The 136766-nt window shown below is 47.8% G+C and overlaps 1 protein-coding gene, 7 long non-coding RNA genes and 1 pseudogene across 10 annotated transcripts in view; 4 read left to right on the top strand and 5 right to left on the bottom strand.

Moving 5' to 3' along the window:
• The window catches only part of LOC140419873 (uncharacterized), a 25558-nt gene extending 13679 nt beyond the window's left edge, over positions 1-11879 (bottom strand). The window contains exons 1-2 of one of the 2 annotated variants that reach the window (XR_011946061.1): positions 11627-11879; positions 4019-5169 (exon numbers count right to left, since the gene is read on the bottom strand). This is a non-coding gene — a long non-coding RNA (uncharacterized lncRNA). The remainder of the gene's footprint in view (positions 1-4018; positions 5170-11626) is intronic. The other variant, XR_011946060.1, reaches the window with a different exon arrangement.
• Positions 11880-23866: 11987 nt separating this feature from the next.
• On the top strand, positions 23867-25789 carry LOC140419872 (josephin-2 pseudogene; annotated as a pseudogene).
• Positions 25790-33539: 7750 nt separating this feature from the next.
• LOC140419878 (uncharacterized) lies at positions 33540-45507 on the top strand. Its single transcript, XR_011946062.1, has 2 exons — positions 33540-34655; positions 40937-45507. It is a non-coding gene; the product is annotated as an uncharacterized lncRNA (long non-coding RNA).
• A 5389-nt stretch (positions 45508-50896) lies between these two features.
• On the bottom strand, positions 50897-56039 carry LOC140419871 (uncharacterized). The gene is made up of 2 exons (XR_011946059.1): positions 55125-56039; positions 50897-51997 (listed from the first exon to the last, which is right to left on the bottom strand). It is a non-coding gene; the product is annotated as an uncharacterized lncRNA (long non-coding RNA).
• Positions 56040-61773: 5734 nt separating this feature from the next.
• LOC140419870 (uncharacterized) lies at positions 61774-65007 on the bottom strand. Its single transcript, XR_011946058.1, has 2 exons — positions 64555-65007; positions 61774-63335 (listed from the first exon to the last, which is right to left on the bottom strand). It is a non-coding gene; the product is annotated as an uncharacterized lncRNA (long non-coding RNA).
• Positions 65008-77617: 12610 nt separating this feature from the next.
• LOC140419843 (uncharacterized) lies at positions 77618-92370 on the bottom strand. 2 transcript variants are annotated; one of them, XM_072503890.1, is made up of 3 exons: positions 92318-92365; positions 88165-88364; positions 77618-86522 (listed from the first exon to the last, which is right to left on the bottom strand). In XM_072503890.1, exon 3 carries the CDS (start codon positions 86193-86195, stop codon positions 84882-84884), a length of 1314 nt encoding a protein of 437 aa, XP_072359991.1. In that variant the 5' UTR covers positions 86196-86522; positions 88165-88364; positions 92318-92365; the 3' UTR covers positions 77618-84881. The 2 variants fall into 2 exon arrangements, with proteins under 2 accessions (XP_072359991.1, XP_072359990.1); XM_072503889.1 differs by lacking the exon at positions 88165-88364 and having other exon boundaries at positions 92318-92370.
• Positions 92371-92621: 251 nt separating this feature from the next.
• Positions 92622-106064, top strand: LOC140419866 (uncharacterized). The gene is made up of 2 exons (XR_011946054.1): positions 92622-92719; positions 105692-106064. It is a non-coding gene; the product is annotated as an uncharacterized lncRNA (long non-coding RNA).
• A 14764-nt stretch (positions 106065-120828) lies between these two features.
• LOC140419865 (uncharacterized) lies at positions 120829-127069 on the bottom strand. The gene is made up of 2 exons (XR_011946053.1): positions 126778-127069; positions 120829-123664 (listed from the first exon to the last, which is right to left on the bottom strand). It is a non-coding gene; the product is annotated as an uncharacterized lncRNA (long non-coding RNA).
• Positions 127070-127157: 88 nt separating this feature from the next.
• LOC140419867 (uncharacterized) lies at positions 127158-134156 on the top strand. Its single transcript, XR_011946055.1, has 2 exons — positions 127158-127262; positions 132787-134156. It is a non-coding gene; the product is annotated as an uncharacterized lncRNA (long non-coding RNA).
• Positions 134157-136766: the final 2610 nt, after the last annotated feature.

The following is a 136766-nucleotide window of genomic DNA, read 5'->3' as shown; positions in this document are numbered from 1 at the left end:
GGCAGTGTTAATGTGATCCTACTTGTGACAATAAAGATTATTCTCATCTTGCAAGAGATGGTCATTGCCTTGCACTTGTGTTACACCCTCGAGTGAGGAAATCCCTCCTCATCTCAGCATTCTCTCCATTTTCCTGCCGGTTTCCCATGACCCTCGACTCCCTCGCCAATCAGAAATCTGTCTGGGGGGGGGACCACGTGAAGCGGCTTTTCCGCAGGTTCTGGTGCCACTCGCCTATAATCCGTCATTTATCCTGATTTCCCGGCATTCATCTAACTAATGCCAGAATTAATATTTGTTCTCATGTCTCTGGAAGACTTCGGGATTAATTTTGGTGAGATTATGCCGAAATATGTCAAGAAATCTATTGATTGAGCGGCATGTGGCGCAGTGGTTAGCACTGGGACTGCAGCGCTGAGAACCCGGGTCCGAATCCCGACCCTGGGTTACTGTCCGTGTGTAGTTTGCACATTCTCCCCATGTCTGTGGGAGTTTCACCCCCCAAAACACAAAGATGTGTAGGGTAGGTGGATTGGCCATGCGAAATAGCCCCTTAATTGGAATAAAAGAAATAATTGGGTACTCTTAAATTTTATTTTTTTTTAAAAGAAATCTATCGATAAAAGTGTGCAGGCGGATTCAGTGGGGGTGGAGCCGCCTTTTCAACATGGCGGCCTGACCCTCAGGAGGTCTCTCGACCCCGCGCTCTCCGGGACTCTCTCAGAGGCGGTGAAAATGATGACTGCCGACATTCTCCATGTTATTGACCAGAGGCTGAGTGAGCTGATTCAATATCTGTGAGCTCATGAGGCCGAGCTGCAAAACACCATGAAGAGGCTCGATGATCCGGAGGAGAGAATATTGAACGTTGAGCAAGATGCCTCCTCGGCAGAGGCAAGAATTCAATCCTTGGAAAACCGGCTGAGTGGTGTGGTGGACTCCTGGAGGACTTGGAGAACCGAGGGTGAGAAAGAACATCCGAGTCATTGGCCTGCCAGAAGGTGTGGAGGATAAGGTTCCTGTTAGGTTCTCCGAGGACCGGCTGCCACATTTTCTCAAGCTAGGCGCGAAGCCTGGGTGTTTCAAATTAGAAAGGGCCCCGGATCCTGTCTTTGAGGCCGAGGGATAGTTTTCATCCCAGGCCTGTAATCATTCACTTCCACAACTTAGGGCAGCACGGTAGCATAGTGGTTAGCATAATTGCTTCACAGCACCAGGGTCCCAGGTTCGATTCCCAGCTTGGGTCACTGTCTGTGCGGAGTCTGCATGTTCTCCCCGTGTGTGCGTGGGTTTCCTCCAGGTGCTGCGGTGTCCTCCCACAGTCCAAAGATGTGCAGGTTAGGTGGATTGGTCGTGCTAAATTGCCCTTAGTGTTGGGTGGGGTTACTGGGTTATGGGGATAGGGTGGAGGTGTAGGCTTGGGTAGGGTGCTCTTTCAAAAGAGCCGGTGCAGACTCGATGGGACGAATGGCCTCCTCCTGCACTGTAAATTCTAAATTAAAGCCTGCCCGCCAGGGAGAGTGGCAATACGTCCCAACTCTTAAAGTCCTCCTCCATCTGGACCACTAACTGCGCCAAGTTGAGCTTATGCAGGACCCCCCAACTCTTGGCCACCCTGGATACCCAAATACTGGAAACTCCTCTCCACCCTCTTGAGCGGCAGCTCCTCCAACCTCTTCTCCTGACCACTCGCATGTACCACAAACAGCTCGTTCTTCCCAACATTGAGCTTGTATCCTGAGAAGTCCCCAAACTCCCTAAGGGTCTGCATGACCTCTGCAATCCCCTCCACTGGATCTGCGATATACAAAAGCAGGTAATCTGCATATAATGAGATCCGATGCTCCTCCCTCCCCGGACCAACCCCCTCCAGTTTCTGGACTCCCTCAGCGCCATGGCCAGCGGCTCAATTGCCAGGACAAACAGCAGGGGGGCACCCCTGTCTCGTCCCACAGTACAGTCTGAAGTACTCTGACCTCAGCCGATTTGTCGATACGCTCACCACCGGGGCCTGGTCCAACAATTGACCCACCCTATGAACCCCTACCCGAACCCAAACCTGCCCAGCACTTCCCACGGGTACTCCCACTCCACTCGATCAAAGGCCTTCTCCGCTTCCATTGCTGCCACCACTTCCGCCTCCCCCCCCCCCCCCCCCCCCCCCCCCCCCCACCCACCCACCCCGAGGGCATCATGATCACATTCAGGAGCCTCCGCACATTTGCATTCATTTGCCTGCCCTTCACAAACCCGTCTGGTCCTCGTGTATCACTCCCGGGACAGAATCCTCAATCTTAGTCGCCAGGACCTTCGCCAACAACTTGGCATCCACATTACATAGATTACATAGAACATACAGTGCAGAAGGAGGCCATTCGGCCCATCGAGTCTGCACCGACCCACATTAATCCCTCACTTCCACCTTATCCCCGCAACCCAATAACCCCTCCCAACCCTTATGGACACTACGGGTAATTTAGCATGGCCAATCCACCTAACCTGCACGTCTTTGGACTGTGGGAGGAAACCGGAGCACCCGGAGGAAACCCACGCGGACACGGGGAGAACGTGCAAACTCCGCACAGACAGTGACCCAGCGGGGAATCGAACCTGGGACCCTGGCGCTGTGAAGCCACAGTGCTAATCACTTGTGCTACCGTGCTGCCTAAACATTGAGGAGCGAAATCAGCCTATACGAGCCACATTGCAGCGGGTCCTTGTCCTGCTTGAGGATAAGCGAGATCAGAGCCCGCGACATCGTCGGGGAGAAGAATCCCTTCTTCCTTCGCCTCGTTGAAGGTTCTCACCAGCAACGGGCCCAGCAGTTCCACAAACTTCCTGTAAAACTCAACCTGGAACCCATCTGCCCCGGGGCCTTGCCCGCTTGCATACTCCCCAACCCCTTAACCAGCTCCTCCATCCCGATCGGGGCCCCCAAACCTTCTACCTGCCCCTCCTCCACCATTGGAAACTTCAATTGGTCCAGGAACCGCCGCATCCCCTCCCCCCACCTCCCCCTCCGGGGGTTCTGACTTGTACAGGTTCCCGTAGAAATCTCTAATGACCTCTTTTATTTTGGCCGGACTCCTCACCATGTTCCCCCCTCTGTCCCTGATTCCTCCAATTTCCCTAGCCGCCTCCTTCCTACGTAGCTGATGCGCCAACATCCGACTCGCCTTCTCCCCATAGTCGTACGCTGCACCCTGTACCCTCCTCCACTGGGCTTCAGCTTTCCCCATAGTCAGCAAATCAAACTCCGTTTGGAGGCTCCGGCGCTCCTTCAGCAGCCCCTCTTCAGGGGATTCCGCGTATCTCCTATCCACCCTCAGTAACTCCCCCACCAATCTCTCCCTCTTATCCCTGTGAGCCCTGATTGAGATTAGCTCTCCCCTGACCACCGCCTCCAAGACCACACTCACCAATACCTCCCCATTATTATTGGCCTCCGTGTACCTTTGAATGCACCCTCGGCCCCGCCCACAGACCTCATCTGCCAGCAGTGGCACATTCATGCGCCACAGTGGGCGCTGGCCACTCTCCTCCCCCAACTCCAGCTCCACCCAGTGCGGGGCATAGTCCAAAATCGCTATTGCCGAGTACTCCGTCCCCTCCACTCTTGGGATCAACTCCCTACTCACCACGAAGAAGTCTATCCATGAATAGGACTTGTGCACATGGGAAAAGGAGAACTCTCAAGCCGCTGGCCTGGCAAACCTCCACGGGTCCATTCCATATGATCCATAAACCCCCTCAGAACCTTGGCTGCAGCTGGCCTCTTGCCCGACCTTGACCTGGATCGATCCAGTGCCGGGTCCAGTACCGGATTAAAGTCCCCCCCCCCCCCTCCAGATCCGGGAGCCGGCTCAGCATTCGCTTCATGGACCCTCTATCGTCCCAATTCGGGGCATATACATTCACCAGCACCACCCGGGCCCCCTGCAGCCTACCACTCACCATCACAGATCGGCCCCCTTTATCCGCCACAATACTCCGCCTCAAAAATCACCCGCTTGCTCACCCTTCTCTCACTAAAAGCAGGTTAACGGCTTCTCCCCGGTGTGAACTCGCTGGTGTCTCTGCAGGTGGGATGACTGAGTGAATCCCTTATCACACTGAGAGCAGGTGAACGGCCTCTCCCCGGTGTGAACTCGCTGGTGTTTCAGCAGGCTCGATGAAGTAGTGAATCCCTTCTCACACCGAGAGCAGGTGAACGGCCTCTCCCCAGTGTGAACTCGCTGGTGTGTCAGCAGGCTCGATGAAGTAGTGAATCCCTTCTCACACTGAGAGCAGGTGAACGGCCTCTCCCCAGTGTGAACTCGCTGGTGTTTCCGCAGGACGGATGATTGAGTGAATCCCTCCTCACACTGAGAGCAGGTGAACGGCCTCTCCCCAGTGTGAATTCGCTTGTGTTTCCGCAGGCTGGATAAGTGAGTGAATCCCTTCTCACACACAGAGCAGGTGAATGGCCTCTCCCCAGTGTGAACTCGCTGGTGTGTCTGTAGGGTGGATAAGTGAGTGAATCCCTTCTCACATTGAGAGCAGGTGAATGGCCTTTCCCCAGTGTGAACTCGCTGGTGTTGCCGCAGGTTGGATAACCGAATGAATCCCTTCCCACATTGAGAGCAGGTGAACGGCCTCTCCCCAGTGTGAACTCTCTGGTGTTTCTGCAGGGTGGATAACTCAGTGAATCCCTTCCTACACACAGAGCAGGTGAACGGCCTCTCCCCAGTGTGGCTGCGTCGATGAACTTCCAGCTGAGATGGGACCCTGAATCCCTTCCCACAGTCCCCACATTTCCACGGTTTCCTTATGTTTTGGGTGTCCTCGTGTCTCTCCAGGTTTGACTATCAGTTGAAGCCTCGTCCACACACAGAACGCGTGTACGGTCTCTCCCCGCTGTGAATGGTATGATGTTTTTTCAGGCTGTGTAACAGGTTAAAGCTCTTTCCACAGTCAGTGCTCTGGAACACTTTCACTCGGGTGTGTGTGTCTCGGTGATTTTCCAGTCACACTGATGGTTAAAATCTTTTGAGGCTGACAGAAAAGACAAACATTTCTCTTTCTTGATACAAAGTCTGGTGATATTCAGTTCCAAGGAATTGAGAGACTCAGTCAGATTGAGACGTGAAGTTTGAGATTTCTGTCTGTAATTCCTCCTCTTCTAATATCCTGTAAAAACAATTTACAAAAGACATCATTGTCAGTACAGGAAAGAAATTCAGAACAGACAATTCTCGTTCCTAGAGAACATTCTTTCCTCGCTCATTCCCCAAAAGCTGTAAATCTCCATCCCACACACTCTCCCTCCATTCTCACTCTGCTGTATCTAATATTCACCCTCCCAATTCTCCTGAAGGTGCTGATTCAGGCTGATTGACAGATCCATGCTCACTGCTTCCTGTTCTGGGCACAGAGATCATAACAAGTACGAGCTGCAGTTGGCCATTTGGCCCATCGAGCCTGCTCGTCTATTCTGTGGGATCATTGGCCGATCTATGTCAGCGACATTCTGCGTGTTACTGACCAGAGACTGAGTGTGCTGACTCAATATCTGTGAGCTCATGAGGCCGAGCTGGAAAACACCTTTAAGAGGCTCGATGATCCGGAGGAGAGAATCCTGAACGTTGAGCAAGATGCCTCCTCGGCGGAGGCACAAATTTAATCCTTGGAAAACAGCCGGAGTGGTGTGGTGGACTCCTGGCGAACTTGGAGAACCGAAGGTCAGAGAAAGAACATCTGAGTCGTTGGCCTGCCAGAAGGTGTGGAGGGTGAGGCTCGCGTTAGGTTCTTCGAGGACCGGCTGCCACGTTTTCTCAAGCTGGATGTGAAGCCTGGGTATTAGAATTAGAAATTAGAAAGGGCATCGGATCCTGTCTTTGAGGCCGAGGGATAGTTTTCATCCCAGGCCTGTAATCATTCCCTTCCACAACTTGAAAGATCACCAGAGGGTCCTGGAGACGGGTAAGGTGAGGTGAGACCTGGCTCCCACCTCACCTTACAGTGAATTATGTTGCGTCATCCTGTGACCCTGAAAATTGTATCCGACAACTCCGTCAAGTCTTTCAATAATCTGACTACTGCCTTGGTCTTCGCTAAATCCTTGAAGGACAAGGATTGGAGCGATGATTTGCAGCTCGGACTAACTGAGGCTCTAATCCGGACTCTTTCCCTAGCATGGTGTTGTTGTCTGAATTTGTTATCTTTTATCCTGTTGAAGGGAGTTGTTATTCTGTGAGCGCCGACTGAATGTCTTCTTCTCCTCCTCGAGTGTTCCAGGGACTCGTATTATCTTGTCTCAGTTATGGTAGATGTGCCGTGTGCTTATTATCCGTCGTCTTTCTTCTATTATCCGAGCGTTAATCATGGCAGAACCGAGTGGCGCCATTGCCGAAGGGTGGGTGGTGGATGCAGGTCTTCACGGGTGGGCCTAAAATGTGGGAGGGACCTTCGATCCCCATTCCCTTGTTGGCCCTTCTTTTCTTCTCCTCATTTTGGAGAAGGTATCCGGAGGGTAACGACAGTCTGGCCGTGGGGTTAATCCTCCGGGTCCTCAGTCTTATTGAGGAATGTCCCCTTGGATCTGTTGTGGTGGTGATTCTTTTGTATTTTTGTTATTATGGGAGGGTTTATGTGTTGTTGACTTTATCCTACTCTGGTACAGACGGGCCTTTTATCTGTGAAAGGAGCAGTTTGGGGAAACTTTGGTGCCTCTGGTGTAAAGTGAGTTGGAGGAGGGGGTAATGGCGCACGCCCGATTGTGGTGTGAAAATCTGTTCCTGTCTCTCTGTCACCGAATTAATGGCGGCAGTTAATCTAAGTTTTCCCAGGGAATGTACGGGGCATCCATCACCCTATCAGAAGGAAAAAGATTCTCTCCTTTCCTCAGGAGAAAGTCGACATAGCTTTATTACCGGCAGCCCACCTGGATAATGAGGAACACTTTAAATTGAGGCAGGATTGGGTGGGGCAAGTTTTTTCACCTCCTTTTCCTCAAATAGGAGGGGTGTGGCAATCCTTATGAATAAAAATATCACTTTTAAGGTTGAAACCTGCACCAAGGGTAAAGGAGGGAGATATGTGATCATTAGAGGTTTGGTGAATGGAGATGTTGTTTCAATAATGAATCTTTATGGATCCCCGAATTACTCCCGGAGTTCATTACGAAGGTTGTTGTGAATTTTGTACAGTTAGCTTCGACTAACTCTTTGTGGTTGGTGACTTCAATGGCCACTTAAATTCTCTGGTAGATAAGCTCCCGGTTACCAGGAACCCCTCACGCTGCAAGCTAGGGTGTTGGCCTCGGCTTGTGAGGAGGTGGGTTATGTGGATGTTTAGAGAACTTTGTACCCGAGGAGCAGAGATTTTACCTTCTTTCCAGCCCCACATCAATGTCATACTAGAATCAACAATTTGTTTGTGCCGAGGACGATCCTACACCTGGTGTCCACTTGCACCACAGGGAGCATCGTAATCACAGACCTTCCCCCGTTTGTCTGGAGTTTCTGCTCGAGGGCTCACCCCCAGGTCGAGAACGTGGAAGTTTGATGCCGCCCTGATAAGAGACACTTCATTTACGGCACACTTTACGGAATAGTTTGAGTTCTTCCTTTCGGTTAACTCGACTCCTGGTATTTCCCCCTCCATTTTGTGGGAGACATGTAAAGTTTATGCTCGGGGCTGATCATGTCTTACACTGCTAATAAAAGGTGCAGGATGTTGGAGAACCAGCGGCATCTGGAGGTTTGTTTGGTGAAGGTGGATGAGAATCATATGGAGGGCCCGAGTCGGCTACTGTTGAAGGAGGATAACACGGCAAGGGCGGCTTTGGGTTAACACGGCAAGAGTGCTTTGGGTTAACACGGCGGAGCTGCTTTGGGTTAACACGGCGGAGCAGCTTTGGGCTCCCTATTGTCCCAACAGAAAAGTTGGACGTTTGCGAGGCAGAAGTTGTACGAGTTTGGGGAATAAGCTGAGCAAATACTTAGCCTGTTTGACAAAGAAAAGGTCAACTTTAGAGCAATTCCCTCTGTTCAGCTTCGGAGAGGGAAAAGGGTCATGAAGACAAACTTGTATTTCAGGAATTCAATGCAGGATTATACAAGTCTGAGCAATATTCTGATGTGTTGGTGAGTGTGGAACATGTTTTCTCTTCCCTGAAGCTTCTGGAGGCCTCAGAAAGCCATTGTGAGGCTCTTAACGCTCCCCTTTCGAGAGAAGAGTATTAAAGGCCATGAAGGAGCTGCAGCCGGGTAAAGACCGGGACCGGATGGCTGTGGGTGAGTTTTATCGGGGGATTGAAGATTTGTTGTTGGACCCGTTGATAGATATGTATTGTCACTCTTTTGACTCAGGGATGCTGCCACCGACTCTTGGTGAGGTTAATATCTCTTTGATCCTGAAGGTAGGCAAGGACCCAGAGGAGTGGGCCTCTTATCGCCCAATCTCTCTTTTGAATGTTGACTTGAAACTGCGATCTTATGTTTTGGCGATAAGGCTGGCGGACATCCTTCCGACAATCGTGCGGGAGGACCAGACTGGGTTTATACGGGGAAGATTTTCCAGTAACAATGTTGGAAGGTTGCTGAATGTGATTCAGGCTTTTCAGAAATATGCACTGGATGGGCTGCTGATCTCCTTCGATGCAGAGAAAGCTTTTGCTTGAGTTGAGTGGAATTATCTGGTGTATCCGCTGCGAGGCTTCGGGTTGGGTGAGGTTTATATTGAGTGGATTCAATTGATACATCACAAACCGGCAGCGGCGGTGCTCACCAATGGTTTAAGGGCATCAAACCTTGAGCTTCAGAGAGGGACAAGACTGGACTGCCCTCTGTCCCCCTTGCTGTTTGCATTGGCCATTGAGCCCTTGCTGGAGGATATCAGGTCAGATCCTCTGATATCGGGACTGGGGAGTGGCGTGAGGCAGCACACGATCACTCTGTGTGCAGATGACGGGCTGCTGATGATGTCGATCCCCAGTGTTTCAGTCCTGGTCATTATTGGAGTAGTGGGTAGATTTAGTGCCTTCTCCAGTTACGAGATCAATTTTACTGAGTCCAAGGCCATGCCGGTGGGGAGGGGTTGAGGTGTAAGCCCCCTCCTCTTGCTAACTTCCCCTTCAGATGCCCCCCCACCCCCACCATGCCATTTAAAAACCGGTGAATGTCAATGGCCCCTCTTTCAGGCAGCTGTATGGGGCCAACTTTTCACAGCTGATGGTGACTATTAGGTGGGACCTTGCCCGGTGGTCGGCTCTTCCGATTTCATGGCGAGGATTGCCTTCATTAAAGTGAATGTGTTGCCCAGACTGTTGTACCCTCTGCAGATGCTGCCTGTACTGCTGTCAACCAGAGTTGTTAGGGAAATTAATCAAATCAGGGCAGGACCTACTCAGTTAATGGTAGGGAGTTGGGGACAGTTACAGAACAAAGAGATCTAGGAGTACAGGTTCACAGCTCCTTGTAGGTGGAGTCGCAGGTGGACAGGGTGGTGAAGAAGGCATTCAGTATGCTCAGTTTTATTGGTTAGAATATTGAACACAGGAGTTGGGATGTCTTATTGAAGTTGGACAAGACATTGGTAAGACCGCAGATGGATCGGCTGGGACTTTTTTTCCCTGGAGCGTAGGAGGCTTAGGTGTGACCTTATAGAAGTCTACAAAATAATGAGGAACATAGAAAAGGTATATAGTCAACATATTTTCCCTCAGGTAGAGGAGTCTAGAACTAGAGGGCATAGGTTTAAGGTGAGAGAAGAGAGATACAAAAAGACCAGAGGAGAAGTTTCTTTACATAGAAATGAAATGAAAAGAAAATTGCTTATTGTCACAAGTAGGCTTCAAATGAAGTTACTGTGCAAAGCCCCTAGTCGCCACATTCCGGCGCCTGTTCGGGGAGGCTGGTAGAGGGTGGTGAGCATCTGGAATGGCTGCCGGAGGCAGTGGTAGAGGCGGGTACAATTTTGTCCTTTAACAAGCAGTTAGAAGTTACATGGGCAGGGTGGGTATAGAGGGATATGGGCCAAATGCTGGCGAGTGGGACTAGCTTAGTGATAGAAACTGGGCGGCATGGACAAGCTGGGCCGAAGGGCCTGTTTCCAAGCTGTAAACATCTATGACTCTACCTGGAACACAAATAAACCTTGCCTCAAGTTTGTTAAGCTCCAATCACCAGGAGTTAAGGGAGGGTATGGTCTCCTGAAAATCAGGCTTCATCAATTGGCCTCTCGTCTTCGGTTCATAAGGGATTGGGTTAGGATGGAGCCCACATTCATCTAGCTCAATACAGAAGCAGACCAGTCAGTTCTCCCTCGATCCAAAACTGGCATAGGCTGATTATGGAAAGCATCTCCATGCAATTTTTAATGTCTGTAATTCATTCGGAGTCTGATGCATTGTGTAAAGTATGGGACTCCTATCTCAAATAGATAGGCTCCAAATTCACTGACTTGCTCCTCCTGGACTTTCCATGCGTGAATTCAATTTAACTTAGGGCACAGTGGTTAGTACTGCTCCCTCAGCGTCAGGGACCCAGGTTCAATTCCAGCCTTGGGTGGCTGTCTGTGTGGAGTTTGTGTATTCACCTTGTGGCTTTGAGCGTTTCCTCCGGGTGCTCCGGTTTTCTCCCACTATCCAAAGAAGTGCAGCGAAAGTGGATTGGTCATGCTAATTTGCCCCCTAGTGTCCAAGATGTGTAGGTTAGGTGGGTTGACCATGATCAATGGACGGGCTTACGAGGATTGGATGGGGAGTGGGCCTGTGTGAAATGCTCTTTCTGAGGCTCAGTGCAGATGTGAAGGGGGGAATAGCCTTCTGCACTACAGGAGTTCTATGTCATCTATGTTGTGTAATTCATTTTAATTTCATTATGCTGTTAGCCCGTTTGTGATATTTTGGGGTTTACGAACTGAACTGTTATATAATCTTACCCTCTTTCCCCACTCACTACTTTAACCTGTTAACTGGTTCTTCAATTGATCTGGCATTTCATCTCGAGGCTCTGGTCCCTCAAATATCCTGTTCCAAATTAATTCTGCAATGTGTTGCTTGGATTGATGGTGGCAATATCGCTTGTTCCGCTCTGTGTCCATTTGCCACGATTTTTTTCTGTTACTCTGTTGCATTCATTGTTTAAAAATGATTTAAAACAAAACAATTTATTAAAAATCAGTCCAACTCATCCGTGAATATATTCAATGACCCCCACACACCACTGGTCCCTGGGAAGAGAAATCCAGAGATGAATAACCCTCCAAGGGAAGAGATGACTGGATTGTACTTTATTACAGAACCATAAGTAATATATCTAATGTGTACCATATAACAGCACGAGAAATGTCTCTGGTATTAATTTACTGTCCCCTTAAATGTCAGCCATCGCCTGGAGAAACCAGCCCTTTAATTGTGAACATTGGGAAAGAGACCATCCTTTTAGTCAGACAAATAAATGTGTCAAGCTGAGGGAGCAAAGGATGTCAATGTCTTTGAGAGAGAGAGAGAGACCCGGGCCAAGCTTTGCAGAGTCTGCACCCTCCCTGGATTCACTTCCTTTCCCTTCAGTTGCTGCAAGTGACCAATTGAAGGTGGGAATGAGAAAAGAAATGGAAAGGAGAGGAAAAGTGTTTTACTCACATATGTTGGAGACATGAAGATGTTTTCAGTCCGTGCGAGGCCCCAGGTTTCCTCATTGTCCAGCTGCCACGTTCGAACGGGGGAGCTGATTGGATGGTGGAAGAGTCCTTCCGGTTCACCAACTCTTCCCATTGGTCAACAACCTTCCACCGCTCCATTCATTGTCCCCCCTCCTCGAGACAAGGTTTCCAGGCAACCGACTGACGGCTCCGGCCAGAGCGAGAAGCCTCTCGGTGATTTTCTCTCCCCCCGGCCCGGAACTGCGCATGTCTGAGGGAGAGGCGAGATTGCGCATGTCTGAGGGAGATGAGAGATTGCGCATGTCTGAGGGAGATGAGAGATTGCGCATGTGCGAGGGAAAGCTCATCACTGACCTTTCTGCTGAGGCGTTGACCAATGGGAAGGGTTGGATGACCGGAAGGACTCTGGTCCTCCAGGCAATCAGCGCGGGCTTTGTGTGAATGGAGCTTGAACATCACACAGACTGAAAACTTCTTCATGTCTCCAACATCTGTGAGTAAAACACTTTCTTTTCTCCCCCTTTCCATTTCTTTTCTCATTCTGACCTTCAATTGGTCACTTGCAGCAACTGAAGGGAAAGGAAGTGAATCCAGGGAGGGTGCAGACTCTGGAAAGCTTGGCCCAGGTCTCTCTCTCTCTCTTAAAGACATTGACATCCTTTGCTCCCTCAGCTTGACACATTTATTTGTCGAGACTCTCTCTGAAGCTCAAATACGACAATTATAAACCATCCATGAGCCCTGCCCCTGACCAGCCTGTAATATAACAGGGGCCGGTTAACCTCAGTTGTTTGGACAGCTGGTTTGTGATGCAGAGCGAGGGTTCAATTCCTGGCTGAGGTTATTCAACCTTGTCTCAACCTTGTGTCTTGCCTGAGGTGTGTTGATCCTCAGGTTGAATCACCACCAGTCAGCTCTACCTCTCAATGGGGAAAGCAGCCTATGGTCATCTGGGACCTTGGCGACTTTACCTATAATCTAACAATTTAATCCACTCGACATAATCCTCACCGATTCCGAAGCCTCGAACGGTATGCACCAGATAATTCGACTTGAGCGAAAGCTTTCTCTGCATCGAAGGAGATCACCAGCCCATCCACTGTGTATTTCCGAAAAGCCTGAATCACATTCAGCAACCGTCCAACATTGTTGCTGGAAAACCCTTATAACCCCAGTCTGGTTACCACCCGCCACGCCCCCCCCCCCACACACGATTGTTGGAACCCTCCACCACGATTGTTGGAAGGATGTCCTCCAGCCTTCTCGCCATCAATGGGTCCAACAACAAATCCTCAAGCCCCCTATAAAACTCACACCCACAGCCATCCGCTCCTGGTGCTTTACCCAGCTGAGCTCCTTCATGGCCTTTGAGACCTCTTCCCGAGAAAGGGGAGCATTAAGAGGCTCACACTGGCTTTCTGAGGCCTCCGTAAGCTTCAGGGAAGAGAATAAATGCTCCATATCCAGCAACCCTTCACCAGACTTCACAGACTTTATAATCCTGCATAGAATTCCCCGAATCCCTGTTTATCTCCTCTGTCCTCACAACCCTTTTCCCTCCCCCAAGCCGCACAGATGGAACTGTTCCAATGTCAGCCTTTTTCTTTGTCAAACAGGTCATGTATTTGCTCGGCTTATTCCCAAACTCGTACACCGTCTGCCTCGCAAACCTTTCTCGACCTGCTGCATCAATAGGGAATCCAAAACCACTCTTGTCTCATTAAGCTCCTTCAGCAATAGCTTATTAGAGATCTCCTTATAATTCTGCTCGGCCTTCGTGAAACAAACCCCCAGACATTGCTGGTTCTTCAGCATCCGAGCATAAACTTTACATGTCTCCCATAAAATGGAGGGGGGGAATACCAGGGGTTGGGTTAACCCAAAGGAGAACTCCAACTCGTTCTTACAATGCTTAGTAAATTAAGTATCTCTTATCAGAGAGGCAGCAAACCTCCACATTCTCAACCTGGGGGTGAACCCTCGAGTAGAATTCCAGAGAAACGGGATGGTCCACAATCGATGTTCACTACGGTGCAAGAGGACACCAGGTGTAGGATCGTCCTTGACATAAAAATTTTGTTGATTCCAGTATGACATTGATTCGGGCTGGAAAGAAGGTAAAATCTCCGCCCCTCTGGTGCAAAGTTCTCCAAACATCTACATAACCCACCTCCTCACAAGTAAAGGCCGACGCCCTAGCTTGCGGGGTGGGGGTCGGGGGGTGGGGGTGTTCCTGGTAACCGGGAGCTTATCTACCAGACGATTTAAGTGGCAGTTGAAGTCGTCAAACACACAAGAGTTAGTTGAAGCTAGCTCTGCAAAATCCACAAAGAACTCTGGGGAGTAATTCGGGGAATGTCCATAAACATTCATTATTGAAGCAACATCTCCATGCACCGAACCTCTAATGATCGCATATCTATCTCCTTTGTCCTTGGTGCAGGTTTCAACCTTAAGAGGGATATTTTTATTAATAAGGATTGCCACACCCCTGCTACTTGATGAAAAGGAGATGAAAAAACCTGCCCCACCCAATCCCGCCTCAATTTAAAGTGTTCCTTATCATCCAGATGAGTTTCCTGTAATAAAGCTATGTCGACTTTCTCCTTAAAGGAGAGGATAACCATAGATTTGAGCCAGGGAAGTGGGATTGCAAATTTTCGGAGATGAGATTGGAAAGGAATTTGGACACTAAAAGATTTATTTCTTGGGTGTCGTTTTGCGGGATTGAAGGAGCTGGGAACGAAGTTTGCCAGAAAGGAGATACAGAGTTTCCCAGTAGAGCCAGCTTCCACATTGCTGGAGGAGGTGCTGACGACAGGGGGACTGGGGAAGGGGTAGTATTGGTGGTTTACGGGGCTATTTTGGAGGAGGAGAAGGTGCCCTGTGTATTTATGTTTGCCCTATGTATTGTTCTCATGTATGGAATGATCAGTCTGAACTGTACACAGAACAATACTTTTCACTGTATCTCGATACACGTGACAATTAACAAATCCAATCCTCACCATTGAGGTGATAGTATTTCCAATCAGTAAGGCTACTCCACCCCCTCTGCCATATTCTCTGTGCCTCCTGTAAACTTTATAACCGGTATATTTGTCCAGTCCAGACCATCCTGCTACTTGTTTTTGGAACTGTATTGAGTTCCCCTGAGGCCTTCCCCTCCCCCTCCATTTATTAGTTTAAAGTCCTTCTTACCTCCCTATTTTTTTTTTTATTAAATATTTTATTGAAAATTTTTGGTCAACCAACACAGTACATTGTGCATCCTTTACACAATATTATAACAACACAAATAACAATGACCTATTTTATAAACAAAAAATGAATAAATAATAAATAACAAAAATGAAAACTAGCCCTAATTGGCAACTGCCTTGTCACAAGTAACACTCTCCAAAAATATAATTTAACAGTCCAATATATAATTATCTGTAGCAACGACCTATACATACTATACAGTATATATTAACAACCCTGAGAGTCCTTCTGGTTCCTCCTCCCCCCCTCCCCCTCACCCCCCTCGCCCCCCTCGCCCCCCCCCCCCCCCCCACCCGATCCTGGGCTGCTGCTGCTGCCTTCTTTTTCCCATTCCGTCTATCTTTCTGCGAGGTATTCGACGAACGGTTGCCACCGCCTGGTGAACCCTTGAGCCGACCCCCTTAGGACGAACTTAATCCGCTCTAGCTTTATAAACCCTGCCATGTCATTTATCCAGGTCTCCACCCCCGGGGGCTTGGCTTCTTTCCACATTAGCAATATCCTGCGCCGGGCTACTAGGGACGCAAAGGCCAAAACATCGGCCTCTCTCGCCTCCTGCACTCCCGGCTCTTGTGCAACCCCAAATACAGCCAACCCCCAGCTTGGTTCGACCCGGACTCCTACTACTTTCGAAAGCACCTTTGTCACCCCCATCCAAAACCCCTGTAGTGCCGGACATGACCAAAACATATGGGTATGATTCGCTGGGCTTCTCGAGCACCTATCCTCCACCCCAAAAAATTTACTGAGCCGTGCTCCAGTCATATGTGCCCTGTGTAATACCTTAAACTGAATCAGGCTTAGCCTGGCACACGAGGACGACGAGTTTACCCTGCTTAGGGCATCTGCCCACAGCCCCTCCTCGATCTCCTCCCCCAGCTCTTCTTCCCATTTCCCTTTTAGTTCATCTACCATAGTCTCCCCTTCGTCCCTCATTTCCCTATATATATCTGACACCTTACCATCCCCCACCCATGTCTTTGAGATCACTCTGTCCTGCACCTCTTGTGTCGGGAGCTGCGGGAATTCCCTCACCTGTTGCCTCGCAAAAGCCCTCAGTTGCATATACCTGAATGCATTCCCTTGGGGCAACCCATATTTCTCGGTCAGCGCTCCCAGACTCGCGAACTTCCCATCCACAAACAGATCTTTCAGTTGCGTTATTCCTGCTCTTTGCCACATTCCATATCCCCCATCCATTCCCCCCGGGGCAAACCTATGGTTGTTTCTTATCGGGGACCCCCCCAAGGCTCCAGTCTTTCCCCTATGCCGTCTCCACTGTCCCCAAATCTTCAGTGTAGCCACCACCACCGGGCTTGTGGTGTAGTTCCTCGGTGAGAACGGCAATGGGGCTGTCACCATAGCCTGTAGGCTAGTCCCCCTACAGGACGCCCTCTCTAATCTCTTCCACGCCACTCCCTCCTCCTCTCCCATCCACTTACTCACCATTGAAATATTAGCGGCCCAATAATACTCACTTAGGCTCGGTAGTGCCAGCCCCCCCCTATCCCTGCTACGCTGTAACAATCCCTTCCTCACTCTCGGGGTCTTCCCGGCCCACACAAAACCCATGATGCTCTTTTCAATCCTTTTTTAAAAAGCCTTCGTGATCACCACCAGGAGGCACTGAAACACAAAGAGGAATCTCGGGAGGACCACCATCTTAACCGCCTGCACCCTCCCTGCCATTGACAGGGATACCATATCCCATCTCTTGAAATCCTCCTCTATCTGTTCCACCAACCGCGTTAAATTTAACCTATGCAATGTGCCCCAATTCTTAGCTATCTGGATCCCCAGGTAACAAAAGTCCCTTGTTACCTTCCTCAACGGTAGGTCCTCTATTTCTCTACTCTGCTCCCCTGGATGCACCACAAACAACTCACTTTTCCCCATGTTCAATTTATACCCTGAAAAATCCCCAAACTCCCCAAGTATCCGCATTATTTCTGGCATCCCCTCCGCCGGGTCCGCCACGTATAGTAGCAAATCGTCCGCATACAAAGATACCCAGTGCTCTTCTCCTCCCCTAAGTACTCCCCTCCACTTCTTGGAACCCCTCAACGCTATCGCCAGGGGCTCAATCGCCAGTGCAAACAATAATGGGGACAGAGGGCATCCCTGCCTTGTCCCTCTATGGAGCCGAAAATATGCAGATCCCCGTCCATTCGTGACCACGCTCGCCACTGGGGCCCTATACAACAGCTGCACCCATCTAACATACCCCTCTCCAAAACCAAATCTCCTCAACACCTCCCACAAATAATCCCACTCCACTCTATCAAATGCTTTCTCGGCATCCATCGCCACTACTATCTCCGTTTCTCCCTCTGGTGGGGCCATCATCATTACCCCTAACAACCTCCGTATATTCGTGTTCAGCTGTCTCCCCTTCACAAACCCAGTTTGGTCCTCGTGGACCACCCCCGGGACACATTCCTCTATTCTCATTGCCATTACCTTGGCCAGGACCTTGGCATCTACATTTAGGAGGGAAATAGGTCTATAGGACCCACATTGTAGCGGGTCCTTTTCCTTCTTTAAGAGAAGCGATATCGTTGCTTCAGACATAGTCGGGGGCAGTTGTCCCCTTTCCTTTGCCTCATTAAAGGTCCTCGTCAGTACCGGGGCGAGCAAGTCCACATATTTTCTATAGAATTCGACTGGGAATCCATCCGGTCCCGGGGCCTTTCCCGCCTGCATGCTCCTAATTCCTTTCACCACTTCTTCTACCTCGATCTGTGCTCCCAGTCCCACCCTTTCCTGCTCTTCCACCTTGGGAAATTCCAGCCGATCCAAGAAGCCCATCATTCTCTCCCTCCCATCCGGGGGTTGAGCTTCATATAATTTTTTATAAAATGTCTTGAACACTCCATTCACTCTCTCCGCTCCCCGCTCCATCTCTCCTTCCTCATCCCTCACTCCCCCTATTTCCCTCGCTGCTCCCCTTTTCCTCAATTGGTGTGCCAGCAACCTGCTCGCCTTCTCCCCATATTCGTACTGTACACCCTGTGCCTTCCTCCATTGTGCCTCTGCAGTGCCTGTAGTCAGCAAGTCAAATTCTACATGTAGCCTTTGCCTTTCCCTGTACAGTCCCTCCTCCGGTGCTTCCGCATATTGTCTGTCCACCCTCAAAAGTTCTTGCAGCAACCGCTCCCGTTCCTTACTCTCCTGCTTCCCTCTATGTGCCCTTATTGATATCAGCTCCCCTCTAACCACCGCCTTCAACGCCTCCCAGACCACTCCCACCTGGACCTCCCCATTATCATTGAGTTCCAAGTACTTTTCAATGCACCCCCTCACCCTTAGACACACCCCCTCATCTGCCATTAGTCCCATGTCCATTCTCCAGGGTGGGCGCCCTCCTGTTTCCTCCCCTATCTCCAAGTCCACCCAGTGTGGAGCGTGATCCGAAATGGCTATAGCCGTATACTCCGTTCCCCTCACCTTCGGGATCAATGCCCTACCCAGCACAAAAAAGTCTATTCGCGAGTAGACTTTATGGACATAGGAGAAAAACGAGAACTCCTTACTCCTAGGTCTGCTAAATCTCCACGGGTCTACACCTCCCATCTGCTCCATAAAATCTTTAAGTACCTTGGCTGCTGCCGGCCTCCTTCCAGCCCTGGACTTCGACCTATCCAGCCCTGGTTCCAACACCGTATTAAAATCTCCCCCATTATCAGCTTTCCCATCTCTAGGTCCGGAATGCGTCCTAGCATCCGCCTCATAAAATTGGCATCATCCCAGTTCGGGGCATATACGTTTACCAAAACCACCGTCTCCCCCTGTAGTTTGCCACTCACCATCACGTATCTGCCCCCGTTATCCGCCACTATAGTCTTTGCCTCGAACATTACCCGCTTCCCCACTAATATAGCCACCCCCCTGTTTTTCGCATCTAGCCCCGAATGGAACACCTGCCCCACCCATCCTTTGCGTAGCCTAACCTGGTCTATCAGTTTCAGGTGCGTTTCCTGTAACATAACCACATCTGCCTTAAGTTTCTTAAGGTGTGCGAGTACCCGTGCCCTCTTTATCGGCCCGTTCAGCCCTGTCACGTTCCACGTGATCAGCCGAGTTGGGGGGCTTCCTACCCCCCCCCCCCCTTGTCGATTAGCCATCACCTTTTTCCAGCTCCTCACCCGGTTCCCACGCAGCTGTATCTCCCCCAGGCTGTGCCCCCCCCGCCCATCCTCTCCCATACCAGCTCCCCCCTCTCCCCAGCAGCAGCAACCCAGTAATTCCCCCCTCCCACCCCCCCCGCTAGATCCCCCGCTAGCGTAATTACTCCCCCCATGTTGCTCCCAGAAGTCAGCAAACTCTGGCTGACCTCGGCTTCCCCCCGTGACCTCGGCTCGCACCGTGCGACGCCCCCTCCTTCCTGCTTCTCTATTCCCGCCATGATTATCATAGCGCGGGAACCAAGCCCGCGCTTCGCCCTTGGCCCCGCCCCCAATGGCCAACGCCCCATCTCCTCCACCTCCCCCCATCACCACCTGTGGGAGAGAGAAAAGTTACCACATCGCAGGATTAGTACATAAAACCCCTCTTTGCCCCCCACATTCGCCCCACCACTTTGTTCGAACGTTCTTTTTAATAACCCGCTCATTCCAGTTTTTCTTCCACAATAAAAGTCCACGCTTCATCCGCCGTCTCAAAGTAGTGGTGCCTCCCTCGATATGTGACCCACAGTCTTGCCGGTTGCAGCATTCCAAATTTTATCTTCTTTTTATGAAGCACCGCCTTGGCCCGATTAAAGCTCGCCCTCCTTCTCGCCACCTCCGCACTCCAGTCTTGATAAACGCGGATCACCGCGTTCTCCCATTTACTGCTCCGAGATTTCTTCGCCCATCTAAGGACCATTTCTCTATCCTTAAAACGGAGGAATCTCACCACTATGGCTCTGGGAATTTCTCCTGCTCTCGGTCCTCGCGCCATCACTCGGTATGCTCCCTCCACCTCCAACGGACCCGCCGGGGCCTCCGCTCCCATTAACGAGTGCAGCATCGTGCTCACATATGCCCCGACGTCCGCTCCCTCCACACCTTCAGGAAGACCAAGAATCCTCAGGTTGTTCCTCCTTGCGTTGTTTTCCAGTGCCTCCAACCTTTCCACACATCGTTTCTGATGTGCCTCCTGCGTCTCCGTCTTCACCACCAGGCCCTGTATATCGTCCTCATTCTCGGCTGCCTTTGCCTTCACGACCCGAAGCTCCCGCTCCTGGGTCTTTTGTTCCTCCTTTAGCCCTTCGATCGCCTGTAGTATCGGGGCCAACAGCTCTTTCTTCATTTCCTTTTTGATCTCTTCCACACAGCATTTCAAGAACTCTTGTTGTTCAGGGCCCCATGTTAAACTGCCACCTTCCGACGCCATCTTGGTTTTTGCTTGCCTTCCTTGCCGCTGTTCTAAAGGATCCACTGCAATCTGGCCACTCTCTCCTCCTTTTTCCATCCGTATCCAGGGGGGATTCCCTTCTGGTTTACCGCACAGTGTTTTTAGCCGTCAAAATTGCCGTTGGGGCTCCTATCAAGAGCCCAAAAGTCCGTTTCACAGGGAGCTGCCGAAACGTGCGACTCAGCTGGTCATCGCCGCACCCGGAAAACCTTACCTCCCTATTTATCCTTTCCACAAGGACACTGGTCCCAGATCGGTACAGATTCTTCCTATCCCAATACTGATGCCAGTGCCCCGTGAAATGGAACCCCTCTTTCCCGTACCACTCCTTTAGCCATGTGCTTACTTCTGTAACTTTCTCATCACCAAAGAGAAGGAATTGGTAGATGTGGAGTCTGGAGAAGGGGGTGTAGATAGCCTGGGTCACATTGTGATCCAAAAAGACGAGGTGTTGGGTGTCTTAAAAAATATTACGGTAGATAAGTCCCCAGGGCCTGATGGGATCTACCCCAGAATACTGAAGGAGGCTGGAGAGGAAATTGCTGAGGCCTTGACAGAAATCTTTGGATCCTCGCTGTCTTCAGGGGATGTCCCGGAGGACTGGAGAATAGCCAATGTTGTTCCTCTGTTTAAGAAGGGTAGCAAGGATAATCCCGGGAACTACAGGCCGGTGAGCCTTACTTCAGTGGTAGGGAAATTACTGGAGAGAATTCTTCGAGACAGGATCTACTCCCATTTGGAAGCAAATGGACGTATTAGCGAGAGGCAGCACGGTTTTGTGAAGGGGAGGTCGTGTCTCACTAACTTGATAGAGTTTTTCCTGGAGGTCACTAAGATGATTGATGCAGGTAGGGCAGTAGATGTTGTCTATATGGACTTCAGTAAGGCCTTTGACAAGGTCCCTCATGGTAGACTAGTACAAAAGATGAAGTCACACGGGATCAGGGGTGAACTGGCAAGGTGGATACAGAACTGGCTAGGCCATAGAAGGCAGAGGGTAGCAATGGAGGGATGCTTTTCTAATTGGAGGGCTGTGACCAGTGGTGTTCCACAGGGATCAGTGTTGGGACCTTTGCTGTTTGTAGTATATATAAATGATTTGGAGGAAAATGTAACTGGTCTGATTAGTAAGTTTGCAGACGACACAAAGGTTGGTGGAATTGCGGATAGCGATGAGGACTGTCTGAGGATACAGCAGGATTTAGATTGTCTGGAGACTTGGGCGGAGAGATGGCAGATGGAGTTTAATCCGGACAAATGTGAGGTAATGCATTTTGGAAGGGCTAATGCAGGTAGGGAATATACAGTGAATGGTAGAACCCTCAAGAGTATTGAAAGTCAAAGAGATCTAGGAGTACAGGTCCACAGGTCATTGAAAGGGGCAACACAGGTGGAGAAGGTAGTCAAGAAGGCATACGGCATGCTTGCCTTCATTGGCCGGGGCATTGAGTATAAGAATTGGCAAGTCATGTTGCAGCTGTATAGAACCTTAGTTAGGCCACACTTGGAGTATAGTGTTCAATTCTGGTCGCCACACTACCAGAAGGATGTGGAGGCTTTAGAGAGGGTGCAGAAGAGATTTACCAGAATGTTGCCTGGTATGGAGGGCATAAGCTATGAGGAGCGATTGAATAAACTCGGTTTGTTCTCACTGGAACGAAGGAGGTTGAGGGGTGACCTGATAGAGGTATACAAAATTATGAGGGGCATGGACAGAGTGGATAGTCAGAGGCTTTTCCCCAGGGTAGAGGGGTCAATTACTAGGGGGCATAGGTTTAAGGTGAGAGGGGCAAGGTTTAGAGTAGATGTACGAGGCAAGTTTTTTACGCAGAGGGTAGTGGGTGCCTGGAACTCACTACCGGAGGAGGTAGTGGAAGCAGGGACGATAGGGACATTTAAGGGGCATCTTGACAAATATATGAATAGGATGGGAATAGAAGGATACGGACCCAGGAAGTGTAGAAGATTGTAGTTTAGTCGGGCAGTATGGTCGGCACGGGCTTGGAGGGCCGAAGGGCCTGTTCCTGTGCTGTACATTTCTTTGTTCTTGTTCTTTGTGTCAAATTTGCACGTGGCTCGTGTAATAATCCAGAGATTATATCCTTTGAGGACCTGTTCTTTAATTTTGTTCCTCGTTCCTGATTTTCCCCAAACAGGTCATCTTTCCGAGTCTTGCCGATGTTGTTTGTCCCAACGTGGATCACAACAACTGGATCCTCCCCCTCCCTCTCCAATATCCTTTCAAGCCGGTTAGAGATGCCCCTCACCCTGGCACCAGGCAGGCAACATACCATGTGGGACTCTCGGTCCTGCTTCCAAAGGATGTTATCAGTTCCCTTAATTATAGAATCCCCGACAACTACCACTTCCTCCCCCCACTTGACTGGCCTCCTGTACCAGGGTGCAGTGGTCAGCTAGCTCATCCTTCCTACAGTCACTGCTCCGATACCCTGCCCCTCCGAGTCCACTCCCTGGATACTCGGCTGCGAATCCCCGAGATAAGGTTTTTGTCCTCACAGCTCCGAAACTCCGTCCCTCCGAGTCCGCTCCCTGGAGACTAGGTATGGGGAATAGGTATTGGAGACGAGGTATTGGGGAATGAGAGGAAGGAATGTTCCATAGAAACTAGAATTCTCTGATCTGAATTTCTATCCTGTACTGAGTGTTGACTTTTGTAAACTCCTTTTACAGATATTACAAGAGGAGGAATTGCAGACAGAAATCTCAATTGTCACGTCTCGGTCTTACAGAGTCACTCGATACCTTGGGATCTGAGTATCATCGGCCTTTGAACCTCGAAGGAGAAATGTTTGCCCGATCTGTCGGCATCAAAAGATTTTAACCATCAGTGTGACTGGAAAAGCACCGAGACACACACACCCGAGTGAGTGTGTTCCAGGGGACTGACTGTGGAAAGAGTTCAAGTCTCTGTCCTCGAGGAGCTCCCGCCGGTGGCCACTGTCTACGCCGCTTTTGTGGGTTTCCGCGATTTTTGCTCCCCCCCCCCCCCCGATTTTCGGCGGCCTTTGGGGCTGTCCCGGGCGTCCAGCCGGGCCGGTTTGAGAACCGGCGAGGAACCCCACGCGAGTGTCTGGCGGCCGGAGCTGAGGTGTCGGGCCCGGGACGCACGCATTTGGAGCAACGGGGGTGGAGCCAAACTGAGGATGAGGCGGCAGGCCCGAAGCCAGGGCGCAATGTAGTGGAGATGTTCCACACCGGGTGGCTCCCGCCTAGAGTGTGTTTTTTTTAAGAAGTTGGAAGTCCGGCCCCAGGGGACGTTTTGAGGAATATTCAAAAAAACTTTTTTTTGAAGAAATTTTTTGTTTTTAGATTGAAGAAAGAAAAACAAAAATAATAAGTCGTTAAAAGATGCAAAAAGGGCTCTCTGTCCGGTGTCCGGGCCTGGGCGGGAATGCCGCATCCTCGGGGTTGGCGGTGACTCACCCAGCGGCCTGCCCTCTCTCTCTGGGTGTGGGGATGTCGGAGCCCCCCCTGGGTGTGGGGATGTCGGAGCCCCCCCTCCGCTGTACCACGAGCGGCAGCGCCTGGAGCTCTGCGCCCTCCACGCCCTCAACAACCTCCTGCAGCAGCCGCTCTTCACCCAGCAGCAGCTGGACGGGCTGAGCGGCCGGCTGGCTCCCGACTCTCTGGTGAATCCACATCGCAGTTTGTTAGGAACCGGGAACTATGATGTCAACGTCCTCATGGCCGCCTTGCTAACTCAAGGTCTCGCTGCGATTTGGTGGGATAAACGCAAGTCGCTCAGCAGCTCGGTGCTGAGCCGGGTCCATGGCTTCATCCTCAACATTCCCTCCAACGTGACGCTGGGCTTTGTCTCGCTCCCCATCCAGCGCAAGCACTGGGTGGCAGTCAGGCAAATCAACGGGCCTACTACAACCTGGACTCCAAACTAAAGGCCCCGGTTCCAATCGGGAATGAGGAGGAACTGAGGAAGTTCCTGCAGGACCAGATCGCCCAGGATCCCTGTGAGCTGCTGCTGGTGGTGCCGAGGGAGGTGGAGGAGGACGGAAGCTGGCTGCTCGCTCCCTGAACGCGAGACACGGGAGATCGGGCAGCGGGAGCGGGGAGGGGGGAAAAGTCTCGCCGCCGATGGCGGGCTGACTCGGAGCTCCAGCTGTGACGGATGAAGCCAGCGCGCTGGGGAGGTGGAAAAAATAATTGGAAACTCTAAATGTATTTAAAAAAGAACTTGAAATGTTTAAAGAGACAATATCAGCAGGACTGTTATTGAATCATTGCCTCTATCATTTCCTATATTGCTCCATCGTCATAGTTTAAGTTCATTGACCAGACTGAAACAAACAGGAATGGGGTTTTAATACATAATATTATGCAATGTTGCTTGATGGTACAGTTAGAACTCAGCTCAATTCCTCGAGGTCACTCTCTCATTGGGAATATCACATAATTAAATAAAAGAATGACAATGTTAGGGGTGAAAATATTCACACGATGACCTGAGTATCAGTAAAAAAAAGCAGTTTATGATGTCAGAATTCTGGGAGGGAAGGTCTCAGACTCCACAGACTGTGACAGCACCTTCTCTCACTTGAGCTAAAGCTCACATGGGTTAATATACAGATTCAAGGGGCGGAATTAGTTGTTTTCTCATTTACATACAATCAATCAACTGTATTCACGTCACACTTTTTACATGCAGTCAATCAATTTTCCTGGCATACCCAATTATCATATATATGGTTAAAGTGGGTGTTGTCTTACTCGCCCCTAACTTCATACAGAAGTCATTCAAAACTAACTAATGTGCCCTGTCTACAGCGTTAGACCTTGAGCTTATCAAGGATACATTGCAAGTCTTGTTCTGTGAAGCTGTTATCAGCGGCTGTTGGGACACTCTCTATACATACCCACGCTTGGGTCTCATGAGACAGTTTACAGGGAATGTGGCTTGTTCAGCCATTTTATATCACAAAATAGCTAACAGCCATTTTGTGTCTTTTCTGATGTTAACAGCATTGTGTATACACTATCTATTTCTACAAATTACCTCTTCTAAACAGGCATCTAAGCCAATGAGTACCTTTTGTTTCATCAGAACTATTTAAAAGTAATACGGGAGCACAGATGTAGTTACAGGGCCACCTATAATTTATATCATAGTCCAGTATCACAAAATGCCCTCCAACACTTCCCCCTTTTGGTCATGGAAGATGTTTACAGAACTCCAACCATATTCGGGTGTCCGACCAGCCAGGGTTGGAAACGGGTGCGGAGGCAGATGTTGTAGCCTTCGCCTCGTTGATCGCCCGAAGACAGATCCTGATGGGTTGAAGAGCAGCCTCTCCACCCTGTGCCCTGGCGTGGCGGGGGGACCAGTTGGAATTCTTGACTCTTGAGAAGATTAAGTTTGAACTGAGGGGAAGGATGGAGGGGTTCTACAATTCATGAGCATTATTCATTATGTACTTTCAAGAACTGGATAACATCGAACATTAGTTGGGGCGGGTGGGTGGGAGGGGAGGGGGAGGGGGGCTGTGTGTGTTAATGGCGACTATGGGTGATTCCTGATTCCTTTTTGTCATTTGTTTATGTGAACATGCGAGCTAATGTTTGGGGTTTGGTGGGAGGATGGGATCGTTGTTATTGATATGGGGATTGACATATTTGTTACTGATTATTGTTGGGTGTAAATTTGGGAGAAAATGTGAGAAAAGAGGAGAATAAAAAAAAAATGTTTTAAACTCACTCTCAACATTTTTTATCACCCAAATGTACTGGGGAGTTAAAATTGGATTGCTGCCAAACTCGTCTTATCTTTGTTTTGGAACAGACTGACCTAAACATGGGTTACTTACTTTCAAACCTATCTCTTAAATCCGACCGGTTGGAATTTTATTTAAATCAGAGTTTCACATAAGATGAAGTTTAGTTTCCTATCCAAACTAATTGTAAACATTTTTTTAGAACTAAACACAATAAAAAAACTCTTATTAGCATCTAAAATGGAACAGTAAATTCATTTGTTACATTTTTAACTATAACTGTTGCTAACTCGCCAGGACAAGGGAGGGGAGAATATATGACTGTAATGTTTAGGGCAGCCTCCCCCTTGGTAATCGCAGGAGGAGCTGTACTTGTCCTTATCAACTTGCTCTGAAAGGCCTTGGTTTAAAGTTTGCAAAAATGCTTTTTCACAGACGGAGTTTTCCTTTGAGACACAAGCCTGTATTTCATTTCCAGCAGTCCAGCTGAATTGTTTCATTTTATCGCTCAGTTTCCTGTGTCTTCAGGCAGGTAAAGTGACACCATTGCCATTCCTCAGCAAATTTGTGTTCCTTCAGGATTAGTCTTACCCTGTGGGTTTACTAAATGTCTCTCCTTTTCCTTCAATTCTCAATATCTATTGGTTCTGGCCACAGGGAGATGAGGCTCAGTATCCTCGGCCCAAGGGCGATTGGTGATTGTGTTTTATCCACTGGGGCGGCCCCACCCTATCTGCCCAACTGTGTTGCTGCAAACTGCAGCCACCGGCTGGACTGGATTGTCTCATTCCTTTGTCTAATTATTCACTAAATATAGGCTGCTCAGAATTATTACCCCTTTTGTTCTCTATCCTTCTTCTGACCCATCCGCCAGCTTTCCTGTCCCCCAGCCGTAAGGTGTGGGTCCCAACCATCTTTCTGCATTAACTGAGATTGATGTTCCGCTGTGAACCCTGTGATGGAGCTCACGGCTCCTCAATCAGAACCCGGAACATTCTTTCTTTTTGTATTCGGCAATATTTATTTATTTATTTTCTGATGCGATGGAGAAAGAAATCTAACAAATAGACAAAGGGAAAGAAAATGCAGTGAACTATGCGGCTTCAACTAGACACTCGAGTGAGCATTGGCCCACTTGCATGGCTTCAACAACCTGTGCAGCTTCAACCAGACGCTCGAGTGAACGTTGGCCCATCTCCGCGGCTTCGAACCCGTCAGTCACGTTAGCGTGGCTTCAACCAGAATGGTCCGCCTGCATTCATTCCCTGGTGCGCGGTTTCAGATAGACACGTGAATGAGTGTCAGTCACGCCTGTGCAGCTTCGTCGACGTTGGTCACAGCTAGACATAGTGTTAGAGCTAGGAGGGCCAGGCATGTCGAGGATCACCGAGGGTACTGGGTGCAGGGGTGGGGGGGCACCACGCCACCAGGAGTGGGATAATGTACAGCACAATAAATACCTCTTTGCACAAACATTATGACATTATGATGCCTCTGTCTCTTTCTTCTGCAATGCGGGCTGACCCCCGGTCCCTTTGCCCATCTCTCCAGGCATCCCACCTCCCCCGCCCCCACCACCTGACGTGGCACCCACCCACCCTCTGGCCGTGGACATGTCCCTGAGGCTCTGTCCCATCCCCTGGGTGTGCAGATGCTGCGTGTATGCTCTTGTCTCCCGAAGTGTTCAGGCGCAGTGTCCAGGCATCAAGGTTTGATTGCAATGCTAGGCAATGACTCCCACATGCTACAAGGCCTGCCCACCCACGGGAATCTACTTGGCATCTGTGAAGGGCTCACTTTAAGGGCTCACAATTGCCAATTCCGTATCAGCAATAGCCTTCAGCCACATAGCCAGAGGCCTCAGCAGTCAGTGGGGGTTACGGGTGGCGGTTGGGGCAGATGGGCAGGGACAAGGGTTGCCCCCGGAACTGGAACACATGATCCAGGGGTTGGCATGGTGGTGCCCGAGTGGTTGTCACCCCCAGAGTCTCTTTCCCCCCCCCCCCCCCCCAAATACTGGGGCAGCATGCCCAGTGCCCCCGGGCTCTTTGCCTGTGAGCAAAGATGGCTACTCACCTCCTCGGCTCACCACAGGAATTCTTCTGACTGGTTCAAGCTTTACAAAAGAAATACTAATCGCCGCAGTGTGAGCGCTTGCTGGGGAGGCCGCTGAATGACGGGAGGCCATTGGATCTGGGGTAGCTCTCGTTAATTGTATGGAAATGGGGCTGAGGAGGTGATTATTGGTTTCTCACCTCGCTACGGCGAGATCCTGATTTCACCAAGGGCAACGGGCCGGTTGCATCGCAAACTGTTTGGCGCCTGGCGCGGATCTCGTTTTTGGCATTTCCCGCTATTCAGCGGCCTCGTTACTCTCAAAATTCAGTCCTGGATGTAATTGAAGCAGAAACAATAACAGCACAATCCAATTCCTGTAATCATTTGTGAACTTGTTGGTGTCTCAGCAGGTGCGATGAATCATGGGTTCCCTTCCCACACTGAGAGCAGGTGAACGGCCCCTCCACAGTGTGAACTCGCTGGTGTTTCTTCAGGCTGGATAATTCATTGAATCCCTTCCCACACTGAGGGCAGGTGAATGGCCTCTCCCCAGTGTGAGCTCGCTGGTGTGACTTCAGGCTGGATAACTGAGTGAATGCCTTCCGACATTGAGAGCAGGTGAAAGGTTTCTCCCCAGTGTGAACTCGCTGGTGTATCCGCAGGTGGGGTGAATCTCTGAATCACTTCCCACACTGGAAGCAGGTTAACGGTTTCTCCCTGGTGTGCACTCGCTGATGTGTCCGCAAGGTAGATGAATCACTGAATCCCTTCCCACACACCGTGCATATGAATGGCCTCCCTCCAGTGTGGACTCGCTGGTGTCTCCACAGGCTGGATAACTGAGTGAATCCCTTCCCACATTGAGAGCAGGTGAACGGCCTCTCTCAAGTGTGAACTCGCTGATGTTTCTTCAGGCTGGATAACTCAATGAATCCCTTCCCACACTGGGAGCAGGGGAATGGCCTCTCCCTGGTGTAAACTCGCTGATGTGACTTCAGGTTAGATAACTGAGTGAAACTCTTTCCACACCGAGCAGGTGAACGGCCTCTTCCCAGTGTGAACTCGCTGGTGTGACGTCAGGCTGGAAAACTGAGTTGAGTCCCTTCTCACACAGGGAACAGGTGAACCGTCTCTCCCCAGAGTGAACTCACTGGTGTTTCTTAAGGCTGGAGAACTGAGCGAATCCCTTCTCACACTGAGAGCAGGTGAACGGCCTCTCCCCAGTGTGGCTGCGTCGATGAATCTCCAGCTGAGATGGGACTCTTTCTCCCTTCCCACAATCCTCACATTTCCACGGTTTCTCCATGTTTTAGGTCTCCTCGTGTCTCCCCAGGTCAGACAGACAATTATGAAGCCTTGACCACACACAAACTGGTGAAGGGCTGGTTTAGCTCAGTGGCTAGACAGCTGGTTTGTGATGCAGGACAAGGCCAGCAGCGCGGGTTCAATTCCCGTACCAACTTACCCGAACAGGCGCCGGAATGTGGCGACGAGGGGCTTTTCACAGTAACTTCATACTTGTGACAATAAAAGATTATTATTAACACGTGTATGGTCTCTCCCCGCTGTGAATGGTGTGATGTATTTTTCAGGCAGTGTAAGAGGTTAAAGCTCTTTCCACAGTGAGTCCCCTGGAACACTCTCACTCGGGTGTGTCTGTCTCGGTGCTTTTCCAGTCACATTGATGTTTAAAATCTTTTGAAGCCAACAGATCGGGCAAACATTTCTCCTTCTAGATTCAAAGGCCGATGATACTCAGATCCCAAGGTATCGAGTGACTCTGTAAGACCGAGACGTGACAATTGAGATTTCTGTCTGTAATTCCTCCTCTTGTAATATCTGTAAAAGGAGTTTACAAAAGTCAACACTCAGTACAGGATAGAAATTCAGATCAGAGAATTCTAGTTTCTATGGAACATTCCTTCCTCTCATTCCCCAATACCTCTTCTCCAATACCTATTCCCCAGACCTAGTCTCCAGGGAGTGGACTCGGAGGGATGGAGTTTCGGAGCTGTGAGTACAAAAAAGGCCTCAAGGGAACTCAATACAGTTCCAAAAACAAGTAGCAGGATGGTCTGCACTGGTCAAATATACCGGTTATAAAGTTTACAGGAGGGACAGAGAATATGGCAGAGTGGGTGGAGTAGCCTTACTGATTTAAAAATACTATCACCTCAATGGTGAGGATTGGATTTAATTGTCACGTGTACCGGGATACAGTGAAAAGTATTGTTCTGCGTACAGTTCAGACAGATCATTCCGTACATGAGAACAATACATAGGGCAAACATAAATACATAAGGCGCCTTCTCCTCCTCCAAAATAGCCCCGTAAACCACCAATACTACCCCTTCCCCAGTCCCCCTGTCGCCCCGGCTCTACTGGGAAGCTCTGTATCTCCTTTCTGGCAAAGTCTCGAACCTGCATATATCTAAATATTTCCCCTTGCTCCAGCCCATACTTTGCTCCCAGCTCCTTCAATCCCACAAAACGACCCCCAAGAAATACGTCTTTTAGTGTCCTAATTCCTTTTCAATCCCATCTCCGAAAATTTCCAATCCCACTTCCCTGGCTCAAATCTATGGTTATCCTCTCTTTAAGGAGAAAGTCGGCATAGCTTTATTACAGGAAACTCATCTGGATGATGAGCACTTTAAATTGAGGCGGGATTGGGTGGGGCAGGTTTTTTCATCTCCTTTTCATCAAGTAGCAGGGGTGTGGCAATCCTTATTAATAAAAATATCCATTTTAAGGTTGAAACCTGCACCAAGGACAAAGGAGGTAGATATGTGATCATTAGAGGTTTGGTGCATGGAGATGTTGTTTCAATAATGGATGTTTATGGCTCCCCGAATTGCTCCCGGAGTTCATTACTAAGGCCTTTGTGGATTTTGCAGTTAGCTTCAACTAACTCTTTTGTGGTTGGTGATTTCAACTGTCCCTTAAATCCGCTGGTAGATAAGCTCCCGGTTACCAGGAACACCCCCACCCCCACCACCACCACCCCGCAAGCTAGGGCGTCGGCCTTTACCTTTGAGGGGGTGGGTTATGTGGATGTTTGGAGAACTTTGCACCCGAGGGGAGGAGATTTTACCTTCTTTCCATCCCTAATCAATGTCATACTAGAATCAACAACATTTTTATGTCAAGGACGATCCTACACCTGGTGTCCTCTTGCACCATAGTGAACATCGATTGTGGACCATCCCCGTTTCTCTGGAATTCTACTCGAGGGTTCACCCCCAGGTCGAGAATGTGGAGGTTTGCTGCCTCTCTGATAAGAGATACTTAATTTACGAGTTTGAGTTTTTCCTTTGGATTAACACGACCCCTGGTATTCCCCCTCCATTTTATGGGAGACATGTAAAGTTTATGCTCGGATGCTGAAGAACCAGCAATGTCTGGGGGTTTGTTTCACGAAGGCCGAGCAGAATTATAAGGAGATTTCGAATAAGCTATTGCTGAAGGAGGTTAATGCGGCAAGAGTGGCTTTGGACTCCCTATTGATTCAGCAGGTCGAGAAAGGTTTGCGAGGCAGACGGTGTACGAGTTTTGGAAGAAACCACGCAAATACTTGACCTGTTTGACAAAGAAAAAGGCCGACATTGGAACAATTCCCTCTGTGCGACTTGGGGGAGGGAAAAGGGTTGTGAGGACAGAGGAGATAAACAGGGATTTGGGGAATTCTGTGCAGGATTATGAAGTCTGGTGAAGTGTTGCTGGATATGGAGCATTTATTCTCTTCCCTGAAGCTTCCGTGGATATCAAGTGGATTCAATTATTCTATTAAAGGTAAAGTCGCCAAGGTCCCAGATTACCATAGGCTGCTTTCCCCTTTGAGGGGTAGAGCTGACCTGGTGGTGATTTAACCTGACGATCAACACATGTCGGGTGAGGGACAAAGTTGAGAAGGTGGGATCTTCATGAATAACTTCAGCTGGGAATTGAAGCCTCGCTCTGCATCAACGAACCAGCTGTCCAACCAATTGAGCTAAATCTTGTTGTCTGTTATATTACAGGCTGGTCGGGGCAGGGCTCATGGATGGTTTATAGTTGTCATATTTGAGCTTGAGAGAGAGTATCGACAAATAAATGTGTCAAGCTGAGGGAGCAAAGGATGTCAATGTCTTTAAGAGAGAGAGAGAGACCTGGGCCAACTTTTCCAGAGTCTCTACCGTCCCGGGATTCACTTCCTTTCCCTTCAGTTGCTGCAAGTGACCAATTGAAGGTGAGAATGAGAAAAGAAATGGAAAGGGGAGAAAAGAAAGTGTTTTACTCGCAGATGTTGGATACAGGAGGAAGTATCAGTCTGTGTGAAGCCCAATCTCCTTTCACATAAAGCCCGCGCTGATTGGAGGACCAGCGTCCTTCCGGTCCTAACTCTATCCATTAGCCAACACCTCACAGGAAGGTCAGGGGCTGGGCTGGGCTGGGCTGGGCTTTCCTCCACACATGCGCAGCTTCCCCTCACCCTTGGACATGCGCAGTACCTGATCACCCGCCCGTGCGGCGGATAGAGCGGGCTCCCCAGCGCGGGGGATTGTGGGAGCTACGGCCGACACTGTCCAAACTCCTGGGGTGAAAAGTGGAGGAGGCCTGGGCGGTTGTGTGCGAGCTTGGTGTCCGCCCCCGGGCCGATTCGAAAGGCAGGCCGCCTCTGGGAGCTTCCTGGATGGGGTGAAACAGCAACTCGGCGCCCATTGCTCCTGGTCCCGGAGGGAAGGGGAGAAGACCGGTTTCGGAATACTGCGACCAGTCGTGTTTCAAGTCAGCGTTTGAGCTGCGGAGGCGCTGCTTCGGACTGCGAGGTTTGCTGTCGGCGGTTTTGAGTTTGCCCAATGGAGGATGAAGGAATGGAGGAAGGATGGCAGCTGGATAGGCTGCTGGAAGCGGCGGGTCGGAACCGGGGTGTAGATTGTCCGATGGGCGGCCCGCAGCCTGCAGCCCGGGGTGGGTTGCTGCCGTTCCTGGGGTCTCCGGGGGTTCGGCCCCCCTGGACGCCCTGTGGGCGGTTGGGACTGACTCTGGGACTTTCTTCCCCGTTGTCGACTGTTGCCAACATTGGAGCGACTCTGGCCGCTGCCATTGGAGGATTTTGAGGACATGTTGTTCCTTGTGAAATTTCGGCAGGAGTGCCGGGGTCATGATGTGGAACGTGCAAAATTAATGGACTCTTTTTACAGACTTTTTTTATGTGTGCTGAGGGATTTGTTTTCATGTTTTCTTTGCTTTTGTATTATTTAGCAGCCTATGACATTTAACTCATTTCGGTTTCTCCGAAATGGTATTTAGTATTTGTGGTGGAACGCTAGTTGGTGCGAAACTGCTCTCCCTCCGCATGGTCCCGTGCCTTTGGGTGGGGTCCAGGAGGGGGGAACCCTCTCTCCTCCGCCGCGCCCGGGTCTGGCTCTCCGGAGGTCTGTGCTCTTAGCGAGGAGGGGCCTTTCCTCCGGGGTGTCGGCTGCAGGGTGGGGTGAATGGGGGTGGGTGAGCAGGGATTAGTGTTTGGTGATTGATTCTATCCTGTTAAATCTTTTCTGGGGTGAATTGAGGCCTGGTGCCTGGTGATTGGGTTTTTGATATGATACTGTTAAAATGAATCGAGGCCCTGTGGGTCATATTTGTTTCCGAAGCGGCCGTATTGTATCGGGGCCTTGTGCCTCGCGACTGCTTGTCTTGTGTTTAGAGGTCGTTACCTCGAAATGTACTTGTGTCTTGTGGTTTTTTGTTCCTTTTTTTTCTTTGGAATGGTCGTTGGGTTTCGAGGCCTTGTGCCTCACGACTGTTCGTGTTATGTGACTGTTCGATTGTTACTTGAACTATGCGTAGGGCCTGTGCCTTGCGGCTGGTTGTGATAAGTGACTGGCTATTTGGTATCTGGAAACGTATTTCGGCCCTGTGCCTTGCAGCTGTTTGTGTTCAATGACTGTTACAACGTTATTGTGAAATGGAATTGGGCCTTGTGCCTTGCAGCTGTTTGTGTTCAGTGACTGTTTAATCGTCAATTTGAAGTGTAATGAGGCCTGGAGCCTTGTAAATTGGTTTCTGTAATAATTGTGACGACAATAAAAGAGTTACTCGCAGATGTTGGATACAGGAGGAAGTTTCAGTCTGTGTGAAGTTCAATCTCCATTCACACAAAGCCCGCGCTGAATGCCTGGAGGACCAGAGTCCTTCCGGTCGTCCAACCTTTCCCATTGGTCAACGCCTCAGCAGGAAGGTCAGCGGAGAGTTTTCCCTCGCACATGCGCAATCTAGCCTCTCCCTCGGACATGCGCATTCCTGGGCCGGGGGGAGGGGAAATCAACGCGAGGCTTCTCGGTCTGGCCGGAGCTGTCAGCCGGTTGCCTGGAAACCTTGTCTCGAGCAAGGGGGAACAATGAGTGGGGCGGAGGAAGTATGTTGACCAATGGGAAGAGTTGGTGAACCGGAAGGTCTCTCTTCCACCATCCAATCAGCTCCCCCGTTGTTCGAACGTGGAAGCTGGACAATGAGGAAATCTGGGGCCTCACACAGACTGAAAACTTATTCCTGTCTCCAACATCTGTGAGTAAAACACTTTCTTTTCTCCCCCTTTCCATTTCTTTTCTCATTCTCACCTTCAATTGGTCACTTGCAGCAACTGAAGGGAAAGGAAGTGAATCCAGGGAGGGTGCATGCAGACTTTGCAAAGCTTGGCCCAGGTCTCTCTCTTCAAGACATTGACATCCTTTGCTCCCTCAGCTTCTCACATTTATTTGTCTGGCTAAAAGGATGGTCTCTTTCCTAATGTTCACAATTAAAGGGCTAGTTTATCCAGGAGCTGGCTGACATTGAAGGGGACAGTAAATTAATACCAGACAGAGACATTTCTCGTGCTGTTATATGGTACACATTACATAGATTACATAGAACATACAGTGCAGAAGGAGGCCATTCGGCCCATCGAGTCTGCACCGACCCACATTAATCCCTCACTTCCACCTTATCCCCGCAACCCAATAACCCCTCCCAACCCTTATGGACACTACGGGTAATTTAGCATGGCCAATCCACCTAACCTGCACGTCTTTGGACTGTGGGAGGAAACCGGAGCACCCGGAGGAAACCCACGCGGACACGGGGAGAACGTGCAAACTCCGCACAGACAGTGACCCAGCGGGGAATCGAACCTGGGACCCTGGCGCTGTGAAGCCACAGTGCTAATCACTTGTGCTACCGTGCTGCAAGATATATTATTTATGGTTCTGTAATAAAGTACAATCCAGTCATCTCTTCCCTTGGAGGGTTATTAGTCTCTGGATTTCTCTTCCACAGGGACCAGTGGGGGTGTGGGGGTCATTGAATATATTCATGGATGAGTTGGACAGATTTTTAATAAATTGTTATGTTTTAAATCATTTTTAAACACTGAATACAACAGAATAACAAAACAAATCGTGGCAAATGGGCACAGAACAGAACAAGCGATATTGCCAACATAAATCCAAGCAACACATTGCAGAATTCATTTGGAACAGGATATTTGAGGGACCAGAGCCTCAAGATGAAATGCCAGATCAATTGAAGAACCAGTTAACAGGTTAAAGTAGTGAGTGGGGAAAGAGGGTAAGAGTATATAACAGTTCAGTTTGTAAATCCAAAAATATCACAAACGGACTAACAGCATAATCAAATTAAAATGAATAACACAACATAGATGACATAGAACTCCTGTAGCGCAAAAGGCTATTCGCCCGTTCACATCTGCACTGAGCCTCAGAAAGAGCATTTCACTGAGGCCCACTCCCCATCCAATCCTCGTAGCCCGGTGCATTGATCATGGTCAACCCACCTACCCTACACATCTTGGACACAAAGGGGTAAATTAGCGTGACCAGTCCACTTTCACTGCACATTTTGGACAGTGGGAGGAAACTGGAGCCCCCGGAGGAAAGACACAAGGAGAATATACAAACTCCACACAGAAAGCCACCCAAGGATGGAATTGAACCTGGGTCCCTGGCGCTGAGGTAGTAGTACTAACCACTGTGCCCTAAGTTAAATTGAATTCACTCATGGAAAGCCCAGGAGGAGCAAGTCAGTCAAATTGGAGCCTATTTATTTGAGATAGGAGTCCCACACTTTACCCAATGCATCAGACTCAGAATGAAGTACAGACATTAAAAATTGCATGGAGATGCATTCCATAATCAGCCTATCCCAGTTTTGGATCGAGGGTGAACTGACTGGTCTGCTTCTGTATTGAGCCAGATGAAAGTTGGCTCCATCCTAATCCAATCCCTTATGAACATAAGAGAGGCCAATTGATGAAGCCTGATTTTCGGGAGACCATCTCCTCCCTTCGCTCCTGGTGATTGGAGCTTAACAAACTTGAGGCAAGGTTTATTTTTGTTCCAGATAGGGTCACAGATGTTTACAGCTTGGAACCAGGCCTTCGGCCCAGCTTGTCCATGCCGCCCAGTTTCTATCACAAAGTTCGTCCCACTTGCCAGCATTTGACCCATATCCCTCTGTACCCACCCTGCCCATGTAACTGTCTAACTGCTTGTTAAAGGACAAAATTGTACCCGCCTCTACCACTGCCTCTGGCAGCGGTTCCAGGTGCTCACCACCTCTACCAGCCTCCCCGAACAGGCGCTGGAATGTGGTGACTAGGGGCTTTTCGCAGTAACTTCATTTGAAGCCTACTTGTGACAAGCGTTTTTCAATTTATTTTCATTTCATTCATTTCTATGTAAAGAAATTTCTCCTCTGGTCTCTTTTGTATCTCTCTTCTCTCACCTTAAACCTGTGCCCTCTAGTTCTAGACTCCTCTACCTTAGGGAAAAGCTGTTGACTATATGCCTTTTCTATGTTCCTCACTTTGTAGACTTCTAGAAGGTCACACCTAAGCCTCCTTCGCTCCAGGAAGAAAAGTCCCAGCCTATCCATGTGCGGTCTTACCAATGTCTTGTCCAACTTCAATAAGACATCCCAACTCCTGTGTTCAATATTCTAACCAATAAAACTGAGCATACTGACTGCCTTCTTTACCATCCTGTCCACCTGCGACTCCACCTACAAGGAGCTATGAGCCTGTACTCCTAGATCTCTTTGTTCTGTAACTCTCCCCAACATCCTACCATTAACTGAGTGGGTCCTGCCCTGATTTGATTAATTTCCCAAACGACTCTGGTCAACAGCAGTATAGGCAGCATCTGCAGAGGGTACAACAGTCTGGGCAACACATTCATTTTAATGAAGGCAATCCTCCCTCACCATGAAATCGTAAGAGCCAATCACCGGGCAAGGTCCCACCTAATAGTCATCATCGGCTGTGGAAAGTTGACCTCATATAGCTGCCTAAAAGAGGGGCCATTGACATCCCCAGGTTTGTAAATGGCTTGGAGGGGGCGTGGGGCATCTGAAGGGGAAGTTAGCAAGAGGAGGGGGCTTACCCCAGAACCCCTCCCCACCGGCATGGGCTCGAACTCAGTAAAATTGATCTCGATATGAGAGAAGCCACTAAATCTATCCACTGCTCGAATAATGTCCAGGACTGAAAGACTGGGGTTCAACACAACAGCAGCCTGTCATCTGCACACACAGTGATCTTGTGCTGCCTCACCCCACCCTCCAGGCCCGATATCAGAGGATCCGATCTGATATCCTCCGGAAAGGGCTCAGTGGGCAACGCAAACAGCAAGGGGGACAGAGGGCAGCCCTGTCTAGTCCCTCTCTGAAGCTCAAGGTTTGATGCTCTTAAACCATTGGTGAGCACCGCCGCTGCTGGTCTGTGATGTAACAATTGAATCCACTCAATATAATCCTCACCCAACCCAAAGCCTCACAGCGGATACACCAGATAATTCCACTCAACTCAAGCAAAAGCTTTCTCTGCATCGAAGGAGATCACCAGCCCATCCAGTGCATATTTCTGAAAAGCCTGAATCACATTCAGCAACCTTCCAACATTGTTACTGGAAAATCTTCTCCGTATAAACCCAGTCTGGTCCTCCCGCACGATTGTCGGAAGGATGTCCGCCAGCCTTATCACCAAAACATAAGATCGCAGTTTCAAGTCAACATTCAAAAGAGAGATTTGGCAATAAGAGGCCCACTCCTCTGGGTCCTTGTCTGCCTTCAGAATTAAAGAGATATTAGTCTCACAAAGAGTCGGTAGCAGCATCCCAGAGCCAAAAGAATGACAATACATACCCACCAACAGGTCCAATAACAAATCCTCAATCCCCCTGATAAAATTCACACCCACAGCCATCCGGTCCCTGGTCTTTACCCGGCTGCAACTCCTTCACGGCCTTTGACACTTCTTCCCAAGAAAAGGGAGCATTAAGATTTTCTGAGGCCTGCAGAAGCTTCAGGGAAGAGAGAAAATGCTCCACACCCACCAACACATCACCAGACTGCTGAGACTTGTGTAATCCTGCATAGAATTCCCCAAATCCCTGTTTATCTCCTCCGTCTTCATGACCCTTTTTCTTCCCCCAAGCCGCTCCGAGGGATTCGCTCGAAAGTCGGCTTTTTTCTTTGTCAAACAGGCAAGTATTTGCTCGGCTTATTCCCAAACTCGAAAACATCGACCTCACAAACTTTCAACTTTTCTCGGCCTGCTGAGTCAACAGGGAGTCCAAAGCCACTCTTGCTGCGTTAACCTCCTTCAGCAATAGCTTACTCGGGCCCTCCATATGATTCTCCTCCACCTTCACCAAACAAACCTCCAGACGCCGCTGGTTCTCCAGCATCCTGCACCTTCTATTAGCAGTGTGAGAAATGATCAGCCCCGAGCATAAACTTTACACGTCTCCCACAAAATGGAGGGGGAAATCCCAGGGTTCGAGTTAACCAAAAGGAAGAACTCAAACTCTTCCCGAAAGTGCATAATAAATGAACTCGGGGAGGCTCCAAACCTCCACATTCTCGACCTGGGGGTGAGCCCTCGAGCAGAAACTCCAGACAAAAGGGGGAAGGTCTGCGATTGCGATGCTCCCTGTGGTGCAAGAGGACACCAGGTGTAGGATCGTCCTCGGCGCAAAGAAGTCGGCGATTCTAGTCTGACATTGCTGTGGGGCTGGAAAGAAGGTAAAATCTCTGCTCCTCGGGTACAAAGTTCTCTAAACATCCACATAACCCACCTCCTCACTGTTATGATCCCGGACAAGACCCCAACAGTGGCTCGGATACTGGCCAGAAACCCCAATATTTTATTTGTGTTTTGTACGACTGTGAGGAAAGGATACCTCACTCCAGGAGTGATTTTATGAAAAATAGGGCCATGCTGTATGAAAACAAACTTTATTACTGGCACAATATTAAAATAAGTTTAACATCACACCAGAAAACCGCTGACAATTAGCCCTTAAACAATGCTAATCAATACAGTGAATACAGTAACCCTTAACAGCTACCTTTATTCCCACTCAAACAACAAAAACACATCTCAGCTCTCAATCCACCGTTAAACAGTTAGCCCTCAGAGATGTTCTTTGAGAAAGGGAGATCTTGTGTCACTGTGTTAAAGAAAAGATCTGAATCTTGTCAGAACCAAGCAGAAACTCTGGCTGTATTTCATCGGAAGATGTTTCAGCTTATTACAGCTCACCTTCTAATTCCACTCTTCTGCTTGGAAAGAAACTGCTAATCTAGCTCCAGGATTATCTTTTCAACTGAACTGAGATGCTTGACCTGTGCTCATATCTTCAACTAATTCTCAACTAAAACACTGCTTTCCTGCAAAAAGCCTGAAACCGTGGCTCCTCCCAGTACTGACATCATCTTACCAAGATGAAATCTAATTAACTCCACAGGGAATCCCCTTCATCCAAACAACTTTCCACTAGCCCATGTTTTTTACGATGCTTTAATTGCACCTCTGGCACCAAAACTTAGTTTTCTTTCAAACTAGGATTTCTTTTAGAAACTTGACTGCCGCTGTGACACACACTAACTCAGGTTTTTAACCCTGACTGCGCTAAATACCCAGAATACAAAAACTCTGAAATTCCTACAGTCATCAAATTACAAGCCGAGGCCAATGCCCTAGCTTGCAGCGTGGGGGTACCGGGAGTTTATCTACCAGAGGATTTCAGTGGCAGTTGAAGTCACCAACCACAAACGAGTTAATTGAAGCTAACTCTGCAAAATCCTTTATAATTAACTCCGGGGAGTAATCCGGTATTCCAGAAACATTCACTATTGAAACAACATCTCCATGCACCGAACCTCTAATGATCATATATCCACCTCCTTTGTCCTTGGTGCAGGTTTCAACCTTAAAAGTGATATTTTTATTAATAAGCATTTCCACACCCTTGCTACTAGACGAAATGGAGGCAAAAAACGTGGCCCACCCAATCCTGCCTCAATTTAAAGTGTTCCTCATCATCCAGATGGGTTTCCTGTAATAAAGCTTAAGAAAGGAGAAGATCTTTTTCCTTCTGATAGAGTGATGGATGCCCCGTACATTCCCTGAGAAAATTTGCAGATTGACTGCCGCCATTAGTTAGGCGACAGAGAGAACAGGAACAGATTTTCACACCACAATCGGGCGTGCGCCATTACCCCCTCCTCCAACTCACTTTACACCAGAGGCACCAAAGTCTCCCCAAACTGCTCCTTTCACAGATAAAAGCCCCGTCTGTACCAGAGTAGGATAAAGTCAACAACACATAAACCCTCCCATAATAACAAAAATACAAAGAATCACGAGCACAATAGACCCAAGGGGACATTCCTCAATAAGACTGAGGACCCGGAGGATTAACCCCACAGCCAGACTGTCGTTACCCTCAGGAAACCTTCTCCAAAATGAGGAGAAGAAAAGTAACTTTTGTAAATTGTTTTTACAGGTTATTAGAAGAGGAGGAATTACAGACTGAAATCTCAAACATCACGTCTCAATCTGACTGAGTCTCTCAATTCCTTGTAACTGAATATCACCGGACTTAGAATCTAGAAGGAGAAATGTTTGTCTTTTCTGTCCGCTTCAAAAGATCAGTGTGACTGGAAAAGCCCCGAGACACACACACCCGAGTGAGAGTGTTCCAGAGCACTGACCGTGGAAAGAGTTTGAACCAGTTACACAGACCAAAAAAAATTCACACCATTCACAGTCTGGAAAGACCGTACACGTGTTGTGTGTGTGGACGAGGCTTCAACTGATTGTCAAATCTGGAGAGACACGAGGACACCCCACCCTGGAGAAACGGTGGAAATGTGGGGACTGTGGGAAGGGATTCAGGGTTCCATCTGCACTGGAAGCTCATCGGCGCAGTCACACTGGGGAGAGGCCGTTCACCTGCTCTGTGTGTGGGAAGGGATTCATTCAGTTATCCGCCCTGCAGAAACACCAGCGAGTTCACACTGGGGAGAGGCCGTTCATCTGCTCTGAGTGTGAGAAGGGATTCACTCAATCATCCCACCTACGGACACACCAGCGTGTTCACACCGGGGAGAGGCCGTTCATCTGCTATGTGTGTGGGAAGGGATTCACTCAATCATCCGACCTGCGGAAACACCAGCGGGTTCACACTGGGGAGAGGCCGTTCATCTGCTCTCAGTGTGAGAAGAGATTCACTACTTTAAGGAGTCTGCAGATTCACCAGCTAGTACATACTGGGGAGAAGCCGTTCACCTGCTCTCAGTGTGAGAAGGGATTCAGTCAATCATCTGACCTGCGGACACACCAGTGAGTTCACACTGGGGAGAGGCCATTCATATGCTCTCAGTGTGAGAAGGGATTCGCTCAGTTATCCGCCCTGCAGTCACACCAGCGAGTTCACACTGGGAAGAGGCCGTTCACCTGCTCTCAGTGTGAGAAGGGATTCACTACTTCATCGAGCCTGCGGAGACACCAGCGAGTTCACACTGGGGAGAAGCCGTTCACCTGCTCTCAGTGTGAGAAGAGATTCACTCAGTCATCCGAACTACGGATACACCAGCGAGTTCACACTGGGGCGAGGCCGTTCACCTGCTCTCAGTGTGAGAAGAGATTCACTCGGTTATCCCACCTGCAGAGACATCAGCGAGTTCATACAGGGGAGAAGGCATTAACCTGCATTTAATGAGAAGGGATTCAGATATCGATACTCCCTCCAGGAACCCTCGCGAGTTCACACCTGGAAGAAGCCATTCACCTGCTCTGAGCATTCAATGATCCGGAGACACCAGCGGGTTATTTCTGGGAAGAGACCATTCATCTGCTCTCAATGTGGGGAGGGGTTATGTGATTCATCACACCTGTTGTGACTCCCAACAAGTTCACAATAAATTACAGATGTTGGCTCCGTTGTTATTGTTTCTGCTCTCACTGACATCCAGGACTGCATTTTGTTCATTCTGACATCTGGTGAATGGTGATGATTGGAGGGTTTCTTTCTGCTGGACTGGCCGGTCTAACACCTCTGCCTCCGGTGGGCTGACTATTTTTGAGCCTCGTTGCGATTACCTGGTTCCAAGTTTGACGAGGAGCACAGAATGAAAAGGTGTTTGCACGTTGGAAGATATTTAGTTCCCAAAGCAGCCACGTTGCCATGAAGATGGGCTATGGTGGTTACAGGGTTCTTTTGTCTAAATTATCTGGGTGTTTCTCGCATCTTTGTATCATTGGAACATAGAATCAGGAGTTGGCCATTCAGCCCGTCGAGCCTGCTCCACCATTCAATACGATCATGGCTGATCATCCACTTCAATGTCTTTTCCCCACACTATCCCCATATCCCTTTGTGTTATTGGTGTTTAGAAATCTGTCAGTCTCTGTTTTAAACACACTCAATGACTGAGCTCCCACAGCCCTCTGGGGTAGGGAATTCCAAAGATTCACAACTTGTAGGTCTCTGTAGATCAAATGATTGCCCTGTTCTATCCCCGTATCCCTGTTGGTTTCTTTCCCTCAAAAGCCCATCCCATTTTCTTTTGGAAACATTTCATCATCTCCGCTTCTACCCCCCTCCTCGGAAGTGGGTTTCAGGTATTTCCCAAATACTGCCAAACTCTGGTTCAAGTCTAAGATTTTCTTCAAATGTAAACGAGAATCAAAGGGCAAAGCAGGAGGCCATTAAGCCCACCATTCCCATGCTAGTTCTTTGAATGAACAATCTGATTGGTCCCATCACCCTGCAAGTTTATTTTCCTGCAGAATCTGTCCAGTTCCCTTTTGAAAGTTACAGCAGAATTTACTTCCTGCACCATTGTCAGGCAATGAATCCCAAATCACAAGTCATTCTGTTTTAAATCAAATAGCAAAGGGGCTGGTTTAGCACACTGGGCTAAATCGCTGGCTTTTAAAGCAGACCAAGGCAGGCCAGCAGCACGGTTCAATTCCCGTACCAGCCTCCCCAAACAGGCGCCGGAATGTGGCGACTAGGGGCTTTTCACAGTAACTTCATTGAAGCCTACTTGTGACAATAAGCGATTTTCATTTCATTTCATTTCAAATACCTTCATGAGATACTGTGTTTGGAGTTTCACAGGGTATTTGAAATGCAGTGAAAGACATGATTGTTACATAAAATCAAGTCTCAGTCTTTATGAGTGATCTTCGTGAGTGGACCGAGTGTGATATATCCAAGTTTGGAAACTAGTTCTAAAAATAAATTACATTTATTTGAGCGGTATAGTAGTTAGCACTGTTGCCTCACAGCACCAGGGACCCATGTTCAATTCTGGCCTTGGTTACTGTCTGTGTGTGGTTTGTACATTCTCCCCGTGTCTGTGTGGGTTTCCTCCGAGTGCTCTGGTTGCCTCCCAGTCCTAAGATGTATGGATAAATTGCCCCCCCACCCCCCGTGTCCAGAGATGTGCAAGTTAGGTTATGGGGTTACTGGTGAGTGGATATGGGTGGAGTGCTCTTTGGAAGAGTCGGTGCCGACTCAATGGGCTGAATGGCCTCCTTTTGCACTCAAGGGATTCTGTATCTATTTCTATACCAACTTTCATGAACACAATCTCCTAAAGCTTTTTACAGCCTTTGAAGTACTTTTGAAGTGTAGTCACTGTTGTAATGTCCTCCCCTAATAGGCGCCGGAATGTGGCGACTCGGGGCTTTTCACAGCAACTTCATTGAAGCCTATTGTGACAATAAGCGATTATATTATTATAATGTCGGAAATTCTGGGTATGCCTCATTGATAATATTTTGTTTTAAAAATCAATCACTCGTCCATCTACACTGTTATGAGTAACAAGGTTAAGGAAACCATGTTAAACTCTGAAACGTGACTGGACCTTTATTTTAAAAATTCATTCTGTTCCAAACCAAAGCTGAGTGAGGCAAAATTGTTTCCAGTAACAAATTGTTCCAGAATTTTGTAAAACTACAGAAGATCATATATTGCGAATGTCTGGCTCAAGTCGAAGACTCAATGTTCAATCCAATCTCGGTTAGTAAGAAAGAAAGGTATTGTCTTTCACAAAACTGTCATTTTCAACTAGTGGATATTGTATTAACCAAATATATTAATTAAAGATTACTGTATTAATTAGCTACCAGTCAGTAACAGATGACTGATTAAGTAATGAGCATTAATTGAGTTCCAATTAAATAATCAATAATGAATCAGTAGTTACAGTGAGAGACTCAGTTTTATTTGCTGTAAAAATGTAAAAGCTTAATTGCTGTGCTTGTAAAGAATGTGCAATGAGGATAAATGTACTGGCAAGAGAGACCTTCAAACTCTGATTAGCCTCAACATTTGAAACTGTTTGAATAAGGGATTGTATAGAATCAGATAAAGGGGTCGTATGAAACAGTTCTATTGTATTCCTGTCTGAGATAATGAAAGGTGGTGTCAGTAATTGGGGATCCAAATAAATTGATCCAGTGACAAAATTGACCAATTGTCATAGAACATACAGTGCAGAAGGAGGCCATTCGGCCCATCGAGTCTGCACCGACCCACTTAAGTCCTCACTTCCACCCTAACCCCGTAACCCAATAACCCTTCCTAACCTTTTTTTTGGACACGAAGGGCAATTTATCATGGCCAATCCACCTAACCTGCACGACTTTGGACTGTGGGAGGAAACCGGAGCACCCGGAGGAAACCCACGCAGACACGGGGAGAACGTGCAGACTCCACACAGACAGTGACCCAGCGGGGAATCGAACCTGGGACCCTGGCGCTGTGAAGCCACAGTGCTATCCACTTGTGCTACCGTGCTGCCCCACATGTTACAACATGCTCATGTTACAACAGGCCCAACTCTGACGTGAAGTAATGGTCACTTTGGGGATAAAAGCAGAGGTTCTGAAGGTCTTCCTTGCTGCCAAGTACTGAAGATTCTTGAGGCTGAGTTCCAAGGAAATTACTGTCAAAGGAGCCAGAGTGGGTTTCGCTTCTACAGACTGAACACCCGCATGAAGTTGTGAAAGTCAATGTCTGAAAGTTTCTTTGAATAAACTTTTTAAATTTAACATCAAGAGAATTCTGCCTTTGCCTTAATTGCCTTGTCTGAACCAAAGTGAATTTATTAAATGGTAAGTTGGGGGTGGCTGAAATCAATAAAGTTCCAAATAACAAGTTCAGAAAACATTGGTGCAGCATGGTAGCCTTGTGGATAGCACAATTGCTTCACAGCTCCAGGGTCCCAGGTTCGATTGCGGCTTGGGTCACTTGTCTGTGCGGAGTCTGCACATCCTCCCCGTGTGTGCGTGGGTTTCCTCCGGGTGCTCCGGTTTCCTCCCACAGTCCAAAGATGTGCAGGTTAGGTGGATTGGCCATGATAAATTGCCCTTAGTGTCCAAAATTGCCCTTAGTGTTGGGTGGGGTTACTGGGTTATGGGGATAGGGTGGAGGTGTTGACCTTGGGTAGGGTGCTCTTTCCAAGCACCGGTGCAGACTTGATGGGCTGAATGGCCTCCTCCTGCACTGTAAATTCTATGATAATCTATGATAAATCTTCAATTTAAAAACTTGCATTTCTATAGCACCTTTCACAACCACAGGACGTCCCAAAGTGCTTTACAGCCAATGAAGTACTTTTGAAGTGTAGTCACTGTTACAATGTAGGAAAAGTAGCAGCCAATTTACACACAGCAAGATCCCACACACAGCAATGTGATAATGAGCAGATGATCTGTTTTTAGTGATGTTGATTGAGGGATAAATATTGACCAGGACACCGGGGATAACACCCCTGTTCTTCTTCAAAATAGTGGCTGTGGGAACTTTTACACCCACCTGAGAGGGGCAGACAGGGCCTCAGTTTAACATCTTATTTGAAAGAAGGCTGTTCTGACAGTGCAGCACTCCCTCAGTGCTGGGACGAGGAATGTTGGATGTGATTTTTGTCCTCAAGTCCCTGGACTGGGTTTTGAATCCACAACCTTCTGACTCAGAGGTGAGAGAGCTGCCCACTGAGCCACGGCTGACACTCGAGACAATACAAAGTTAGCAATGGAAAGTTACCCTTTAAAACCCCCCACCCTTTGTCTCCAGTGCCTAAATCTAATAATAAACACCCCAATATAAATAACGTGGATTTGACTGACAAATGTTTAAGTGTTGGTTTAGAGCCACAAGTTCTGACTTCCCATTTGAGCCTCGGGCACCTTTCTGTCTCTATTGCTCATGTCAATGACAGCCAGGCAATAGAGCTGAGGCTGAATTTAGCTAAGAATAACGGGGCCTGTGCGCAGTTGGGAAAATGCCATGGACGTCGCACTAATAGAGAGACAGGAAAGTGCTGGAGGACTGACTCGGAAATGGGCCTCCAACCAATTGTTATATCGGTCACTCGGAGCTAAAGAGAAACCTGTCTCTGTAAATACATATACAGGGAAGAGGCTGCAATGAAATCTGTCCCTTTTAACCTGCACAAAAGCAGGAGGCTCAGATTCACAGCTTGCGGGAGGAAACCATTCAGCCCACCGGGTCCCCGCTATCTCTTTGAGAGGACTCTCCCATTCCTCCAAATACTCTGCTCTTTCCCCAGAACCCTTACAAGTATTTACCATTTGGAAAGATACAACTGAATCTGCTTTCAGACATGTCAGAACAACTCGCTGTGTCAATAAATAAAATAAAATCTCATTCCCCCCTCTGGCTCCTTTGCCAATTACCTCAGAGGGACTCACTTTCTGTTAAAGAGCCTGTCAACCCCTCTCACCCACTTTCCCTGAACGACATCAATCTAATCATGAAAAATCAAATGTTGTAATGATAAATGTTTATTAGTGAAGCATAACATGGTTAAAAAAATCAGAAAATGACTTGAGGATCAAAGACAACCAGAGTAAAAGGATGTTCACAATGTTCTGGACCCAAATTGTTTCTCTTTAATTCATCTGCAGACTGTTCCCTGCCCTCTTTGTGGAACACCTCCGCTCAGTCCACAAGCATGACCCTGACCGTCCGCTTGCTGCCATTAGAATTCACCGCCTTGCTCTCAGGCTCACATTTCTGTCCTCGGCCTGCTGCAATGTTCCGGAGAAGCCCAACACAAGCTGGACCAACAGCCCCTCGTCTTCCCATGAGGCACTTTACAGCCTTCTGGACTCAACACTGAGTTCAACAACTTCACACCCTGAACTCTCTCCTCCATTTTGATTTGTTTTTTTACCGAGTGACAGTCTGCATCTTGTTTACATGTTTTGTTACTTCCAGACAGAGCTGTCCTTTATTCTGCCATTAACACTTACTCTGGACCAATGCTATATTTCTTTTTTTAAATTTCTTTAGAGTCTCCAATTATTTTTTTCCAATTAAGGGGCAATTTAGCGTGGCCAATCCATCTACCTGCATAACTTTAGGTTGTGGAGCTGAAACCCACATAGACATGGGGCGAATGTGCAAACTCCACACAGACAGTGACCCGGGGCCGGGATCGAACCTGGGACCTCAGCGCCGTGGGCAGCAGAGCTAGCCACTGTGTCACCATGCCGCCCCAATGCTTTGTTTCTTTACTGCACCCAGTACCTCTCCCTTTGCCTTTTGTAACAGGACATTTTTGTCTTTTAATCTCACCCACCCTCTAACCAATCCCTGACTTTCCCTTTTGTTCTACCTGACCCTCCCCCTTTCTCACCAGCATCAAACCCATCACATTTCTCCCTCTCTTTAGTTCTGAAGTAGAGTTACATTGGATGTGAAACGTCAACTGTTTCTCTCTCCACAGATGCTGCCAGACCTGCTGCGTTTTTCCAGTTCTTTCTGAATTTATTTTCGATCTGTCTGTAGTTGGGGAAAAACACTATTTAGTGTCCAGGAGGATACGGAGTAAACCACTGAGGACTGAGATCAGGAGAAAGTTCTTCACCCAGAGAGCGGTGCGTCTGTGGAATTTGCTACCACAGGAAGCAGTTATGGCCAAAGCATTGTATGTTTTCAGGAAGGAGTTAGATAGAGATCTTGGGGTTGAAAGGATCAAAGGACACGGGGGGGAAGCAGGAACAGGTTACTGAGTTGGATGATCAGCCATGATCAGAATGAATGGGAGAGAATGCTTGATGGGCCGAATGGCCTCCCCCTGCTCCTATTTTCCATGTTTCCATTTCAGTAGAAATTTGCACTCCTGTTCCGATCCCAGTTGACGTTATAACGGAACAGGAAAATCCCATAATGGAACCCTGGCTCAAAAGACTTTAACTTTTTAAAATCAGAATCACGGGGCTACTGATTAGTTTTATCAATAAGAAAAAAATTAAACATAAAAATGGATTATAATACAATCCTCCTTTACACCTCCTTCCGCTTCACCAATACACACAAGTTTTCAGACTCACATGGATGACAAAATACATTTGAAGCCCCAAGGATCTCATTGGCACAAAGTTAGTGTTTCCGGATTTCTCCTGAGAATCCCCCCAGATGACTGTCATATAAGAGTTTCCAAACTCCACTCCCAAAATACTTTTAAAAATATTCCCTTATAAGAATACCTTTACTTAGTGATCCACATTCCAAAATCCAGTCCAACTTTTCCAAAGGGGCCTTTTGACTCTATTTTTAGCAGTACATCCGGGCCAGGATTTTGGGTCAACCCATTTATGATTTCACTGCTTTCATTGACTTTCACTGTTACTCAAATTCTGATATCCAACCAATACTTTGCAATTTGTTCATAGACGGTATTAACACATTTTAACAGTGAGGATTATTTTTAGGAAACGTTTGTCTTGTATTTTCACTAACCAATTCCTTCTCAGCTTTGTCTGATTCTTGAACAGAATCCTGTTCTCATTCCAGGTTTTCAGACCCAGCTATCCCTGAGTTTCCTCTGAATCTTTCCTGCACATTACTCCAATGTACAGCTTTTCTTATAGCAAAGCTGAGAGAGTTGGTTTCTCTCTCCAGCTTCTCCGAGCAGAGTTGGGAGCTGTTCACTGCTCTGTGATCTGATTCCAACTGCCTGCAACTACTGCTAGCTTTCAGCTATAAACTAAAGAACAAAAGAAAGCTGTTTGCTACTTTACAGGGCCTCTCTAGTTGTTAATCAATTATATTTCCTTTATGTGGAGCTATCTAAACACAACAGTATCTCAGGATGAAGCTAACCCCCACGCAGACAGCCTTTAACATCTAACTACAGCTCCCTTCGAGGCACAAAACTATAACTTTTTTCTAATGTTTATCCATACAAAAATAAATCCCTTAAAACTACCTTTGGTTACCTAATACTCTCAGTCTCAAAGAGCATCAGCCCACTGGAAGCAAAGTTGTGAGACCGGCCAGTCCAGCAGAGAGAAACCCTCCAACCCTCCCACTTCACCAAGTGTCAGAATGAACATGGTTCAGTCCTGGATGTGGTTAACAGCAGCAATAACAGCAGAGTCCAACCCCTGTCATCATTTGTGAATTCGCTGGTGTGAAGAACTTTCTCCTAATCTCAGTCCTCAGTGGTTCACCCCGTATCCTCAAAATTCACTGGTGTTTCAATAGATCGGATGACCGAGTGAATCCCTTCCCACAAACCCTTCCCACAGGGCTACTTCCTGGTGTGAGTGCACTGATGTTCCATCAGTACCGAAGAACTTTCAAACCCATTCCCACAGTCAGAGCATTTAAAGGGTCTCTCATTGGTTTGGGTGTCATTGTGTCTCAACACAATGGGTAAATGAGCGAATCCCTTCCCACACTCAGAGCAGGTTAACGGCCTCTCCCTGGTGTCTCATCAATTGGATTGCAGTAGTGAATCCCTTCCCACACTCAGCAGGTAAATGGTCTCACCCCAGTGTGAACTCGCTGGTGGATCAGCAGGTCGGGTGACTTAGTGAATGCTCTGTCTTACTTGCTCAATCCAGTTGCTCTTTTCCTTTTTATAAGTTTGTGGAAACTTTTGCTGTTGTTTTTTGATGCACGCTTTCTCTCGGACTCCAATTTCCAAGACATTTAATGATTTTGGAGAGGAAAGGGAGGTTGAAGATGGGGAGGTTGGAGAGGGTGGGATCAAGGGCTGGTTCTTCATGGAGAGGGTGATGTTAGCAGTTTGCAGAGTGAGATAGGAAGTGAGGGAACAGTGAAAACAATCAGCTCACATGGGGAACATGTCTGCTCAGTAACTTAGTGAGGATACGGTCAAGGGAGCAGGAGGTGGGTCTCGTGGACAAGGTGAGCTCAGAGGGCAAGAGGAGAGATAGGAGAAAATCTAAAGAAAGGTGGGAGGTCAAGGCTCAGGGAAGGATGACGTTTCGAGACAGTTTGAGCCGGTGGGTTAGTGGGAGGGAGGGAGGCAGCTGATCGATTGTCTCAGTCTCAGTGACAAAGAAGCACCACAAGCTCCTCACACCTGGAGGTGAAGATGGAGGAGACAGGAGAGGGACAGCACTTCAAACTTATGTTGGAGACATTAAAAAGACATGTCACACTATGTTTAATATAAAGCTGATTTATTTATCCTTTATCCAGAATATTAACCCCTAATTGAGCAGGAGTATATTAGCATCAGCAGAAACAGACCCAATGAACACAATTGCGTCCTGGATGTTATCCACTGCAGAATCCAATCACAGTAATTACATGTGAACTCGCTGATGTATTAACAGGCTGGACAAACAATCAATCCCTTCCCACACTGAGCAGGTGAACAGCCTCTCTCCAGCATCAGCACACTGGTGAGTTGAGGTGATCGCCTGAACCCAGTCCCGTATGAGAGCACCTGAACGGTCGCTTGTCAGTGTGAACACGTGGATGGGATATCAGTTCTCCCGAACCTCTACAGCACTCCCTGGAGGTGAGTGTTTAAACAGGTTATCAGTGTGACTGCGCTGGTGTTTCCGCAGTTTGGATAAATGAGTGAATCCTTCCCCACACTCGGAGCAGGTGAACGGTTTCTCCGCAGTGTGACTGCGTTGGTGTTTCCGCAGGTTGGATAAACGAGTGAATCTTTTTGCACACTCGGAGCAGGTGAACGGCTTCTCCCCAGTGTGAACCCGCTGGTGTGTCAGCAGGTTGGATGAATGAGTGAATCCCATCCCACAGTCAGAGCAGAGGAACGGCCTCTCCCCGCTGTGAACTCTCTGGTGGTTCAGCAGGTTGTATGAATGAGTGAATCGCTTTCCACATTCAGAGCAGATAAATGGCCTCTCCCCAGTGTGAATTCGCTGATGTGTCACCAGAGTGGATGACTGAGTGAATCCCTTCCCACACACGGGACAGTTGAACTGCCTCTCCCCAGTGTGATTGCGCCGATGAGCTTGCAGTTCAGATGGGTATCTGAATACCTTCCCACAATCTCCACATTTATATGGTCTCTCTCCAGTGTGAATGTGCTTGTGTTTCAACAGGCCAGAAAATCGCCTGTAGCCTTGTCCACACTCCGAGCACGTGTACGGTTTCTCCCCATTGTTAACGGTGCTTTTTCCTTCCATGTTAAAAATCTGATGATACTGACTTTACGATGAATTGGGCAACTCTGTCAGATCCTGATGTGAGTTCAAGTTTCCCGACTGCAAATCCTCCCCTTCGAACACCCTGTCAAATGGATTTAAAACAGAAAAAAAGGGAGTGAGAGAGAACCCACAAAAACAGAAAGGCAGGTTGTGAAATTGAGCTGAATGAATCTGGTCATTTGTGGGGCCGGCACTAGGAAAGGTGACCACGAAAACTGGTGGATTGTTATAAAAACACAACTGGTTCACTAATGTCCTCAGGGAAGGGAAGCTGCCACCTGGTCTGGGCCGAGACAAGACTCGGGGGGGGGGGGGGGGGGGGGGGGGGGGGGGGGGGGAAGTGGGAGGGGGAAGACTTTTTAAAAATATAAATTTAGAGTACCCAATTCATTTTTTCCAATTAAGGGGCAATTTAGCGAGGCCAATCCACCTACCCTGCAGATTTTTGGGTGGTGGGGCGAAACCCACACAAACACGGGGAGAACGTGCAAACTCCACATGGATGGTGACCCAGAGCCGGAATTGAGTCTGGGACCTCAGCGCCGTGAGGCAGCAATGCTAACCATTGTGCCACCGTGCTGCCCCAGGGAGGGGGAAGACTTGAGGGAGTGGATTTTATATATCTTAAACTCGACCAGAGCTTTCATGTTACATCCAAAACCCTTCACCTGGAGATTATGTGAATGCTATCATCTCCAAGTGTCCCTCCAAGTCAGAAAACTTCCCAAATTGTCTGACTCAGTACTGGATAAGCAGAAATGCCCTCCATTTAAACATTGGGAAGAGGAAAGCAATCAACTTCCGTTTCTGTTACAAACCCCACTCCCTAGTTATTCTCTCGATTGCAACTCTGAGGCTGAACCAGTCTGTTCATAATCTGGTTGTCAAATTTCATCCCAAATTGAGTTACTGACTACACAGCACTAACATTGTCTATTTCCACCTCAGTAACATTGTCCCGATTTGCTGCTGCCTCATCCCATCAGCTGCTGAAATTCATTCATTCCTTTGTCACCTCAAACCTTAACTACTCTAATGTTCCCCTTGCCAGCCTCTCAGATTCAACTCCACATAAGGTCACACCAAACTCTGCTGCTTGTGTGCGTATTCACACTAATACCTATTTATCCAGCACCTGGAGTGACAAACTCCAATGGAGAAACATAGAAAATAGATGCAGGAGGAAGCCATTCGGCCCTTAAAGCCTGCTCGACCCTTCATTATCATCATGGCTGATCATCAAGTTCAATACCCTGATCCCACCTTCCCTCCCACCCCCACCCCCCCACCCATATCCCTTCCGCCCCAAGAGCTCTATCTCATTCTTTTCTCAAAATTTCACAACGTTTTGGCCTCAACTATTTTCTGTAGTAGCGAATTCCACAGATTCACCACTGCCTGGGTGAAGAAATTTCTCATCTCAGTCCTAAAAGGTTTACCCCTTATCCTCAAATTATAAACCCTAGTTCGGTCTCCCCCACCATCGGGAACATTCTGAATCTATCCTGTCTAATCCTGTTAGAATTTTCTAAGTTTCTATGAGATCCCCTCTCACTCTTCTAAACTCCAATTAATATAATCCTAACTGACTTATTCTCTACTCATATGAAAATCCCGCCATCCCAGGAATCGGCCTGGTAAAACTCCGCTGCTCTCCCTCCATAGCAAGAACATCCTTCCTCAGATAAGGATACCAGAACTGCACACAATACTCCAAGTATGGCCTTGTCAATGCCCTATACAATTGCAGTAAAACATCTCTATTCCTACACTCGAATCCTCTCGCTATGAAGACCAACATACCATTTGCCTTCTTTACTGCTTGAATGCCTGCCACTGCCTTGCGAGGTGGGGTAGATGGTGGGAGGTCTTAATGACGAAACCGTTGACAGGGGGAAATGGGAAAAATCTCTTGAGACTGGACTGTGGAAGGATTGTGGAAACTGGAGCCATGTGCGTTTTAGGGGTGCCAAGTGGATACCATTTACATGGTGGAGGAGGCCAAAGAGTTGTCCAAAAACAAAAATATACTCTTGTAACATTCCAGATATAAATATTTGACTTACACTCTGCCTATTCTACCTGCCAACAGTGTGCAAACAGCTCCATCGGACCTCATGCCGTTCCCAGACACTCCATGCTGGTACCCAACATATAAACACTAAACCTCTGTCTAGCTCCACTCCCCTGAAGCCTACCTCCCTAACCCTAACTACCTTTGCACAGTCAGAAGTCCCTCTCATCAAACTTCCTCACCACTCACTCAGAAGCCCTTCAAACCCCCTCCCCTTCTCACTCAGAGGTTCCTCTCTTCAGAAGTGCTCCCCCGCTCACTCCAACTGCTCCTGCGCGCTCACAATCTACTTTCCCCAATCTTTGTTCCCCATTCCCTGTGGCTATTATTTAGATCCAAAACATTAACTGTTTCTCTCCACAGATGATGCCAGCCCTGCTGAGTTTATCCAGCATTTTATGTTTTTATTTCACATTAGGGCAGCACAGTAGCACAAGTGGATAGCACTGTGGCTTCACAGCGCCAGGGTCCCAGGTTCAATTCCCTGCTGGTTCACTGTGCGGAGTCTGCACGTTCTCCCCGTATCTGCATGGGTTTCCTCCGACCGTCCAAAGACGTTCAGGTTAGGTGGATTGGCAATGATAAGTTGCCCTTAGTGACTAAAAAAGGTTAGGAGGGGTCATTGGGGTACGGGGACAGGGTGGAAGTGAGGGTTTAAGTGGGTCAGTGCAGACTCGATGGGCCGAATGGCCTCCTTCTGCACTGTATGTTCTATGTCCTATTACCAACATCTGCAGTATTTTGCTTTAATTTGAACCTTCTGGGCAACCAATCCGGGAAGCCAAAGGCCAACCAATAAAGGCAGTGAAAGGCCAATCTGGGCAGTGGAATGTTCTCCAGCTGTCTCTTTCCAGCTGTTTCGTTTTGAGCGTTGTCATCATCCGGGTCGCTGGCCCCCTGAAGCCCCGCCCACTCTACCCGCAAATCCGCGCGTGCGCATTGCTGCCCACCGAAACAAGATGGCGTGCGCTAACTCGGGCCTGTTCCCGGGAACAAAGCCCTGGCGTAGAAAGTACGGGATCTGCAGGTTTCTTCCGGGTCTTGCAGCCTGAGCGAGTATTTTATAAAGCCTCTGCTCCCTCCCCACCCGGACTCCGTCTCCATTCCTCCCTCTGCCACACCGACTCTCACCTACCGAAAAATCTATCTACTGCATCCGCAGGGTTCCGAGCAAAGTGACACTGCGCATGCTGTCGATAAAGCCTCGCACTGCGCCTGCGCATAGGGCTCCAGTGGGCTGAATAGGGCACATTCACATACGCCGGGGATGCTGGGTAATAACAGCACCATTGAAACCCCAAAACGGGAGTAGAAAATGTTACCTAATTGAAATAATTCTGCTATCTTCTATTTACCAATGTGGTTTAAATGGCTGCTCTCCTAAGAGAGAACATTGAGCTTTTAAAGGTTTCCCTCGGCTCCCCTTCACCGTAAAGTAATGAGTCTCGCTGCATTCAATATCAGAATAACTGGTTCCTCTCCTTATTCCTTGAAACTGAATATTTTTTCAAAGCACCTCCCAAAGTCACCACCTCCACTACCTGGAAGGACAAGATGTGGAGATGCCGGTGTTGGACTGGGGTGAGCACAGTAAGAAGTCTCACAACACCAGGCTAAACACGTTTGTTTCAAATCACTAGCTTTTGGAGCACTGCTCCTTCCTCAGGTAGAAGGACAAGGGCGGGAAACACATTGGACTTGCAATTTAACTCCAAGCCACACACCAAGTTCCTTCCCTGTCGCTGGGTCAAAATCCTGGCACTCCCATCCTAACAGTCTGAGCTTGTACCTTCACCACATACACTGCAGTGGTTCAAGAAGGTAGCTTGACAGCATCTTCTCAAGGGCAATTAGGGATTGACAATTTAAAAAACTGGCCTGGCCAGAGATTCCCACACCCTGTGACAAAATAAAAATAAAAAGAATTCACTGTATTATAGAATGAGGCAGCATAGATGGAAGTTACTTGGCTATCATGTCTGTGCCAGGTCTATGGAAGATCTATCCAATTAATTCCACAACCTAGCTGTCACTGTCAAAACAATATATCTCGCTGTAGCAATGAAAATTATGGAAATGTTTTTTCAATTGGATACTTCTCAGACACACTCACCCCTGTGTATTAAGCAGAAATCAAGGGTTCACTGGTTAGTTGTTTTTTTAAATTTAGAGTACCCGATTATTTTTGTCCAATTAAGGGGCAATTTAGCATGGCCAATCCACCTAACCTTCACATCTTTGGGTTGTGGGGATGAAACCCACGCAGACATGGGGAGAATGTGCAAACTCCACACAGGCAGTGACACGGGGTCAGAATTGGTCCCGGGTCTTCAGCGCCGTGAGGCAGCAGTGCTAACCACTGTACCACCATGCCGCCTGTCTAGTTACTTAAGCATACAAAGTACTTGGTCGAGTTTAATTCAATAATTCTTCAAACCACACATACCATAGTGATATAATAAAGGGCCAAGTAAAGGGAGTGATAGAATAGATTAATTATGGAGTTACAAAGCACATACCATTCAAGTAGGGGCAGCATAAAGACAAGTGGTAGTTGTAGGGAATTCTATAATTACGGGATAGAAAGCATCCTTTGAAAGCAGGATTGAGAGCCCCACATGGTATGTTGCCTGACCGGTGTTAGGGTGAGGGACATCAATAACCAGCTTGAAAGGATATTGGAGAAGGAGGGGGTGGATCCAGTTGTTGTGGTCCACGTTGGGACAAACAACATAGGCAAGACTGGGAAAGAGGACCTGTTGGGGGAATATCAGGCACTAGGAACTAAATTAAAACAAGTCCTCAAGGGTCATAATCCCTGGATCACTATCTGAGCCATGTGCAAATTGGCATAGGGATTAGAAAATTAGGGAAGTAAACACTGAAGGAGTGGTTCGGGAAAGAGCGGTTTCATTTCATGGGGCACTGGCATCAGTATTGGGACAGGAGGTCTGTACCATTGGGACGGTCTCCACCAGAACCGGTCTGGGACCAGTGTCCACGTGGAAAAGATAAATAGGGAGGTCACAAGGACTTTAAACTAGCTAGTGGGGCGGGTAGGGGAAACGGGAAGTAAATGGTTAATGGAAAGCAAAGCAGCAGGTTAGCACATGGGAAGGTGGGTTCAACTACATCGAACGGTATGACAAAAGATAAAGGGAAGAACTCAGATGTTATTAATGGGAGGTGCCTCAAAAATAAGGTATAACAAGCATTCAAAACAAGACAAATGTGTTGACGGCACAGATCATCGCAAATGAATCTGATTTAGTGGCCATTACAGAGACACGGTTGCAAATGGCTCATGACTGGGAGTTAAATATCCAGGTGTATCAGACTATTCGGAAGGACAGACACAAAGGTAAGGTGTAGCTCTGATATGTAAGGCTGGCATCAGGGTGGCAGTGAGAGATGATATAGAGAAAAAGGTTGAATCCATTTGGATAGAAATTAGAAAATAATCTTTATTATTGTCACAAGTAGGCTTACATTAACACCGCAACAAAGTTACTGTGAAAATTCCCTAGTCGCCGCACACTGGCGCCTGTTTGGGTACACAGAGGGAGAATTCAGAATGTCCAATTCACCCAACAGCACGTCTTTTGGAACTTGTGGGAGGAAACAGGAGCATCCGGAGGAAACATATGCAGACCACAGAGAGAACGTGCAGACTCCGCACAATTCCCAAGCGGGAATTGAACCTGGGACGCTGGTGCTGTGAAGCAATAGTGCTAACCACTGTGCCACCATGCCGCCCATAGTAAGGAGTAAGGCGAATAGTAAGGAGAAACGTTCACTGATAGGCGTAGTCTATAGGCCACCAAATAATAACATCCCAGTGGGATGGGCAATAAACAAAGAAATAACCAATGCATGTAAAAATGGGACGACAATTATCATGGGGGATTTTAATCTACATGTCGATTGGTCAAACCAGTCGGCCGGGGCAGCCTTGAGGAGGAGTTCACCGAATGTATCCGCGATAGTTTTCTTGAACAGTATGTAATGGAATCTATGAGAGAGCAAGGTATCCTAGATCTGGTCCTGTGTAATGAGACAGGATTGATTAATGATCTCATAGTTAGCGATCCTCTCGGAAGGAGCGATCATAATATGGTTGAATTTAAAATACAGATGGAGTATGAGAAGGTAAAGTCCTAAAAGGAAAGTGGGAAGAAGAACTAGGGGAGGAGTTAGAGGAGGGTATGTGGGCTGATGCCCTAAGCAGGGTAAATTCCTCTTCCTCATGCGCCAGGCTTAGCCTGATTCAATTTAAGGTGCTACATAGAGCACACATAACGGGAGCAAGATTGAGCAGGTTCTTTGGAGTGGAGGACAAATGTGGGAGGTGTGGCGGGAGCCCGGCAAACCACGCACATATGTTTTGGGCATGCCCGGCACTGGAAGGGTATTGGAAGGGAGTGACGGGAGTGATTTCGCGGGTGGTGAAGGCCCGGGTCAAACCAGGCTGGGGGTTAGCTCTATTTGGAGTTGCGGAAGAGCCGGGAGTGCAGGAGGCGAAAGAGGCCGACGTTGTGGCCTTTGCGTCCCTCGTAGCCCGGCGCAGGATCCTACTCATGTGGAAGGAGGCGAAACCCCCCGGACTGGAGGCCTGGGTAAATGATATGGCGGGGTTTATTAAACTGGAGCAGATAAAGTTTGCCCTGAGAGGATCGGCTCAAGGGTTCACCAGGCGGTGGCAGCCATTTCTCGACTACCTAGGGGAACGTTAGAGGGAAGACAGATGACCAGCAGCAGCAACCCAGGGGGAGTGGGGGGGGGAGGGGGGGGTTTAGTTTGGGTCAAAGATAAAGGGGTTTTGTTACTTGTGTATTGTTTAAAATTTCTGTATTGTTATTGTTGCGTTTGCTTTGTAAGAGGGGAAAAATTGTTGTTTGGGAAAAAAATTTCAATAAAACATTTATAAAAAAAAGAGAAGGTAAAGTCAAAAACCAGTGTTTTATGCTGAAACAAAGGAAACTACAATGGGATGAGGGAGGAGTTGGCTAAGGTAGATTGGGAGCAAAGACTTTGTGGTGGGACATTTGAGGAACAGTGGAGGACTTTCTAAGAGATTTTTCACAGTGCTCAGAAAAAATATATACCAGTGAAATGGAAGGGCTGTAGGAAAAAGGAAAATCAGCCATGGATATTTAAGGAAATAAAGGAGGGTATCAAATTGAAAGAAAAGGCATACAAAGTGGTAAAGATTAGTGGGAAACTAGCGGATTGGGAAATCTTTAACGGTCAACAGAAATCCACGAAAAAAGCTATAAAGAAAAGTAAGATAGATTAGGAGAGTAAATCAGCTCAGAATATAAAAACAGACAGCAACGTTTCTACAAATATAGAAAACAAAAAAGAGTAGCTAGGGTAAGCATTGGTCTTTTAGAGGATGAGAAGGGGGATATAACAATGGGAAATGAGGACATGGCTGAGGCATTGAACATGTATTTTGTGTCAGTTTCCACAGTGGAAAAAACAAATAACACACCAATGATTGATGGCAAGGAGGCGATGGCAGGTGAGGACTTGGAATCGATCATTATCACTGAAGAGGTCGTATTGGGTAAGCTAATGGGGCTAAAGGTAGACAAGTCTCCTGGCCCTGATGGAATGCATCCCAGGGTACTAAAAGAGGTGGCGGGGAAATAGCAAATGAGCTCATGGTAATTTACCAAAATACGCTGGTCACTGGGGCGGTTTCGGCAGATTGGAAAACAGCAAATGTGATGCCACTGTTTAAAAAAGGAGGTAGATAAAAGACGGGTAACTATCGGCTGGTTAGTTTAACTTCTGCAGTGGGGAAAATGCTTGAATATGTCATTAAGAAAGAAATAGCGAGGCATCTGGATAGAAATTGTCCCATTGGGCAGACGCAGCGTAGGTTCATGAAAGGCAGGTCATGTTTGACTAATTTAGTGGAATTCTTTGAGGACATTATGAGTGTGGTGGACAACAAGGGACCAGTGGGTGTGGGTTTCCAGAAGGCATTCAACAAGGTACATGGATATAAATAAGATAGGAGCAGGAGGAGGACTTTTGGTCCTTCAAGCCTTCTCCGCCATTTATCACGATCATGGCTGATCATCCAACTCAGTAGCCTAATCTTAAGGTGCCGCACAAAAGGCTGCTGCATAAAATAAAAATGCATTGCGTTACAGGTAATGTATTAGCATGGATAGAGGAGTGGTTAATTGACAGAATGCAGAGAGTGGGGATAAATGGGTGTTTTTCTGGTTGGCGATCAGTGGGTAGTGGTGTCCCTCAGGGATCAATGTTGGGTCTGCAATTGTTCACAATTTATCATAGAATGTACAGTAGAGAAGGAGGCCATTCACCCCATTGAGTCTGCACCAGCTCTTAGAAAGAGCACCTTACCCAGGCCCACATCTCCACCCTATCCCCATTATCCAATAACCCCACCCAACACTAAGGGCAATATTGGACAATAAGGGCAATTTAGCATGGCCAAGCCACCTAACCTGCACAACTTTGGACTGTGGGAGGAAACCAGTGCACCTGGAGTAAACCCACACACACACAGGGAGAATGTGCAGGCTCGGCACAGTGACCCAAGCCGGGAATCGAACCTGGGACCCTGTGAAGCAATTGTGCTAACCACTATGCTACCGTGCTGCCCATAGATGATTTGGAGTTCGGGATCAAGTGTAGTGTGTTAAAGTTTGCAGATGACACTTGCTGGAGCCAAGTGTGCAGAGGACACTGAAAGTCTGCAGAGGGATATAGATAGTTTAAGTGAGTGGGCAAGGATCTGGCACGTGGAGTACAATGTTGATAAATGTGAGGTCATCCAGTTTGTAGGAATAACAGCAAAATGGACTATTATTAAATGGTAAAATATTGCAGCATGCTGCTGGGCAGAGAGGCCTGGGTGTCCTCGTGCATGAATCGCAAAACATTGGTTTCTAGCTGCAGCAATTAATTCAGAACACAAATGGAATTTTGGCCTTTATAGAGGGATGGAGTTTAAAAGCAGAGAGGTTATGTTGCAGCTGAAGAGGGTGCTGGTGAGGCCACACCTGGAGTACTGTGTACAGTTTTGGTCTCCTTACTTGAGAAAGGATGGACTGGCATTGGAGGGTGTGCAGAGGAGATTCGCTAGGTTGATTCCAGAGTTGAGAGGATTAGTTTAAGTGGAGCTGAGTCCACAAAAAGATCAGGCATAATCTCATTGAATAGCAGAGCTGGTTCGAGGGGCCAGATGGCCTACTCCTGATCCTAGTTCTTATAGGTGGGCCTTATATCCATGTAGACCTGCTGATTAGATATCATTTAGACTCCAAACTTCAATCTTGAAATTAAATATACAATTAAAGTAAAGCCATTTTCAAATTCTTTTTTTTAACATAAATTTAGAGTACCCAATTTTCAAATTAAGGGGCAATGTCGCGTGTTCAATCCACCTACCCTGCACATCTTTGGGCTGTGGGGGTGAAACCCACGCAAACACGGGGAGAATGTGCAAACTCCACACAGACAGTGACACAGAGCCGGGATCGAACCTGGTACCTCAGCGCCGTGAGGCAGCAGGGCTAACCACTGCGCCACCGTGCTGCCCACCATTTTCAAATTCTAATATTCTCAACACCTTCCTGGGACATTGGAAACCAAAAGTTGAACCACTTTCAGCAGAGCAGCCTTTCCGCTTATCGACACAGTCTTCCCAGTCAAATAACCTGAGGTTCCCTTTAATCATGAACCAATCAGGCCACTTCAGGTTTGATAGCAGCAAAATTCAGAGAAGGTCACGTGACTCCCCCTTAATTCCTCCATTTTAATCAAAATTAAAAACAGTTGTACAATATAACAATCTTAGAACACATCACATTTGTCAGTCAAATACATATTATTTATGCTGGGGTGTTTATTATGAGATTTAGGCACTGGAGGCAAAGGGTGGGGGTTTTAAAGAGTAACCTTCCCTTCCTAACTCTGTATGTCTATAGTGTCAGCCGTGGCTCAGTGGGTCGCTCTCTGACCTCGGTGTCAGAAGGTTGTGGGTTCAAATCCCAGTCCGGGGACCCAAGGAGAAAAATCAAAACCAATTGTCTGAGTGCCATCACCGAGGGAGTGCTGCACTGTCAGAGGTGCCGTCTTATGAATGCGTTGTCAAGCAGAGAACCCATCTGCTCTCTCAAGGGGATGTTAAATAAATCATGGAGCCAACATTTCTGACTTGTCGCCAACTATCAGAATGAACAAGTTGCAGTCCTAGATGTGATTAACAGCAGCAGGAACAGCAGAATTCAACCCCTGTCATCACTTGTGAACTCGCTGGTGTGACAGCAGGTGGGATAACTGAGTGAAGCCCTTCCCACATTCAGAGCAGGTGAATGGTCTCTTCCCAGTGTGAACTCGCTGGTGCCTCAGCAAGTGGGATGAATCAAGGAATTGCTTCCCACATTCAAAGCAGCTAAAAGGCTTCTCCCCAGTGTGGATTCGCTGATGTGTCCGCAGGTCAGATACCAGAGTGAAACTCTTCCCACACTCAGAGCCTTTCCCCAGTGTGAAATTGTTGGTGTGTGAGCAGGTTAGATGAATCAGTGAATCCTTTACCACACTGAGAACATATGAACGGTCTCCAGTGTGAAGTCGATGGTGTCTCAGCAGGCTGGATGACTGAGTGAATCCCTTCCCACACTCTGAACAGGCGAATGGCCTCTCCCCCGTGTGAACTCGCTGGTGTTTCCGGAGGGTGAATGAAACACTGAATCTTTGCCCACACTGAGAGCAGATGAATGGCCTCTCCCCAGTGTGAACTCGCTGATGTGTCTGCAGATTGGAAGATGTACTGAATCCTTTCCCACATGTGGAGCAGGTGAACGGCCTCTCCCCAGTGTGAACACGTTGATGCATTTCCAGGTTAGAAAGGGATTTAAATCCCTTCCCACATCTGGAGCAGGCAAACGGCCTCTCACCAGTGTGACTGTGTCGATGAATTTCCAGCACAGATGGGGATCTGAATCCCTTCCCGCAATCCCCACATTTCCACTGTTTCTCCATGTTCGGGTGCCCTGATGCCTCACCAGGTTAGACAATCAGTTGAAGTCTCAAACAAAACATGGGTACGGTCTCTCTCAACTGTGAATGGTGCGGTGATTTTTCACACTGTGTAACTGGTTAAAGCTCTTTCCACAGTCAGTGCACTCGAACACTCTCACTTGGGTTCCTGTGACTCAGTGCTTTTCCAAACACACAAATCTTTTGAGACAGGCAGAACTGACAAATATTCTTCCTTCTAGGTTCAAATATTCCGTTCCCGATTAATTGAGTGACACTGTCAGGAGGTGATATTTGTGTTTGGAAATTCTCGTCTAATATCCTGTAAAAGGAGTTTTCAAAATTAATTCACTGTCAGTACAGGATAGAAATTTAGAACAGACAATTCTAGTTTCTGCTGAAGATTCTTTCCTCTCTCACAAATCACCATCCCACACACACTCCCTCCATTCTCACTCTCCTGTATCTAATATTCACCCTTCCAGTTCTCTTGAGGGTGCTGATTCAGGCTGATTGACAGATCCCTGCTTCCTATCCTGGACACAGAGACCCGAAAATCTTTGCGCAGGCTAGCCAGACAGATATATGTCTATATTACTGGACTAAAATGATTAATGTATAGAATTGTTTCAGCTGCTTGAGATACAGGGGATTGTCATTGATCACGACTCTGAAGTTGTTGCCTATAAGGGTAGTCAAGCAAAGACGATCAATAATTTCCCAATTAAATTGGATGGTCGATACAAGGTTGCAGAATGGGGCCCACTCGAGACTGACAGAATTGCTTGACAGAGTTGGCATCGAATCGAGGTGTGCAATGGACTTCTTCAATTACTCTATAACTGGAAATATATAACGCAGCTACAGTACTATATTACAAGACAAAATAATAAATATATTTTATTACACAACCATAAATATCTAATTTGTACAATATAACACTGGACATATCTCCGTCCAATATTGATTTACTGTCCCCTAGGTAGGTTCTGGGTTTAGGGAGATAGGGCGGGGGGGGGGGGGGGTAGGTTTAGGTAGGGTGCTCTTCATTGGGTCCGTGCACACTCGATGGGCCAAATGACCTCCTTCTGCACTGTAGGAATTCAATGGTATTCAATGGTTCTGTTCTATTCTATCTCCTGGGGAAATCATTGAACATTAGCAAAGAGATCATCCTTTTAGCCCAACAAATAAACGTGTCAAGCTGAGGGAGCAAAGGATGTCAAATTCTTTAAGAGAGAGAGAGAGAGAGACCTGGGCCAAGCTTTGCAGAGTCTGCACCCTTCCTGGATTCACTTCCTTTCCCTTCAGTTGCTGCAATTCACCAATTAAAGGTCAGAATGAGAAAATAAATGGAAAGGGGGAGAAAAGAAAGTGTTTTACTCGCAGATGTTGGAGACAGGAGGATGTTTCAGTTTCTGTGACACATTCGCATTCACACAACGTCCACGCTGATTGGCTGGAGGACCAGAGTCCTTCTGGACCTCCAACTTTTCCCACTGGTCAAGACCTCAGCAGAAAGATCAGGGGTGGGCTAATACCTGCACATGCGCAGCTTCGTCTCTCCCTTGGACATGCGCATCACTGCTTCTGGGCTGGGAGACGAGTGTGCAAGCGCTGTTGTCGAATTGTTTGGATCATGCACATTGGGCCTGTTCGTCCCGGACATATCGAAGGACAGCGGCGAGGTGGGTGGGAGACTTTGGAAACAGTTCCGCAAAAGCAATTTAATAATTGGCAACTTCCTGGTTCGCAGCTGCGGGGCTTCTCCCACCCGGTACCAGGCCCAGGTTAACGATCGCCATCTTTATTCAGCGAACGGAGGATGGCGGCTGGGAATAAACAATGGCGAAACGTCTCGCCCCTCATTCACTCTGATTGGCTGGAGGACCAGCCGCCTGATTTAGTCCTCCAGGCCCACCCCTCCGTCCTATTGGTCCAGATGGGGGAAGGGAACAAACAACCAGGTTTCAGCCTAAAACTTCCTCCTCTGTGCAACATCTTTTCTCCCCCTTTCCTTTTCTCTTAGTCTGGGAGGACATTGGTGACTTGCACAACTGAAGGGAAAGGAAGTGAATCCAGGGAGGGTGCAGACTCCGGAAAGGTTGGCCCAGGTCTCTCTCTCTCTTAAAGACATTGACATCCTTTGCAGTGTTCCATAGTTACTAGAATAATCTGTTCTGAAGTTCTATCTTGCAATGATAGAGATGGTTTTGGTAAACTCCTTTTACAGGATATTAGAGGGGGAGAATTTACAGACAAAATGTCAAGATGTGACAGAGTCACTTAATTGGTCACTGTGCAGAGTCTGCACGTTCTCCCTGTGGCTGCGCGGCTTTCCTTCGGATGCTCCGGTTTCATCCCACAAGTCCCGAAAAATGTGCTGTTAGGTGAATTGGACATTCTGAATTCTCCTTCTGTGTACCGAAACAGATGCCGGAGTGAGGCGATTCGGGGATTTTCTCAGCAACTTCATTGCAGTGTTAATGTAAGCCTCCTTGTGACAATTATCAAGATTATTATTAGATTATTATTCTTGGGAGCTGAATATCATCGGCCTTGACGCACAAGGAAGAAAAGTTTGTCCTCTTCAAATGGCTTGAAACATGGTGTTAATGGAAAAACATGAGATAATGAAAAATGAAATGAAATGAAAATCACTTATTGTCACAAGTAGGCTTCAATGAAGTTACTGTGAAAAGCCCCTAGTCGCCACATTCCGGCACCTGTTCGGGGAGGCTGTTACGGGAATTCAACCGTGCTGCTGGCCTGCCTTGGTCTGCTTTCAAAGCCAGCGATTTAGCCTAGTGTGCTAAACAGCCCCTGCTACATACTCCTGAGTGAGTGTTCCAGTGCATTTACTGTGGAAAATGCTGGAGAGACATGAAGACACCCAGATCATAGAAAAACCATGGAAGTGTGGGGACTGTAAAAAGTCCCTATCAGTGCTGGAAAAACACTGGGGAGGCCGTTCAGCTGCTCTGGCTGTGGAAAGGGATTCACTCGGGTATCTATTCTGCTGATTCGCCAGCAAATTCACAGCGGGGTGAGGCCGTTTACCTTCTCTGACTGGGAAGGGATTCACTCAGTCATCCCACCTGCTGATACACCAGCGAGTTCACACAGGGGAGAGGCCATTCACTTGCTCTGTGTGCGGAAAAGGATTCAGTGATTCTTCCAATCTGCGTGCACATCAGCGAGTTCACACCAGAGAGAGACCTTTCACCTGCTCTCACCTATGGGAACGGATTCACTAAGTCATCCCATCTGCTGAGACACCATCGAGTTCACATTGATGACAAGGGTTGGATTCTGCTGATATTGCTGCTGTTAATCACATCCAGGACTGAACCTTTTTCATTCTGACACTTGGTGAAGTGGGAGGGTCAGAGGATTTCTTTCTTCTGGACTGGCCCGTCTCACGACTTTGCTTCCTGTGGGCTGATGCTCTTTGAGCCTGGGAGAGTACATTTCCATGGAAAAGATCTACAAATGGTGAAGAAGTACATTTATTTTATCCTGGATACTAAATAGTGTTTCTCTACCACTACAAGTAGATCTAAAATAAATACATTTGTCTCGGTTCCATTGAGTCTACAGCACAGGGCCAGGCCAGTCGGCTCAATTGGTCACTCTCAGTATTTATGCTCCACATGAGCCTCCACCTACCCCTCTTCATCTCCCCCCATCAGCACATCCTTCTATTCCTTTCTCCCTCATGTATGTGTCTAGCTTCTCCTTCAATGTATTCATGCTGTTCAACTCAACCACTCGCTGTGGTAGTGAGTTCCACATTCTCACCACTCGCTGGGTAAAGAGGTTTCTCATGAAATCCCAATTGGATTATTGAAACGCTTCATCATTTTAAACACTTCCATCAGGTCACCCTTCAGTTTTTTTTTGAGAGAAAAGCAGCCCCAGCCTTTCCTGGGGGTGAAATGCTCTCTGTTCTGGTATTATTCTTGTGAATCTTTGTTGCACCTTCTCTTTGACTGATAAAGAAGGTAAAAGAACATGGGATCCAGAGTAACTTGGCAAGTTGGATCAAAAGAATTGGCTTAGTGATAGGAGACATAGGGTGGTGGTAGAAGGCTGTTTGTATGACTGAAGGCTGGTGGCAAGTGTACCACAGGGCTTAATACTGAGTCCCTTATTGTTTCTGATTATATATAAACAAAATAGAAGAAAATGTGGGGCAGATTTGGCCAGGTGCTTCACAATGAAGAAGGAGGTCTTAGGTTACCGGAGGAGATCAACGGATTGGTCAGATGGGCAGATCAATGGCAGATGGAATTTAACCATGAAAAGTGCATGATGATGCACTTTGGAAGGAGTAACATAACAAGGGAGCATTCAATGAATAGCAGGACACTAGGAAGTTCAGTGGGATCTTGGGGCGCTTGTTCACAGATCCCTGAAGACACTGGGCAGGTTAATAGTGTAGTTAAGATGGCACACGGGACACTGGCCTGTATAGAATTCCTACAGTGCAGAAGGAGGCCATTTGGTCTGCACCAACCCTCTGAAAGAGACCCTACCTAGGCCCATTCCTCATCCCTGCTCATCCTCAGACACTAAGGAGCAATTGTTTTTATCATGGCCAGTCCACCTAACCTGCACATCTTTGGACTGTGGGAGGTATCCCATGCAGACATGGGGAGAAAGTGCAAACTCCACACAGACAGTCACCTGAGGCTGGAATTGAACCTGTGAGGTAGCCGTGCTAATGCCTGTGTCACCATGCTGCCCTGCAGTTGTAGCATAGATTATAAGAGCAAGGAGGTTATGTTGGAGCTGTATAGGACTTTGGTTAGGACACAGTTGGAGTACAGTGTGCAGTTCTGCTCACCCCAGTATAAGAACAATGTGTTTGCACTAGAGAGGGTGCAGAGGAGATTTACCAGGATGTGGCCTGGGATAGAGTATTTTAGCTATGAAGGGAGGCTTGATAAGCTCAGGTTGTTTTCTATGGAGCAGCGAAGGCTGAGCGGGAACTTGATTGTGGTGTATACGATTATGAGGGACATGGACAGTGTGGATAGAAAGCAGTTGTTCCCTTTAGTTGAAGGGTTAATAACAAGAGGGCAAAATTTTAAGGTGAAAGACATGAGGTTTCAAGCGGGTTTGAGAAAAACAGTTTTCACCCAGAGGGTGGTAGGAATCTGGAATGTGTCACGTGAGAGTACCTTTAAGAAATGGGTGTTTATAAATGGGTGTGTATATAAATATCTATAGTGAGAGTACCTTTAAGAAATGGGTGTTTATAAATGGGTGTGTACATAAATATCTGCAGTGAGAGTACCTTTAAGAAATGGGTGTTATACTGCAGTGATGTCAGAGAGTGGGTGGAGCTGGGCTGTCTGTCAGCTTTTTACTTTCGCTTTAGGCTTTTTGCGGCAGGGTGGGTTTTTGGTTTGATTTTAGTTTTGGAGAAGCTGCAATCACAGCAGGATGTGTGTGAATCTCTGCAAGCTTATGAATGTCCATTTGCTGATTTCAACGTGGTAACTGTTCCAGATTCGGAATCCTACTCAACATCCGCTTCATGAACCCAGCATCGTCCCAGTTTGGAGCATACACATTCACTAGCACCACCCGGGCCCCCCGCAACCTGCCACTCACCATAACATATCGACCCCCTTTATCCGCCACAATACCCGCCGCCTCAAATGCCACCCGCTTGCTCACAAAGATTGCGACCCCGCTGTTCTTCGCATCCAGCCCTGAGTGGAAAACCTGCCCCACCCATCCTTTCCTCAGCCTAGTTTGATCCGCGATCTTCAGGTGCGTTTCTTGTAGCATGGCTACGTCTGCCTTTAGCCCCTTTAAGTGCGAAAATACACGGGCCCTCTTGACCGGCCCATTCAGGCCTCTCAAGTTCCACGTGATCAGCCTGGTCGGGGGGCTACCTCCACCACCCCCCCCCCCCCCGCCGCCCCCCCCCCCCCCCCCTCCCCGCCCCCGTGCCGCCACCCCGCCGACTAGCCATCTCCTTTTTTAGGCAAGCCATGCGCCTCCTGCACACTCCAGCCCCCCAGGCAGAGGCTCCCCGCCCCGACTCTCCCCTTTAACATCTATTCCCCCTCAGTCAGCACAGCAACATCCCAGCCCCCCCCCCCCCCTCCCCCCCCATTGCACTCCTGTCAGCTGACTCATGCTGACCCTGGCCGCTCCCGCCTCCACCACCAATCCCCCTGTGAGTTCCCCTTACCAATCTCCAACCCCCACCCCCCCACGTAAGTGGGGTAGAGAGTCCCCGCCCTACACCCCATGTGAACAGAGAAAGAAAAACAAAACAAAGTACCATACACCCAAACCCCCAGCTTCAGGTGCCACCCCCACCATTTCGCGGGTAAACCGCGCTCCCTGTCTGGGCCGACCCCACCTCCTGTGATGCAGCTCTTCCCAACTGCGACCTCGCCCAAAGCCTCGAGGGCCCAGGGCAAAGGGGCCACAAAAACACAAGAAAACACTGGGGAAACCCCAACATAAGACCGCCACCTCCTCCTCCCCCCCCCCCAACCAACAGCCCCCACAACATACTGCAGTCCATTAACTCGAGTCCAGCTTCTCATTCTTGATGAAAGTCCACGCCTCGTCCGGCGTATCGAAATAGTGCTGCCAGTCCTGATATGAAACCCACAGCCTCGCCGGTTGTAACAGCCCAAACTTCACCCCCTTTCCGTGGAGGACCGCCTTGGCCCAGTTGAATCCCGCACGCTTCTTGGCCAGTACTGCACTCCAGTCCTGATAAATATGGATCTTGGTGTTCTCCGACCTGCTGCTTCGCTCCTTCTTCGCCCAGTGCAGGACACACTCCTTGTCGGTGAAGCGGTGGAACCTTACCACCATAGCCCTCGGCGGCTCGTTCGCTCTCGGCCTCCTTGCCAGGACTCTGTGCGCCCCATCCAGCTCCAGGGGCCGCGGGAAAGCCCCCGCGCCCATCAGCGTACCCAGCATCGTGGTCACATACGCCCCAGCATCCGACCCCTCCACGCCTTCAGGGAGACCCAGAATCCGCAGGTTCTGCCTCCTCGACCTATTCTCCAGCTTCTCCTGCCTTCTTTTGTGCAGCACCTCGTGCGCCTCCACTCTAACCGCCAGGCCCAGAATCTCGTCCTCATTATCAGAGGCCTTCTGCTGCACCTCCTTGATCGCTGTCCCCTGCATCTTCTGTGTCTCCACCAACCTTTCAATCAACGCCTTCATGGGGGCCAGCATCTCCGCCTTTAAATCCGCAAAGCAGTTTCTTAAAAACTCCTGCTGCTCCCGTGACCACTGGGCCCACGCTGCCTGATCCCCGCCAGCCACCATCTCGCTTTTTCGTGCCCGTTCTCTCTTTTCCAAAGCCGCTTTTTTAACCGCCCCACTCCTGGTCCACTCCATACAGTGCTGGAGGACCCTCACTGTTTCCTTCCCACACCGGGAATTGTCGTCAAAGTGCCGTTGGAGCTCCTTAAAAGGGCCCAAAAGTCTGTTATCGGTGGGAGCTGCCGACCGTGCGACCTAACTAGGCATAGCTGCAACCGGAAGTCAATAGTTAGAGAGTAACTAAGATGCACATGAGAGGGGGTTCTCCCCTGGGGTGCAGGACGGTGTGAGCATTGTTCAGGGGGCCAGCGAATCACTCACATATGTTCTGGTCCTGCCCCAATTGGGTTCAACCTAGATTGGGTTCTGGATCTAATTTTTTGAGACCATGTTGGAGATTGTTGAGATGGAGCTGGAGCCGAGTCCACTAGAGGCGATCTTTGGGGTGTCAGACTCCCCAGAACTCCTTGAGGGAGAGGGCTGATGTGTTGGCCGTTTCCTTGTTCATAGCTCAGAGGCGAGTCCTGCTTGGGTGGAGGTCGGTGATACCGCCCAGGGCCTCGGCGTGGTTGGGAGACCTGGCAGAAGTCTCATGGCTTCAGGTTGAACATGGGCAAGGAAACCTCCTGCTGAGTATCACGTACCAGCTACCATCAGCTGATGAATCAGTACTCCTCCATGTTGAACACCACATGGAGGAAGCACTGAGGGTGGCATCGGCCCAGAATAATAATAATAATCTCTTGTCACCAGTAGGCTTCAATGAAGTTCCTGTGAAAAGCCCCTAGTCGCCACATTCCGGCACCTGTTCGGGGAGGCTGGAACAGGAATTGAACCTGCGCTGCTGCCTTGTTCTGCATTACAAGCCAGCTGTTTAGCCCACTGTGCTAAACCAGCCCCTGTGCTAAACCAGAATATGCTCTGGGTGGGGTACTTCAATGTCCATCACCAAGAGTGGCTTGGTAATGCCACCACAGACCGAGCTGGCTGGGCCCCAAGGGTCATAGCTGCTAGACTGGGACTGCAGCAGGTGGTGAGGGAACCAACAAGTGGGAAAAACATACTTGACCTCATCCTCACCAATCTGCCTGCTGCAGGTGCATCTGTCCATGACAGTCTCGGTAGAAGTGACCACCACACAGTCCTTGTGGAGACAAAGTCCCGTCTTCACATTGAGGATATACTCTCCATTGTGTTGTGTGGCACTACCACTGTGCTAAATGGAATGGACTTTAAACAGATCTAGCAACTCAAGACTGGGCATCCAGGAGGTGTTGTGGGCCATCACCAGCAGCAGAATTACATTCAACCACAATCTGCAACCTCATGGCTCGGCTTAGCCCCCACTCTACGGTGATGATCCTTGTGTAGTCCTCCTAGATGACTAAAAGTCATAGTGTTGACAAAGAACATCAGACTATGTATTTGAAACAAAACTAGTTTACTTTACACTACTTCAAATGGTTCCCACACTTTACTAAGTGTACACACTTTACAATAGCTAATAAAACAACAGTATTAAATCTATGCACAGAAATCTATATCTTTCTAATACAGCTAACACACTACCTCGACCTTTCACTAACCTTCTCAACCTTCTCCCAGAATTCCCGGCGATACCGCCTTTTATATGACTTCTCTGGTGCCATCTAGTGTTGAGATACATGAACATCATCTTGTTAACCCTTTACACTCCTTGCATATCATTACAACATTAACCCAGGATTTTAACCCTGACTGCACCAAATACCTATAATACAATATATCTGAAATACACTCATCACTGGGCTCATTGTCCCAAGTGTCGAATTGATTTGTAGAAATCCTGTGGTGTTCTCACTGGGACAGGCACCTATTAATATGTTTTGAAAAATAAACTACTTGTTTATGTTTTCGCAGTGGCTTCAAAAGCTTGCAACACAGTTAATGAAATGGGCACAAACTGACACATAGCCTTAAACTAATACAGAAATTACAGTCATTTCAGATTAAAATTTATCATCCGTGTGTATAAATTCAGTGCATAAAGATGATCAGGGTGTAAATGTTGAGAGAGCGAATTACAGCATGACACATTCAATGAATACATGTTTGTAAGTAATAGGAGTTAAAATAACTAAAGAACTATGAAAACTGACCGGAGAACTTAAACTCTTTTAGGTTCACAAACCAAAGGTGGTTATATACTGTGACAGAAAGTGACTGCTTCTTTCCAGAAACTACAAGTTAAAGGTTAAACTAATTTAAGGCACACGGTCGAAGGTTTGAAACCTCACAGTTGTTTTCTTCACACAACAGGGCCTCGAACGGAAGTGTAACTTAATTTTCAGTGGCTGGGGAACTAACGGTTCCAGACCATAGCTCATCCAACCTTTATGGGATTTGCAGCAGTTGCTCTGTAATTAGACCGTTAAAGTGTAACTTTGTCCTGGTCTCAAGCCATGTGATGTATTTCACTTGTCCACTTTGGCAAGAAGAATAGAAAATCAATATTCTTGTGATCTTATGAGATGAAGTCCCATCTTCACACGGAGGATACCCTCCATTGTCCTGTGTGACACTATCACTGTGCTAAATGGGGTAGATTCAGAACACATCTCGATAAAAACAGGGTACCCATGAGGTGCTGTGGGCCATCAGCAGCTTAATATTCAACCACAACCTAACCTTATAGGCCGGCATATCCCTCACTCTACATTGGGAGCACACGAAGCAAGTGTGGAATACAAGGGAAGTAGAAAGAAACTTAAGCAAGGAGTCTGGAGGGCTAAAAGGGGTCATGAAAAGTCATTGGCCAGCAGGATTAAGGAAAATCTCAAGGCTTTTGAATTTTAATAATCTTCATTGTCACAAGTAGGCTTACAATAACACTGCAATGAAGTTACTGTGAAAAGCCCCCAGTCGCCACATTCCGGCGCCTGTTCGGGTACACAGAGAGAGAATTCAGAATGTCCAAATTACCTAACAGCACATCTTTAGGGACTTGTGGGAGGAAACCGGAGCACCCGGAGGAAACCCTCACAGTTACAGGGAGATCATGCAGACTCCGCACAGACGGTCATCCAAGGCGGGAATCGAACCTGGGACCCTGGTGCTGTGAAGCCATAGTGCTAACTACTATGCTACCATGCTCCCCATATATAATACATATATAAAGAGCAAAGGGGTAGCCAGGGAGAAGGTTGACCCACTTAAGTACAGGGGAGGAAATCTATGCGTGGAGTACTTTGCTTCAGTATTCACCAAAGAGAAGGACTTGGTGGGTGATGAGTCTGGGGAATGGTGTGTCAATAGTTTGGGTCATATTAAGTTCAAAAAGGAGGTACTGGGGTCTTGAAAAACATGATGGTAGACAAGTCCCTAGGATCTGATGGGATCTATCCCAGAATACTGTGAGAGGAAGGGAGGAAATTGCTGGGGCCTGGAGATAAATCTTTGTATCCTCACTGGCGAGAGGGGAGATCCCAATGGATTGCAGAATAGCCAATGTTGTTCCTTTGTTTAAGAAGGGTAGCAAGGATAATCCAAGTAATTACAGGCCGGTGAGCAATACGTCAGTGATAGGGAAATTATTGGAGAGGATTCATTGGGATTCAATTTATTCCCACTTGGAAATAAGTGGACGTATTGGTGGGAGGCATCATGGTTTTGTGAAGAGGAGGTCGTGTCTCACGAACTTGATCGAGTTTTTCAAGGAAGACAAAGATGATTGATGAGGGTAGGGCAGTGGATGTTGTCTACATGGGCTTCAGTAAGGCCTTTGACAAGGAATCTCATGGCAGATTGGGACAGAAGGTGAAGTCGCACAGGACCAGAGGTGAGCTGACAAGATGGATACAGAAATGGCTCCATCATAGAAGGCAGAGGGCAGTAGTGGAAGGGTGCATTTCTGAATGGAAGGCTGTGACTAGTGGCGTTCCTCAGGGATCAGTGCTGGGACCTTTGCTGTTTGTAATTGTATAAATGATTTGGAGGAAAACGTAACTGGTTTGATTCGTAAGTTTGCGGATGACAAAAGGTTGGTGGAATTGCAGATAGCGATGAGGACCGTCAGAGGATACAGCAGGATATAGATCAGTTGTAGACTTGGGTGGAGAGATGGCGGATGGAGTTTATTCCGTACAAATGTGAGGGAATGCATTTTGGAAGGTCTAATACAGGTGGGAAATATACAGTAAATGGCAGAACTCTTAAGACTATTGATAGGCAGAGGGATCTGGGTGTACACGTACACAGATCACTGAAAGTGGCAATGCAGGTGGAGAAGGTAGTCAAGAAAGCATACAGCATGCTTGCCTTCATCGACCGGGGCACTGAATTTAAAAATTGTGAAGTCATGTTGCAGCTTTATAGAACCTTAGTTAAACCGCACTTGGAATATAATGATCAATTCTACCAGAAGGATGTGGAGGCTTTGGAGAGGGTACAGAAAAGATTTACCAGGATGTTGTCTGATATGGAGGGCATTAGCTATGAGGAGAGGTTGGAGAAACTTAGTTTGTTCTCACTGGAACGACGGAGGTTAAGGGGCGACCTGATAGAAGTCTACAAGATTATAAGGGGCATGGACAGAGCGGATGGAAGTTTTTTCCTAGGGTGCAAGGGTCAATTACGCGGTGGCATAGGTTCAAGGTGCGGGGTGCAAGGTTTAAAGGAGATGGACGAAGCAAACATTTTGAACAGAGGGTGGTGGGAGCCTGGAACTCGCTGCCGGGAGAGGTAGTGGAAGCAGATACGATAGTGACATCTTAAAAAATACATGAATAGGATGGGAAGAGGGATATGGTCCCCGGAAGCACAAGGGTTTTAATTCAGACGGACAGCATGGTCAGTGCAGGCTTGGAGGGCCGAAGGGCCTGTTCCTGTGCTGTAATTTACTTTGTTCTTATAAGACTGGAGGAGCCGGGGATGTTCCTCATGTTTAAATCTCTCAGCAAAAGGCAGTGAAGCCCACACATGAACTGAGGAGTCCACAGTTTTGAGGTCTTAAAGGAAAGTTTTTTTTCAAAAATATTTTAATTACAACAAGCTGCAGCCCCTCTCCCCACCTCACTCCGTTCACGAGCTGAAACTTTACAGCTAGCAAAGGTAACCCCCCCACCCACGGTGTATGCTCAAAGAACAAAAACAAACTACGCCTTCCAACCCATACCGGCTACGGATGAGCAACCAAAACCCAACCACCTGACAACACTTAAACTCCCCCAGGGGATCATATATTCCCCATTCCGTTGCCCTGCTCCCCGCCCCCCCCCCACCCTGACAACCATATCCACCTCAACAGTTGGATAACGAACTGGCTAACCGATAGAAGTCAGAGAGTGGTGGTGGATGGCAAATATTCAGCCTGGATCCCAGTTACCAGTGGTGTACCGCAGGGATCAGTTCTGGGTCCTCTGCTGTTTGTGATTTTCATTAATGACTTGGATGAGGGAGTTGAAGGGTGGGTCAGTAAATTTGCAGATGATACGAAGATTGGTGGAGTTGTGGATAGTAAGGAGGGCTGTTGTCGGCTGCAAAGAGACATAGATAGGATGCAGAGCTGGGCTGAGAAGTGGCAGATGGAGTTTAACCCTGAAAAGTGTGAGGTTGCCCATTTTGGAAGGACAAATATGAATGCGGAATACAGGGTTAACGGTAGAGTTCTTGGCATTGTGGAGGAGCAGAGAGACCTTGGGGTCTATGTTCATACATCTTTGAAAGTTGCCACTCAAGTGGATAGAGCTGTGAAGAAGGCCTATGGTGTGCTCGCGTTCATTAACAGAGGGATTGAATTTAAGAGCCGTGAGGTGATGATGCAGCTGTACAAAACTTTGGTAAGGCCACATTTGGAGTACTGTGTACAGTTCTGGTCGCCTCATTTTAGGAAGGATGTGGAAGCTCTGGAAAAGGTGCAAAGAAGATTTACCAGGATGTTGCCTGGAATGGAGAGTAGGTCTTACGAGGAAAGGTTGAGGGTGCTAGGCCTTTTCTCATTAGAGCGGAGAAGGATGAGGGGCGACTTGATAGAGGTTTATAAGATGATCAGGGGAATAGATAGAGTAGACAGTCAGAGACTTTTTCCCCAGGTGGAACAAACCATTACATGGGGACATAAATTTAAGGTGAAAGGTGGAAGATATAGGAGGGATATCAGAGGTAGGTTCTTTACCCAGAGAGTAGTGGGGGCATGGAATGCACTGCCTGTGGAAGTAGTTGAGTCGGAAACATTAGGGACCTTCAAGCAGCTGTTGGATAGGTACATGGATTACGGGAAAATGATATAGTATCGATTTATTTGTTCTTAAGGGCAGCACGGTAGCATTGTGGATAGCACAATTGCTTCACAGATCCATGGTCCCAAGTTCGATTCCAGCTTGGGTCATTGTCTGTGCGGAGTCTGCACGTCCTCCCCGTGTCTGCGTGGGTTTCCTCCGGGTGCTCCGGTTTCCTCCCACAGTCCAAAGATGCGCGGGTTAGGTGAATTGGCCAATGAGAAATTGCCCTTAATGTTCAAATTGCCCTTGGTGTTGGGTGGAGGTGTTGAGTTTGGGTAGGGTGCTCGTTCCAAGAGCTGGTGCAGACTCAAAGGGCCGAATGGCCTCCTGCTGCACTGTAAATTCAATGATAATCTATGATTAATCTAGGACAAAGGTTCGGCACAACATCGTGGGCCGAAGGGCCTGTTCTGTGCTGTATTTTCTATGTTCTATGTTCTAATCCCAAACATACAACAGATACAAACTGCAGCCCCTCTCAAACCAACCCCTCCTAACCATCCCCAATAAAGTCCCAATCAAATCAATTTAATCAAGTCCCAGTCCAGGGACCTGAGGACAAAAATCACATCCAATATTCCTCGTGTCAGCACTGAGGGAGTGCTGCACTGTCAGAGCTGCTTTCAAATAAGATGTTCAACTGAAGCCCTGTCTGCCCCTCTCAGGTTCTGTAAAAGTTCCCACAGCCACTATTGTGAAGAAGAGTTGGGGAGTTATCCCCGGTGTCCTGACAAATATTTATCCCTCAATCAACATCACCAAAATCAGATCTGCTCATTGTCACATTGCGGTGTGTGGGATCTTGCTTTGTGGCAATTTGCTGCTGCGTTTCCTAAAACAGTGACGACACTTCAGAACCACTTTGGCACATGCTGTGGTTGTGAAAGGCGCGACAGAAGTGAAAGTTTTAAATTGAAGATTGATGTTATCTGATCCTTAATAGATTTCAGCCATCCCCAATTGACCATTTAATAAATTTGCTTTGGTTCGGACAAGAATTTTAACCAATTAAAGAAAAGGCAGAATTCTCTGGATATTACATTTTAAAAGTTTATTAAAAGAAAAAGTTTTACTGAACAACTTGAAGACACGTTTACAACTTCATGCAGGTGATCAGTCTGCAGAAGCGTAACCCTCCCTGGCTCCTTCTTTGACAGTAATTTCCTTGGAACTCGGCCGCGAGAGTTTTCAGTACTTGGTCAGCAAGGAAGACCTTCGGAACGTCGACTTTTATCCCCAAAGTGACCATTACCTCATGTCGGTGTTGGGCCTGTTGTAACATGACCATTGGCCAATTGGGCACTAGTTTCAAACAAACAAAGAACAAAGAAATGTACAGCACAGGAACAGGCCCTTCGGCCCTCCAAGCCTGTGCCGACCATACTGCCCGACTAAACTACAATCTTCTACACTTCCTGGGTCCGTATCCTTCTATTCCCATCCTATTCATATATTTGTCAAGATGCCCCTTAAATGTCCCTATCGTCCCTGCTTCCACTACCTCCTCCGGTAGTGAGTTCCAGGCACCCACTACCCTCTGCGTAAAAAACTTGCCTCGTACATCTACTCTAAACCTTGCCCCTCTCACCTTAAACCTATGCCCCCTAGTAATTGACCCCTCTACCCTGGGGAAAAGCCTCTGACTATCCACTCTGTCTATGCCCCTCATAATTTTGTATACCTCTATCAGGTCGCCCCTCAACCTCCTTCGTTCCAGTGAGAACAAACCGAGTTTATTCAATCGCTCCTCATAGCTTATGCCCTCCATACCAGGCAACATTCTGGTAAATCTCTTCTGCACCCTCTCTAAAACCTCCACATCCTTCTGGTAGTGTGGCGACCAGAATTGAACACTATACTCCAAGTGTGGCCTAACTAAGGTTCTATACAGCTGCAACATGACCTGCCAATTCTTATACTCAATGCCCCGGCCAATGAAGGCAAGCATGCCGTATGCCTTCTTGACTACCTTCTCCACCTGTGTTGCCCCTTTCAATGACCTGTGGACCTGTACTCCTAGATCTCTTTGACTTTCAATACTCTTGAGGGTTCTACCATTCACTGTATATTCCCTACCTGCATTAGCCCTTCCAAAATGCATTACCTCACATTTGTCCGGATTAAACTCCATCTGCCATCTCTCCACCCAAGTCTCCAGACAATCTAAATCCTGCTGTATCCTCAGACAGTCCTCATCGCTATCCGCAATTCCACCAACCTTTGTGTCGTCTGCAAACTTACTAATCAGACCAGTTACATTTTCCTCCAAATCATTTATATATACTACAAAGAGCAAAGGTCCCAGCACTGATCCCTGTGGAACACCACTGGTCACAGCCCTCCAATTAGAAAAGCATCCCTCCATTGCTACCCTCTGCCTTCTATGGCCTAGCCAGTTCTGTATCCACCTTGCCAGTTCACCCCTGATCCCGTGTGACTTCACCTTTTGTACTAGTCTACCATGAGGGACCTTGTCAAAGGCCTTACTGAAGTCCATATAGACAACATCTACTGCCCTACCTGCATCCATTTAATTGGATCTTTAATTACTGACACCATCTTCTCTCATTACCTTAGACAGGAATACAATTGAACTGTTTCATACAGTTACTTTAATTCCTTATTCATACAGTTTCAAATGTTGAGGCTAATCAGAGTTGGAAGGTCTCTCTTGCTGCTGCATTTATCCTCATTGCACATTCTTTATATACACAGCAATTTTACATTTTTACAACAAATAAAACTCAGGCTTTTACTATAACTACTGGTTCATTATTGTTTCATTAATTGTAACTTAATTAAGGATCACCACGTATTTCATCATCTGTTGCAGACTCATAGCTAATTAATATAATATTTAATTAATGCAAGATACACTGGTTCTCTACTGAGTAGTACCACACTCCGTATACTTCACCCGGTGTCTATGTCTGTGTATTGAATGTCCTGTTTTTTCATGTATGGAGCAATCTGTCAGGACTGCACGCAGTACAATACTTTTCACTGTACCTCGATACATGTGACAATAAATCAAATCCAATCAAAGAGACAGTTTCTTACTCGTCTTCAGATTGAACAATGAGCCTTCTTAAAACTTATTCATTCATGGGAGGTGGGTGTCACTGGCTGGGCCAGCATTTACTGCTCATTCCAATTGCCCTTGAACTGCATGTCTTGCGAGGCTATTTCAGAGGGCACTTACAAATCAACCACTACATTGCTGTGGATCTGGAGTCACGTGTAGGCCAGGCCATGTAAAGAGAGCAGATTTCCTAAAGAACATGAGTGAACCAAACGGCCTTTTACAACAATCGACAATGTCAACATTAGACTTTTAATTTGAGGCTTTTATTCAATTTCAATATCTGTCGTAGCCAGATTCGATCTCAGATCCCCAGAGCATTAACCTGGGTCTCTGTATTACTAGCCCAGTAACAATACCATTACACCACTGCCTAGCCCACATAGACTTGGCAGAATATGATGTCTTATAAATTCTCAAAATTATAAAGTAATTTATTTTTTCAAACAAATTCTGATAGCTCTGCAGTTTCTGGAAACATTTTGGTCGATGGTGTTATATTTTGAAATAAAGATCTAGTCTTTACAATATAATTAATTAATATACCAATTCACTAATGATAATCAATGTTCACTACTGAATAATCATTAATTTAATTATTGTTTTTTGCTATGAAATCAATACATAGTCAATATAGAAAAGGTACAGAAGGTGAAATGGCTGCAGGAAGCCACGTGTTAGAGGTATAAAAGGGCTGTCTTGACCTTGTTACTAATGACAGTGAATACACTATGAAAATAACAATTTTGAAACTAAATGTGATTACAGCTTCCTACATTACAACAGTGAATATGTTTCAAAAGTACTCCATTGGCTTTAAAACACTTTGAGGTCCAGTGGTAGTGAGAGGTTTTATAGAAATGTACACTTGTTCAAATTGTCTGCAATCTCGGATATATTACACTCGGTGTCCTCACCAAAATCATTGATAAAGATTGAGTCTTAATTTTGTGTAATAACATCGTTGACACCATTTTGATACTCTGTGAAACCCAGACACATCATATGCACAGCTTTTGCTGTGAAACACAGCGTGTTGTGACTTGGAATGCACTGTCTATAAATTGTGCTGAAATCTTATTGCACTGTAACTTCCAAAAGGGATTTTGATGCATTCTGAAAAAAAAAATGAAAACAAATCGAACAATGAGATTAAATGGATCGCTGTACAAAGCGCTGGCATAGGGAAAATGGGCCAAATAGACTTCTCCGTGCTCTAGGAGCCTTGTGTACATGTAAAACGAGTGGTAACGACCTGGAATCTACTGCCTATGAGGGTGGGAGATGCAGAAATGAGGAAAGGATTTCAACAGGAAATTGGATGGGCACTGAGAGAAATAAACCTATAGGGATTCGGGGACAGAACGGGGCAATGGACAGACTGGCTTGCTCCACAGAGAGCAGACATGGTATCAAAGGGCTGAATGGCCCCATTCCCCACCGTCCAGATGCTGTGATCTCAGGAGAGAAATTCAGCTGCTCCAGTCGCTCCAGCTAACTGGAGTCCCTCATCCCTGGTGCCATTCTTGTAAATTTTCACACTAACTTCATTGCAGTGTTAATGTAAGCCTACTTGTGACAATAATAAAGATTATTATTGTAAATGTCCTCCACAATCTAAGAACTTCACATCTTTCCTAAAGTGTGGGGCCCATATATAAGGTTCCATTCCAGAGGGATGGAATTGAAAAACACGGAGGAAACGTTCAACCTGTTTAGAGCCAGGGTTAGACTACACTGGGAGTCTCTGTCAACATTGGTCATCTCCATTAGAAAAAGGAAATAGAGGTACTGGAGAAGCTGCAACAAAGGTTCAAAATATACAGAACTGAGAGCATTTAACACTCAGGAAAGGATGGGGCTGCTTTTTTCTGGAAAAGAGAAGACTGATGGGTGACCTGATGGAAGTCTTTAAGATTGTGAAGGGATTCAATAATCCAACAGGAATTTCAGTAGAAACCTCTTTACAAAGCGAGTGGTGAGAATGTGCAACTTGCTACCCCAGCGAGTGGTTCAGGTGAACAGCATGAATCCATTGAACAGGAAGCTAGATACATACATGGGGGAGAATGGAATAAAAGGAGATGCTGATGGGAGAGATGTAGAGGGGTGGGTGGAGGATTATGTGGAGCATAAATACTGACACAGACCATGGCTAACCTCAGCCGGTATGGGAATTTAACCTGTGCTGTTGGTGTCACTCAGCACAAACCAGACATCCAGCCAACTGAGCTAATCGATCCCCGTGTAAATCTGTAATAATTGCTTAAATATTACTGATTGTCTGTCTCACACCATACTATTTAATGTAGTTTCCCAGTGCACCTCAGACAACTTGCCCCTCATACCCGGATAGTTTCCTTCTGTGAGAAGCACCAAGATAAATTAAACAAAAGAACCATGTAACCACCATAGCCCATCTTCATGGCAATGTGGCATGGATTTTGGGGTTTCCAAACAGAAATAGTAATGCAATATCTTCTAATCTCCAAACACCCTTTCACTCTTTGATCCTTGTGAAATGCGAAACCAGATATTCGCAAGAAGGCTCAGAGAGAATCAGCCCACTGGAGGCGAAGTCGTGAGACTGGTCAGTCCAGCAGAAAGAAACCCTCTGACCATCCCCATTGACCAACAGAATGAACAAAATGCAGTCCTGGATGTAATTGAGAACAGAAACAATAACAGCAGAATCCAATCCCTGTAATCAGTTGTGAACTTGTTGGTGTCTCAGAAGGTGCGATGAAGTGGGCAGCATGGTGGCGCACTGCTTAGCACTGCTGCCTCACGGCGCCGATGTCGCAGGTTCGATCCCGACTCTGGGTCACTGTCCGTGTGGAGTTTGTACATTGTCTCCGTGTGGAGACAACTTCTCCCCGTGTTTGCGTGGGTTTCGCCCCCACAACCCAAAGATGTGTAGGGTAGGTGGATTGGCCACGCTAAATTGCCCCTTAATTGGAAAAAATTAATTGTGTTCTCTAAATTTATATATTTAAAAAAAGTGCGATGAATTACAAAACCCCTTCACACATTGAGGGCAGGTGAATGGCCTCTCCCCAGTATAAACTCCCTGTTGTGACTGCAGACGGCATAACCGAGTGAATCGCGCAAACAGACATAAACGGGTGTGAGATAATCGGGATTGTGGAGACATGGCCCAAGGGTGACCAGGGATGGGAACTGAATATATTCAGTATTTTGGAAGGACAGACAAAAAGGAAAAGGCAGTGGAGTGGCAGAGGAAATTAATGCAATAGTGGGGTAGGATATTAGCACCAATAATGTGGAATCTGTATGGGTAGAGCTGAGGAACACCAAGGGGCACGGAAATTAATGGGCATCGTATATAGACGCCCAAACTGCAGTGGTGATGTTGGGAATGGCCTAAAACAGGAAATTAGGCTGACTGTAAATGTTCCTACAGGTACGTCAAGAGAAAAAGATTGGGGAAGTCAAATGTAGGTTCCTTACAGTCAGAAACAGGAGAATGTATAATAGGGGACAAAGAAATGGCTGAGCAAATAAATACATATTTTGGTTCTGTCTTCACAAATGAGGGCACAAATCAGACACCAGACATGTTGGGGAACGCAGGATTTAGTGAGAGGGAGGAACTGAAGGAGATCAATATTAGTAGAGAAATGGTGTTGGGGAAATTGATGGGATTGAAAGCTGATAAATCCCCAGGGCCTGATAATCTGCATCCCAAAGTACTTAAAGAAGTGGCTCTAGAAATAGTGGATGCATTGGTGGTCATCATCCAGGATTCTATAGACTCTGGAACAGTTCCTGCAGATTGGAGGTTGGCTTATGTAACTCCACTATTTAAAAAGCGAGATAGAGAGAAAAAAGGGAATTATAGACCAGTAAGCCTGACATCGGCAAAATTCTAGAATCCATTATCAAAGATTTTAAAGCAAAGCACTAAGAAAACATGGCATGATCGGGCAGAGTCAGCAAGGATTTATGAAGGAGAAATCATGCTTGACAAATCTACTGGAATTCTTCGAGGATGTAACTAGCAGAGTTGATGAGGGGAAGCCAGTGGATGTGGTATATTTGGACTTTCAGATGGCTTTTGACAAAGTCCCGCGTAAGAGATCAGCGTGTAAAATTAAAGCACATGAGATTAGGGGTAGTGTGTTGAGATAGGTAGAAAATTGGTTGGCAGACAGGAAACAAAGAGTAGGGATTAATGGGTCTTTTTCAAATTGGCAGGCAGTGACCAATGGGGTACTGCAGGGATCGGTGCTAGGACCCCAGATATTCACAAGATATATTAATGATTTTTTAAAAAAATTTAATTACCCAATCTTTTTTTCCAATTAAGGGGCAATTTATCGTGGCCAATTCACCTACCCTGCACATCTTTGGGTTATGGGGGTGGACTCACGCAGGCACGGGGAGAACTTGTCTCCACACGGACTCAAAACAAGAAGGCAGACTACTGGCTGAATGGCCGTAAATTAGGAGAGAAGAATGTGCAACGAGACCTGGGTATCCTTGTACACCAGTCACTGAAGGTATGCATGCAGCTACAGCTGGCGGTAAAGAAGGCAAATGATATGCTAGCCTTCATTGCGAGCGGATTCGAGTACAGGAGCAGGGATATCTTGCTGCAATTATACAGGGCCTTTGCGAGACCATACCTGGAATGGTGTGTGCAGTTTTGGTCTCCTTATCTGAGGAAGGATGTCGTTGCTCTAGAGGGAGTGCAGCGAAGGTTTACCAGACTGATTCCTGGGATGGTGGGACTGATGTATGAGAGATTGAATCAGTTAGGATTGTATTCGCTGGAGTTCAGAAGAATGGGGCATCTCATAGAAACCTAAAATATTCTAACAGGACTTGACAGGGTAGATGTGGGAAAGATTTTCCCGATGGTGGGAGTGTACAGAACCAGATGTCGCAGTCGGAGGATACGAGGTAGACCATTTAGGACAGAGATAAGGAGAAATTTCTTCAACCAGAGAATGGTGAGCCTGTGGAATTTGTTACCACAAGAAATAGTTGAGGCCAATACATTGTATGCCTTCAAGAAGCAGTTGGATATAGCACTTAGGGTGAAGGGTATCAAAGGATATGGAGGGGAAAGCGGGATTAAGTTATGGAGTTGGATGATAAGCAATGATCAGAATGAATGGCAGAGCAGGTGCTAAGGGCCAAATGGCCTCTTCCTGCTCCTATTTTCTATGGTTCTATGTAATCCCTTCCCACACTAAGAGCAGGTGAATGGTTTCTCCCCAGTGTGAACTCGCTGGTGTCTCAGCAGGGTGGATGAATCAATGAATCCCTTCCCACACTGAGAGCAGGTGAATGGCCTCTCCCCAGTGTGAACTCGCTGGTGTGTCTGCAGTTTGGACGAATCAATGAATCCCTTCCCACACTGAGAGCAGGTGAATGGCCTCTCCCCAGTGTGAATGCGCTGGTGTGTCTGCAGGCTGGATAATTGAGTGAATCCCTTCCCACACTGAGAGCAGGTGAATGGCCTCTCCCCAGTGTGAACTCGCTGGTGTCTCAGGAGGGTGGATAAATCAATAAATCCCTTCCTACAATGAGAGCAGGTGAATGGCCTCTCCCCAGAATGAACTCGCTTGTGTGTCTGCAGGTTGGATAACCAAGTGAATCCCTTCCCACACTGAGAGCAGGTGAATGGCCTCTCCCCAGTGTGAACTTGCAGGTGTCTCCGCAGGGCGGGTGAATGAATGAATCCTTGCCCACACTGAGAGCAGGTGAATGGTCTCTCCCCAGTGTGAACTCGCTGGTGTGTCTGCAGGGTGGACAACCGAGTGTATCCCTTCCCACACTGAGAGCAGGTGAATGGCTTCTCCCCAGTGTGAACTCGCTGATGGATCCGCAGGGTGGATGAATCAATGAATCCCTTCCCACACTGAGAGCAGGTGAATGGCCTCTCCCCAGTGTGAACTCGCTGATGTTTCCGCAGGGTGGATGAATCAATGAATCCCTTCCCACACTGAGAGCAGGTGAATGGCCTCTCCCCAGTGTGAATTTGCTGATGTTTCCGCAAGGCGGATGAATCAATGAATCCCTTCCCACACTGAGAGCAGGTGAATGGCCTCTCCCCAGTGTGAACTCGCTGATGTCTCTGCAGGGTGGTTGAATCACGGAACGCTTTCCCACACTGAGAGCAGGTGAACGGCCTCTCCCCAGTGTGAATTTGCTGATGTCTCAGCAGGGTGGATGAATCACGAAACGCTTTCCCACACTGAAAGCAGGTGAACGGCTTCTCCCCAGTGTAATTTTGCTGATGTCTCTGCAGGCTGGATAATTGAGTGAATCCTTTCCCACACTGAGAGCAGGTGAATGGCCTCTCCCCAGTGTGAACTCGCTGGTGTCTCTGCAGGTTGGATGAATCAATGAATCTCTGCCCACACTGAGAGCAGGTGAACGGCCTCTTCCCAGTGTGAATGCGGCGATGAATCTCCAGCTCAGATGGGAATCTGTATCCCTTCCCACATTTCCACGATTTCTCCATGTTTTGGGTCGACTCGTGTCTCTCCAGATTGGACATCAGTGGAAGCGTTGTCTACACACAGAATATGTGCACTGTCTCTCCTCACTGTGAATGGTGTGATGTTTTTTTAGGCTGTGTAACTGGTTTAAGCTCTTTCCACAGTCAGTTCACTGGAACACGCTCACTCGGGCGTGTGTTGTGTGCTTTTCCAGTCACACTCACGTTTAAAATCTTTTGAAGCCGACAGATCGGACAAACATTTCTCCTTCTTGCCGATGATATTCAGAGCCCGATGATATTCAGATCAGAAGGAATCGAGTGAGTTTGTCACATCGAGACGTGATGTTTGAGATTTCTGTCTATAATTCCTCCTCTTCTGATATCCTTTAAAAACAATTTACAAAAGTCATCGTTGTTATTACAGGATAGAAATTCAGAACAGACAATTCTAGTTCCTATGGGACATTATTTACACTCTTGTTCTCCAAAAGCTGTAAATCTCCATCCCACACAATCTCCCTCCAGTCTCACCCTCCCAATTCTCCTGAAGGTGCTGATTCAGGCTGATTGACAGATCCAAGCTCAGCTCACTGCCTCCTGACCAGCACCCAGCGATTAGAATTGGAGCAAGAGTAGGCCATTCAGCCCACCGAGTCTGCTCAACCATTCAATGAGACCCTTGGCCGATCTACCTCAGCACCATTTTCCCACACGATCCCAATATCCCTCGATATATTCAATATCTAGAAACCTATCAATATCTGTCTTTTCTTTTAACAAACAATTTTATTGAGGTATTTTAGGCATATAGAAAAAGTGATATTGTATAGTACAAAAAAAGTCAAGACACAAATTAAACATAGTGCAAACCACAGTTCTGTTCACACAAGGACCTGCCTCAATATCCCCCTACTCTACTCTAGCCCCCACCCCACCCGACGCTTATCCTCTGCGAAGAAGTCAATAAATGGCTGCCACCTTTGGGCGAACCTTTCAAGGTGTACTTGACTTTCTCTAGGCCAAGAAAGCTTGTCATGTCCGATAGCCATACCTCAGCCCTCGGGGGCTTTGAGTCCCTCCATGCTAACAGTATTCATCGCCGGGCTACCAGGGAAGCAAAGGCCAGAGCGTCGGCCTCCCTCTCTTCTTGGACTTCCGGATCCTCCGAAACCCCAAAGATTGCCACCTCCGGGCTCATTACCACCCCAGTTTTCAATACCCGGGACATGACATCTGCGAATCCCTGCCAATACCCCCTGAGTTTAGGGCACAACCAGAACATGTGTACATGGTTAGCCGGCCCTCAGGCGCATCTAGCACACTTGTCCTCCAGCCCGAAGAATTTGCTCATCTGGGCCACCGTCATGTGGGCCCGGTGCATGACCTTAAACTGGATCAGGCTGAGCCTGGCGCATGTGCGGTCGTATTTACTCTGCTCAGGGCTTCTGCCCAGATACTGTCCTCCATCTCTCCCCACACCCCCCGAGCTCCTTGTCCCACTTAAGCTTCAGGTCCTCGGTCTGCTTATCCTCAGCTCCCATTAGATCCTTGTAGACGTCTGAGACTCTACCCTCTCCCACCGCTCCCCTAGAAACTACCCTGTCCTGCCTCCCCTTCGGCGGGATATGTGGGAAGGACGGCACCAGTCTGCGTAGGAAATCCCGCACCTGTAAGTATCGAAAGTCGTTCCCTCTCATCAGCCCAAACTTCTCCTCCAGCGCCCTCATGCCTGGAAAGCTCCCTTTCAGGAACAAATCCCCCATCCTCACAATCCCCGCCCTCCTCCACAGTCGATACCCCCCGTCCATGTTCCCCGGGGCAAATTGGTGGTTGCCGCAGATTGGGGTCCACACCGATGCTCTTACCTCCCCTACATGCCTCCTCCACTGGCCCCAGATCCGAAGAGCCGCCACCACTATCGGGCTGGTGGAGTTCCGTGCTGGCGGAAGCAGCAGAGGCGCCGTGACCGGGGCTGCTAAGCTAGTGCCCCTACACGAAACAGCATCAATATCTGTCTTGAACATACCTGATGACTGAGGCTCCACATTCCTCTGGGGTAGAGAATTCCAAAGCTTCACCACATCCTTGAGTGAAGAGATCCCTCCTCATCTCAGCTTTCACTCTATTTTCCTACCTGTTCCCCATAACCCTTAACTCCATTGTCAATAAAATATCTGTCAAACTTGTGCTTCAATATATTCGATGGCCCCCAGATACAACTGGTCCCTGTGGAAGAGAAATCCAAAGACTAACAACCCTCTGAGGGAAGAGATGACTGGAAATATATAACGTAGCTACAGTCTTATATTACGAGAAATAACAATACATTTACTTTATTACAAAACGGTAAATAATATATCTAACCTGTACCATGTAACAACACTGGACATATCTCTGTCCATTATTAATTTAATTGCCCTGAAATGTCAGCCATCTCCTGGGGAACTCACCCCTTTAATTGTGAACATTAGGAATGAGGCAATCCTTTTTTGAAATAAATTTAGAGTAGCCAATTATTTTTTTCCAATTTAGCGGGGCCAATCCACCTACCCTGCACATCTTTGGTGTGAGACCCACGCAGACATGGGGAGAATGTGCAAACTCCACACGGACAGTGACCCAGGGCCGGGATTCGAACCCTGGTCCTCAGCGCCATAGGCAGCAGTGCTAACCACTGTGCCACGCCCCTCCCCAGAGAAACAAGAATTGTCTGTTCAGAATTTCTATCCTGGATTGACAGTGAAGACTTTTTTCTTAAATTACAAAAAAATTAAATTTAGACTACCCAAATCTTTTTTCCCCCCCTGATTAAGGAGTAATTTTAGCGTGGCCAATTCACCTACCTGCACATCTTATTGGATTATGGGGCCAGACCCACGCAGACACGGGGAGAACGTGCAAACTCCATACGGACAGTGGCCCGGATCAAACCACTGAGCCACCGTACCTGCCCCTATAGTGATGACATTTATGAACTCCTTTTACAGGATATTGCAAGGGGAGGATTTACATATGGGAACTCAAATCAAACTTCGCATCAAGATTTAACAGAGTCACTCCATTCATCAGGACCTGAATATCATTGGCCCGTGAATGTGGAAGAAGAAATGTTTGTCTGTTCTGTCTGTAGGAAAAGATTTTCAAGATCAGTGTGACTGAAAAAAAAACCGATACACACACGACTCGGGTGAGAGTGTTCCAGTGAACTGACTGTGGAAAGAGCTTTTAACCAGTTACACAGTCTGAAAAAACATCACACCATTCCCACAGCGGGGAGACCGTACACGTGCTCTCTATGGGGACAAGACTTCAACAGATCGTCAAACGTGGAAAGCAACAAGGACACCAGCAGCATGCTGAAACCATGGAAATATGGGGACTGTGGGAAGGGATTCAGATCCACATGTGAGCTGGAGACTGATCACCATCGTCATACCGGCGACAGACCATTCAGGGGCAGCACGGTAGCATTGTGGATAGCACAATTGCTTCACAGCTCCAGGGTCCCAGGTTCGATTCCGGCTTGGGTCACTGTCTGTGCGGAGTCTGCACATCCTCCCGTGTGTGCGTGGGTTTCCTCCGGGTGCTCCGGTTTCCTCCCACAGTCCAAAGATGTGCAGGTTTATTGGATTGGCCATGATAAATTGCCCTTAGTGTCCAAAATTGCCCTTCGTGTTGGATGGGGTTACTGGGTTATGGGGAAAGGGTGGAGGTGTTGACCTTGGGTAGGGTGCTCTTTCCAAGAGCCGGTGCAGACTCGATGGGCCGAATGGCCTCCTTCTGCACTGTAAATTCTATGTAATCTATGTAAACCTGTTCTGAGTGTGGGAAGGGATTCACTCAGTTATTCCAGTGAGGGTTTATCCTCGAGGTGGGCAATATCATCGTTCTTTTTCTTTTTGTGCTGAGAGGGGTTGCCCTGCCAGAAGTGAGCTGGTGAATGAGAGTGAGATGGGGGCTGCAGTTGTTGAACCAGTTTTGGCTGGTTTTGTCTGGGTCAGAGCCGGGGGGCGGGGTTTGGTTTCAATCTGTGCATCTGGGTGGGGCGTTGGCAGGAAATGGGGGTAGGACAGAGGGGTTAGCTTGCTGGTGATGACTTTAGAACTGTTTTTGTTTTACTCTCAGGGTGTGTGTGGCAACCATCTTGTGTGGGACCCTTGGCCTGTACTTTTTGAAGATTTACTCGATCGTCCCTCACGGTGGAAATGGCTGATTCCATGATGGGGAAGTGGGGGTGGGAGACCCCGGATTTGGCTGGTCACCTAGAATGTAAGGGGATTGGGTGGAACAGTAAAGAGGTTGAGTGTTTTCGCTCAATGAAAGAATCTAAATGCTGGTGTGGTGCTCTTGCAGGAGACTCACTTGCAGGTTAGAGATCAGACCAGGGTGGCACGGCAGCGCAGTGGTTAGCACTGCTGCCTAACAGCACCGAGGTCCTAGGTTTGATCCTGGCCCCGCATCATTGGCTGTGTGAAGTTTGCTCATTCTCCCCATGTCTGCATGGACTTCGCCCCACATCCTAAAGCTGTGCAGTTTAGGTGGACTGGCCACATGAAATTGCCCCTTAATTGGAAAAAAAAATAATTGGGTACTCTAAACATATAGAAAAGAAAATAGAGATCAGACAAGACTGCGGAGGGGTGAGCCAAGTGTTTAACTCGGGCTTTGACGAAGGGCTCGAGCTGATGCAATTCTAATCAATAAACAGATTCCTCTTTCGGTCATTGGGCTTGTTGCGGACACTAATGGGAGATACATGGTGGTCAGCGGGTCTTTGGCGTACATTTTGTGGTGCTGGTGAATGTCTATGCCCCTAACTGGGACGATGGGCGGATGGTAGCCCAGTGGTTAGCACGTTGCTTCACAGCGCCAGGGACCCAGGTTCAATTCCCGGCTTGGGTCACTGTCTGTGAGGGGTTTGCACGTTCTCTCCGTGTCAGTGTAGGTTTCCTCCGGGTGTTCCGTGGGTTTATTATTGTGGCAATAATAAAGATTATTATTATGTGGCATTTGTGAAAAAATTGTTGGGATCCATCCCAGACCTGGATACAGATCAATTGATTCTTGGAGGGGACTTCAATTGTGTTCTGGATCCTAAATGGACTGGTCCAACCCCATTCAACCTCTACAATATCACAGAAAAAGGAATGAAACCAGGCGGACCATCCGACATCGACCCAGGCACCAGAAACGACAATGGGAAACCCAGCAAAAGATTTTTTTTAAACTGTTCCCATCAGCAGATTGTAAAAGGATTACGGGACACAGATTTAAGGTTGTGAACAAGATCTACAGGGGAGATAGGAGGTAGTCATTTTGTACAGATCTGGAACTCAATGCTTACACACAAAGGTTGATAATCTCCAGGTCCTGATAACTCGAATGGTGGTGTCAGAATTTGATGTGAGGATTGGTTGTGAGTTTCCTGTCTGCAAATCCCTTTCTAATCCCCCATGAAATAAGTTTACATAGGCATCACTGTCAGTCCAGAAATGTAATTGAGGAAAGAGAAATATTTCTCCTGGTTTGAATTTGCTGTGTGTAAATCCTCCCCTACTAATCCCTGTAAAAGGAGTTTCCAAAATTAATCACGGTCAGTCCAGGAAAGAAATCCACTACATTCTCCCCTCCTGCTCCCTGGTCCACGATGACCACTCATGCTCCCCTCTGCACACTGACCCGCGTTGTCATCAGCAGTCCCCTGATTTGAGAGTGATGTTGACTCAGGGTTGCGAGTTGCTGCCCTGGGTCTTCATGTGACGGAACAGAGCTGCAGAGCTTTGGACACATGGGTCAGGATGTCCAATGATGCAGTGAAATCCGGAGAGCAGGATTTGCTTCCTTTTCTTTTCATCTCTGCCAGAGCTTTGCATCAAGAAGACATTGGGACTCAAAGACTAATGCAGTTTGATGGACAAGTTGTCTCCATTCTGAACAATGGGGAACAAGCTCCTCCCACTCATTGAAACATCGCCCCGATAAAGACGGAAAATGCGCATGCGCCCTGATGCACATCCAATAAAGATGGCGGCTGTTAACTCGAGCCGAAATGAGGAGTTGCAGTTCTGCTCGGTACAAACTGGGTCCCGGAAATGGTTTGCGGCTCACAACAGCTTTACACAACGTTTCCGCCCATCCCCGCGATCTCTCGCTCCCTCATATTGTTAAACGCCTCTTACCAATTTACGATCTGAAAAAGACGTCCTTCTCCTTCGCCATTACCCACACTGCGCATGCTTCAATCACAGCCTGGCCCCGCCCCTCATTCACTCCGATTAGTTGGAGGACCAGCCGCCCTCACTTGGTCCTCCAGACCCGCCTCGTCTTACTATTGGTCGGGACCTACCATCAATCACCCGGATATTGTGACGGTAACAGGTGGTGAGAGCGACCACAGGCTCAGGCTGACTAGCTGATTGTTCCTGTCTCTGCCTCCTCCCCAGTCCCCACTTCTGTTGCCCCACGCTCTGTCCTCCCACCCCTGTGCCTGAGGTGGGAGTGGGACCGCCTGAGACTGCAGACCCTGCCCTCTGTCCTCCCGCCCCTCTGCCTGAAATGGGAGTGGGACCACTTCATGCAAAGTAAATAATGTAAATCGCTTATTGTCACAAGTAGGCTTCAAATGAAGTTACTGTGAAAAGCCCCTAGTCGCTACATTCCGGCGCCTGTTCGGGGAGGCTGTTACGGGAATTGAACCGTGCTGCTGGCCTGCCTTGGTCTGCTTTCAAAGCCAGCGATTTCGCCCTGTGCTAAATGTTTTTCCTACCAGTACAGGCAGATGTAAAATAAATACATTTGTCTCTTTGGGAAAGATGCATCATCAGTGGGTGCACACCCGTGTCTGAGTGGGTTTCCTCCGGGTGCTCCGGTTTCCTCCCACAAGTCCCGAAAGACGTGCTTGTTAGGTGAATTGGACATTCTGAATTCTCCCTCCATGACCTGAACAGGTGCCGGAGTGTGGCGACTCGAGGCTTTTCACAGTAACTTCATTGCAGTGTTAATGTAAGCTTCTAATAGAGATTATTATTAAAGAAGGAAGTAAAGGATTAAACTGAAAGTGCTGTACAAATCTGAAAAGGTTTGTGTTCTGTCAAAGGTGGGACCGATTTTAAGAAGCAGCAAAAAATGACCCAAAAAATAATTAAGAGGTAGGAAGGAAGTGGAGTCTGAGGGCAAACTAGCTCGAATATATAAATAGATAGAATCAGATGTGGCATGATTTATACAGTTGGGAATTAAGGTCAGTACTTCAGCTTGGAACTGCCAACAAACAGCCTCGTCCATAGTACTTGAGGAAAAGGACAGTCACATTGCTGGGTGTTTATTTTCGACCGCCAGATAGTCAGCGGGAAATTGAGGAGCAACTATGTGCACAATTCATGGAGGTGTGTAAAAATAATAATAGGGTAATTATATAAGGTGATTTCAACTTTCCCAACATTAATTGGAATAGTCATCATGTTAAGAGTTTATATAACTTTTATTAATGTCACAAGTAGGCTTACATTAACACTGCAATGATGTTACTGTGAAAATCCCCTAGTCGCCACATTCCGGCTCCTGTTCAGGTACACTGAGAGAGAATTCAGAATTTCCAATCCACCTAACAAGCAGATGGAGTAGAGTTCTGAAAATGTATGCAGGAGAACCTTTTAGCTCCATATGTAGAGGGTCCAACAAGGAATGGTGCGGTGCTGGACCTAATTCTGGGTAATGAAGCCGGCAGGTGGTTGATGTGTTGGAGGGGGAGCATTTTAGTGATAGCGACCACAACTTGGAACAAAATAAAATGGACAAGTTGCAAAAAAAGGTTGTGTATTGGCGGAGAACGGATTTTAGTAAAATAAGGCCAAGGAAGGGCAAGAGTTACTTGTGGGGAAATCTACAGAAGAGCACTGGGGCATTCAAAAAGGAAATGGGGAGGGTATAGGCCCAACATGTTCCCTCAAGGGTAATAGGAAGGAGTAACAAGCACAGAGAACCATGGATGGCCAGAGACATTCAGGATACGATGAGAAGGGAAAGAGAGGCTTTTAGCAAGTACAAGGGGATCAATCAACAAAGGCATTAGTGGAGCACAGAAAGTGCAGGATGGAGTTTAAGAAAGCAATTAAGAGAGCAAAGAGGGGACATGAGAAAGTTCTGGCTGGTAAAAGTAGGGAAAATCCCAAGATGTTCTGTAAGTATATCAATAACCGGGGAAAGAGTAGGGCCCATTCGGGACAAGGGGGGATCTGTGGGTGGAGCCAGAGGACATTGGCAGGATGTTGAGCAAATTCTTCACATCTGTCTTCACCCAAGAGAATGAGGAGGTAGATGTGGAACTCGGGGAGAGAGACTGAGGTTCTTGAGCAAATAGGGAATGACAAGGTATTGGAGATGTTGCAGGCTTAAAAGTGGACAAATCTCCATATGCAGATGATGTGTGTCCCAGGATGCTGTGGGAGGGAAGGGAGGAGATTGCAGGGACTCTGCCCCAAATTTTTAATTCCTCTCTGGCCACAGAGGACTGGAGAACAGCTAATATGATCCCACTATTTAAGAAAGATTGTAGAGATAAGCCAGGGAACTACAGAACAGTGAGTCTCATGTCAGTGGTAGAGAAACTATTGGCGAAAATTCTGAATCTATTTCCACTTGGAGAGGCAAGGATTGATCAGGATTAGTCAGCATGACTTTGTCAGAGGGAGGTCATGCCTAATTCATTTGATTGCATTTTTTGAGCATGTGACCAAGTGTGTAGATGAGGATAGTGAAGTTGATGCTGTTTATATGGATTTTAGCAAAGCCTTTGACAAGGTCCCACATGGGAAACTTATTAAGGGTAACTTGATAAGGTGGATTCAAAATTGACTTGGCTGTAGGAGACCAAGGGTGATGACAGACGGCTGCTTTAGTGACTGGAAGCCAGTGTCCAGTGGTGTCCCACAGGGATCTGAGCCGGGTCCCCTATTGTTCATCATTTATATAAACAACATAGATGACGATGTGGGGGGTACGATCAGTAGGTTTACAGATGACACAACGATTGGCCGGGTGGTTAACATTGAGGTTGAGTGTCTTGGGTTACAGGAAGATACAAACGGGATGGTCAAGTTGGAAGAAAAAAGGAGATGGAATTGAACCCTGAAGTGTGAGGTGATACACTTTGGAAGTTGAAATTTGACTAGGAAGTATTCACTGAATGGCCTGACAGTGGGAAGTTCCGAGGAACAAGGGGACATTGCCGTGTTTGTCCATAGATCTCTGAAGGCAGAAGGGCATGTTAATAGGGTGGTGAAAAGAGGCATATGGGACACTCGCTTTTACTAATTGGGGCATAGATTACAAAAGCAGGGAGGTCATGTTGGAGTCGTGTAGAAGTTTGGTGAGACCACAGCTGGAGTACTGTGTACAATTCTGGTCACCACATTATAGGAAGAATGTGGTTGTACCGGAAAGTGGAGCTGAGTCCACAAAAGATCAGCCATGATCTCATTGAATGGTGGAGCAGGCTCGAGGGGCCAGATGGCCTACTACTGCTCCTAGTTCTTATGTACTGGAGGGGTGCAGAGGAGATTCACCAGGATGTTGCCTGGGATGGAACATTTTAAGTTGTGAACAGAGGTTGGATAGGCTTGGGTTGTTTTTGGTGGAGCAGAAGAGACTGAAGGGCAGCATGATTGCACAGTGGTTAGCACCGTTGCCACACAGCGCCAGAGACCTGGGTTCGACTGTGTGGAGTTTGCACGTTCTCCCTCTGTCTGCATGGGTTTCCCCCGCGTGCTCCAGTTTCCTCCCACAGTCCAAAGATGTGCAGGTTAGATGGATCGGCTATGCTAAATTGCCTCGAGGTGGGGAATTGGGCCTAGGTAGGGTGCTCTTTCAGAGGGCCGGTGCAGACTCGATGGACTGAATGGCCTCCTTCTGCACTGTAGGGATTCTATGACCTGATCAAGGTGTACAAAATTATGAGTGGCATGGACAGGGTGGATAAGGAGCAGCTGTTCCCTTTAGTTCAAAGGTCAGCTACGAGGGGACAGAAGTTCAAGGTGAGGAGCAAGAGGCTTAGGGGGATTTGAGGAAAAACATTTTTACCCAGAGGGTGGTGACAGTTTGGAATGCACTGCCAGGGAGGGTAGTAGAGGCGGGTTGCCTCACATCCTTTAAAAAGTATCTGGATGAATACTTGGCATGTTATAACATTCAAGGACCAGGTGCTGGCAAATGGGATTGGGGAGGCAGGTCAGGTGTCTTTCATGCTTCGGTGCAGACTCTGATGGGCTGAAGAGCCTCTTCTGCACTGTATTATTCTGTAAAGATCTGGATGAAGGTTTTGAACTTCAATCGCTTTAATTGATGGGCGGGGGGGCTGGAAAGGACTCGCTGGAAATCACATGAGAGAGGAAAAAGAACTTCAATCGTCAACCTGCTCAGTTGTGAAGGCAGTCTCATTGGGGAACAAGCTGAGGAAGGAAGGCTATGTTTGCTGGCTCTCTCTGTCTTTCTGCCTTGTCTAAAATTGTGCGTGGCTCTCACCCTGCAGTCAGAGAACTCTCAGTGTGACTGGTCTGCATTTAAACCTGCAAAGCTGGGACCAGTTGGTGATAAATCCCAGATTTATCCACCTGGACCAGCTTTACACAGGAAACTCCAGGTCAACAACCTGGAGACCCTGCAAACTTTATCCTTTGTTTTGTAACAGCCTCTGAAGCGAGACTCTGTCTGTTTGTTGTTTGTTTGTCTATGCGTGTACTAGAGGAATTCTTCAGGAAGACATTGATAGTTTTACTTCCCAGTTACAACCGTGCGTTTATCAATGCTTGCAACTTGCTAAAAGTACTTTAATTTTTTTTTAAATATATTTTATTCAAGATTTTTGGCCAAACATAACAGTACGTAGTGTTTCTTTTACACAACAATAAAGCAATATAAATAACAGTGGCCAGTTTTAAACAAATAGATAAATAATATATAAACAAAAACAAAAACAAAACTGAATGGCAACTGCCTTGTCCAAAATAAATACTCTCCCAAAATACAATCCAGCAATCCAATATACAATTACCTATAACAACTACCTATACATATTATACATATACATTAACATCTCTGAGAGTCCGGGAGGCACTGGAACACAAAAAGGAATCTCGGGAGGACCACCATTTTAACCGCCTGCACCCTACCTGCCAATGACAAGGACAGCATGTCCCATCTCTTGAAATCCTCCTCCATCTGTTCCACCAACCGTGTTAAATTAAGCCTATGTATTGTACCCCAATTCTTGGCTATCTGGATCCCCAGGTACCGGAAGTCCCTTGTTACCTTCCTCAACGGTAAATCCTCTATCTCTCTGCTCTGCTCCCCCGGGTGCACCACAAATAACTCACTTGTCCCCATGTTCAGTTTATACCCTGAAAACTCCCCAAACTCCCCAAGTATCCGCATTATCTCTGGCATCCCCTCCGCCGGGTCCGCCACATATAGCAACAAATCGTCCGCTTATAGAGATACCCGGTGTTCTACTCCCCCCCTAAGTATTCCCCTCCACTTCCTGGAACCCCTCAGTGCCATGGCCAAGGGTTCAATCGCCAGTGCAAACAATAACGGGGACAGAGGACATCCCTGCCTCGTCCCTCTATGGAGCCGGAAATAGTCAGACCCCCGTCCATTCGTGACCACGCTCGCCATCGGGGCCCTATACAGCAACTGTACCCACCTGATATACCCGTCCCCAAAGCCAAATCTCCTCAACACCTCCCACAAATAATCCCACTCCACTCTATCAAATGCTTTCTCGGCATCCATCGCCACCACTATCTCCGCTTCCCCCTCTGGCGGGGGCATCATCATTACCCCTAGCAGCTTCCGTATATTTGTATTCAGCTGTCTCCCCTTCACAAACCCAGTTTGGTCCTCATGAACCACCCCCGGGACACAATCCTCTATCCTCATTGCCATTACCTTGGCCAGAATCTTAGCATCCACATTCAGGAGGGAAATTGGCCTACAGGATCCGCATTGCAGCGGGTCTTTTTCCTTCTTTAGGAGGAGCGATATCGTTGCCTCTGACATAGTCGGGGGCAGCTGCCCCCTTTCCCTCGCCTCATTAAAGGTTCTCATCAGTAGCGGGGCCAGCAAGTCCATATATTTCCTATAGAATTCAACTGGGAATCCGTCTGGTCCCGGGGCCTTCCCCGCCTGCATACTCCCAATCCCTTTCACCACTTCCTCCGTCTCAATCTGTGCTCCCAGTCCCACCCTCTCCTGCTCCTCCACCTTGGGAAATTCCAGCTGATCCAGAAAGCACATCATTCTCTCCTTCCCATCCGGGGGCTGAGCTTCATATAATCTTTCGTAAAATGCCTTGAACACTCCATTCACTCTCTCCGCTCCCCGCTCCATCTCTCCCTCCTCATCTCTCACCCCCCCCCATCTCCCTCGCTGCTCCCCTTTTCCTCAGTTGGTGGGCCAGCAACCAGCTCGCCTTCTCCCCGTATTCGTACTGTACACCCTGTGCCTTCCTCCATTGTGCCTCTGCCTTACCCGTAGTCAACAAGTCAAATTCTACATGTAGCCTTTGCCTTTCCCTGTACAGTCCCTCCTCCGGTGCCTCCGCATATTGCCTGTCCACCCTCAGAAGTTCTTTCAACAACCGCTCCCTTTCCCTACCCTCCTGCTTTCCTTTATGTGCCCTAATAGATATCAGCTCCCCTATAACCACTGCCTTCAGCGCCTCCCAGACCACTCCCACCTGTACCTCCCCATTATGATTGAGTTCCAAGTACCTTTCAATACACCCCCTCACCCTTAAGCACACCCCCTCATCTGCCAATAATCCCATGTCCATTCTCCAGGGTGAACGCTGTTGTTTTTCTTCCCCTATCTCCAGGTCCACCTAATGTGGAGCATGATCCGAAATGGCTATAGCCGTGTACTCCGTCCCCGTCACCTTTGGGATCAGTGCCCTTCCCAGAACAAAAAAGTCTATCCGTGAATAAACTTTGTGGACATAGGAGAAAAACGAAAACTCCTTACTCCTAGGTCTACTAAATCTCCAGGGGTCTACTCCTCCCATCTGCTCCATAAAGTCCTTAAGCACCCTAGCTGCAGCCGGCCTCCTTCCTGTCCTGGACCTCGATCTGTCCAGCCCTGCGTCCAGCACTGTATTAAAATCTCCACCCATTATCAACTTCCCCACTTCTAGGTCCGGGATTCGTCCTAACATACGCCTCATAAAGTTGGCATCATCCCAGCTCGGGGCATACACGTTCACTAATACCACTGCCTCCCCTTGCAATTTGCCACTCACCATCACGTATCTGCCCCCACTATCCGCCACTATAGTCTTTGCCTCAAACATTACCCGCTTCCCCACTAGTATGGCCACCCCCCTGTTTTTTGCGTCTAGACCCGAATGAAACACCTGCCCCACCCATCCTTTGCGTAGTCTGACCTGGTCTATCAGCTTCAGATGCGTCTCCTGAAGCATAACCACATCTGCCTTAAGTTTCTTTCGGTGTGCGAGTACCCGTGCCCTCTTAATCGGCCCATTCAGCCCTCTCACATTCCACGTGATCAACCGGGTTGGGGGGCTCTTTACCCCCTCCTTGATGACTAGCCATCTCCTTTTCCAATCCAGCTCCTCACCCGGTTCCCACGTAGCCGTATCTCCCCCAAGCGGCGCCCCCCCACCCTGACCACCCCCCCATACCAGCTCCCCCTTCTCCCCAGCAGCAGCAACCCAGTTAACCCCCCCCCGCTAGATCCCAAACTAGCGTAATTGCACCCCCCATGTTGCTCCCAGAAGTCAGCAAACTCTGGCCGACCTCGGCTTCCCCCCGTGACCTTGGCTGACACTGTGCAAGGCCCCCTCCTTCCTGTTTCCCTGTTCCCGCCGTGATTACCATAGCGCGGGAACAAAGCCCGCGCTTCCCTTTTGGCCCCGCCCCCAATGGCCGGCGCCCTCAGCTCCTCATCCTCCCTCCCCCACGACATGGGGAAGAGAGAAAAGTTACAGGATTAACAACTTGGGAAGTCATCTCTTCCCTCTTTTCCCCCCCTTCATCCCACATATTCACCCCCCCCCCCACTTTGTCCCAAACGATCTTTTTATGGCCCGCTCACTCCAGTTTCTCCTCGACAATAAATGTCCACGCCTCATCTGCCGTTTTGAAGTAGTGGTGTTTCCCTTGATGTGTGACCCACAGTCTTGCCAGTTGCAGCATTCCAAATTTAATCTTCCGTTTGTGCAGCACCGCCTTGGCCCGATTAAAGCTTGCCCTCCTTCTCGCCACCTCCGCACTCCAATCTTGATATACGCGGATCACCGCGTTCTCCCATCTACTGCTCCGAGTTTTCTTTGCCCGTCTGAGGACCATCTCTCTGTCCTTATAACGGAGAAATCTCACCACTATGGCTCGAGGAATTTCTCCAGCCCTCGGTCTTCGCGCCATAACTCGATAGGCTCCCTCCACCTCCAGCGGACCCGTCGGGGCCTCCGACCCCATTAACGAGTGCAGCATCGTGCTCACATATGCCCCGACGTCCGCCCCTTCTACACCTTCGGGAAGACCAAGAATCCTTAAATTCTTCCTCCTCGCATTATTCTCCAGCACCTCCAGCCTTTCCACACACCTTTTGTGCTGTGCCTCGTGCATCTCAGTTTTCACCACCAGGCCCTGTATGTCGTCCTCATTCTCAGCAGCCTTTGCCTTCACGACCCGAAGCTCCTGTTCCTGGGTCTTTTGCTCCTCCTTTAGCCCCTCAATCGCTTGTAATATCGGGGCCAACAGCTCCTTCTTCATCTCCTTTTTGAGTTCTTCCACGCAACGCCGCAGGAACTCTTGTTGGTCAGGGCCCCATATTAAACTGCCTCCTTCCGATGCCATCTTGCTTTGTGCCTGCCTTCCTGGCCGCTGCTCTAGAGGATCCACCGCAATCCGGCCACCTTCCTCTCTTTTTTCCATCCGTGTCCAGGGGGGATTCCCTTCTGGATTACAGCACAGTGTTTTTTGCCGTTAAAATTGCCGTTGGGGCTCCTATTAAGAGCCCAAAAGTCCGTTCCACCGGGAGCTGCCGAAACGTGCGACTTAGCTGGTCATCGCCGCACCAGGAAGTCCAAAAGTACTTTAATAAGTACTTTATAATAAACAGTAGTTTATTGAAAGAAGCCTTGGTAAAGACATTTTTGGGGGAGATTGGGAGAGAAGTTGAACGTTGGCCATTTTGGTGAGTAAATTGAAGCTTTAGGTGAATGGTACAACCTGCGGAGTTGTGGGGCGAGATACTACTCACACTCCTCCCATCCTGATCGGAACAATTTGAAGAGGAAAAGAGTAACTAAAGCTGGCATTTGTCCTCGAGAGAGTGAGTCTCGGGATTTGAGTGGAAAACAACAAAATGGAGGAGGCTTTAAACGGGTATTTTGTGGGAGAAGCCTTAAAAAAATTCAGAAAGGTAATTGAAAATCAAGAGGTGATAGAGAAGGATGAACATCGAACAATCACTGAGAAAAGTTTCCAGAAAACTATTGGACCCAAAGGCTGACAAGTCCCCAGGGCCAGATGACTTGTATCCTAGGGTTTTAAAAGTAGTGGTGGCACAGAGAGTAGATGCATTGGTTATAATCTCCCAAAATTCCTCAGATTCTGGAAGGGTCCCAGTGATTGGAAAATAGTGAATGTAACACCTTCATTCAGGAAAGAAGGGAGGAGAAAGCCGGAAACCATAGGCCAGTTAGCCTAACATGTGTGTCATAGAATCATAGAACATACAGTGCCGAAGGAGGCCATTCAGCCCATCGAGTCTGCACCGATCCACTTAAGGCCTCACTTTCACCTTATCCCCGTAACCCAATAACCCACGGGGCAGCACGGTAGCATTGTGGATAGCACAAATGCTTCACAGCTCCAGGGTCCCAGGTTCGATTCCGGCTTGGGTCACTGTCTGTGCGGAGTCTGCACATCCTCCCCGTGTGTGCGTGGGTTTCCTCCGGGTGCTCCGGTTTCCTCCCACAGTCCAAAGATGTGCGGGTTAGGTGGATTGGCCATGCTAAATTGCCCATTGTGTCCAAAATTGCCCTTAATGTTGGGTGGGGTTACTGGATTATGGGGATAGGGTGGAGGTGTGGACCTTGGGTAGGGTGCTCTTTCCAAGAGCCGGTGCAGACTCGATGGGCCGAATGGCCTCCTTCTGCACTGTAAATTCTATGAACCCCTCATAGAAATGTTACAGCACAGAAGGCCATTCAACCCATCTTGTCCGTGCTAGCCCGAGGATGCCCAGGTGCCCTTTCTAATCCCACCTTCCTGCACCCGGTCCATAGCCCTGTAGCTTAGAGCACTTAAGGTGCAGGGCCAGGTACTAAGAGTTTAGGGTCTCTGCCTCCTCCTCCAACTCGCACAGCAAATTCCAGATTCCCACTAACTACCCTCTGCATAAAAAAAGTTCTTCCTCATGTCCCCTCGACACTTTCTGCTTCTTATCTTGAATATATGTCCCCTGGTTCTAGAATTCTCCACCAAGGGAAACAATTTTATCCTATCCACTCTATCTCTCCCCCTCATAATTTTGAATGCCTCAATTAAGTCATCCATCAGCCTTCATTGTTCCAAAGAAAATAACCCCAAACTATCCAATCTCTCCCCGTAGCTACACTTTTCTGGGCCCAACAATATGTGTACTTGTACACCAAGATCTCTCACTTCATCCACCCCTCTTCGTATATTCCCATTTATTGTGTACTCCCTACAACTGTTTGACCTCCCTAAATGCATGACCTCACACATCTCTGTGTTAAATTCCATCTGCCACTTTATCACCCACTCCATCAATCCATCTGTATCATTCTGGAGATTGTATCTATCCTCTACACAGTCCACCACTCGGCCAATCTTTGTGTCGACTGCACATTTCCCAATCGTGCTCCCACGTTCACGTCCAAATCGTTAATCTATAACACAAACAGTAAGGGTCCTAAATCCGATCCGTGTGGAACACCACTTGAAACAACTTTCTAATTGCAAGGGAAGCCATTGACCATTACCCCTTGTTTCTTGTTACTAAGCCAACTTTTTATCCAGTTTGCCACATTGCTCTATATCCCATGGGCTTTCACTTTCTTGACCAATCTGCCAATTGGGACTTTGTCAAACGCCTTGCTAAAATCCATGCACACCACATCCACTGCACTACCTTCATCTACCTTTCTTGTTTGTCACTTGCTCAAAGAATTCAATCAAATTTGTGAGGCAGGACATTCCTTTAACTAATCCATGCTGACTATCCTTGACTAGTCCATGCCTTTCTATGTGACAGTCAATCCTATCTCTCAGGATTGATTCTAGTAATTTGCCCACCACTACATAAGACTAACTGGACTATAATTGTTTGACTTTGTGATAGGGAAAGTCTGAGAATCCATTATTAAGGAGGTTACAGTAGGATACTTAGAAAATCATAATGTCATCAGGCAGAGCCAACATGGCTTTGTGAAATGGAAATTGTGTGTAACTAATCTGTTTTGTCATGCAATAACATTCAAGATGGATAAAGGGGAACCGGTAGATGTGGCAGACTTCAAATTCCAGAAAGCATTTGATAAGGTGTCACATCAAAGGTTACTGCCAAGATAAGATGACATGGTGCGGGGGGGGGGGGGGGGGGGCATATTTACACGGATACAGGATTTGTTAGCTAACAGGAAGCAGAGAGTAGGAATAAATAGATCCATTTCTGATTGTCAAGCTGTAACTGGTGGAGTGACACCGGGATCAGTGCTGGTTCCTCAAATATTTACAATCTACATCAATGAGTTAGATGAAGAGATCAAATATATGAAAGTTAAAATGAGCAATGAAATCAGGGTAGAGAGGAAAGATGTCACCAGGAGGTGGAGATTCTGCAAATGGATGTGGCCAGGTTCAGTGAGTGGGCAGACATCTGGCAGATGGAGAATAACAGGAGTAAATGTGACCTTGTCTGTTTTGGCAGGAGGAATGGAAAAGCTGTATATTATTCAAATGGAGCGAGATTGCAGAATTCTGAGATACAGAGGGATCTGGGTGTCCTGGTACAGGAATCACAAAAGCTTAGTGTGCAGGCAAAGCAGGTGATTGGGGAAGGGAAATGGAATATGGACATTTATTGCAAAGGGAAAGGATTATAAAAGAGGGGAGTTTCACTGCAGCTGTACAGGGCCTTGGTGAGACCACATCTGGAATACTGTGTACAGATTCAGTCTCCGTATTTGGGAATAAAGATATAATTGCTTTAGAATCAGTTCAGAGAAGGTTCACTTGACCCATTCCTGGGATGAGGGGCTGATTGGATGAAGAGGTTGAACAGGTTGGGCCCAATCCCACTGGAGTTTGGAAGAATGGGAGGTGATCTTATTGAAACATGGAATATTCTGAGGGGACTAGACAAGGTGGATACCCAGAGGATGTTTCCTCTTGTGGGGGACATGGGAACTCAGAGGCAGATTTTAAGAATAAGAGGTTTCCCGTTAAAGACAGAGATGATGATTTATATTTTGTGCTTCAAGAGGGTGATGAGAGTGGAATTCTCTTCCCAGACAGCAGTGGATCATTGGCTCACTGAATCTATTCAGGGCTGAGTTCCACAGATTGTTGACAGACAAGTGAGTCCAGGGTTATGGGGTGGGGAGCAGACAGGAAGGTGGAGCCAAGACCACAGTCAGATCAGCCACGATCTTATTGAATGGTGCAGCAGACTTGAGGGGCCGAATGGCCTACTCCTGCTCCTAACTCCAATGTTCCCCTGTTGCTTTGCAAACTTCAAACTACCATCAGGTCACCCTTCAGTCTTCTCTATTCTAGAGAAAAGCCCCAGCTTTTCCTGAGGGTGAAATGCTCTCAGTTCTGATATTATTCTTGTGAATCTTTGTTCCACCTTCTCCAGTGCCTCGATTTCCTTTTTCTGAACGGAAATCATAAATGTTGTCAGTGCTCCAAGTGTAATCTAACCCTGGCTCTAAATGACATAACCCTGCTTTTCAATTCTCTCCCTCCAGAATGGAACCCTATATATGGGCCCCGCATCGCAGGAAAGATGTTAAGTTCTCAGAGAGATTGCAGGGGAGATTTACGAGAATGGCACCAGGGATGAGGGACTTCAGTGAGTTGGAGAGACTATAGAGGCTGAAATTTTCTCTTTAGATCAGAGCCATAAGGACAGAGAAGGAGGCCATTTGGCCCATCGAGTCAATGCCAAATTTCTGTAGAGCCAACCAGTCAGTCCCACTGCTCCATTCTCTCCCCCAGCCCCACAAAGTGAAATTGAGTGAGGGGCCGGAGAGAGAGTTTCCCTCCCTCTCGAGGTGTGGGCTGTAAAAACCCTGGGGGAAGCCCTACTTCAGGTTTTCTTGCTAATTAGTGAACATTAAATTAAATTCAATGACTGGCTGTGGATTTATTTTGAATTTGATTGTTCCACTTCTCCTGTTTTTATTCCTGTTGTGATTACGCTCTGGGTAAGGATGGTTGACAGGTAACAGGATGGGAAATTGTGGTTTGGGTCTTCGCTGACCAAATGTTTTATTGATCTGAAAGGTATAAAAGGGACCAAACTCCAGCAGAAATCGAGCAGAGCTGAGAACAGACGACTTGCTGTGTGGGAACAGGGAGATGAACAGCTCCCAGAGGACAGAGAAAACAAGAATGCCTGGAATCCTGGACAACACCTGGGTGTCAAGGCCACCATGTTTTCACTGCTTGGCATGGGAATGCTGACTCCCTGTACCGGGGACGGAGCGTGGGGAAGACAATTGTTTGAGAGTTTGACGTGGCTTGGGCGGGGTCAGATGGTTCAATGACAGGTTTTGTAATTGGTCCATTCGAATGTTAGCTCGGCAATGATTGGGTGAAATCAGTCTCCATAGACTTTGTGATGTAATAAAGTATAAGAAGGGATTCCCCGAGCACAGAGATTTGTTGAGGTTTTACATATTCCACTGACTGGGGCCATGGCATCTGGGGCAGAGCAGGGAGCATTTACCTGGAGATGGTGCTTCTACCCAGAGTGTAATGGGAATGCTGCTGCACTTTGATACTACTGCTCAGACATTAGCATGTGTCAGCTCTTATTTATACTGAATAACATCGAACCACTGTCACCAATAAGGGTTATCACTGTGAATCATTTCAGAGTTTGGGGAAGCGGGTGTTAAGGGTCTATACAAACAAATTAGCAGCAGAAATAGGTCATTCGGCCCCTCAAGCCTGCTCCACCATTCAATAAAATCAGGGCTGATCTGATTGTGGTCCCAACTCCACTTTCCTTCCTCCACCCTTTCACTCCCTCGTCAATCAAGAATTTATCAAACTCAGCCTTAAAACATATTCACTGACCCTGCCCCTCCACTCTCTGGGAAAGAGAGATTCACAGACCCAGGGCCCTCAGGAGAACAAATATCCTCATCAGCATCTTAACTGGGAAACCCCTTGGGCTGGATTCTCCGCCTTGCCAGCAGCGCACCCATGCTGGGGATTTCCTGGCGGCGTGGGGCTGCCCACAATGGGAAACCCCATTGACCGGCTGGTGAGACGGAGAATCCCGCAGCCAGCGGGGTGCACTGCACCAGAAAACAGAATCGCAGCCCGGTTTTTAAACAGTGTCCCCGAGTTCTCGTCTCTGCCACAAGGGGAAACATCCTCCCAGCATTCTCTCTGTCAATTCCACTCAGGACCTCGTGTTTCAATAAGATCCTCTCTCATTCTTCTCAACTGCAATGGATACCGTCCCAACCTGTCAAACCTTTCCTCAGAGGATAAACCCTCATTCCAGGAATCCGGGGAGTCAACCTCCTCTGAACTGCTTCTGATGCAATTACCTCATTTCTGAAATAAGGAGACCCAAACTGTACACAGTGCTCCAAATATGGTCTCACCAAGGCCCTGTACAACTGCAGTTAAATATCCCAACTTTTATATTCCAGTCCCTTTGCAATAAACACCAATATTCCATTCACCTTCCCAGTCACTGGCTGTACCTGCAAACAAATTTACTGAGATTCCTGTATCAGGAGACCCAGATCCCTCTGTACCTCAGAGTTCTGAAATCTTTCTCCATTTATATCTGCTGTTTTATTTAATCCTTCCTGCCAAAGTGGACAAGCTCATGTTTTTCCACATTATGCTCCATCCGCAACATTTTTGTCCATTCACTTAACCTATTCGTTGTCCTTTGCAGACTCCTTAAGTCCACGTCACAAAATACTTTCTGATCTATCTTTGTGTCGTAACCAAATTTCGCTGTCAAGGACGTCACGGTGGTGCAGCGGTTAGCACTGTGTCCTCACAGCTCTGAGGACCCGGGTTTGATCCAGGCCGGGTCACTGTCCTAGTGGAGTTTGCACATTATCCCCGTAATTGCGTGAGTCTCACCCCCACAACCCAAAGATGTGCAGGGTCGGTGAACTGGCCACACTAAATTGCCGCTTAAGTGGGAAGAAAAAGAGAATTGGGTACTTTAACTTTATTTTTTTTAAATTAGCCGCCATGCATTCGATTCCATCATCCAACACATTATTATTAGAAACAGCATTGACTAAACATTACTTTTGTAGGAAACCTACACATTAAAGTATAAAATAGAACATTGCCCTTTACACAATCAAAAACCGCACTTCACAATTATATTTTACTCTACCCCGGAAGTCGAAACTTAATCATTTCACAACCAGTCCAAAGTGATGATTCATTCCCCAGGGTTCCATTCTTTTCTCTGTCTGGCAGCCTTTAACCACAGAACAATCTTTCACGGTGAATGATTGGTGAGCTACCAGAAAACCAAGAGTAGGCATAAATCAGTCATTTTCTGGTTGGCAAGATGTAATGAGCGGTGTGTCACCGGGATCAGTGCTGGAGCCTCAACTTTTTATAATTTATATCAATGACTCGGATGACGGACCAAATGTATTGTCATTAAGTTTGCTGATGATGCAGGCAAAAAGGAAGAGGGGGTGATGTCGCACTGATAATAAAGGACGGCATCAGTACATTAGTAAGGGAGGATCTCAGTCAGGAATCTGTTTGGGTGGAGCTAAGAAACAGCATGGGGCAGCAAACATTGGTAAGAGTTGTTTATAGACCACCAAACAGTAGTGGTAGTGGTGGGGCATGGGATTAATCAGGAGATTAGAGAAGCTTGTAGCGTGGGTAAAACAGTTATCATGGGTGACTTCAATCTGCATATAGACTGTGTGAACTTAATGAGCACTGATGCTGTGGAGGACATGTTTCTGGAGTGTGTAGGGACGGTTTTCTAGAACAGTAAGTTGAGGAACCGACTAGAGAACCAGCTGTCTTAGATCCAGTATTAAGTAGCGATAAAGGGTTAATTAATAATAATCTTTATTGTCACAAGTAGGCTTACATTAACACTGCAATGAAGTTACTGTGAAAAGCCCTAGTCGCCACATTCCGTCGCCTGTTCGGGTACACAGAGAGAGAATTCAGAATGTCCAAATTACCTAACAGCACGTCTTTTGGGAATTGTGGGAGGAAACCGGAGCACCTGGAGTAAACCCACACAGACACGGGGAGAATGTGCAGACTCCACACAGACAGTGACCCAAGCCGGGAATCGAACGTGGGACCCTGGCGCTGTGAAGCAACAGTGCTACCCATAGTGCTACCGTGCCGCCCATAATAATCTTGCTGTGAAAGAACCTTTAGAGCTGAATGACCACACTATGACAGAATTTTACATTAAGTTTGAAGGTGAGGTATTTCAATCTGAAGCCAGGGTGTTAAATTTGAACAAAGGAAATGATGACGGTGTGAGGGACAAATTGGCTGAGGTAGATTGGGGAAAATACATTAAACGTGTGACAGTACACAGGAAATGGAGAGACTTTATAGAATTATTACACAGTTTACATTCCTTCAAGGCACAAGAACCCCAAAAAGTCAGTCAACCGTGGCTAACAGAGGAAGTTTAAAAAAGCATTAAAAGATTTAGAGTAACCAATTCATTTTTCTAATTAAGGGGCAATTTATTGTGGCCAATCCACCTACCCTGCACATCTTTGGGTTGTGGGGGCAAACACGGGGAGAATGTGCAAACTCCACATGGACGGTGACCCGGGGCGGGATCAAACCTAATGACGAATGTGATATACAATAGTTACTTTAGAGATATTAGTTACTGTAATGTAGAGATAGGCCAGTCTCATTCTGGTGAGTTCACAGACAAAGGATTTCAGACCGCATGGCAAAGCAAGGAGGAGGTGTGTCCACCAAAGGAGGAGAAAAGTATGCTGGGTAATAAGGGGGCCAGAGGAAGGGATGAGAAGTGAGCCAATCAGAATGTATGACCAGGTCAGGAGGGGTATAGGATGACCTATGGGAATCGTGTATGTGAAACTTGATACCATTTGAATTTATTTGCAGAAATTCCTTTGTCTCTTTGTTCATTCGCTTTCCGGGGTGTAGGAGACTGGATGTGTCCTATGCTTCTGTGAAATGAATCAGGCTTGCAAGCCAAATAAAATAACTAATGCTGTACCTGCAAATCTATCTCGACTTTTATTGAGGCCAGACTGATGGGTAAAGAAATTTGGGATTTGTCATTTGGTGCCGAAACCTGGGATTTCTCAAGACGGTTCTGACCAACCGCGAAATCAGAATTAGACTGATTATGAACAGGGAGAGTGGGAAGGAGGGGCCCACAATGTATAGCTGGAAAATGACCGCGCATTGCTTTTTCCCCTCTTATCGTCTGATTAGTCTGGTCACTCGCGGTTGGTACGGAAAGATCATCTCGACAAAATCAAAGGTCAGTCTGGGGATTAGAAATTTAATTGATGGGATTTCATATTGTTGATTCGGCTTGGGTTAGGTTTTGGGTTGATGGGACATCTAAAACGATGATTCAATTCCACGTATAAGTGTTTTTAAGGCTGATGGGACTTCAGTAGATGAAGGTTCAGTTAAATAAGTGTTTTTAAGGCTGATGGGACTTCAGTAGATGAAGGTTCAGTTAAGTAAGTGTTTTTAAGGCTGATGGGACTTCAGTAGATGAAGGTTCAGTTCAATAAGTGTTTTTAAATCTGAAGATGATTCAATTCCATGTGTGAGTGTTTTAAATCTATAGTTGATTAATCTAAAATTGTACCCTTGGACTGTAGTGGCGAAAAACGCAGTTCTGAGGACTAGTTGCGATTGTGGGGAATTGCTTTGATAAATTTCAAGACAAAGAACATCCATAGAGCTGGATGCTGCATGTTGGTTGAAGCAGAAGTCTCTCAAAGGGTTAACAGCAGCAGCCAAAGTTAAAGACGACAGACAGTGCTTCTCACTCAGGCCTTGAGATAACAGCAGCAGCCTGTAGTGTCATCGGATACCTTTCCTTTGAGTCAGTGAACTCCAGCAAAGTTACGTTTTGAATTAATTAAAGGAAACCAGTGGGTTTCTCCACCTCTTTGATAAAAGTTATTATTTTCGAAAGCAATTGATTGAAATTGCCAGAATCTTAAGTTTTACTTACTTGAAATAATGTTTATCTCATTTTATTTGTGAATTAATATAAACTTAAAGAAACTCACTGACACCATTTTAAAAAGTGTAAATCTGGAGATGACAGTTGACTTTGCTCCGGTATACATCACCGCAGCTAACTGCTCCCTCATTGATAGCAGCCAACATTTTTGAGAATGTAAGAAAAACTTGTTAAAAGAAAAATTGTTAAGATAAAGAATTAATTAAGTTGTAAATGTTATACAAGTTTGTGTTAAGCAAATCGTAAATTTAGTTCTGAGTTGAGATCAGAGCTAAGCTTGCAAGTTGCAGTAATTCAATTTGAATTTTCAAACATTTTAAGTTTTAAAAGAACACTGTTAGAACCTTTTCAATCGTTTTGCCAAGGAGCAAAAATTGCCATTGGTTATAAATAAGCAAACTAAAAAAATATATATAATTAAAAAAAAAAAGAAAGAGCCAAAGTATGAAAGCTAAAGAGTTAATTAGATTATGGAGACAATATTGTCAAGAGGAAAGAGATAGGATCACGTTATCAAGTTGGCAGGACAATGCCCTTAAAATGGGAATTCCAATTAGTGAACAGGGTAACCAAAAAACATTACAGGTCTTGAAAAAGGAATGTGCATTCAAAAAACAAATGCGCAAGTAAAGACAGGAAAGGCTCGGGTCAAACAAAAGATGGGCTACGTAGTTCAATGGCTGGCCTTGAATTGTCAGAAAATGACCAATTCGATAATTTGAAAATGTCAGCAAAGGATTTCGACTGCACCTGTAGCATTGTCTGCACTAATTCCAGAACCACCAGAGTATAATAATTTATATCCAGTCACTGCTCCCCAGATCCCAATCATGCCAGTCACTCCAGCCCTTTTGGTTGATAGCGTGGGTCCCGATTTGCCATCTTCACGATCAGTGGGGGAGGAGGAGCTCTGTTCCACAAGCCCAGGTAGCTCTAGGACCCGATCTTGGATAGCGAGAGAAGGGCTTGATCCTAACTAGAAACAATTAAGCATACCACCTAAATCCCTTCAGACCAAGGGAAAACCGCAAATTTCGAGAACAAAGGGAGATGCCACAGATGATTTTGAAGAGAAAGAACTCCCTCTAGTGACAGGGAGGGACGTCGAAGTCTTGGAAGAACCAGAGGAAATAGCTAGAGTGCCCCCTGGTGAGACTCGGAGACAGTTGCCGATTAGGAAGATACCAAACCCTGACGCGGTGACTGCCGGGGCGCAGCCCACGATAGACATTTACTTCCCATGGACACCCAGTGAGATGATGGCTATTATGGCTACAATCCCAGATAGAAAAAAATCTCCTGCTGCTTTCGTGGATTCCCTGAGAACTACCATCTCAATTTATCACGCTGATTCTAGGGACCTCTGGGCCCTAGTCCAGCAGGTTTTAACCCCAGCAGAGTACCGCAATTATCTTAATCACTTGAATTATGCTAGCCACGCCGCACTTCAGCAAGCCCATGCGTTAGACAACGATAGACGGACACAAATCCTGAATGCGTTGAATAGCACATTTCAAAAGCCCATGAATATTTCTGCTATCTTAGACCTAAAACCTAAGAAGATTGAAGAGCCAGAGGAATTTCTGGAACGTGTTAATGAAATCTACCGTGGGCAGTCAGGCGACTTGCCATATCAAAATGGTCAGAATTCCCCTCAATATTGTGCTATGTTAATGCATTGCCTACCACCTTCCATGGCTACTGCTGTGAAATGTAATAACATGAATTGGACAGAGAACGACCCTTCCCAGATGGCAAGGGCAGTCAGATTTTATTGGAAGGAGGGTGTAGGCCAGGAAGGAGGCTCAGTTACATAGGTTAAGACTGAGTATGTAATGAAAAAGGATGATCTGCGACCCCAACAAACGGCAGAAATGGTAGCTTGCCAGCTGGAGCCCCAATATTGTGACTTTGGGTGGGTGGATCAGCGAGGGGGAGGATATCAAACCCACCCAAAGGGACCCTCAACTCCTTTTTATGGCCCACCGTATGCACCAACAGCTTTACAAACGCCGCCCCCTCTGAGGGGCCATTGGTCTACTGGGAGAAGAGGACGGGGCAGATATAGAGGGAGCAATGCATGTTTTAATTGCGGCCGTGCAGATCACTGGCAACAGGAATGCCCCTTTAAAAGACAGGCAGCAGAAGGAGATTATCCGACCCAAAGGAGGAGGTACCCACCAAGGGGAGGACAGACGAGATACACTGACTTCTCCCAGGCAAACCCTGTCCCAACACAGGATTGACTAGCTAATTTAGTCATAAGGACTCTCCAATCGGACAGGGAACCTATTATTTCTCTGCAGATAGGAGATCAACATCACTCATTTGTAATCGACACTGGAGCAGCCATGCCTTCTGTGCAATCAGAACATCGACTACCATTATCCGACCACACGCACCAATTGTCGGGGTTCCAAGGACAGGTGTGTGAGTATCCTATTTCTGAACCTGTGACAGTCACTTACGAGAATAAGTCTGCAGATCATCAGTTTGTAGTGACTACTGGATTGGTCTGTAACTTGTTGGCCCGAGATTTACTGTGTAACTTCCAGCTACAGCTAGAGTGCGGAGACGAGGGGGTAATGGTTAAATCATGGAGGATGAGACAACAGTGCTATATTTTATCACCCCCCAGTGGTGGACGTTAGACATTGAACATTCACTGCATCACGTTACCCTGGCCTATGACAGAACCGGACAAAACAGGGAGTTGGAGGACAAATACCGGCCATTAATTGGGACCGAATGGCCAGTCAAAGTTACAGCCACAGTCACGGGAAAAGAAGGTACAGCCGATTTTGTTACAATACCACCACATTTATGGCCACAGTCAGCTTCGGTAAGCCCTCATATTACACGTCAGGTCCACGACCAGTACCATGCCAGGGATTTGGGGCCTATGGTAAGGAGGGCAGTGGATCATTCAGATCCAACAGAGTACGCACTTCAAGTCACACCAGACGGCACTGCCGTAAAATATTTTGAGGTCCCTGAAACGATTAACACTCGACTGCAGCCCCGTCTATGGACAAATTAATCCGAGAGCTGTTGCAACAGGGTATTTTGGTCCCTTACCAATCAGAATGTAACACCCCCATACTTGCTGTGCCTAAACCAGCCAAGCCAGACCAGTACTGATTAGTACAGGATTTACGTTCAATCAATGCCATCGCACAGCCGTTATATGCTCTCACTCTCCAACAGGATATTACGGTGTATAGCTCCCACTCGGTCATCGCACTACTGAGGCAACTGCAGACTCAGCATCTTACCGCAGCTCGTCAGAATAGGTATGAGATATACCTTTTGAACAATCCACGTCTGACATTTAAACACTGTACCACTATCAATCCAGCCTGTTTTCTTAGTGGTCCCCCTGTCCATGAAGACGCACCTGGCCACGACTGTTTAGCCTTGATTCAAGAAACTACCACAATAAGGGACGATTTGAGTGACATTTCATCATAACAACGTGACATGATTATGTGTGGTCAAATATCCCACCGGGGTTTAGTTAATGACTTACTGCAGGCCCTCCTTATGCCCGCGCAGATTTTCGTCATTAAATGCGCTGCCCACACAAATGGTAAGACCCCAGTTGACGTTGGTAATGAACAAGCAGATTGTGCAGCGCGGACAGCCGCGCAAATTCAGCAAGTGATGGTGCCTAAAATGTTAAGTCAGACTAAACGATCTACTATAAATATGTCTGCTTCTGACAAGTCAATGCCAACCATCCAAGACGTCATAAGGTTACAGGAGGACGCTCCTGAGAGTGATAAATAAATGTGGAAACAGTTAGGTTGTACATATGATTCTGTTTCCTCTTTATGGACCAGGCCAGCACATCAGACTTGTAGGTCTGATGTACTGGCTTTATGGGTCACTGAATGTGTACACTTTGCGACTCATTGTGGGGCTCGGGGGACTAGTGATTTGTTGCTGGACACTTGGTGGCACCCTGAAATGCAGGGGTTGGCCCAGAGTATCAGTAATCGGTGGTTGATTTGTCAGCAATATAACACCGGAAAAGGTATCCCTTGTGGGATGGGGCAAACCCCGTTGCCCAGTGGTCCCTTTGAGACGCTCCAAATGGATTACATTGAGTTGGAAAGGTGTCAATGTTATAAATATGTTTTGGTCATTGTGGATGTGTTCAGCAGATGGGTTGAGGCGTATCCGACTACCGATAATAAAGCTGCTACTGTGGTTAAAGTTCTGATGCGGGAAATCATTCCCCGGTACGGTATACCAGCTCAGTTGAGTTCTGATAACGGGCCTCATTTTCTTGGACAGATTAACCTGCCTCCCTTCCCCAGTGCTATTTTACAGGTGTGGAATATGATGGGGTGGCTATGCACCGCCTGTGTGATCTACGGCCTCACCTCGCTTGGAGTGACATCGGGGACGGACATGGAAAAGGGACATATTATCTACATTTGTAACCCCAACCAAACTACAAGGACATTTTGTTTATGCAGAGGTGATGTTCTTCGCTGCCCCCATATACGAGGACATGGTATCGACTCATGGAAGGTCATCAGGATAACGGAAAATGCAGGAGTCATGAAGCAATTGCACCGGTCCCGGCGATGGGAAGGGAACATTATATGGACATTGCCTTGTTTTTGGAGTACATGTCAATTTGATTTTGGATGTGTTAAGATTGGTGCGATAAAGGTAACATCAGACCGTCAGGAGAGCGTAGGAATTCCGAAGGTGACAGGGACGGAATATACGGCCATAGCTATTTCGGACCACGCTCCACATTGGGTAGACCTGGAGGTAGGAGAGGAAAAAGAACAGCACCCACTCTGGAGAATGGATATGGGCTTATTGGCGGATGAGGGGGTATGTTTAAGAGTGAGGGGGTGCATCGAAAGGTACTTGGAGCTTAATGACAATGGAGAGGTTCAGGTGGGAGTGGTCTGGGAGGCGTTGAAGGCGGTGGTTAGAGGGGAACTGATATCCATAAGGGCACATAAAGGGAAACAAGAGGGTAAAGAAAGGGAGCGATTGCTGAAAGAACTTTTGAGGGTGGACAGGCAATATGCGGAGGCACCGGAGGAGGGACTGTACAGGGAAAGACAAAGGCTACATGTGGAGTTTGACCTGCTGACCATGGGTAAGGCGGAGGCACAGTGGAGGAGGGCACAGGGTGTACAGTATGAGTATGGAGAGAAGGCGAGTCGGCTACTGGCCCACCAATTGAGGAAGAGGGGAGCAGCGAGGGAGATAGGTGGGGTGAGAGATGAGGAGGGATAGATGGAACGGGGAGCGGAGAGAGTGAACGGGGTGTTCAAGGCATTTTATGAGAGGTTATATAAGGCTCAGCCCCCGGAAGGGAAGGAGAGAATGATGTGTTTCTTGGATCAGCTGGAATTCCCTAAGGTGGAGGAGCAGGAGAGGGTGGGACTGGGAGCACAGATTGAGATGGAGGAGGTGGTAAAAGGGATTGGGAGCATGCAGGCGGGGAAGGCCCCGGGACCGGACGGATTCCCGGTAGAATTTTATAGGAAGTATATGGACTTACTGGCCCCGCTTCTGACGAGAACCTTTAATGAGGCTAGGGAAAGGGGGCAGCTGCCCCCGACTATGTCGGAGGCAACGATATCGCTCCTTTTGAAGAAGGAAAAAGACCCGCTGCAGTGTGGGTCCTACAGGCCCATTTCCCTTTTAAATGTAGATGCTAAGCTCTTGGCCAAGGTGATGGCGACGAGGATAGAGGACTGTGTCCCCGGGGTGGTCCACGAGGATTAAACTGGGTTCGTTAAGGGGAGACAGCTGAACACGAACATACGGAGGTTGCTCGGGGTAATGATGATGCCCCCACCAGAGGGAGAGGCAGAGATAGTGGTGGCGATGGACGCCGAGAAAGCATTCGACAGAGTGGAGTGGGATTATCTGTGGGAGGTGCTGAGGAGATTTGGTTTTGGAGAAGGGTATATCGGATGGGTACAGCTGCTGTATAGGGCCCCAGTGGCGAGCGTGGTCACGAACAGACAGAGGTCTGATTACTTTCGTCTTCATAGAGGGACGAGGCAGGAGTGTCCCCTGTCTCCGTTACTGTTTGCATTGGCGATTGAGCCCCTGGCCATTGCACTGAGGGGCTCCAGGAAGTGGAAGGGAGTGCTCAGGGGAGGAGAAGAACACCGGGTATCCTTGTATGCAGATGATTTATTGCTGTATGTTGCGGACCCAGTGGAGGGGATGCCTGAGATAATGCAGACACTCAGGGAGTTTGGGGAATTTTCGGGGTACAAATTGAATATGGGTAAGAGTGAGCTGTTTGTGGTGCATCCGGGGGAGCAGAGCAGGGGAATAGATGACTTACCGCTGAGGAAGGTAACAAGAGATTTCCGGTACTTAGGGATTCAGATAGCCAGGAGTTGGGGAACCTTACACCGGCTTAATCTAACAAGATTGGTGGAACAGATGGAGGAGGATTTTAAGAGATGGGACATGGTGCCCATGTCACTGGTGGGTAGGGTGCAGGCGGTTAAAATGGTAGTCCTCCCGAGATTCTTCTTTGTGTTTCAGTGCCTTCCGGTGATGGTCACGAAGGCTTTTTTCAAGAGAATTGAGAAAAGTGTCATGAGTTTTGTGTGGGCCGGGAAGACCCCGAGAGTGAGGAGGGGGTTCTTGCAGCGTAGCAGGGATAGGCGGGGGCTGGCACTACCGAGCCTAAGTGAATACTACTGGGCCGCCAATATCTCAATGGTGTGTAAATGGATGGGAGAAGGGGAGGGAGCGGCGTGGAAGAGATTGGAGATGGCGTCCTGCAAGGGAACCAGCCGACAAGGAATGGTGACGGCGCCGTTGCCGTTCTCCCCGAAGAAATACACAAGTCCAGTGGTGGTGGCAACACTAAAAATTTGGGGGCAGTGGAGACGACATCGGGGAAGGACGGGAGCCTCGGTGCGGTCCCCGATAAGAAATAACCATAGGTTTGTCCCGGGGAGAATGGATGGGGGATTTGGAGCATGGCAAAGAGCTGGGGTTGTGCAACTGAGAGATCTGTTCGTAGACGGGACGTTTGCGAGTCTGGGAGCGCTGACGGAAAAATATGGGTTGCCCCAAGGGAATGCATTTCGGTACATGCAACTGAGGGCTTTCGCGAGGCAACAGGTGAGGGAATTCCCGCAGCTCCCGACGCAGGAGGTTCAGGATAGAGTGATCTCGGGGACATGGGTGGGGGATGGTAGGGTGTTGGATATATACAGGGAAATGAGGGACGAGGGGGAGATCATGGTGGATGAGCTGAAGGGGAAATGGGAAGAAGAGCTGGGGGACGAGATTGAGGAGGGGCTGTGGGCTGATGCTCTACGTAGGGTAAACACGTCGTCCTCGTGCGCTAGGCTAAGCCTGATACAATTCAAGGTTTTACACAGGGTGCATATGACCGGAGCACGGTTCAGTAAATTTTTCGGGGTAGAGGATAGGTGTGGGAGATGCTCGAGAAGCCCAGCAAACCACACACACGTTTTGGTCATGTCCGACACTGTAGGGGTTCTGGGTGGTGGTGGCAAAGGTGCTTTCGAAGGTGGTGGGGGTCCGGGTCGAGCCAGGCTGGGGGTTGGCTATATTCAGGGTTGCAGAAGAGCCGGGAGTGCAGGAGGCGAAAGAGGCTGATGTCTTGGCTTTTGCATCCCTAGTAGCCCGGCGAAGGATATTGCTCATGTGGAAGGAAGCCAAACCCCCGGGCATGGAGACCTGGATAAATGACATGGCAGGGTTTACAAAACTAGAACGGATAAAGTTTGCACTAAGGGGTTCGGCTCAAGGGTTCACCAGGCGGTGGCAACCGTTCATTGACTACCTCGCAGAACGATAAAGGAAATGGGAAGGTAACAGCAGCAACCCAGGGGGGAGCGGCGGGGGGGGGGGGGGGGGGGGGGGGCGGGCGGGTCCTCAGGGGTGTTTTTGTATAAATATTTGTATTAGGCTATGTATATTGGATTGGATTGTTTGATTTTATTTTGGAGAGTTATTATTTTTGATAGGGCAGTTGCCATTTAGTTTATATATTATTTATTTATTTGTTAAAACGGTCACTGTTATTTATATTGTTTTATTGTTGTAAAAAGGAAAACCTTTGTATTGTTTTGTTTGGCCAAAAAATTTGAATAAAATATATTTTTTTTAAAAGGAGAGCGTAGGAAGAGGCTGTGAGAGAGAGAGGGGGACTAGAGAGAGGACGGGGCATGTGAGAAGGGAAGTACAGTTAGAACGTAGGTTATCAGGAGATACACTTTATTTAGTTAAAGGCCACACTGAGGAAAACCCGGGTAGTATGAATCTCTTATACCAGATTTGCCACAGCTTGTATGGCCAGGGACGGGTTGTCGGCTACCCGAACCCCACAGCGGTGTCTGGGTTATTTTCTGTTTCACCGCTTTGGGGCACTCCCCAAACGGTGGTTCATTGTCAGCGTTCCGAGCCACCTCCCGAGCAAGTCACTCTTCCTTACGATCTGGGTTCAGCACCACCGGTTATTTGCCTTCCCCTTCCTCGGGATAATCCCCACTCACAGTATGATAGGCTGCAACGGTGGAGGGCGTACATACCTAGCCACTTAACTCCCAATAGGGATTCCCGGTCGTACGAGAATTGTTTCAGCAGTGAAGGATACGGCTGTTTGCTGGTAGAGGTGGAAACGAATATAACATGTCTGTTCCCCACCTGTACGGACAGGTGGTGTCATATCACCCAGGCGTCTGGCCAATGCATTTGTTACAACACCACTGGCGTTCTATTGAACGCCGGCCTCCAGCTCCTTTGTGGCTGGGCGAATGTTTCTCATATCACTGTTGGGACTAGGGCTTTCCGTATTGCTAGGCGGCCCGAATGGGCGTTCCAAATCTGGATAAACTGGGCTACTGGGGGATCCCTATGCAACCAATATACTGATTGTGATGCTCACCTGTACACGGAACAAGGATACTACTTTTAAAAAAAAAACTGTACAGCAACTAATGTTTTGTCACCCCCATTTCCCCGCCAAATTGGTATTGGGACTCTAGTCCCTACCACAGTCCCCTGCCCCTCGGCGTGGATGCTGCATAATCAGTTAGCATGCCAGGCAGTCTCAGCTGAATTCTGCGAGAACTGGAAAAAACCTCAGGTTCTTGCACCCAACCGGGGCCCCTCAGCCCGGTGGGGAATTCGGAGCGTCTTGACACTGGGAGGTGTGGGGGGTTCCTTGGCTGTCAGCGATAGGAATTATTTTATTTGTGGCCTTACCATCTTGGGAAATGAAACCTTGGGAGCCCTCGGGGCAATAACCAAGGAATTGTCTCAGCTACAGTTGTTTGCAATGCAGAATCGGTATGCTCTTGACTATCTTCTGGCCCGTGAGGGTGGGGTATGCGCCATAGTACAGGGCAAGTGTATCATGGGAGTTCAAGACTTAACCGCTAACATCACTAAATTTATGGATCACATACGGGATCACCTGGACGGAATGCAGGATCCTGGCTCTTGGGGTAACTGGGGATTTGGAGGTTGGAAGGACTGGTTGATAAATATGGCCATGTATTTAGCAGTGGCTATTGGCTGCATCTTTGTGGGCCCAGCCATCCATAAATGTGTGATGGGTAGAATGCGGGGTACGCTGGAACAGATCAACGCCCCTAAAATCTTGGCTGTCAAAATCCATGAGGGTGCAGCAGATGAAGGGGGGCTACGCCAGGAATTGGAAATGCAGCGACGGATCTTTTTAGATGAGGGACCGTAGCTATGGATTGGATAGTTTGGTTATCATGGAATGATAAGAGGAGGGAATGGCGAATGTGATATAAAATAGTTACTTGAGAGATATTAGTTACTGTAACGTAGAGATAGGCCAGTCTCATTCTGGTGAGTTCACAAAGGATTTCAGACCGCATGGTAAAGCAAGGAGGAGGTGTGTCCACCAAAGGAGGAGAAAAGGATGCTGGGTAATAAGGGGGCCAGAGGAAGGGATGAGAAGTGAGCCAATCGGAATGTATGACCAGGTCAGGAGGGGTATAGGATGACCTATGGGAATCGTGTATGTGAAACTTGATACCATTTGAATTTATTTGCAAAAGTCCCTTTTTCTCTTTGTTCATTCGCTTTCTGGGGCGTAGGAGACTGGATGTGTCCTATGCTTCTGTGAAATGAATCAGGCTTGCAAGCCAAATAAAATAACTAATGCTGTACCTGCAAATCCATCTCGACTTTTATTGAGGCCAGACTGACGGGTAAAGAAATTTGGGATTCGTCATTGGGACCTCGGTGCCGTGAGGTAACCACTGTGCCACCGTTATGCCCGCTAACAGAGGAAGTTAAAGACAGAATAAGATTTGGAAGAAAAGGCCAATAACGTTACCAGAAATAATAAAGCTGAGGATTGGGAGGATTTTACAATTGTGCAAAGGAGGGCGAAGACACTGATAAAGAACGGGAGAATAGAACATCAATGTAAACTAGAAAAAACCCATAAAAATGGACTGTTAAAGCTTCTGTCGGTACATAAAAAGGAAACATTTGGTGAAGATAAACATGGGTCTTTTATAGGTAGAGACAGGAGAATTTTATAATCGAGCATAGATCTTTTTAAATGTCATAAACAAGTGCAGAAAGTCAACGAGAAGACTAATGAAATGCTGGCCTTTATATTTAGAGGACTGGAGTATAAGGACACAGACGTTATGCTGCAGCTTTACAAAACTCTAGTTAGACCCCACTTGGAGACTGTGAGCAGTTCTGGGCACTAAACCTGGAGGTGACCAGCTGTGTAGATGAGGGAAATGCATTTGACGGAGTCTCTTTGGACTTCAGCAAGGCTTTTGATAAGGTCCCACATGGGAGACTGATAGCGAAGGTAAGAGCCCAAGAAATCCAAGGAAATTTGGATTCAATATTGGCAGGAAGCAGAGGGTGATAGTTGAGGGGTGTTTTTCTGACTGGAAGCCTGTGTTCAGTGGGGTCCCACAGTGTTGGGGCCCTTGCTGTTTGTGGTTTATATAAATGACCTGGACATGAATGTAGGGGGGTTGATCAGTAAGTTTGCGGATGACATGAAAATTGGTGGGGTGGTAAATAGTGAGGAGGATAGCCTTTCATTACAGGGGGGATATAGACGGGTTGGTCAGATGGGCTGATCAGTGGTAAATGGAATTCAATCTGGATAAGTGTGAAGTGATGCACTTGGGCAGGTCAAACAAGGCAAGGGAATACATGATAAATGGCAGGACCCTGGGAAGGACCGAGGATCAGAGGGACTTGGTGTGCATGTACACCAGTCCCTTAAGGTGGCAGAGCAGGAGGATCCAGTGGTTAAGAAGGCATATGGCATACTTGTCTTTATTAGCTGAGGCATAGAGTTTAAGAGCAGGGAGGTTATGCTTGAACTGTATAAAACATTGGTTAGGCCACAGCTAGAGTATTGTGTGCAGTTCTGGAATCCACATTATAGGAGGGTTGGGATAGCACTGGAAAGGGTGCAGAGGAGATTTACCAGGATGTTTCCTGAGTTGGAGAGTTTTAGTTATGAAGAGAGATTGGATAGACTTGGATTGTTTTCCTTGGAGCAGCGGAGACTGAGGGGAACATGATTGAGACGTAAAAAATTATGAGGGACATAAATAGAGTAGACAGGAAAAAACCTTTCCCTTTGGTGGAGGGATCAGTGACCAGGGGGCACAGATTTAAGGTAAGAGGCAGGAGGTTTGGAGGGGGTGTGAGGAAAAGCTTTTTTACCCAGAGGGTGGTGGGAGTTTGGAACTCGCTGCCTGAAAGGCTTGTGGAAGCAGAAACCCTCATAACATTTAAGAAGCATTTAGATCGGCACTTGCGATGCCCAGGCTATAGGCCAAGTGCTGGAAAATGGGATTAGAATAGTTAAGTGGTTGTTTTGGACTGGCGCAGACTCGATGGGCCGAAAGGCCTTTATGTGCTGTATGACTCGATGACCTATGTGAAGTTGAGGTTACAATCAGATCAGCTGGTTCACTTCTCACATTGAGAGCAGGTGAACGGCTTCTCCCCAGTGTGAACTCGCTGATGTTTCCACAGGATGAATAAATGTCTGAATCCCTTCCCACACTGAGAGCAGGTAAATGGCCTCTCCCCACTGTGAATCCGCTGGTGTCTCTGCAGGCTGGATAACTGAGTGAATCCCTTCTCACACTGACAGCAGGTGAACGACTTCTCCCCATTGTGAACTTGCTGATGTCTCTGCAGGGTGGATGAATGTCTGAATCCCTTCCCACACAGAGCAGGTGAATGACTTCTCCCCAGTGTGAAGTCGCTGGTGTGTCTGTAGGTGGGATAATTCAGTGAATCCCTTCCCACACTGAGAGCAGGTGAAAGGCCTCTCCCCAGTGTGAACTCGCTGGTGTGACTTCAGGCTGGATAACGCACTGAATCTGTTCCCACATTGAGAGCAGGTGAATGGCTTCTCCCCATTGTGAAATCGCTGATGTGTGTGCAGGCTGTATAAATGTTTGAATCCCTTCCCACATTGAGAGCAGGTAAACGGTCTCTCCCCAGTATGAACTCGCTGGTGTCTGTGAAGGTTGGATAACTGAGTGAATCCCTTCTCACACTGAGAGCAGGTGAACGGCTTCTCCCCAGTGTGAATGCGTCGATGAGCTTCCAGCAAACATGGGGCTCTGTATCCCTTCCCACAATCCGAACATTTCCACGGTTTCTCCATGTTTTGGATCTCCTTGTGTCTCCACAGATTGCATAATTGAAGCCTTGACCACACACAAACACGTGTAGTCTCTCCTCGCTGTGAATGGTGCAATGTAACTGGTTTACGCTCTTTCCACAGTCAGTGCTCTGGAACACTCTCACTCGGGTGTGTATGTCTCGGTGCTTTTCCAGTCACACTGATGTTTAAAATCTTTTGAAGTCAACACAAGAGGCAAACATTTCTCCTTCTAGATTCAAAGGCTGATGATATTCAGGTCCAAAGGAATCGAGTGACTCTGCCAGATTGAGATGAGACGTTCGAGATTTCTGTCTGCAATTCGTCCTCTTCTAATATCCTGCAGAAACAATTTACAAAAGTCATCACTGTCAGTACAGGATAGAAATTCAGAACAGACAATTTTAGTTTCTATGGAACATTCTTTCCTCTTCCATTCCCCAAAAGCTGTAAATCTCTGTCCCCCACAGACCCAAAACATGGAGAAATCGTGGAAATGTTCGGATTGTGGGAAGGGATACAGTGCCCCATGTTTGCTGGAAGCTCATTGACGCATTCACACTGGGAAGAAGCCGTTCACCTGCTCTCAGTGTGAGAAGGGATTCACTCAGTTATCCAGCCTGCTGAGACACCAGCAAATTCACACTGGGAAGAAGCCATTCACCTGCTCTCAGTGTGTGAAGGGATTCACTCAATTATCCAGCCTGCTGAGACACCAGCGGATCCAATCCAATCCATATTTTTGCAGGAAATGTATAGGGCATCCATCACCCTATCAGAAGGAAAATGATTGTCTCCTTTCTCAAGGAGAAAGTCGACATAGCTTTATTCCAGGAAACTCATCTAGATTAAACTCAATTGGGGAAGACACAGTGGCATGGTGGTTAGCACTGCTGCCTCACATCTCAAGGGTCCCAGGTTCAATTCTGACCTCGGGTGACTGGCTGTGTGGAGTTTGCACATTCTCCCAGTGTCTGTGTGGGTTTCCTCTGGGGTCTCCGTTTCCTCCCACAGTCCAAAAATGTGCAGATTAGGTGGATTGGCTATGCTAAATTGCCCCTTAGTGTTCAAAAGGGGCCATTTAGCACAGGACTAAATCGCTGGCTTTGAAAGCAGACCAAGGCATGCCAGCAGCACGGTTCAATTCCCGTACCAGCCTCCCCGAACAGGCACTGGAATGTGGCGACTAGGGGCTTTTCACAGTAACTTCATTTGAAGCCTACTTGTGACAATAAGTGATTTTCATTTCATTTCAAAAAGGTTTGGTAGGGTTAATGGGTGACTAGGATAGGCTGGTGCATGGGCTTAAGGAAGTGCTCTTTCAAAGGCAGGTGCAGACATGATGGGCCGAATGGCCTTCTTCTGCAATGTAGGGATTCTATGATGAGGAATACTTTAAATTGAGGCGGGATTGGGTGAGGCAGGTTTTTTTCGCCTCTTTTTCATCAAGTAGCAGGGGTGTGGTAATCTTTATTAATAAAAATATCCCTTTTAAAGTTGAAACCTGCACCAAGGACAAAGCAGATAGATATGTGATCATTAGAGGTTCGGTGCATGGAGATGTTGGTTCAATAATGAATGTTTATGGATCCCCGAATTACTCCTGGAGTTAATTACGAAGGCTTTTGTGGATTTCGCAGAGTTAGCTTCAACTAACATTTTTGTGGTAGGCGACTTCAACTGCCACTTATATCCTCTGGTAGATAAGCTCCCCGTTACCAAGAACCCCCCACGCTTCAAGCTAGGGCGTAGCCTCGGCTTCTGAGGAGGTAGGTTATGTGGATGTTTGGAGAACTTTGCACCCGAGGAGCAGAGAATTTACGTTCTTTCCAGCCCCACATCAATGTCATACTAGAATCAACAACTTTTTTGTGCCGAAGCCGATCCTACACTTGGTGTCCTCCTGCAACACAGGAAACATGATAATTTTGGACCAATCCACCTCACCATCACCCCCCCACCATTTTTCTGGAGCTTCTGCTCGAGGGCTCACCCCCAGGTCGAGAAAGTGGAGGTTTGATGCCTTCCTGATAAGAGGACTTCATTTACTACACATTCTAAGGAAGAGTTTGAGTTCTTCCGTTAACTCGGCCCCTGGAATATCCCCCTCCAGACGTGTAAAGCTCATGGCCGGGGGGGGGGGGGGGGCGGGGGAGAGAATGAATATTTCTCACACTGCAAATAAGAGGTGCAGGTGTTGGAGAACCAGCGGCGTCTGGAGGTTTGTTTGGCGAAGGCCGAGGAGAATTATAAGGAGGCCCGAGTAAGCTATTGCTGAAGGAGGTTAACGCAGCAAGACTCCCTATTTACTCAGCGGGTTGAGAAAAGTTGAAAGTTTGCGAGGCAGAAGTTGTACGAGTTTGGGAGTAACCGGAGCAAATACAAAGGCCGACTTTGGAGCACTTTTCTCTGTGCAGCTTGGCAAAGGGGAAAGGGTCACGAAGACGGAGGAAATAAACAGGAATTTCGGGAATTCTATGCAGGATTATACAAGTCTGAGCAGTCTGGTGATGTATTGGCGGTGTGGAGCATTATTTATTTTCCTTGAATCTTCCGGAGGCCTCAGAAAGCCAGCGTGATGCTCTTAATGCTACTCTTTCTAGGGAAGTGATGTCAAAGACCATGAAGGAGCTTCAGCCAGGTAAAGCGCTGGGACCACATGGCTGTGGGTGTGGGTTTTATAGGGGATTTGAGGTTTACTGTTGGAACTATTTGTGGGTATGTATTATCACTTTGACTCAAGTATGCTGCCATCGACTCTTTGTGAGGCTTATATCTGTTTGATTCTAAAGCGGACAAGGATCTAGGGAGTGTCTCTTATCAGCCAATCTCTCTTTTGAATGTTGACTTGAAACTGCTATCTAAAGTTTTGGCGAGAAAGCTGGAGGGCATCCTTCCGACAATCAATTTATTTTTTAAATTTAGAGTACCCAATTCATTTTTTTAAATTTACGGACAATTTAGCTTGGCCAATCCATCTCCCCTGCATATCTTTGGGTTGTGGGGGTGAAACCCACACAAACACGGGGAGAATGTGCAAACCCCACACGGACAGTGACCCAGAGCCGCGATGAAACCTGGGACCTCGGCGCCGTGAGGCAGCAGTACTAACCACTGCACCACCATGCTGCCCTCCATCTGACAATCATGAGGGAGGACCAGTCTGACCTCGCTCTGCATCACTAACCAGCTGAGCTAAATTGGCTCCTAATTATATTACAAGCTGGGCAGCGGCAGGGTTCATGAAAGTCGTATTTGGGCTTCTGAGAAGATCTCGACAAATAAATGTGTCAAGCTGAGGGAGCAAAGGATGTTAATGTCTTCAAGAGAGAGAGAGAGACCTGGGCCAAGCTTTGCAGAGTCTGCACCCTCCCTGGATTCACTTCCTTTCCCTTCAGTTGCTGCAAGTCACCAATTGAAGGTCCGAATGAGAAAAGAAAGTGTTTTACTCACAGATGTTGGAGACGGGAGGAGGTTTGCGTCCTTGTGAAGTTCAATCGAGCAGTCACACAAAGCCCGAGCTGATTAGCTGGAGGACCAGAATCCTTCTGGTCCTCCAACTCTCGCCATTGGTCAATACCTCAGGTAAAAGGTCAGAAGGCGGGCTACCCTATGCACATGCGCAGCCTCCCCTCTCCCTTGGACATGCGCAGTCGTGGGCAGGGGGAGATCACCGATTGGCTTCTCGCTCTGGCCGTCAGCCGGTTGCCTGGAAACCTTGTCTCGAGGAGGTTCTGTTGTCGGTTTCTTTTCCCCCTTGTTCAAGGGGCGGGCGAAACAACGGGCGGGGGTGGGGGTCGGGCAGGGGAGCGCCGGGCCTGCGCACTGGAACCCTGTGACGACAGCGCGGAAGAGTAATTCCTATTGACTGATTCGGGCAGTGCCCCATTGTGATGTCACAGCGGAAGTGAAGGAAAAAACTCCTGTCTCCAACATTTGTGAGTAACTCTTTTATTGTCGTCACAATTATTACAGAAACCAATTTACAAGGCTCCAGGCCTCATTACACTTCAAATTGACGATTAAACAGTCACTGAACACGAAACAGCTGCAAGGCACAAGGCCCAATTACATTTCACAATAACGTTGTAACAGTCATTGAACACAAACAGCTGCAAGGCACAGGGCCGAAATACGTTTCCAGATACCAATTAACCAGTCATTTATCACAACCAGCCACAAGGTCCAGGCCCTACACATAGTTCAGGTAACAATCGAACAGTCACAACACGAACAGTCGTGAGGCACAAGGCCTCGGAACCACACGACCACTCCAAAAGAGATTAAACAAAAACCAAAAATAAAATCCACAAAACACAAGTACATTTCAAGGTGACGACCTCTAAACACAAGACAAGCAGTCCCGATACAATACGGCCGCTTCGGAAACAAATATGACCCACAGGGCCTCGATACATTTTAACAGTGTCATATCAAACCCAATCATCAGGCACCAGGCCTCAATTCACCCCAGAAAAGATTTAACAGGATAGAATCAATCACCGAACACTAATCCCCGCTCACCCACCCCCGTTCACCCCGCCCTGCAGCCGACACCCCGGGGGAAAGGCCCCTCCTCGCTAAGAGCACAGACCACCGGAGAGCCAGACCCGGGCGCGGCGGAGGAGAGAGGGTTCCTCCCTCATGGACCCCGCCCAAAGGCACGGGACCATTCGGAGGGAGAGCAGTTTCACACCAACTAGCATTCCACCACTAATACTAAATACCATTTCGGAGAAACCGAAATGAGTTAAATGTCATAGGCTGCTAAATAAAACGAAAGCCAAGAAAACAAATCCCTCAGCACACATAAAAAAGTCTGTAAAAAGAGTCCATTAATTTTGCACGTTCCACATCATGACCCCGGCGCTCCAGCCGAAATTTCACAAGGAACAACATGTCCTCAAAGTCCTCCAATGGCAGCGGCCAGAGTCGCTCCAATGTTGGCAACAGTCGACAACGGGGAAGAAAGTCCCAGAGTCAGTCCCAACCGCCCACAGGGCGTCCAGGGGGGCCGAACCCCCGGAGACCCCAGGAACGGCAGCAACCCACCCCGGGCTGCAGGCCGCGGGCCGCCCATCGGGTATCCACTCCCGGTTCCGACCCGCCGCTTCCAGCAGCCTATCCAGCTGCCATCCTTCCTCCATTCCTTCGTCCTCCATTGGGCGATCTCAAAACCGCCGACAGCAAACCTCGCAGTCCGAAGCAGCGTCTCCGCAGCTCAACCGCTGACTTGAAACACGACTGGTCGCAGTACTCCGAAACCGGTCTTCTCCCCTTCCCTCAGGGACCAGGAGCAATGGGCGCCGTGTTGCTGTTTCACCCCATCCAGGAAGCTCCCAGAGGCGGCCTGCCTTTCGAATCGGCCCAGGGGCGGACACCAAGCTCGCACACAACCGCCCAAGCCTCCTCCACTTTTCACCCCAGGAGTTTGGACAGTGTCGGCCGTAGCTCCCACAATCCCCCGCGCTGGGGAACCCACTCTATCCGCCGCATGGGCGGGTGATCAGGTACTGCGCATGTCCAAGGGTGAGGGGAAGCTGCGCATGTGTGGAGGAAAGCCCAGCCCCTGACCTTCCTGTGAGGTGTTGGCTAATGGATAGAGTTAGGACCGGAAGGACGCTGGTCCTCCAATCAGCACGGGCTTTATGTGAAAGGAGATTGGGCTTCACACAGACTGAAACACCCTCCTGTCTCCAACATCTGTGAGTAAAACACTTTCTTTTCTCCCCCTTTCCATTTCTTTTCTCATTCTGACCTTCAATTGGTCACTTGCAGCAACTGAAGGGAAAGGAAATGAATCCAGGGAGGGTGCAGACTCTGCAAAGCTTGGCCCAGGTCTCTCTCTCTCCCTTAAAGACATTGACATCCTTTGCTCCCTCAGCTTGACACACTTATTTGTCTGTCTAAAAGGATGGTCTCTCACCACCGGGGATAGCAGCGTGGTTGGGTGACCTGCACGACGTCCTGCAGTTAGAGAAGATAAAGTATGAGTTAAGGGTGCAGCAGGGGAGTTTGAGAAAAGGTGGGGGATGTTTGTGACCATGTTTGAGGAGCTGTTCGTCGGGGGGGGGGGGGGGGGGGGGGTTGAAAAAGGAGAAAAATCTGTACAAACCATATAGTTGATTGTTGGGAAGAATGTTTCCCGGGGTGTTTATTTGCTGTAACTTTGATACAGTGAAATGCGTTTTTAAAAATAAATAAATAAATAAAAGGATGGTCTCTTTCCTGATCACAATTAAAGGAAGAGAAAATGCTGGAAAATCTCAGCAGGTCTGGCAGCATCTGTAGGGAGAGAAAAAGCTGACGTTTCAAGTCTGATGACTCTTTGACAAAACTTTGACAAAGAGTCATCGGACTCGAAACGTCAGCTCTTTTCTCTCCCTACAGATGCTGCCAGACCTGCTGAGATTTTCCAACATTTTCTCTTTCGTTTCAGAAGCCAGCACCTGCAGTAATTTTCTTTTATCACAATTAAAGGGCTGGTTTTTCCAGGAGATGGCTGACATTTAATGGGACAGTAAATTAATATCGGCTAGGGATATGTCTAGTATTTTTAAATTAGATATATTATTTATGGTCTGTAATAAAGTACATTTACTATTATTTCTGGTTGTGTAATATTGTACTGTCACTATTTATATATTTCCAGTCATCTCTTCCCTCAAAAAGCTATTAGTCTATGGAATTCTCTTCCACAGGGATCAGTGGAGTCTGTGGGTCACTGAATGTATTCAAGGATGAGTTGGACAGATTTTTAATACTTCTTTTGCCACGTTTTTTTACCATTTTTTAAATAATGAATGCAACAGAATAACAGAAATATTGATGGAAAATGGGTACAGTGTAGAACAACTGATACTGCCGCATAAATACAAGCAACACATTGCAGAATTAATTCATAGCAGGATATTTGAGCGACCAGAGTCTCTAGATGAAATGCCAGATCAATTAACAGGTTAACATAGTGAGTGGGGAAAGAGGGTAAGGTTATATGAAAACAGAAGAATAACAATGCAGGGCGCATACCCCAAAATATTACAAAACAAACTAACAGCATAGTCAAATTAAAATAACATAGATGCCATAGAATCTCTATAGTGCAGAAGGAGGCCATTCGCTTCTTCAAGTCTGCACTGACCCTCAGAAAAAGCACTCACAGAGGCAGACTCCTCATCCTCTTCCCATAATCCGGTGCATTGATCATGGTCAACCCACCTAACCTAATATCATTTGTGCGGAGGGGCAAGAATTCAAAAATGCCTAAAACAGTACTACAATGGAGAAGAAACATGGGAGACCTGGCCCTCCCGAACTTGCAATACTATCACTGGGCAGCCACGGCCGAAAGAGTGAGGAGATGGGTAAAGGACCCAGACATGGAATGGTTGATGATGGACGAGTCCTCATGTACAGGAATGATCCTCTGGGCCCTCGCCATGGCAACACTCCCATCCCCGCCAGCACCAGTCCAGTGGTGGCAGCTACCCTGAGAACCTGGAACCAGATATGGCAGCATTTCAGTCTGACCGATGTGTCCATCATGGCCCCCATCTGCAGCAACCATCGGTTTGTACCAACCATTCTCAACACCACCTTCAAGAGGTAGAGACGGGACGGGGGAACACTGATGGTGAGGGACTTTTACACGGGAAATAGACTAGCGACCTCAGAGGAGCTGACCGAGAGACTGGACCTACCAAACAGGGATGAGCTCCAGGTCAAAAACTTTCTCCGCAAGGAGACACCAGCATACCCAGGAACCCTGAGAAACACAATGCAAGAGGAGTTACTGGACGCAGACAGTCTAGAAACTGGGGATCTGTACAGACAACTCTTAATAAGGATGCGCTCCTTACTTAACAAAACCCAGGAAAAATGGGAGGAAGAGCGAGGGACGGAAATAGGGTGGGGTCTCTGGAGCGAAGCACTGAACGGGACCAACTCCACCTTCTCCTACGCAAGTCTAAGCTTCATGCAGGTGAATGTTGTGCACAGAACATACCTGACAAGAACCCAAATGAGCATGTTCTTCCCGGAGATGGAGGACAAACGTGAATGGTGCCAGTGGGGCCCGCAAACCATGCCCACATGTTCTGGGTATGCCCCAGACTTGTTGAATTCTGGACAGCCTATTTAGACGCAATGTCCATGGTTATGAGGGTGGAGCCGTGCCCACAAATGGCAGTCTTCGGGGTATCGGACCAGCCAGAACTATTCATGGGGAAGAGGGTGGACGCCCTTGCCTTTGCTTCTCTAATCGGCCGCTGGAGAATCCTGCTCGGCTGGCGATCAGCAGCACCACCCACAGCTCAGACTGGCTGGCAGACCTATCGGAATTTCTCCACCTGGTGAAGATCAAGTTCACCGTCCGAGGGTCAGAGGATGGTTCCCACAAAGTGTGGAGGCCATTCACCAACTTGTTCCAGGACCTGTTTGAAGCCAGCGGCCAATGGAACACTGGGGAGGGAGGTGGGCGTACGGGAGCCAACGGGATCACAGGGAGCAGGAAGGAAAACGGTGGGGGGGGGGGGGCGGGTGGGGGGGGTGGGGACTACTGGGACAAGGAGGGCGAGGCCAGAAACCAACTGACACAGAGAGCCAAGAACAAAAACACAAGAAGAGGAACCCCCAAGGGAAGGTTTAAAACAGGACAGGGAGTGCGCGGGGTGGAAGGGGGGAGGCCCATCAATGTGGGGGGGGGGGGGGGAAGGGAGGGCACCGTCCACTTGTAAATAACAAATAACTCCCATTGTACAGTGAAGGGCCCAGAAACGACGAGTGAAGGGGGCGGAGGGGAGGGACGGGAGATGGGGGGACCGGCACAAAGGAAATTGACATGCACATTGTAATCGGCAGAGTTACCCTGACTGCTTGGATAGTGTATAATAAGCATTGCCACAACCCTGCGACTCAATGGAAAAGAGGTGAAAAAAACTGCCCCAACCAATCCCGCCTCAATTTAAAGTGTTTCTCATAATCCAGATGAGTTTCCTGTAATAAAGCGATGTCGACTTTCTCCTTAAGAAAGGGAGAGGATCTTTTTTCCTTCTGATAGGGTGATGGATGCCCCGTACATTCCCTGAGAAAATTTGCAGATTAACTGCCGCCATTAGTTAGGCGACAGAGAGACAGGAACAGATTTTCACACCACAATCGGGCATGCACCATTACCCCCTCCTCCAACTCACTTTACACCAGAGGCACCAAAGTTTCCCCAAACTGCTCCTTTCACGGATAAAAGCCCCGTCTGTACCAGAGTAGGATAAAGTCGACAACACATAAACCCTCCCATAATAACAAAAATACAAAAGAATCACCACCACAATAGACCCAAGGGGACATTTCTCAATAAGACTGAGGACCCGGAGGGTTAACCCCACGGCCAGACTGTCGTTACCCTCAGGAAACCTTCTCCAAAATGAGGAGAAGAAAAGTAACTTTTGTAAATTGTTTTTACAGGATATTAGAAGAGGAGGAATTACAGATAGAAATCTCAAACATCACGTCTCAATCCGACTGAGTCTCTCAATTCCTTGTAACTGAATATCACCGGACTTTGAATCGAGAAGGAGAAATGTTTGTCTTTTCTGTCTGCTTCAAAACATCAGTGTGACTGGAAAAGCCCCGAGACACACACACCCGAGTGAGAGTGTTCCAGAGCACTGACTGTGGAAAGAGTTTGAACCAGTTACACAGCCTGAAAAAACATCACACCATTCACAGCGGGAGAGACGTTACACGTGTTCTGTGTGTGGACGAGGCTTCAACTGATTGACAAACCTGGAGAGACACGAGGACACCCCCAACCTGGAGAAACCCTGGAAATGTGGGGACTGTGGGAAGGGATTCAGGGTTCCATCTGCACTGGAAGCCCATCGGCGCAGTCACACTGGGGAGAGGCTGTTCACCTGCTCTGTATGTGGGAAGGGATTCATTCAGTTATCCGCCCTGCGGACACACCAGCGAGTTCACACCGGGGAGAGGCCGTTCACCTGCTCTCAGTGTGAGAAGGGATTCACTCAATCATCCCACCTGCGGACACACCAGCGAGTTCACACCGGGGAGAGGCCGTTCACCTGCTCTGTGTGTGGGAAGGGATTCATTCAAACATCCGACCTGCGGACACACCAGCGGGTTCACACTGGGGAGAGGCCGTTCATCTGCTCGGAGTGTGAGAAGGGATTCACTACTTTAAGGAGCCTGCAGATTCACCAGCTAGTACATACTGGGGAGAAGCCGTTCACCTGCTCTCAGTGTGAGAAGGGCTTCACTACTTTAAGGAGCCTGCGGACACACCAGCGACTTCACACTGGGGAAAGACCGTTCACCTGCTCTCAGTGTGAGAAGGGATTCGCTCAGTTATCCAACCTGCGGATACATCAGCGAGTTCACACTGGGGAGAGGCCATTCACCTGCTCTCAGTGTGAGAAGGGATTCACTACTTCATCGAGCCTGCAGAGACACCAGCGAGTTCACACTGGGGAGAGGCCGTTCACCTGCTCTCAGTGTGAGAAGGGATTCACTCGATTATCCCACCTGCAGACACACCAACGAGTTCACACAGGGGAGAAGGTGTCAACCTGCTCTTAGTGAGAGAAGGGAATCAGATATCCATACACCCTGCGGGAACACTAGCGAGTTCACACCTGGAAGAAGCTTTTCACCTGCTCTGAGCAGGGGAGACATTCAATGATCCGTCCCAACTACGGAGATACTAGAGAGTTAATTCTGGGGAGAGACCATTCATCTGCTCTCAATGTGGGGAGGGGGTTTGTGATTCATCACACCTGTTGTGACTCCAACAAGTTCACAATAAATTACAGATGTTGGCTCCGTTGTTATTGGTTCTGCTCTCACTGACATCCAGGACTGCATTTTGTTCATTCTGACATCTGGTGAATGGTGATGATTGGAGGGTTTCTTTCTGCTGGACTGGCCGGTCTAACACCTCTGCCTCCGGTGGGCTGACCATTTTTGAGGCTAGTTGCGATTACCTGGTTCCAAGTTTGATGAGGAGCTCAGAATGAAAAGGTGTTTGCACGTTGGAAGATAATTAGTTCCCAAAGCAGCCATGTTGCCATGAAGATGGGCTATGGTGGTTACAGGGTTCTTTTGCCTAATTTATCTGGGTGTTTCTCGCAGAAGGAAACTGTCATGGTATGAGGGGCAAGTTGTCTGTGGTAGATTGGGAAATTACAATAAACATATCACTGAAAGTGGCAACGCAGGTGGATGAGGAGCTAAGAAGGCAGGCGGCATGCTTGTCTTCATTGGTCGGGGCATTGAGTATAAAAATTGGCAAGTCATGCTGCAGCTGTCGTTAGGCCACACGTGGAATATTGCCTCCAATTCTGGTCACCACATTACCAAAAGGATGTGGAGTCTTTCGTGGTAGTCACCACTGATGTATATATTGTATATCGAGGATGTTGATGTAGATGCTTTCTGGTGAGGCCCTGTACTACAGGTACGGGGGTAGTTCCCTGCCTGGGCGGAGTATAAATATGTGTGCTCCCTGTACAGCAGCCATTTCGCCAGCTGCTGTAGGAAGCCACACATCTTAGTGTAATAAAGCCTCGATTGTACCCAACTCTCGTCTTTGTGTAATTGATCGTGCATCAATTTATTACACTAAGTTTTCAGAAGATGGACCTCCGCATCAAGCCGGATCGCCTGCAGCTGCATCCGCAAGCAGACAATGCCAGAAAGGAGTTTCAACACTGGCTAGCCTGTTTCGAAGCATACATCGGGTCTGCGCCAGCCCCAATCTCAGAACCACAGAAGACCCAGATCCTTTATACGCGGCTGAGCTCCAACATCTTTCCGTTTATCCAGGACTCGCTGACCGACGCAGAAGCCATGGCGCTACTAAAGGAAAACTATGCTCAACGGCCGAACACACTATACGCCAGGCACCTCCTCTCCACGCGTCGTCAACTTCCCGGTGAGTCAGTGGAAGATTTCTGGCGTGCCCTGGTTCCCCTAGTTAGAGACTGTGACTGTCAGGCCGTTTCGGCTACGGAACACTCAAATTTGCTCATGAGAGATGCATTTGTTACGGACATAGGGGCCGATCACATCCGCCAGCGCCTCTTAGAAGGGGCCACGCTCGACCTCGCGGAAACCAAAAAGCTAACGCTCTCACGGTCGCTTCATGCAACGCGGTCCTTCTTTAAGAGGCTGAATAAAATTATTCTGGGATTTGTATGGGCAGGGAAGTCCCCGCGGGTGAAGAGGGTGATGCATGAAAGGAACAGAGGAGAAGGGGGGCTGGCATTGCCGAACTTCAGCAACTATTACTGGGCGTCCAAGATAGCGATGAAAAGGAAATGGATGGCGGGTGCGGGATCGGTTTGGGAGCGGATGGAGGCTTCTTCATGCAGGGGCAGTAACTTAGCAGCCCTGGTCATAGTCCTCTGCCACTTCCGCCGGCACGGTACTCCACCAGCCCGATAGTGGTGGCGGCTCTTCGGATCTGGGGCCAGTGGAGGAGGCATGTAGGGGAGGTAAGAGCATCGGTGTGGACCGCAATATGCGGCAACCACCAATTTGCTCCGGGGAACATGGACGAGGGGTATCGACTGTGGAGGAGGGCGGGTATTGTGAGGATGGGGATCTGTTCCTGGAAGGGAGCTTTCCAAGCATGAGGGCGCTGGAGGAGATGTTTGGGCTGGCGAGAAGGAACGGCTTTACATACTTACAGGTGCGGGATTTTGTATGCAGACTGGTGCCGTCCTTCCCACGTCTCCCGCCGAAGGGGAGGCAGGACAGGGTAGTTTCTAGGGAACAGGTGGGAGAGGGTAGTGTTTCAGACGGCTACAAGGAACTAATGGGAGCTGAGGATACGCAGACCGAGGACCTGAAGCTTAAGTAGGAAGAGGAGCTCGGGGTTGGGGTGGGGGGGTGGCAGAGATGGAGGACGGTATCTGGGCAGAAGCCGTGAGCAGAGTAAACACAACCGTTGGCCCAGATGAGCAAATTCTTCGCGCTGGAGGACCGGCAAACCATGTACACATGTTCTGGTCGTGCCCTAAACTCAGGGTGTATTGGCAGGAATTAGCAGTTGTCATGTCCCGGGTGTTGAAAACTGGGGTGGTAATGAGCCTGGTGGTGGCAATCTTTGGGGTTTCGGAGGACCCAGGAGTCCAGGAAGAGAGAGAGGCTGGCATTCTAGCCTTTGCTTCCCTGGTAGACCGGTGACGAATACTGTTAGCATGGAGGGACTCAAAGCCCCCGAGGGCTGAGGTATGGCTATCGGATATGACAAGCTTTCCTGGCCTAGAGAAAGTCAAGTTCGCTTTGAGAGGTTCGCCCAAAGGTGGCAGCCATTTATTGACTTCTTAGCAGAGGATTAAGCGTCAGCAGGGGGGGGGGGGGGGGGGGTGCTAGGGTAGAGTAGAGTAGGGGGATATATTGAGGCAGGTTCTTGCTTGAACAGT

The sequence above is a fragment of the Scyliorhinus torazame genome, chromosome 5 (assembly GCF_047496885.1).
Source record: "Scyliorhinus torazame isolate Kashiwa2021f chromosome 5, sScyTor2.1, whole genome shotgun sequence".
NCBI lineage: Eukaryota > Metazoa > Chordata > Chondrichthyes > Carcharhiniformes > Scyliorhinidae > Scyliorhinus > Scyliorhinus torazame.
The sequence above is the reverse complement of the archived record's forward strand: the minus strand, read 5'-3'. Positions and strand labels throughout refer to the sequence as shown.

Excerpts from the sequence above, each read along its gene's own strand:
- LOC140419843 (XM_072503889.1), bottom strand. The coding sequence starts at position 86,195 with ATGTCCAATCTGGAGAGACACGAGTCGACCCAAAACATGGAGAAATCG.